Genomic DNA, 114047 nt, shown 5'->3' with positions numbered 1-114047 from the left:
GATGCCAGCAGCAAAAATCTTGGGCTGTGAACGATGTGAAACGTATTGCTCTCTGATGAGTCCACCTTCACTGTCTTTCCCAAATCCAGGAGAGTTACAGTGTGAAGAAGCCCCAAAGAATCGTACTACCCAGACATTTGCTTACCCAGAATAAAGCATGGGGGTGAATCAGTGAAGGTTTGATTTGCAAAATCATGGCATTCCCTAGGCCCAATACAAGTACAATACAATACAAGTGCTAGATGCCATCACTGCCAAGGACTACCAAATCATTCTGGAGGACCATGTGCACCCAATAGTTCAAACATTGTATCCTGAAGGCGGTGTCGTGTATCAGGATGATAATGCACCAATACACACAGTAAGACTGGTGACAGAGTGGCTTGATGAATATGAAAGTGTGAAGTTGAACATCTACCATGGCCTGCACAGTCACCAGATCTAAATATTATTAAGCCACTTTGGGGTATTTTGGAGGAGCGAGTCAGGAAATGTTTTCCTCCACCAGCACGTAGTGACCTGGCCACTATTCTGCAAGAAGAATAGCTAAAAATACTTCTGGCCACTGTGTAGGACTTGTATCTGTCATTCCCAAGACAAATTGATGCTGTATTAGCCGCACAAGGAGGCCCTATACCATACTAATGAATTATTGTGGTCTAAAACCAAGCGTTTCAGTGTCATTGTCTAACCCCTGAGCATCTAAGCAAGTCCTTGTCATCAATGAAAAATTTCCTTTCCATTCTTCAGGAAGCTATTCACATGTCCACTCTGGTGAACTTGGAAATTAGTAGCAGTAGACATCAATAGAACTGTGTATTATGTGAAGTTATAACAATATATTGGGTTTTAATAATGTTTAACAAACATTTTAAGAAATATATTTTTAACATCAACAAGCAATAAAAAGATACTTTACATACTATAAAAGTTGTAAAGATGTAATGAAGATGAAGGGCTTTTCCACTGTAAAGACTGTTGCTTCGTCTTAGGGATGTACCCATACACCCAAGTTTTGTCACCAGTAAAGGTCCTCGGCATAAAGGGCAGGTTGTTCACAGCACACTGACTGAGTTCTTGGCTTAACGGGAGATTTGCCTGGACCGTTCTATATGACACACCGACAATGACAGCAATGTTGCAGATTGTTTTCTGACAATTATTATACACAAGTTGCTGAATGGTTTTAACATTTTTAGAGATTGAGCTAGTTGAAAGTCTTCCTGATCTCTCATCATCATCCAGTGATGTTTTTCCGCTCTCAAAGCATGTGGAACCACTCAAAACACGTCAAAAGACTCATCTTTAACTCAAATCATGTCAAATGTCTCCGTGGCAGGATTGCTGGTTACGTGTGGAATTTCATGTTCGCTCTTTGCTCTTACTTTGATGTACTTAGGATAATGTCTTTTGGCACACTGACTTGTGAATGTGGGTCTCCCTGTGACAGTGCGTGCAGCCTTGTGCTGCCATCTTTGGCATGTTACAAACCTAGTTTAAAATTTTTTTTGATACCAACTCGTATTTCCTATGAAGCCAAGATAAAGACCTCCCCCATATGACCAGTACATTCTTGATCTGTGGTATGTGAGGAATGACATGACCTTATTTATTTTTAGGAGGATCTTAATTTCTTCCAATGTCATGGCCACATTTTTTTAAGCTACAGACTCCTGGCTAGGGGCCTGGGAGACCCACTTGTATCGGAACTTAGTAAACACTAAGGACACTAACCTACTTCCCTCATCCCATTGGCATCCCTGGATAGCCAACCATTTAAGTCAGGGCCTATTACTCAACAGACAAACCCAGTCATGCTACAGCTTGGGCATCGTGCCGAGTGATTATCATTTATAGTAACCCAGGTGCTTAAACTGCAAGTAGTGTTAATGTTCACAGCAGCTTAATGCCCGCATCCACTGGTTGAACTGATACATCTCCATCTAGGGTTCCCAGTGCTCCCAAAGCTGCTCAAAGGGGATCCAATTCCCTTCCCTAGCGCCTTATGACTCAGTTGATGACCCTTTAATTGTAACTGAAAACTGCCTCCTTACAGACCCTTTGATTTTGCAATCGACCTGCTCCCTGGGTCCAACACAACCTGTTTGTCAAGCTAGAGAAGTCCCAGATCCACATAAGAATCATCTCTTTCTTGGGTTTTGTAGTCTCCATTCCTGAGCTTTGCCAATTTCTTCAGACATTTTGTCAGAAACCTCAGCGCCTTTGCAGCCCCACTCAGTCTCAAAGAACTTGAAGCCTGGTGCCCTGTCACAGCAGTGGGCCGCATAACATATGAACAAAATGTGGAAAAAGGCAAAGTCCGCCTTCTTCAGTTGCAATGCAAAGGGGAAAGCAGGGCAGCAGGTCTTCTCCACCAAGGACATCTCATTGATGGTGGATTCAAAGAAGCTGGCCCCCACGATACATTGGCCAATTCAAGAGCCTCAATAAGATTAACCTAATGACATACTGCTAGCTGGCGCTACCCTGGTCGGAAACCTGCACTTTCCACATTTTGCAGCTTAAGCCAGTACTATGCAGCACTTCAGCAAATTCATCACCCTAACCACACATTAGTGATGGGGCCCTGGCATGCATGGTCAGGCGAATCCTAGATTCATGTGTCTAGACAGCCACACAATATTTGGAGGACTGGGAGGGGTATCGTCCAGAGGTACGCTCAAAGCCTGGCACATTTTGGACCCCAAACTCTTCGGAGTGTTTCGCAATTACCGAGCAGCTGGCATGGGAACATCAGAAGGCGTCTATAGAAAGGAGGCTCCAGTAACATGGTCACTAGGCAGTGCCACCATGAAGGAAATCAAAAGAAAGCAAACGAAATGAGAAAAAAAGAGAATAGAGAAAACTGAAAGGACAAGAGAAAAAGACAAAGGAAAGAAAAGAGAAAACTGAAAAGATAAAAGAATCTTGCCTCAAAGAGATGAAGTTTTGCTGTTTGTGCTTTGTTGTAATTGTGCCCACTCATAGGAAGACTCTTTCTGTTTGAAAAAGTCTTTCTGTAAGTGCACACAATTTCTCCCACAGCTTACCTTCACTCAACTTACAATTTAAAGCCCTGCAAGGGGGCTCGTTATGAAACAGCGCTTTAATATCACGTGCCCACCTCCACTTAGACTTAAAAAAAACTTTGGAACATCAAGGCATATGGAGACTTATGAAGAATTACAAAGACTTAAAAAGACTTGTTGCTTGAAGGCAAATATTTATGAATATCTACGAAGACTTAATAATGAAACCAAAGGCTTACAAAGATTTCTTGATCAAAAAATGGTATTAATTTCCCTTGGTCAAGTGAGGAGCTGTTACATGGTAAGAGACACTGGAGGTAGGCCCGCCATCACATATGGACCCAGGAGTGGAGCATTGCACTTTGGGATCCACTTCAATAGTAGCACCTGTACACCTGAAGTTACCAAATCAGCCAAACTTATGGCAGCAGCAAAATGTATAAAATTATGAAGAAGCGGTTTAAAATGTTCACATTGAACACCAAAATGTGAAAACCAATTTTACCAAGTATTACAAAATCTGAAATAAGTTTTGGGTAAATCTGTGAATATGATAGCCTTAGAATTCTGGTCTTAGCTGACAAGAGATGGATGCAATTTAGCCTTCTGCTATTGTAGCCCATCCACTTCAATGTTTAATGTTTTATGCATACCATGATGCTTTTCTGCTCACCGTTTTGTAAAGAGTAACTACACGAGGTAATTTTTTACTGGCAGTTCAAACTAATCTGTCCATTTTCTTCTGATGTAAACTACGTGTTTGCACCCATAAAACTGACAATGTTTTGGCATTTGTTTGCCTCATTCTGTGTAAACATCAATGTCTTGACCAGAGTTTATATTGCATCATTCTGATGTTCAATGTGAAGATTGAATTAAGATCTTGACCTGTACCCGCATGATTTAATGCACTGTTTGGATAACTGAATAAATAAACAGGCATACGTTTCTTTAAAAGTGGATGATGTGTGTAAATTCCTTCTAGATTTAGTTGCCTTTCAATAATAAAGGTTATGGTCAGACAATTAGAAGGTAAGAAATTAAGATACAGGTTAAATAAATAATTGTAACATTCTACAATAAATGTACAGAATGTTATTATGTAGAATAAATTAATAATATTAAATAATAGTAAATTAATTAATAAATATTTATTTATTAATAAGATCGGTTCGGTGAGATTAAAAAGTGGCTATGTCTACTAGATAGTTGAATCAACACATTTTAAACACTTTACTTTACAATCCAATCCTTCATAGACCAATCTGGTCATTTAATAACAAGTAATTTCTTTTACAAAAATAGAAAACATCAACACTTGACAGCATTAATTGTGAAGCACAGTAAAAAGAGTACTGGAAATCAGATCAGGCTAGATGTAATGTAATTTATTATTGTGGTAATTTATCATTTATACAGTGTTAATCTTCTACAATTATATATTCTAAACAATATATTGCAGCATAAATTGACATAATTCTTTGGTTTAAATTATGGTTTAGTCCAGACTAGTGTAGAACTCTTTCTCTCTCCTGTGCTGCTGCACTGGCATGTCCCTTCTAGTGTCCTGTAGTCTGTTCATATCGATCTCCACCATAGCCATGCCTACATCTGTCCCCCCACAGTCTGACATGACCACACCCCATGGGTCCACAGCCAGGGTGTGGCCATATGAAGAGCGCTTTGCATTATGAGTTCCAACCTGAGCAGCAGCCAGCACATAACACTGAGTCTCAATGGCTCTGGCTCGTAAGAGAACCTGAAAGAACCACAGAACAACAATAACAACTGAGCTTCATGTGCCGGCATGAGCTAAATATAACTTCTTAATTATTCAAAAATCTGAACTCCATATTCCAAATGTCCTGAATACATTAGTACAATGTGTATCCTGGTATACTGTATATTCTTAATTTAATATGCAATAAATATAAACAATATATAAATACCTAGACACACATGTACATGTATAGGTATGTATATACTTACACTTCATATACAAGTTAAGAAATAAAATCCATGGCAATAATATCTAAGACACAATCAACACTTAACTGAGTTTAACCAAGGCTCACATTTAATTTATTGTGATTTAATTTATTGTGTATCTCACTAAATACACATTAAAATGATGATAAAGATTAAACAAAAACTAAATTTTATTGTACTCTGTAAAATGACAATAAAGATATTCTTATTCTTAATGAAGCGATAAGCTTCTTTCTAAGTGGAGAAAAGGACTTAAGACATGCTAGGAAATTCCTAACACAGTATAAAACAGAAAAAAATGTTTTTTTCTCCATTAATCAACTGTGTGTAGAGTCTCACCTCCCAGTGGGCGATGCCTGTTGCCACTGTAAATGCTGATGGATACGTGAGGACCTCTGCCCCATGCCTTTGAAGAGCCGAGGACATCTCAGGGAAGCGCAGATCATAGCAGATCCCCAGTCCCACCTGCACAGCACAATGAATAGACTAATAAACAACTTCTTTAAATAATAACAGAGAAACACACAAACAAACAAGTGTCATTTACTTTTCCAATTGGGGTCTGAACAGGTGGCACTAAACTCGGTCCAGGAATGATGAAGGCACTTTCCTTTAGGGACACACCTTTACCCGTCAACTCTACATCAAACAGGTGACCTTTTCTGTACACAGAAACAATGTCACCTGCAAGCAATCACACAAGGATTAACATTTACCTCTCAGATGTGACTTTTGTCTGTTTATGTCTTTAACATGGCCAGTTTTCATGCTTATACACACATTCACTAATTCGGTCAGCACCAGCGCAATCTTTAACCTTAAGCTATATATATTTTTTGTATACTAAATTTGAAATTGATTCAGTGCCAAATTCCGATTAATGTTGAGTGTGATTTGGTGCAAAATTCATTTTCTGTAAGAAAGATTGTGTAAGAATGTGGTGTAATACCTAGGCCATTAATAATGACATGGCTGTTATAGAGGCGTCTGCTGTTTTCCCAATCATTTCCTCTCTCATGGAAACCTCCCAAAGACAGCCAGACATTCAGTTTCCTGACAGAGACAGAGGCAGTAAATCTTAATTATTTGAAAATTATTCGACCATCTATACAGCTATAAAACTGGAATAAGCAGAAATATTTGTGGTTCAACTCTGCACTTTAATAAAACAGAGTTTTAATAAGATGAAATAAATTTAATGTCTAATTAATATTATGTCCTTTAAAATAAACTAACACAATCCATGTTTTTTCTTCTTGAAAACATTGCCCTTTAGGTTGTGCTTCCTAAGATTTTAAGAAATAGTAAATATAGTGCTAGGCCAAGAAAAGGGGGGTGGATGGGGCTTACATTAATATTACATTAGACTGCCTTTTGTTTGCTTACGGCTGTGGCATCTTTTCGATAAGCTTATGCAATGTCACATCCATAGTCGCATTTTAAATTTCTCTCCAAGATCTTTTATTGAAGATGGGAGAGTCAGTCCATATGTGATAAAGATGTCTTATGATCTCTCAACCAGTTGAACCCAAAAAAATAACTAAACCTGGAACTAGACCTGACCAACTGAAACAACCCCAGATCATAACACTGGCCCGTGCAGGGTTATACCCAGTAGGCACTAGGCATGATGGGTGCCGCACTTCACCCACCACTCTTCTTACCCTGATGCATCCATCACTATGGAACAGGGTAAATCTGGAATTAGAAGCCCACAACCTTTTTCCAGCACTTGTAGATAAATTTTTGTTTTTATCATGCTACACAGCAGCTAAGTCCGAATCCTTTAAGCTCTCTTTATGATGTTTTTCTAATCACATTTTGTCCTCAAAGATTAATGTGTTTTACAGTTCTTAATCCAATATTTGTAGTATACAATCTCCTTAGTCGTTTTCTTTTCTTAATGCAGGTCAATAATTTTACCCTTCTGAAACAGAGTAGTATTTTTTACATGACCACAGGATATGTACTCATGTTTAAGAAATTAGAAGCTATTCACTGCTTCACTTAGGATTAAATAACTTGCTGCCAGCTGAACCATATCACCCACTGCATTGTCATAATGAAAGGAAGGCTCTTACAGTATCTTATCGCTTAGTTAAATCATGGTGGTGTAGAAAATACTTTCCAAAGATAACATTGACTAGTCTATTATTATATGAAGATTACCTGCACTATTGTGTTATATTGTTAAAATAAAAGTGCAATACTTTAATTTTCAGATTGCTATTGTGAAAACAATCCCTAAATTTTAGTAAATGGTTTTACTGCTTGTGTGTGTGTGTGTATATCTGTCAAATCATTATAAAGCCCACATTGTACATATATTGTTGTTTCTTATTCATCATTATCTTACTTTACTGTGGAGAATGTATGCATGCAACCCACTAGTACTTTCACTAAACTCTAATGATACAGTAAGCCTCCACTGTTGCCTTCAGTACATACTTCAGTAACAAAAGCACAACCTATGCACCTGGCTAACTGGGAATATCTGGTGATGATGTCACCCTGAAGGTTTTCAGATAGCCGCAGTGTTTCCTCTTGACTGGAGCCGATGTAATCAAAGCCCTCGGGGAGGAAGATCATGCTTGCACCACCCTCCTTGGCCCGCTCAATCATACGCTTGCATGAAGTGAAGTTTGCCTCCTTGTCAGAGGTAGACATTATCTGACACACAGCTGCCACAGGAGGCGATGACGTCATTCTGAAATATGGAGTGTATAAGAGAGGTTTTCTTGGTTAAAATTTGATAACTGGATCACAGCTCATGACCGCAATGCATATGCTTTTCATTTAATCAGGCCATATGTGTGGAAACATTTCAATGATTAAAAAAAAAAATGAAATGTTAGGGTATGAAACAAGCACCACAATACCAATTAAAAATTGATTGTTCCAGGTAAAAACACAAAAAGCAAGGGGGAAAAAAAAAGTGAGATTATGTATAAACAGATAGGCAAAGGTGCATCTCAATAAATGCATACAGGTACATCTCAATAAATTAAATTATCATCGAAAAAAGTTTATTTATTTCAGTAATTAAATGCAAAAAGTGAAACTCATATTATAGGAATTCATTACACACAGTCTGATTTATTTCAAGTGTTTATTTCTTTTAATTTTGATGATTATAGCTTACAGCTATTAAAAACCCAAAATTGCATATCTCAGAAAATTAGCAGCAAATTAACTCAAAACACTTGTGCTATCTCAGTCTGGTTCAGTAGACTGGCTGTTTACAGAGTGCTGAATGGAAGAAAGTTGAATGGAAGAAAAAAAATTGGTAAAAAAAGGTGCACAAGCAACAGGGATAACATCTCAGTCTTGAGACGATTGTGAAACGAAGCCCATTCAGGAATTTGGGGGAAAATCACAAGTAGTGGATGCAGTTGCAGTAAGTACGGCAAGAGACACCACAAGAACACCATCCTGACAATCGTCAATCGGTTCTCCAAGGCCGTGCACCTGGTGGCTCTCGCCGGACAAAAGAACAGCCGAGCTGATATTAGAACACGTAGTCCGCTTGCATGGGTTCCCGAAAGACATCCGTCTCGGACAGGGGGCCCTAGTTCACTGCCCGGTTCTGGAAGGCCTTCTGCCGTCTGATCGATTCTACCTGCAGTCTATTCTCTGGGTATCACCCCCAGACCAACGGTCAGACGGAGGGGACCAACCAACAACTGGAGCGCTACCTGAGATGCTTTATCACCGATCGCCAGCGCTCCTGGGCCCGCTACCTCATCTGGGCGGAACTATCGCTTAACCACCACACCTCATCGGCCACTAACCTAAGCCTATTTGAGGTATGCCACGGTTTCCAACCTTCCATGTTCAAACACCAGAAACCGGAGGTTGATGTACCGTCAGCCCAACAGTTGGTCCGCCGGTGTCGACGGCTTTGGCGCCAAGCCAAAGCCACGTGATCCGGGACGACTGTACAATGTAGGTGAATGTAGGTATGGTTGTCAACTAAGAATCTTCACCTTCATACAGAGACCCGGAAATTTTTACCCAGATTTATTGGCCCCTACCGCATCAACCTCCGGATCAATCCTGTCACCTACCGGCTCCAGCCTGCGGCGCTTCGAATCCATTCGGTATTCCACACCTCTCAGTTGAAACCCTTCACCACTTCTCCCATGATTCCACTCTCCCCCCTGTTCCTCCTTCCCGAATCATTGACGGTGGCCCTGCTTACACCGTGCGCCGGATTCTTGATTCGCAACCTAGGGGCCGAGGCACCCAGTACCTGGTCGACTGGGAAGGCTACGGTCCTGAAGAGCGATCTTGGATTCCGGCCTGGTTTATCCTCGACTCCGAGCTCATCAGGGACTACCGTCGTCGGGTATCCTCCACCCTAGGACCGTCAAGAGTCAGTCCTGGACGTGGGGGTACTGTCACACCCGCTCCGTGAGCGCCACTAGGACCCGGAAGTGGTACGGTTGCAAAACAAAAAGCATAAAAGGAGACAAGATGGCGCTTCACGTTGCTCAGTCATTAAGTTCGCCCATGTCGGTTCAGATCGTCCGTCTGCCATTTCGTGAGTACTCACTTTCTTTGGTTTACTTTCTGTTTCGAGTCTGTGTTTATAGGACGCGGGTTAAATTTGTGTTTTTCCCTTGCTCTCCTTCTGACATGTCGTCAGCATAAAGGGAATCTTTGTGTTCCAAACCCCCCCCCACAAGAGATACCTTTAATATTGGCATTTTCCCTTAATGCGATAGCCAAAGGTTCAATAGCCACAGCAAAGAGAAGAGGTGACAAAGGGCACCCCTGTCTAGTACCACGCTGAAGCTCAAAGAAAGGGGATAAGTTGTTATTTGTCCGAATGGCAGCCAGTGGGGATGAGTATAGCACTTTTATCCATGATATAAATTTAAGGCGGAAACCAAATTTACCAAGAGTGTAAAAAGAAAATCCCAATTCACTCAATCAAATGCTTTGTCTGCGTCAAGGGAAATAATGGTTTCCAAAGTGTCAGATAGAGATGGGTTATAGATAACATTCAACAGGCGCCTAATATTAAAAAAAAGAATATCTGTTTTTTATAAAGCCTGTTCGATCAGGTAAAATAACACAATGCATAACTTTCTCCAGACGGCGGGCCAAAACTTTTGCTAAGATTTTCGTATCTGTATTCAACAGTGAAATTGGACAATATGAACTACAGTCAAGAGGATTCTTTTCTTTCTTTTTCTTATCTGCTAATTTTGTAAATTGTTCCCTGGTCTCATTATTTTGTTTTGCACAAAAAGAAATAATCTGCCCCCTTAGATATGCCTTTAAGGACCCCCAAACTGTAGAAAATGACATACCTGGAGTTTGATTGACTGATTGTTTGATCATTGAACTCATAAAGCTCACAAACTTCTCATCTGAGAGAAGTGAGGAGTTAAATCTCCAAGGCTGATAGTTAGGTCCTGCACTGGGGATATGAATTGTCAGTCAGTGGAGAGTGGTCTGATATCACTATGGCTTTCTAATCTGAATCTGTTACAAGAGGCAGAAGCCTTTTATCTACAAGAAAATAATCTATGCATGAAAAGGTATACTGTACTGGAGAATAAAATGAGTATTTTCTTGTAGTAGGATTTCGGAAACACCAAATATCTGCCAATCCATAAGCCTCCGGAAACTTTGTATCACTTTTGCTGATTCGGATTTGGGCGTTTTTTTAGGGGAACTGCGATCTAACACAGTGGAAAGAACGCAATTTATATCACCTCCTATAATAAGGTGGTGGGTTGTCATATTTGGGATCCGAAACAGAAAGTTAGCAAAAAAACCTTCATCATCCCAATTGGATGCATACACATTGGCTAGAATAAGTGGGAGCCCGTATACTTGCCCAACTACAATAATATAGCGGCCAGAAGTATCTGCATCTACAGTAGTTGCTACAAATGGTTTTTATTAATCAGAACAGCAGCCCCCCCCTCGCCTTTGAGCGGAAGTTGGAGTGATATACTTGTCCGATCCATCCCTCTCTTAATTTAGATTGGTCACGTGCGTAAATGAGTCTCTTGAAAAAAGGCAATATCAGCTTTGAGGTGTTACAAATGAATAAGGACTTTTTTTTCCTCTTACAGGATGTTTAAGGGATTTAACATTCCAACTAACAAAATTGTCAAACATCCATTAGTCTGTCTAAAAGAAACACCTGTTTTTGTCATGAAAAGGTAATAGCAATAGTAAAGCTGCAGATTTACAAAAAATAGAATAGAGCCAGGAAAAAAGAAAGCAAGAAAGAAAGAGAAAAGAGAGAGAGAGAAAGTGATTTTTAAAAAAGTACTGCTGACTGGCATGAACCCTAACCCAATCACCCATTTAAACCAGGTGATTAACCCAACCCACACCAACAAATCCACACACTGTGCTTATCTGGATCCTACTGAGCCAAAACCAGGCTCTCACTGAACCATCTTAAAAGCTTGTAACAATAAAATATATAAACAGGTCTAAACATTAACTAGTCAACATAAACCTTATTATGATCATGAAGCGTTAATTACAAATAACTTTGTACTGAAACTAAAACGGAAACTTCAACATAATTACACTTACTTGCAATAAACCTCTGTAGTTTACCCCGGTCAGTACTGTGTTTACCGTCCATGTGCCAACGATACGAAATATGAACGTTCTTCAGAAGTTAAGGACTGGCTTCTGCGGGAGTAATAACACTATGCTTAACATAGTGCATGGCTTTATCTGGATCTGTGAACATCTTGTCCTCGCCCTTATAGGTGATACGGAGTCGCGCAGGTGTCGCACACTGTCCTGTCCTTCAAAGAGTTTTCTAACCTCGATAAATGCCGCAGGAGCCTTGGCCACACTCGGAGTGAAGTCGGGAAAAATATATCTATTTGCTCCCTGTTAAAGCGAAGCAGACCTCGGGACCGGGCATGGCGCAGTTCCTCCATACAGTGCTGATGGTAGTGTAACTTGACAACAATGGTGTGCAGTTTCCCTCCTTGCTTTTTGGGGCCAAAACTTCTATACGAATGGTCAATAAGGGGGTCCTTGTCCATCTGAAGAATTTTGGTCAGTAATTTAGAAACAGACGCCAGACATCCCTTTTTCCAATTTTGAGGTAGATGAAGAGGCAGCGCGGCTTGAGCTCGGGTCACTAACGGGGCTGAGGGCCGAGGGTGTGCTGGGCCTAGTGCTGGATGATCCGCTAAATTTGTATTTTCTCAAGCTCGCAGCCATAGCCGACACCAAAAAAAAACTACTAAACTTGTCACCAAGTTATGACTACGTATTACTGACCAGTTATTGAAATAAACTAGAAATTAAAAAAAGGATTTTAACATATTAAATGTTATTGTTCAGCGAGAGCCCGACAAAAAATGTCCTACTCCATAATAGACTCTATAGCGCCCCACCAAAAGACAATTCTTACTCAAGTTTAAATGCTTGTGTTGGGTTGGGTGTTTAAATCTCATCTCTGGCCTGTGTGATGTGCATCGATTTGGTATGTTCTCCCCACGCTTGGTGGGTTACCCAGGTACTCTGATTTGTCCAAACGTGTGGTATAGACTACGTGGTCTGATTTCTGAATGGTTTCTAAATTAGCCATAGTGTATGAGTGAATGATGCTTTGGCACTCCATCCAGGGTATAATGTTGTAACTCTGTATTGTGCCCCAAGTTGCCTGGGATGGGGTACAGCCTGACCCCACGACCCTTAACGGAATCAGGGGTGCTGTACAAGAGGGTAAGTAACGATGATTCAGTGATGATCAGGCCCCTGAGTGATTGGGAGCCCCTAAAATCCTATGGCTCTCAAAAAGTGTTGGCATGGTCATTATACAGAGTATATTAGGCTTTCAAGAGGCCATAATTTTTTTAGCAATGATCCTGCACAGGATAAGCAGTTTAAATTAAAATTTTATTTGTCACAACCATACACGGTATTTTATGACATGCAGTTAAATGCTTATAAATATGTATAAATTAAACAGGATATGCAAACTGTGCAATATGGCATATACTGTAGGTAGTACAGCAGGAGTATAGATAGAACATGAGGTATGAAATAAAGTGATGTGTGTTTCAGTAGCAGTGTTGTTGTCCATGTTTTAAAGTGCAAGTTAGTACTCATTTAGTGTAAACGAGAACAAGAGATGTATTAGTGTTAATGTGCAATGTGGTAAGTAATGTAGTGTACTCCAACACAGGTGGGAAGAAGACAAAGACTGATCAGTTATGTACTATGTGCTGTTCTGGTTGAGGCCCCGAATAGCCTGCGAAAGCAGCTCGTGCTTAGTCTCTCTGTTTTGGCCTTCAGGGAGTGGAAGCATTTTCCTGAAGGCAGCAGAAAGAAAAATCCATTGCTGGGGTGGCTTAGGTACTTTACTAGCTTCCTGGCCTTGGCCCAGCAATGCTTGCTTTTTTATGGTATTAAAGGCTAAACTGTAGCGTGAGACGCCTGCACCTTGCCGACCAACGTCCGGCAAAAAAAAGGTTAAATTGGTATGGCTGCAGGGAAAGATACCATCTGGTGACACGGGAGTTGTGATCCTTCATTGTATGGATCCATGTCAGGGCTCTGTGATCCGTCTCCAGTAGGAACTTCCTTCCCAGCAGGTAGTATCTGAGGCTCTCCAATGCCCACTTAATCGCCAGGCCTTCCTTCTCCACTGTGGAGTATCGCGTCTCTCTTGGTAACAACTTCCTGCTCAGGAAAGCAATGGGCCTTTCTTCACTCACACTCGGATTTCATAGGGAAGAACCCGAAGTAGCTGTTCCAGGACTACGATCTCGCCGATCTCCTCCTTGGTGTGCAGCTCAGGCCTCACCCAACGCCGGTACAAGTTCTGCAGCCGATGGTAAGTTTCGGTTGGTAACTCCCCAGCTGGAATGGAGACGGCACGGAACCGCTGACGGTAAGTCTCTGGAGAGATGTTAAACTTTTCCAAGAGCGTCTCCTTCAAGTCTGCGTAGACCTCCGCTCGATCCTCGTCCATAGCCAGGTATGCCTCCAGCGCCTGCCCGGTTAACAGTGGAACAAGACGATAACTCCACTCGTCCTCTGGCCACCTCCAGGTCTTATCCAGACGCTCGAAGCGACGCAAGAAGTTCTCAATGTCCTCCCCCTGTTGGAAGACTGGCAGCTTTGGCTCTGATCGTAGCGTCGGCTGGCTGCTGGGCCCCATGTCGGTCGGTGTGTCTCTGTCCCTCTGATAAGCTGTTCTCCGGTGCTGAGCTGGTGTTGGGAGCTCCATCCGTGGGCTCTCACCATCAACCGACCCCTCAGCTGGTCGAACAGCTTGCAGAATCGACTCTCGTAGATTTTGTAGCTCTAGAAGATATCGCTGCTCTCTCCGCTCTTGTGCATTTAGGAAGTCACGCATCACAGCATACATCTCACCTCCAGATGACGCTGCCGGAGAGACGGGTCTGTCTTGAGATGATGTGGACTTGGGACGAACAGTCACGAGATCCTCCTCTCTCTTTTCCTCCGTAGAGTCGACAGTGTCCCAGGCCACATCCTTCTCAGCCACAGCTTTGGACTGGGAGCGAAGCCCCACTCTAGGCTTCCTGCCTCTCATCACTGTCTTGCGAGTAGCCATCCCACTTCTGACACCAATTGTGAGACGCCTACACCTTGCCGACCAACGTCCGGCAAAAAAAAAGGTTCAACACCCGGGAAAAATAAAAAATAAATCCAAAAATGATGGCAATACTCGCAGTGGTGTTGAGTAAAAGGTGATAATTTATTTACAGTGCTTAAGAGGGGTCCCAGTGGAAAACAAATAAAAAAACCAAACCAAACCAAAGCTATATACAAAGTAACAAAATAACACCATACAAAAAAAGAAAAAAAAGGAAAAATGGAAACAAACAGATAAACACACTCCGATTGTGAAATATAGCTCACGGCACCACAGTTGCACGCTCGCTGGCCAGGTAAACCGACAGGGACAGGTCACTTTGTGACATGTAGTCAACAAACAGCAGTTTAACATAATTCTCCTTCCTAGTGAGTCAGTGTTCTTTGTAGGAGGTGTGAGATGGCATCATCTGTCCATTGGTTTGAACAGTATAAAAAGTGTATGGGATGATAAAGCCTCTGACTTCTAAACTATCTAAGGTCAAGGTTCTAGGGTGATAGAGCCAGGCAGGATGGGTTTTCTTTGAGACAGGAACAATAATGGCCTCTCTAAAGCATGTGGGGATTATCGATTGGGATAAGGAGAGGTTAAATACTACCATGAACACAGGTTCTAGCTGGTCTAGCTGAGAGCTTGACCTGAGATGCTGTCTAATGTTCACCCTCCTGAAGGTTTTCCTCACATCAGGTTTGGAGATGATTAACGCACTTCCCGAGTTGTCATTGTCCTCCTGTCTGCTGCCATTAGCACCACTAGCGCTATTAGCATTGCTAGCGGCCTTAGTGCTGTTAACAGCAGCAGCCTCGGCGTGAGTGTAGAAGTTGTTCATCATTCCGGTTGTTGGTGTTTTATAGTTCATTATTGTCCTTAGTCCCTACCCCAGGCGTTTAACATCTGTTTATATTGTGGCATGAGGAAGATGGCGGCATGGTCAGATTTCCAAAATGGGGTGGATAAGATTGTGCCTTGTAGCCATCGTTGAATGGTGTGTAACAGTGATCCAGGATCCTTTTACCCCTGGTGAGGAAATTGATATGTTGATATAGGTTTGCACTGTCAAAGTCCTCCGCAATAATAAGCGCTGTGTCCTGGGGTTGTTGATGTTCAGCCTTCATTCATATACATTACTGCACAGTGAAATTCTTTATTCTTTGCATATCCCAGCTTCTTGTTAGAAGGCAGGGGTCAGAGCGCAGTGTCAGCCATTTTACGCCACCCCGGAGCAGACAGGGTTAAGGGCCTTGCTCAGCAGCAACCTGGGGCTTGAACCGCCGACCTTCCAATCTGTAATTCAGACCATAACACACTAAGCCACCACTGGCCCAAGTTGTGTTGTGTCTAGTGCTGAATGAGAGCCTCATCCAGTTCACATAAGGCAGAGTTGGTTATGCAGGAGCGTGTAAGAAATAGAATACTCTTGCTGTTGCTTCAGCTGCTGTTAACTATTCAACACACACACCGTCTTCCTTTGACTTCCCTAATTCCAAAGTCCTGTCCACACGGTGAACCAAAAAATGCTGGGTGGCATGGTCCGACACAGATGGGATCAGCCATATCTAGGCGAAGCAGTGGAAATTGCAGTCCCTAATGTCTCCCTGTAACTTTACCCTGGTCCTAAGGTCATCAAGTTTATTTTTCTTTAACTGGATGTTGGCTAGCAAGATGCGAGGCAAAGCTCTCAGCCTGTTCCTAATGCTCGTTTCCCTCAGGTCCATCGCTTTTGGTTGTGTCATTTGTACTTTCTTAGGAAGTACATTTTGAAGCACATAACACTGTCAGTTCGGGTATTTCACATACCTTCACCTCGGAATACTGCGGATATGTTTGCTCTAACAACTCATGTTTTATTATTACTGATTTAATTAACACCATAGTTTCTTAACATATGAGACATACTGGTTTTAATCTTCACGCACAAAGAATGAACATACAATGATCTATCCATACATCTTTGAAAATTCACCTTGCTGTAAGCCATGCTGTATTGGGGTGTTGGGCGTTTCTGTTTGGTGAGGATTTGAGCGTTTTGTAGGGGCATTATGGTCGTTTCTGTGTCTTTCACATGCTTTTTGTATTTATGGTAAACTATTGCGTTGATTGGCTCTATGAGATTAGCTGGCACAAAACTGCTCATAAGGTCTCTTCTACTCAACATTTACTTAACATTTTCATTTCATTTACGGTGCAGATTAACCTTAAGCAAATACAGAAGGACTGGCAACGTTTCATTGCATTCTGTCGAGCCAGTTTTGCGTGATGCTGTGACAAAATTGGCTGGACAGTTTTAGGTCCTTCAATGTACAGACAAAAAGTTTATTTTGTGTGCATATAAAGTGGAACCTTGGATTGCAAGCATGATTCGATCTGGAAGCGTGCTTGTTTATCAAAACACTTGTATATCAAAGTTTCCCCATAAGAAATAATAGAAACTCGTTCCATTACCCAAAAATATTATATACTTTATTTTTTTTATATTATATTACTTTATTATTTACTTTATATTTTGTAATAATATTAAATATAAAGTAAAAATAAAACAAATTAAACTGCACTTTACCTTTGGAAAAGACAGAGTCGACAGTTCTGTAACTTTTATAACAACAGAAAGGCATAAAATAGTTATAACAAAAACTAATGACACACATGCTTTCTGCAAATTTTTTCTCAGGACACTTTTCTGTAATTCCAATTATAATTTAATCAATAGTATTTGGATTGATGGTAAATGTGTTTAGACATTTTAACAGTACAATGTGATCATTTAAAAATATAAATAGCATGTAGTAGTTAAATACACCAGATTTTCTTTCTTGCTTTTCTTTCTCCTGAGTAAAACTAACAGATATGTAAGATGAGACAGTGTAGTTGTTAGGAAGTCTCTGATATTAACTGCCCTTCTGAAAGACCCACCCATTTTACTCTGTCTGATATTAACCATTTTGTGTTAATGATCTTGTATCAACTCAGTTGGGACATTAAGTCTTGTACGCATTAGTGAGATCTGTGTGTATTTTGGTGGAAGGTTGTGGCAACGTTCCAGAGGATGCGGCAGTAGCAGCAAAGCATGGCCTTAAAGGCTGCTAAACTGGAGATGGACATAAACAAACACAGGTTTTATGTTCAATTATTATTATTATTTCACCCGTTTTTTTATTTATTTTTTTATCTTCAAGCTCTTAAAACACTTTAGTGGTGAAACTAAATAGCAATTAAAATTGCAAATTGAAATTGTGATTTTATTATGTCATTACAATGTATATTATATATAGCCCTACTAAATAAAATGTTGCACACACTAAAGCCCAATCCCAATTCTACCCCTTACCCCTACACTACCCCTCCGTTTGGCGCGTTTACGTGAAGGGGTAGGGGTGTCTCATTTCTCTTTTGTTGGAGGGGTAGGGGTAAGGGGAAGGGCCAGATAGCCCTCCAAACGAAGATTTTTTGGGACCTCACTTCAAACGAAGGGCTAAGTGAAATTTTCAAGATGGCTGCTCACTCGAGCAAGCAGACCCATAAATGTAACAAATTTTTGCCATCAATAAGGATTTTTATGACAAGTTTTCATTATATGTATATTACCTTTTCTTGTGTTTGTGTTTATGGTGTTTTTCTGTAAAGAAACGTTTGCAAAAAAATCGCTAAAGTGCATAGCACCGATTGCACGATATTACAAAAATATATTTTTATGTCATATACACTGTACTGCATGCTGCAAACAAATATGAAAGTTCAGTAGCACGGCAGTTTGCCGAGCATTTGATAACGCATTGTTTGTTTTGCTTACGGCCATATGTGTACATGTAAATGAACGGATACGTATGATGACGTATAACAGTGTTGTAGTGGTGTCCTATTTCTTAGGGAAAATATTTTAACCCTTCCTCTTTCCACTTCGTTTCAAGGGACAAGGGGAAGGGGCGAGGGGTAGGGGAAGGGGTAGAAAATAGAATTGGGATTGGGCTTAAGATTTCATTCAGTCATCTTTAGCTTTGATTACAGCACACAATGTGGTGTTACAGTTACATGTATAAAAAAGATTCCTTATGCATTCCCCAAAAACAGCACTTCTATTTGCACATCTATGTAAATATTAATATTTTCCCTATTGTCCTAAAGTATTTCCTTTTTGAAATGTAATATGCATTGCCCGCAGATTTGTTGGAACCTACCAGATTAACTTGCTTTTTAAGGCTCCAATGTATGAAATGCAAACATATAATTTAAAAAACGAGTTCTGAGCAATGTACGATGATTGCGAGCATGATTCGATCTGGAAGCGTGCTTGTTTATCAAAACACTTGTATATCAAAGTTTCCCCATAAGAAATAATAGAAACTCAGACGATTTGTTCCATAACCCAAAAATATTATATACTTTATTTTTTTATATTATATTACTTTATTATTTACTTTATATTTTGTATTAATATAAAATATAAAGTAAAAATAAAACAAATTAACCTGCACTTTACCTTTGAAAAAGACAGAGTCGACAGTTCTGTAACTTATGCCTTTAATAACAACAAAAAGGCATGAAATAGTTATAACAAAAACTAATGACACACATGCTTTCTGCTTCCCGCTTCAGCTGCTTGTTCTCTGCTCTTTTTGAACATGCCAATCCTTACTATTACTCAGTACTGTCATCTAATAGATAAGTGGGTTTATTGTTCACGTATCCACTAGATGGCAGGAGGGATGATAATGGTAAGGAATGGCATGTTCAAAAAGAGCGGAGACCAAGCAGCTGAATGTGGAAAGCAGAGAGCATGTGTGTTGCTTGTTTGTGAAACAATCACTGCAAAAGAATCCTAGCTGCAGTGATTGAGATCAGAGAGAAGAGGGGGAAGGAAGTGGAATGCTGTGTACAACATACACACACACACATACAAACACAAAATAAAGGATGCTTCTGAAAAAACAATTGACTCAGTTGTGATCACGTTACTCTCTGCGTCAAAACAAGAAGCACATGTGTGCCACATGATACTCGATGATATTTGGTACTCGTAAACCAAGACTCGCTTGTTTATCAGGAAGAAAATTTATACCAATCTTTGCTCGTCTTGCGGAATGCTCGGAAACCAATTTACTTGCAATCAAAGGTTCCACTGTAAATCATTTGGATGTACACCCACTAACTAAAGTGAGTACACTCCTCTGATTTCAGAAAGTTTTTTAGTAGATCTTCTTAAAGGACAATACTATAGAAATGAAACTTGGATATGTTTAAGAGTAGTCAATGTGCAGCTTGTATAACAGTAAAGATTTACTGTCCTCTGAAAATAACTCAACATACAGCCATTATTGTCAAAATAGCTGCCAACAAAAGTGAGTACACCCTAAATGATAACAGCTGTACATATTTGGCCATACAAAGTCACACGTATTGTGTTTATGTATTTCTTCGTGGCCAAGAATGTCTCCAGACCTGAACCCTATTGAGCACCTCAAGTGGAAGGTGGCGAAGCGCCATGGGAGAGAATCCCAGCAACAACATGTGCAGCTCTGGTGAATTCCATGTCCAGGAGAATTAAGGCCGTGCTAGATAACAATGGTGCTCACTGACACTTTATAACTATATAAAATATTGACAATTCTGACATGTTCACTTAGGGTGTACTCATTTTCGTTGCCAGTTATTTAGACACTAAAGTCTGCATGTTGAGTTATTGATAAAGGACAATAAATCTGTACTGCTATACAAGGTGCATATTGACTACACTAAAGTATATCCAATTTTTATTTCCAAAGTATTGTCCTTTGAGAACATATAATAAAGTGGTTGCTGAAATGTGAGGGGTGTACTCACTTTTGTGAGATCCTGTATATTGGTGTTAGACATATCCGATTAATGCTATCCTGAAAACTAAGCATACAAACTCATTTAAATTAGAAGACAAGCCCTAGTGTGCTGAACTGAAGTGTGTTACCTGTGTGGACTTCTCACTGCTTCCAGCCGCCTGAGGAAATTATACTTTGGTTGAAGCAGAACTCGCTTCCGCAGAGTATGAGAGAGAAGCATAAACTTCTCATAAAACCAATAACCTCACAGTGTATTTTACCGCGTCATACCTCGAACTTCATCCTCAAAAACATTAATGAATCACTATTGAACTTGACCCTGGCACGAGCCTGAAAATATATATTTGTAATAGATTTTCATTGACGAAAATTGTCTCTTCAAAATAAACATTACACTTGTGTGAATTTTTTTTATTTTGTACACTATATACTTAAACACTGTCGTTTTCTCTACAAACACACCACATCTTTTTTTTTTTTAAACAGGCGTTCAGTACAGACAGCCCGCCTGAGGGCGATGTAGAGGTCCTCTCAGCTTGAGCACTTCATTTCAACATGGCGGCGAACAGCGGTAGCGGCACGGGGAGTAAAAGCAGTGGAGGGAAGCAGTCTGGCCCCTCTGCCGAGCAGGTACATTTCAGCTGGGCTCCTTGTGTAGCACACGGGGTTACTGTGTCTTTATAATAAACGAGAAGATATGTGTAAAGAATAAAACACATATTATTGCCGTGCACAATTAGCTAGCATGCTAGCACTGAGAGGCGTGAATGTGTTAGTAGTGCTGTTGCCTGGCTCTATAGCAAACGGATCCTTATACGGATTAAGTGCACTACATAGGGCGTGTGAACCGTTATTTCGTTCCCGTATGTAGTGCACTTAAGAAAAGACTTGGGAAGGCATTCCTCCTGAAGTTTAACGTTTCCAGGCAGCGGTTTGGGTGGACCCCAGCAGAGATCCTGAATAGTGAGTTAGCACCGCATTGATATAAAAGAAGATTCATTTGTGTATGAAAGTACAGTGTGAGTCGGGAATGAGCTGAGTGAGCAGAGCTGGGCTGCTATTTCTGCCCACTGGTGCCATGGTATGTTTCATGATCTCTTCGTGCAAGCAAAGAAAAATGAGGAGATTTTAAATTTTTTCAGTGATTTAAATTATAAAATGCTTCAACTCGCTTTATTTTGCATAAGGCTTTTAGTAATAGTTGTTGTCACAAAGCACTGGTGCTGAAATCTGAATCCTCTGTGTACAAATCAGCGCACACAGATTTTATGCCAAGTGTCCTGAGGCCACCCTCCCAGTCGATGGATGTCCTCTATCCAGGGAAGGGGTTTGGTCATTACCTGAGAAACAAACCCAGTAAAGAATCATGCCACTAAGCCTACAAACTAACTCTTTTTGAGCAGTGGAAGTGGTTTGCAGTCACAAGGCTCAATAAGGCAGGTCTGGGGTGATGTGTCAGGGTCAGGTACTAACATAACATCAAGCAGCAGGAGTCCATGTATAGACAGGGCAGTTTATTAAGTATGTTCTGATCCTTTTCTGCCCTAAAATGGCATACTTGCAAGAATGCAAGTTAGGATGTCTCTGGCAATTTGTCACACTAGGTCATAACTAAAGGTTTGCCCATTACATCATAACTAAAGGTTTGCCTATTACATCATAACTAAAAGGAGAACCAGAATGTGGAGTCATGGATCAGGGAAGGAAGCATTTAAAGACTGTACTAGAAAGTCTGCTTTAAAGGAAGGACAGGGAAGCTTTTGAGCAGAAAGAGAGATCAATACAGTAGGTGGCGGTGATGCAACCTACAGAACTTTAACTAGATGCAGAGTGGGTATTAGGCAGATGTGCTTATTCAGAACAGCTTACAAAAGTGCTTCGTAAACCTACACTCTACATTTTCTCTATATAATTTCCTAATAATTTTTTTTTTTAGGAAATTATATAGAAAAGTCTTGAAGGGGACCTATTATGCAAAGTTCATTTTTTTTTTATTTTTTATAGACATTCAGATGGGTCTGCAGTAAGCAAAAGTTGTGAAGGATCCAATAAAATATAGGATCTGTAAGCAAGTGGCTTCCCCTGATTTACCATCCAGTCAAGCACTGAGTTTTCTAGATTACAGGAATACCACAATCATTATCTGATCTCACACTGTAGGCATGTTACACAATCAGATTCTGAGGGCACAGTTGTACTGCCAGTCAATACTGCAATTTTTTTCTCAGGACACTTCTCTGTAATTCCTATTGTAATTTAATCAATAGTATTTGGATTGATGGTTAATGTGTTTAGACATTTTAACAGTACAATGTGATCATTTAAAAATATAAATAGCATGTAGTAGTTAAATAAACCAGATTTTCTTTCTTGCTTTTCTTTCTCCTGAGTAAAAATGACATATGTAAGATGAGACAGTGTAGTTGTTAGGAAGTCTCTTATATTAACTGCCATTCTGAAAGACCCACCCATTTTACTCTGTCTGATATTAACCATTTTGTGTTATTATTTTGTGTATCTTATATCAACTCAGTTATTCTTTGAGGGACTTTAAGTCTTGTATGCATTAATGAGATCTGTGTGTATTTTGGTGGAAGGTTGTGGCAACGTTCCAGAGGATGCGGCAGGAGCAGCGAAGCATGGCCTCAAAGGCTGCTGAACTGGAGATGGACATAAATGAACACAGGTTTTATTTTCAATTATTATTATTATTTCACCGTTTTTTTTTCTTCTTCAAGCTCTTAATACACTTTAGTGGTGAAACTAAATAGCAATTAAAATGTTTAGTCTTGAGTCTGAAATTGTGATTTTATGTCATTACAATGTATATTATACAAAGCCCTACTAAATAAAATGGTAAACACACTAAGGTTTCATTCAGTCATCTTTAGCTTTGATTACAGCACACAATGTGGTATTACAGTTACATGTATGATGTAGTTACATTCCTTATGCATTACTCAAAAACATCACTTCTATATGCACATCTATGTAAATATTAATATTTTCCCTATTGTCCTAAAGTATTTCCTCTTTAAAATGTAATATGCATTGCCCGCAGATTTGTTGGAACCTACCAGATTAACTTGCTTTTTAAGGCTTGTGGTTGAAATTTGTTTTCCTTAAGCGTAATGTCTGGTCCCCCCCCCCAAAGAAAATAGTTTTACTTAAAAAAAGATAGGAAAAACAGTAAGGATCCCAGTCTAACCTGTATTTCATGTAAATAAATATTAAATCATTTAGCATGTTTCATGTTGTATCTAAACTAGAACTATTGCTAATAATGATGTAATTATCTGTAGTGGTACAGGATCAGGATAAGATTGTATGTCACACCTATACCTCACCTGTGGGCGTTGTGTGTGACGAATGTGATTAATCTAAGTGTCTTTCTTTAGCCTGGTCATCGACACGCTGAAGGAAGTTGATCCCTCTCGGAAGTGCTATCGTTTAGTCGGAGGCGTTTTGGTTGAGAGGACTGTAAAAGAAGTGCTGCCTGCGCTGGAAAACAATAAAGAACAGGTACTTGAGATGCTGAGAGTCAGTCTGTGTCTGTAATGACTTTTATTTGTCTTGATGGTTAGAAGTAGTTATAAATAGGATGTTAATGTTAAAGTAAAAAAAATGCAGGTCTAAATACACCAGAGACTACAGTGATACTTTTTCAATTAAAGCAGTGATCAGATCAAATGATACAAAAGATGAAATCACAAAATAGAATTTAAATCACAGGTGTCTTTACCTAGATGATATTTGACCTATTTATTTGTCTTCTCATCAAGCCATCTTTGACATTGTTTTTTATTATTATTATTTTTATTTTATTAATAATAAAAATCAGCTGGGTGTAAATTGGGTCAGAGTGGACAGGCTTATGAACAGCCTGGATGATTTTATAAACAACTAAGCATAGACATTGTCACAATAGATGATTTTATAAACAGCCCAGGGGTAAACAGTGTCAGTCAATGTTTTAATAAATCATATATAAAAAAAAGTTCACAGTGCAGTTTTCAATCTGACCTGTTTTTGTTTTCTTTCTTCCTCATTAGATATCAAAGATAGTTGCGTCACTCAGCACACAAATGCAGACGAAAGGGCGGGAGCTGACAGAGTACCGTGAACGTTATAACATCCGCCTGGTGGGCGAAGACGACAAACAGGGCAAAGGCAACGTGTCTCAGGCCAAAGAAAGTGAAGAAGGAGGTTCTAAAAGTGGAGCTGGAGTTCTGGTTTCTTAGTTGCTTTAGGAGTCAATATAAACATATAAGTAATAGTGTAGGGTTTAAGAGGTTGAATATTGTGAAAAACACAATTTTACCTGTGAATTTTGTATATTCATAATATTGAGACGGTCTCTAATCTCTTTAAAGTTACAAGCTAGGGTAAAGAACAGCACAGCTGATGGGGAATATTCTTACAGTAGAGACAGTAATGTTACAGTTAAGGGTTTATTTTGAGTGCAATCATGATCTTTAATCCATATTTTCTTTTCTCTTTCTCAAGCATTGTTTAGGCGAATGTAAATTACAGAACATACACAGCCCACTGTGCCACAAATCACTGCATCCTGAGCAACTGTTTTTGCCTTTTTCCATTGTAATGAATGTTGTATGCTTTGAAACAGACCTACTGTACATCTGTTAGACACTTCATATGTTAGGTGAATTAAAGGCTTAGGCCCTTTTACTTAGCTACTTAATGTCATGAGGCTACACTATAGAATGTCACTGTCTATATCTGTGATTATTCACATGGATCTGAATGATGCCCCAGGATTTTGATCCTTAGAGTACATTATTCAATTAACAAATGCACCCCAAACCCCTTGAGTTTGAAATTAGAGCACAGCCCTACCTGACAACTTATTAAAACTGTACTTGTTTTGAAGAAGGTTGTTTTTTTTATGTTTGTCTTGTTTGTTTTGGTTAATGGATTAAAATGCAAACTTAAACATTTTCCCTAAAAGTGTATATTTCCATTTTCCACACGTTAATCATATCAGGTGTATTTTTTTGTCTGTCATTCCTCAATATGTCTTAGCGTATGCCATATTTGTTGAAATTAAGAACCATGGTGCAACACAATACATAAAAGTGTAAGAGATACAGGACAAGAACAAGAGTTCCATGAATAAATAGTGTCTAATGCAGCCTTAGTAAGTGCAGTTAGCCTAGCACACTACTCCACTCTGGGTACAATTAAAATGAGTCATTGTGTGACCAATATAAATAAGTACTTGCTATTGTAGTACCCCTTATGTGACTTGTGATGAAGTTTAAGGAGCAAACCAGTATCTAAAAAACCACAATGTAGTGTATTGCCTAAATACTGTTAAAGTGCTTTAAGATGATAAGTGATGATTCTAATAGGAATCTATGTTCTGTTTTAAAGATTAGATCAACACGCACCTCTTGCATACCTCAGTCGTTTATCTATGGCTGGTAATGTCCACTAAACGTCTTGACAATCATAACTGACCATTTCATCATATACTGTATTCTGTAACTCAAGCCTGATGCATGTTGGACCTTATTGTATGTTATACATCTGAGGTTATGACCTTGATGGAATAAGAGGTAAAGGACTTTAGCTTTATGAAAATTTAATGTGTAATATCTGAACTATTTAAATATCTTACATCAATATTCACTAAGGGCTGTAGATGCCACTAGCATGCACTTCGAGTAATTAACTATACCTGGGTCATAATTATAATAGATTATGAATAATCTATGTAATTTCACATTCTCATTCCTCAAATATACATCAAAAAGCTATACTAAATTTTAAAGAACAACATTGTGTCATGTTATGTTAAGCACATGTTTAGAATATTATGTTTTAATTGAAAGCCCTTCCTTTTTTCACTACAAGACTTTTAAAAGGACCTATACTACTAAATTCAATTTAGTTTGCTCGTACATGTGAAACTATTTTAATATTATTGATTTCATTCACCACTCCTTTCAAAACCAGTAGTGATTATTCATTAATTTATTTGCAATAAGTGCTTTTTCCTGGCATGGATCAGACAATCCAGAGCCAGTTCAGGAACACTGGGTGTGAGATGGTAAATAACTCCAAAAGGGATCCCAGTCCATTGAAGGGGACCATTACATTGGCATGAAAGGGATATTAAGAAAAGCCATGTAGCTACTGGCACGTTTTTTTAAGAAAGCTGGAGAGCCCAGATGAAACCCACTCAAAAACAACAAAAAACAGAAAAAACACTTCCAGTTTACCAGACACAGAGGTACAGCTACAATAAGAACCAAACAACATTTTAGTCTTTTCAATGATGCTTTACTGCCCTCTATTGGTCTTCTTACAACCAGAAGTATTTTTTTTTAATTAAATACTAATTAAAATGCACTGTACGTCATATTAATACTATATATCTGGACACCAAATAATATTCATACATATTTATTCATTTATTAGTTTATATTAAAACATCCCATCACTACTTACAATTCAAGCATTACTCAAATACTGACAAATACAGAGTAGTGTCATTATATAATTCACTGCATCAAAAGAAATGATCACATTAGCAAAACTAGTTTTAAAAGTGCTACAAACGGAAACAAAGGCACAGTGACAAACACAGGGAGAGAAATCCCCACATATCAGCTCCTATACACTTTCTTTGCTGTTAAATCGTTATTGGTGTACACCAGCCTTTGTGACTTGGGTCAAGTTGTAGCGGAAAACACTGATCAACCATGGTGTTAGTGTTAGAAATAATAATAATAATAATAATAATAAATATATTATTTAACACAGACCTTACCAAAGAACACTTGCAAAAATAAATTAAATAAGGATATGTACATTCACATTTTACTGAGAAGTTTTGAAAAACAGTGGTTTATGTAAGAAAATTATCATAAAAATGCTACAAACAAGACTATTTCAGGGACAAAATGGCAACAATCAACACTGTTCTTTTTTATTCAGCAGCAAGAGCAGTTTTAGTTAGTTTAACACCAATGCTATATTATCTATAATAATAATAATATATATGGACATAATAATAATGATCATAATAATATGGGGTTTTAATATTTGTTACATACATTGCTGTTAAATAAATTACAATTCAACACACCATTTAGACACAGTAATCATAATTTAAGTCACTTTCTTTCAGTCTCATCTCCTAGGCAAATAATTCTAGGCCAACATAGAATACATAAACTTTAAAAATATAACTAACAGCATTTTGCTTGACAGTGTTAACCTACTTTAGATGAGCTTTTAGAACATTCTTTCGCTTTCGGATAAACGTAAAGAGATGCTGATTTCCAATCTCAGTTTAAGTACTGTGTAGTTACACTACAGTACATCATCATTACAGTACTACATATTGAACTTTCTTCTGATTTAGTGTTTTTATAACGTTCGGAAAAACCCCTATCCGAAACACCCCTTTCTAACCTAACCTTTTCTAACCTTCGGAAACACCCCTATCTTACACTGAGTGTTTAATGTTGTCCATTGTTCATGGTTTCTATGTATAATATCGTAGTGGTCACGCAGAGAAGAAAAGACCAAATTCTGTGATTAGTTAAGTAAATAACACGAAAACAAAACAAACAGCTAAAGTGTACTGGCTTGAAAAGATGTGAATGTTTAATCCACAGTAAAAACACAAATACTACAGGAATATTGTTCTTTAGATGTTCCTCTTCACAACTAAAGCTTTCATATCGACTGAGAACTTTTCATATGGATGTAACCAGATAATAGATGTAGTAATTAAATATCCTTGGCATTGTGTCTTATTTCAAGTGTTACATTAACGGAGACCCTGTTCTCCGTTCAGTGTAGAATGCACTAAATAATTAATAGGATCCATGTCACAATTTCTAAACCTGGATTGTCACATACTGTTAGTATGCAAGTTCAAATTGTGTGCCATGACATCAGACCATCAGTAACTGTAGCAGAGAGTCCTTTATGTAGTATATTATGTATGCAGCAATTCTGCATCGGTGTGTAGCACTGTGACTCATTTCCTCTCCACTTGACGATACCTTAAAGCTTCACTAATGAGGCACGGGTTTTCCTCAGGAGATCCAGGTCTCAGCAGTGGCGAGGGGAATTGGGATATTTGTTTCTCAAACCTTCCTTAAAGCTGCGGAACAGCAGTCGATTTCTGCGGTTCTCCTCGTCCTTGCGGCTGTGGAAGTCGCCCTGAACCTTAAAGCCCCGATGTACCACAAAGGCGTTACTCACCACGGAGAACTTGAACCCTGCCACATGAAGCTCACAGGCCTGCAAGGAAATGGGTTAAAGTTTAAAATCAGTGTTTTTCAACATTTGAAATGTATTACAAGAACAGCGTACTATAGTATTTTAAAACAAATTTATACAGATAATATTAGAACTTACTTGACTGATGCGGTTGAAGCCATACTGTCTGAAGTTCTCATCATACAGTGGCACTGATTTAGCCCCGATGTAAAAGGGTTCCCATGGGTCGACCCAGTTCTGCGTGTATGCCACCTCTAAAGGCCCGGAGCTCTTACTAACCAGATTTATCCAGCGGGAGTAGTTGGTGGGTGCCTGGCATCGCAAGCACAGTTCTTCATAGAAGGGCCTCACCTCACCAACCAGGTACAGCTGTGCAAGCTCAGACTTTGAAGCAGGCATCTTGCGTGTGTGCCTAATTTCAAAAGCAGGCAGGACCAGTACCTCGTCCGGGGCCGGCTCATGCTTCATCAGCATCATCACAAACTGATGATGCAGGTCTGCGCTGGGTACCATGTCAATGTCGAGGACAAGGATGTAGGCAGCATCACTGCCTGTCCTGGCCACGTTGCGAAGAAGGTTGTTGGGGTAGGAGACGTTTCTTCCCATGGCGTAGTTCTTGTACTGGTCCCGGTAGGATTCGAGTTTAGCAAAGACTCCAGTACAACCTTGTTCCTCGAGACCGGCAAAGTGCTCCCTGTCTTGTTCAGGAAAGCTCGCCATCTCCTCCGAGTGGCACACCAGATGGAAATCCACCAAGGCTTGGACGCGTGGACAGAAGAGACTGAGGGCGTACACAAGGGCCGTGGCAAACTTGACATCCTGGCCATGAGCGAAAATAGCCACGGAGAGAGGATTCTGCCAGCGTTCAAGCAAAGAATCTAAATGATAAAGATTGTTGATGGTTGTGTGCGTCGCCAAGGCGAGGTGATGAGATCGTGGATCTGCGCCCAGCTTCTGGTTGGTGGAGAAGTCACTCTTGATCAGGTTTTTGTACACACGGTACTGACCGCTGCTGTCGAAGATGCCTCCGCTGGATAAGGAGTATCTCAGGCGTTCCCGTTTGGAATTCTTCTCACTGGTTGGTGTGTTCCTTTTGGAGCCAAACAGCTCGGAATACTTGTAGCGCTGCTGCTTGCCGTGGAGCTTCGACAGGAACGACAGGTAGATGAGCTGCAGCAGGGCTACGATCAGCAGGGCACTCAGCACCACTTTAAACACCGAGCATTTTTTGAAGAAATGCATTCCAAAAACTTTGTCGTTTTCTAGAGAATACACATGAAGTCAACTCGTTATACGTGCTGTTTACGGGACGATTAGCACTACCTGACTACACCATCACCCTGCAGTGTCTCTCAGATCCGCTAAACCCAACAACACACCGTATCATCTGCAGCCAGGGGGTTCGGCGTCACCCAGGTTTCTGCTGGTTTTACACAACAAACGTCCATCCTTTTCCGAAATTACATCAATGTGTTAACATGAGAAAGACACTAGCAGTCGAGAAACAATATCATTTCTAATGTCAAACACATTTTGCTTTTCTCGCCAACATTACGAGCTGATCCGTCCCTCATTACGGTGCGGTCCTTCGTGCCCGGTCGCAGGCTTTTGACGTCATTACTTGTTCTTTATATATATATATATATATATATATATATATAATATTTTTAAGCTATGAATTGTTTGTGAATTTTATTATTTTCTGGTAATATTTTATTATCAGACCTCTAATTAAGTAGAGAATAAGTTGACAGCGTCGTGAATTTAATGTTTTAATCAAAACCGAATTGATAGGGGTTATGAAAATGTGCGGTCCCTCAAATCACACACCGATTATGATAATAAATGTTTTGATATACAGTTTAGTACACACATAAACGATTCAACGAAATAACGAGGAGCGTTATTTTAAAAATCTAGGCGGTGCACTACGTTAGGGCTTTCCCTACTATACTTGCCCGCTGCATATGAATGTATAGTACCATATTAAATGATTAAATATTCTAGATAAATCTCAGAAGGCACGATGGGCTTTTGTCCAACCGATATATTGTATTTGTGTTTTTAAAAAAATTTTTTTTTTTTTTGCGTGTTAGTTTTGAAACACATTTTCTGGGTTAAACGCGGGATGTCTTATTATCGTAAACTTTAAAGACTTGCAAGACATACAACAGGGACAGTTAAAGAGCGTATATGTTTTATCACAGAGGTACAAAATTAAAATACTACATAATACTACTGTCAAAGAGCGTGAGATATTAAATGAGATATCCATAAAATGCGGAAATCAATAGCAGCGCGTATATGACGAGGTGGCCGAGTGGTTAAGGCGATGGACTGCTAATCCATTGTGCTCTGCACGCGTGGGTTCGAATCCCATCCTCGTCGACACGTTTTTGTCAGCGTTACTTTATGTTTTATCATTTTTCTCAATGATTAAATTAATTTAGGATTTCTGAATGAACATGAAACACGTGGTATCTTTTTTGTATATTCTGTGTCTAATTAAACATGACACTTAACGCATCCTAAGAACTTTGCAACAGGATTCAGGCAATTGCTAACAAAGTCTGAACACTGGACTTGTTCCACTGTTCAGGTTTCTATTCCAAATTCAGAATTCAAAGAACTATATTAATGCCAGAGGAAAATAGCTTATTCTTGGTTACAGTTGTTTTCCGACATTATAACTATTGTATTATACACAACACCATTAAAATCCACATTTTAATCTTATCTTATTTAATCCGATCAATAAACAAATACGACAAACTTGGGAGGAAACAGCTATTCTGAAAATTTTCTGTAGGCTGCATGATTGGCAGAAGAGAATTGAGCAGGGGTCTTTGTTTCAAGAGGTACAGTTTTCACCACAGGTTAATTTGGCAAGAATGCGCACTTAGATATGGAGTTCCAGGTACCTGAAAACCTTAAAGGTTCCCAACAAAGTCCTAACAACTCCCAACTGGTCTAATAACGAAAAGGCCTTTTTACATTCTTAGCCTGACTCTTTGATACATACTATTGCTCTTTAGCCTCGCTCTTAAACAAATGGCACCAGACACCAGTGACCCAGATCCCATTATCAGCTCTTACTGGCTGAGGAACCTGATTGACAGATGTGCCAGTGGATTGCTTTTGTGTACATCACCTCAGCTGAATTACCAGTGCACTCTAAATGGGAAAAATGTTCAACCATATAAAATAGGGATATTAATGGATATTTTAAAGCATATTCTCAAAAGTGTTATTTAGGTGATTGTTCATACAAAAGAAATCTATTAATAGTATATACTTTCTTAAGTAACTGCCCCAGGTATAATATATTAGGCCACAGCAGATCGTCCAGATAATAAGATTTAAGGAACGTCCAACTCTTGATATGCCCAATTTTTCTGTGAGGAAGTAATTACCATTTATGTTACCAGATTATGATACCAGATATCCTGCCAAGTTAATCACAGGCACAGCAGAAAGTAAGAAGACTAAGGAACAGTGTATGTAAATAGGCATGTTTAATATCATGTCAGCGTCATTGGTTTGCGGAGAATTATACTACCCCTATGGGAGGATAAATTGATGAAAAATCTGTCAGCGTCATAAATTGGGCAATGAGTATAGGCACTAGACGCTATTAGACTACTATATCCAATAAATTAGCCACTTTAAAAATCAACCAGATAAATGACAGATAATTTGTCTACTACCACATGTTCAAACATCCTGCTAAATCACATATAAAATATGAATCTTATCAATGCTACTATAAAATTCAATGAAAATGCATGATAAAAGATTGTAAAAATAAGATTAGAAGTGGACTAAGAAACATTTAAAGAACAAATGAGAATATTACACAAAAAAGTTTCCTCATAAATGACTGAACGGTTTAGACTGGGCTGTGGCATGACACCTGGATGTACAGTGGTGTGAAAAACTATTTGCCCCCTTCCTGATTTCTTATTCTTTTGCATGTTTGTCACACTTAAATGTTTCTGATCATCAAACACATTTAACTATTAGTCAAAGATAACACAAGTAAACACAAAATGCAGTTTTTAAATGATGGTTTTTATTATTTAGGAAGAAAAAAAAACCAAACCTACATGGCTCTGTGTGAAAAAGTGATTGCCCCCCTTTTTAAAAAATAACTTAACTGTGGTTTATCACACCTGAGTTCAATTTCTGTAGTCACCCCCAGGCCTGATTACTGCCACACCTGTTTCAATTAAGAAATTACTTAAATTGGAGCTACCTGACACAGAGAAGTAGACCAAAAGCACCTCAAAAGCTAGACATCATGCCAAGATCCAAAGAAATTCAGGAACAAATGAGAACAAGAGTAATTGAGATCTATCAGTTTGGTAAAGCGAACCACAGTGAGAGCCATTATCCACAAATGGCAAAAACATGGAACTGTGGTGAACCTCCCCAGGAGTGGCCGGCCGACCAAAATTACCCCAAGAGCGCAGAGACAACTCAACTCAACATCTAAAGAACTGCAGGCCTCACTTGCCTCAATTAAGGTCAGTGTTCACGACTCCACCATAAGAAAGAGACTGGGCAAAAACGGCCTGCATGGCAGATTTCCAAGGCGCAAACCACTTTTAAGCAAAAAGAACATTAAGGCTCGTCTCAATTTTGCTAAAAAACATCTCAATGATTGCCAAGACTTTTGGGAAAATACCTTCTGGACCGACCAGACAAAAGTTGAACTTTTTGGAAGGTGCGTGTCCCGTTACATCTGGCGTAAAAGTAACACAGCATTTCAGAAAAAGAACATCATACCAACAGTAAAATATGGTGGTGGTAGTGTGATGGTCTGGGGTTGTTTTGCTGCTTTAGGACCTGAAAGGCTTGCTGTGATAGATGGAACCATGAATTCTACTGTCTACCAAAAAATCCTAAAGGAGAATGTCCGGCCATCTGTTTGTCAACTCAAGCTGAAGTGATCTTGGGTGCTGCAGCAGGACAATGACCCAAAACACACCAGCAAATCCACCTCTGAATGGCTAAAGAAAAACAAAATGAAGACTTGAGTGGCCTAGTCAAAGTCCTGGCCTGAATCCTATTGAGATGTTGTGACATGACCTTAAAAAGGCGGTTCATGCTAGAAAACCCTCAAATAAAGCTGAATTACAACAATTCTGCAAATATGAGTGGGCCAAAATTCCTCCAGAGCGCTGTAAAAGACTCGTTGCAAGTTATTGCAAACGCTTGATTGCAGTTATTGCTGCTAAGGGTGGCCCAACCAGTTATTAGGTTCAGGGGACAATTACTTTTTCACACAGAGCCATGTAGGTTTGGATCTTTTTTTTCCCTAAATAATAAAAACCATCATTTAAAAACTGCATTTTGTGTTTACTTGTGTTATCTTTGATTAATAGTTAAATGTGTTTGATGATCAGAAACATTTTGTGTGACAAACATGCAAAAGAATAAGAAATCAGGAAAGGGGCAAATAGTTTTTCACACCACTGTATATGTGTGTGTGCACACATGTGGTTCCCCAGTGATTAGCATACAATAATGAGATTTGATCCAAGACATCTCACATTTAATTTTACCAGAAATCTCTTCCAGGCACACATGGTCAGGACAGAAAGCATTATCTTGTTCTTTTTAGAAACTTCCTAAAAATTGTCTAACTTTACTTCCCTTTCTTTCTCTTCTCAGTCCTGCTTCTTCTCTAAGAATAGGACCAGGAGGCATGTTATAGAGGAATGGATGAAGGGAATTAGGGATGTTGTTGCGGATAACAATCCTTATTAAGCAGGTTTGGTGAGGCAAAGTGGGGTTTATCCTGGCAGCTTTGGGGACCAAGGCTCATTTGGGTCATAAAGCTTAACGACACAAGCAATTAGCAATGGCCTCCCCTTGGATGATAGCAGGAGGCAGCTGGACTTTAGATTAGCTGACCTGAGCTGCAGGGGTGGGGAGTCTTGCCCATGGATGGCAGTCCTTGCCAGCTGTGACCTTTTAAGCTGGTCTTGGGTTGGTTTTATGGCTCAGTAAACCGATCGGTGTTGTTAGAAGGTAGCACATAATAAAGCACTTTCAAGCATTTAAAGTACTTGTAAACAACAAATCGTGTTTGGTTTACTTAACATGACTTATATGTTTAATTGACCTGGAAGTCTTACCTGTGTATTTAAATGCTGTTATTCTCTAGTTCTATGAAAATATGTGCTTAATATAAAAGAAAGAAAGAGTAAATCCAGATTTACAACTGTTTCTGAGTAGCTGTTAGCTGGGCTAATATAGCGTTATAATTCCAGGTGGTGCAAATATCTAAAGGCTAAATACCAAAAACCACTAGCGATATTGTATTCCAGTGCTTTAATAGTGAATCTCCTGCACGCAGGTCAAAAATTAAAGCATTGATTCAACCATAGGACCATGAGTCTTGAAAACATAGCTTTGTGGGGGTGAACAACCAAAGCAGGCAGTAGGGTGTGTTGCCCCAAATACAGCTTCCACAGCTGAGCCAAGCTTCTATTTTTCATGCATTCTTTAGTTTCCTTCCACCTCCAAATAACATGCCAGTATGCAGATTAGCTACACTAAACTGTGCCTAAGTGTAACTGAGTATATAATTGGTGCCCTGCAATAGACTGGTGTCCTATCCAGAGTTTAAACTTTGTTTAAACAAATATATTTAATGTTTTACAGAAGACACAGTACAATGAAGGTACAGTAAAACATTTAAATGGTGCAAACGTTTAAGAGAAGGCCGTACAGTATGTCTGTAAAGAAGGCCGTATGTCTGTGTACATCAGAAATCATTGCAGTTCTTCCAATGAGCATTCAGTGAGTGGAATGCGTGGCCCTTGGAAATCGACAAATAACTTGAAAAAAAGATGCTGTACATACAAGCATTCACAAACACCACCTGCTCATTACAGGAACTCAGCTGGAAGTTATCGTTACATTAACCTTACAGTCCTGAACTCACTCCAAGTCATTTCCACATGTATGGGCCATTAATAGAGTTCCTGGATGGCCAGGTTGTAACAGGGATTACACTACTATGATATAGGGAAATTAATGTAGCATAATCCCTGTTACACTAATGCACTTATCCCAGTGTTTCACAAGAGCTTGTCTGCCATTAAGTAAAACATTTTCTTAGTTCTTTAGCGCCATAATCAGACTGCATTCAGCTTCATATTTGAAATGCTAGCCGCACAGGAACTCTTATAACTGTGTTCTGTTATTCTGCATGATCAAAAGTCAGTTTGAATCAATATGACAGGAGGCACATTTTAAATTTATACTCAAAAGATGTATTAGGTCTGTTTCAAATCATCCTTTGAAACACTGCATGAGGGATCATGATTTCTTCTCACCCTGTTATTCACCTTTTAGTACCCCATCTCACTTCAGCAAGCTAGGGCTTACTGGCCATGGATGTCGGCATTTAGAGCATGAGACCTGCCATCTGCCCTCTAAATCTGTAGCAGAGACACCTGTATCAATGGACCAGTAAGACAGGTGGCCTTGTATGACCTGCTTAGACAATGCCTTCACAGGCAGCTCTAATGGGCCGGGATGCTTTAAACAGCATAAGGTTCATTTATTAGTCACTTTAACCTTGGGTCCATGTGCAATGATTTCCCATGTTTTCCATGGTAACTAGATACAATGTAACCCATTCAGATAAACCTACATAACCTACATTTGTGTTTTCAAGCTTGTAAAAAAATTTCAGGGTTTAAATCAGGGTTCAGGACTGGAAATTACAAGCACTGCTTTTGCCTTTCAGCCTAAAAGTCTGAGCCCAGTTAGGATCATACGAGAAGGATTAAATTAGAAGGACATGTAAGCAGATAGTGATTACGTACTAAAGATATAATTAGTAACCTAATCTTTTTCATTACACAAAAACTGCAATCTAATCTGATTAGCCCTATTAATCGACCAGGAACATTGTATTTGTTTCATAAATCACCAGATGACATTTTTCCATTAGTACATTGAGCTAATGTCAGATTTATGCCATCTTTTAATAGACATGCTGTATATTCCGGTGCATTGTTCTAAGATTCTACACGACATACAGTATATAATACTTTTCTTAATGCTTTATTGTCAAAATTAAATGATTTAACCAGATTTGTAATATTCCATGTATATATTTACAGCTACACACAAACTAATAATTCATGATCTTGAGTTTTCAGAATGTGTTGATAAATTTTCTATAACAGCAGCGCTATTACATTACATTAGTAAAGTACTAAATATTATTATTTTTACAGTGTAAATATAATTTTTTACTTTTGAGGCAAAAGTGTGTATCAGGTGTAATAACCCATTAAAAACATTCTTACCTACAAACATTGTTGCCTGCGTCAGTCCATTCGCCATACATTCATTATCATAGTAGTGAATGGTTAGAAATCATTTTAATACACTTCTTTTTTATTTTACCTGTCTGCCTTCAGCATGCAATGTATTGTGTCAAAATATAGATTATGGATATACATTTACCCCAACCTTTTTTTATCTAGCCCGAACTGCTTTACTGTTTTATATACAACATACAGTACATTAAGATCCTTTGTATTCTATTAATAGCATTATTCCACTATAAAACTCAAATATCCCGTTTATGGCTATTCCCCACCGTCCTCCTGATCCTCCACATTCTCCTTCTATAGCATTCTTCTCCCAATATTTGTTTCTGCTCGGTTTACTTGTTTACTGTCCCGTCTGTGCAGCCCCCTTCCCTGGTGCTTAAGCAGTTTATCTTTTCTTTTCCACACTCCAACAATAGGAGGGGAAGTGAAACAGTGGTTTAGCTGGTAAATGCCATTCAGTGGAGCTCTGCTGGAGAGGACAGGGGGTATTACAGGCCAAGAGAAAGCCCTTATTCAGTTGCAAACGAGTTTGTGATTACCTATTTGCAGAGTATTACAGCGTGATTGGGTGTTAGCATCCTGATGGTGCGTGTGTCAGTGTAAGAGTTTGTAATTGTATGACTCTCTTCACTCAGGAATAGGAGAAGCCTGGGTGATAAGGAGATAACACTAATTAGTTCTCCTCCCAGCGGCTTGTTAATTGTGAATATCCCAGGCTGTGGTAAAACCGCCTCACCCCCACTAGACGTGATTTGCCTGGTGGCAATATTAGCAGCTCATTTTAAAGCAGAAAGACCTGTATTTAAGCCTGTTTTATTTAATTATATGGGCAAGGGGGGTGGGAGAGTTTGAAATCTCACTAAATCTTTTACTTCACACAATGAAGCATTACAGAGTTACAAAATGACTATGTGAGGCAATGTTGAGTAATATAGCACAAAAACAGTCTATATGCTTTGCACACTATTGACTAACAAAATGACATAGACCAAAATACACCAATTAACTAGATAAATAAATAAAGTTTAATTATTCGTAAAATATGTATTAATATTATTTATTTAAAATATTATTTTTATTTAATTTCATTTCTAAAGCTGTATTTTAATAATAATAATGAATAATTAATTAATATATATCTTTTTATAAAATCACTGCCCTTATTATTATTACAACAATAATAATAGATAATAACATAATAATAATTACAAAAATTTATTAATGTTTATGCTACTGAGAGATGTTTAATATTTATTCTCAATTTACATTATCTGAATTACTGACACTAGGATGTAGCTCTATCAAGATAGCTAGCTAGCTCGGTGGGAGCTCAGGACAGCTGAGTAAGAAAAATAAGCATGAAAGTGATTTCACTTCAGTCTTTTAAAACCAGACGTATCAGCACAAGTATATATCCAAAAATCAATAGAAGGGCGGCACATGCTCACATCTTATAATGATATCATTCTTGTAGCTTAGGAGGAGTTAAGCAGATTTAGACTGAAGCCCTCAGAGTTTGTGTATGTGCGTAGGGGAGGGAGGCGAGATATTGCTTTTATTTATCAAAATCATTTGTTCATACTGACACATTTAGCCCAAAACTGTTGCCCTAAATTGCAAGTCCTAGTTATAATTTCATACTTTCAAACCTCCACAACTTCAACTATACATATACTAATGGACTACATAGTATGCTAAAAGTAAACTAAACCGTATGCTATAGGTGATTATATACTATAGGTAGTGTTAAATCTGGAACTTTGACATACTGTTTAGTGTCTCAGTGTGCTTTGAGATGCAGCCAAGTTGTCCCCACAGCGAGGGCACAGAAAAGGTTTTATCCTGTTCCAGGGTGACTGAGGATATGGTGTAACTTAAAGTGTGCAAATGAATTTACATGGTATTAAGCAGGCATGTAAAGAAAGAATCTGGACCACTTTAAACAATATGCCTCTCTATGGTTTAAGCAATATGGCTCAAAAGTAAATTCCTATTAAAAATGACTGACAGACAATATTTTTTGATCATTAAATAAATAAATTATACACTTCCTGGTAAAAAAAAAAAAAAGTCACGCACTCTAAAATTTCCTCAACACCTTTGATTACACTGCAGAATGTTGTGTTCAGTTCGTGTGTGAAAATGATTCCTTATGCTCCCAAAATCACTCATTCATAATTTGAGTCCTGGAATATGTCTGTGCCATCAGCTCATCAACTGACGTCATTTTATTGCCACATAACGATGCTGTGTCTAGACCTGGCCGACTGAAACAACCCCAAACTCTGCTTCCATAGGCTTGTACAGTGGCCACTAGGCACGATGGGTGCATCAGTTCACATGCTTCCGTTCTTTCCTTGATGCATCCACCTCTTTAAAATAGGATAAACCATTCAGACCCCATAACTTTTTTATCCATTGCTCCAGTCCAGTCTTTATGCTCCATAACAAACTGAAACCTTTTTTTCTGTTCAGTCTCACACAAGTGGTTTTCTTATGGCCACATGGTTCTTAGTCCCAATCCTATTGTGTTTGTATGAAAATGTTCTTACGTTTACTATTAAACATAGCTATGGCTTTTACTGTAGATTTTTTACCAGGCAATGTTGCCAGGTGTTATCTTAAGTAATCTTCCTTCATGATTTTTTCCCAACCACATTTGTTTTCATAAAGTTGACAACTCAGCACTATTATTTTAGATCACTTTGATAATGTTTTCAAGGGTTCTTAACACAGTTCCAGTAACGTAAAGTCCTATTAGTGTTTTTTTTTGCTTGATGCACCCCAATAATTTTACCCTTTTGAAATACCGACCTTAAAAATAAAATAAAAAATTGTCCGGGCAGTGTATATTCAATCTCCCTGGAGCATTTGTGTAACACATTTCCTGCCACAAAAAAGTCTCATGACTCATTTTGAATGAATAAAAAGTAAATATAACATCTGATTAACACTTTACATCTGTAGAAAGATAAGGCACTAAAATCTCCTGTCGGCGACTTTGCATTTGTCTAACAGGTTCCAGTCTTTCTTCAAGCTGTTTATCTAACAAACAATTCACAGACAGAAATTCTAATACTAATTGCCCCTATTCTCTTTTTAACAGCCAACAACAAACCATCACACTTAACACCACATGAGCCTGAACGCCTCACCCTACGTTCATGAAGGGCCACAGAAATCATTTACTTCTTATTTGTATGATAGAGAAAAAGAAAAAAGAAAAAAAAAAAAAAAAAATATATATATATATATATATATATATATATATATATATATATATTTATATTACAGTGTAGACAATTTGTAGGTCAAAAAAGCATTCACACTCCAGTTAAATGTCATGTAATAAAAATATTAATGTGGTTGTGTATTGCAGCAAGTTACACAACTTTAAAACAATTAGCCTAAATAAACATGTTGTTAGCTATCCTAAAACTGAATGTATTCCAGGGCATAATGAGCAATTTGATCAGTCGGTCACCTCAGTGCTCTCTCCCCCCTGCTAAGTGCCTAATGACCGAGGCGTATAATCCCCTCGCAAAACAACTCAAGCACAGATGCTAATCGCGCCCTGACTATAAATGCTCATGACTTCTGGCCTTTCTCCTTTACCACAACCTGACACACAGCCGTCCAGCAGCTTACACAGATTAGTCTGGTCAATTATATACAGCTGAAACGTCCTGAGCTGGATTTGTAGTCCGGTGACACTTCATCTACTTCGGATCAGCTTGTGCGCAAACTTGGACAAAGACGCGCAAAATGATTTAAAACTTTTGCTTTGTCGTTTTTTTGGGGGAAAAAAACACACTAAGAAGAAGAAAAAGAAGAAAAAATGTTTCCTTTACCGATGTTTACCGCGGAACAGGTGGCCCGCGTGTGTGAGAACTTGGAGGAAACCGGGGACATGGAGCGGCTGGGCCGCTTCCTGTGGTCACTTCCGGCGGCGGCCCCCGGGTCTGCGGCAGAGGCGCTGCACCGCCACGAGTCGGTGATGCGCGCGCGCGCCCTGGTCGCCTTTCACGGCGGCGACTTCGACGCGCTTTACCGCATCCTGCAGAGCCACCGGTTCACGCGCGAGTCTCACGCCAAGCTGCAGGACTTGTGGCTGCACGCGCATTACCGGGAGGCGGAGCGCATGCGCGGCAGGCCGCTGGGGCCCGTAGAGAAATACCGCATCCGTAAGAAGTTCCCGCTGCCGCGCACTATCTGGGACGGCGAGCAGAAAACACACTGTTTCAAGGTAAACCCAAAAGTTCACGATATCAGCCAGAGTGTTAAGTTAAATCCACGTGTTTAATAAAAATCAACTTGTTCAATTAAAACAGTTATAGCTTTAATTAAACATTTCTCAATTAAGCGTGTGCATTGTATCAACCACTGGCAGAACAAATGATTATTACTTTAACAGGAGCTTTAAGTATCCAAACATGTCCGTCCAAAAAACTATAAATGTTTTTTTTTTATATATATACAGTGTAGACTTTGCACGTGAAATAAACCATAAAGCATGAATCATAATTTACTTTAATTTGAGCAAAGGTTTTTAACATATTTTATACGTTAGGATAAATCTTAAAATACCTGGCCCAAACTTTGTGTGGGGAAAGTTACACGTCTAGAGAAATTACGTCACAAATTTAATTTAATCCAATTTTATTTGAATAGTTTGCAGTGGAAAAATGCCACAAAGCAGCTTTAGAAAAATAAATATTCCACATTTTATATCCCTAATGTAGCAAGCTGATGGTGAAAAGGGAAATTAAATCCCTGAGAAGGAGACATTTTCTTGACTTTGAATAGAGTGATTATAAACATTTCCCTTTCACATCTGTGTGCTATAAATTAAAATGAATATTTCAGCTGTATAACTGAGAATTTTTTAAATAGTTTTTCTATGAACTCTATTTTGCTGAAGTTATGAAGTTCAAGTTATTAACTGATTTGTGGTGTAAACCAGGAAACACAATGTACACACATTCTGTGTGTCAGGCAGTCTACTACCAAAACTACACATCTTGTGTAGGTTTTTTTTTTTAATGTTGCCATTCACCATCCATGTTTTGAATGTCCCTCATTACTAATACTAAAATATTTCTTACCACAAGAAATATACTTTATACTGTTGCTCATTTTCTGTCTATTAGATTGGTTTTACTTTATGGTATTATTACTTAAATTTATGGAGTTTACCTAGGCGGTATTTGTTTCCCTCTTGTGGTTTTCATTGTTACTGCAGGCCAGGAATAGTTAGGGCATTTATTCCTGGCCTGCAGTAATAATGAGAACCACAAGAGGGAGACAAATACCGTCTGAGTAAGCTTCTTAAACTTACTTATATGTCCTACATACATTGTCATAACGCATTTATTTTTATATACAGTATATAAAAAAGTTAATGCTTAAGGAAAATACACTATAATTGTTATAATTGTATTTTACTAAATCTGAATAAAACAGATAATTATCACTTATTTTTACATTGAACTTGAGATCTTGATAAAAAAAATAACCAAAAACTACTGACCATTTTTAACATACAATATTTCTCCACTACTCAGGAAAGGACACGAAGTTTGCTTAGAGAATGGTACCTACAAGACCCCTATCCGAACCCATCTCGCAAGCGGCACCTAGCCCAGGCCACGGGCCTCACACCTACACAAGTCGGAAATTGGTTCAAAAACAGACGCCAGAGAGACAGAGCAGCATCAGCAAAAAACAGGTAAATATCTTAAACACAACTCCAAGTGCTAACTTAAATTTAATTCAAAAGCAACAAAGAAATTCAATAAATTTAACTGTACAATCTCTTTTTTCCTTTTCCTTTAAGACTTCAACAAGACCCAACTCTTCTCCCATCTGGCAGCTCTCCAGAATGTTCTTCCACAGATCACAAAGGCAGGTCGGAAAGCAGTGACTGCAGCTTGGGTTTAGGATCTCGGGACACCAGACCCTTTACGCCAGACATATCAGTCAGCAGTGACAGCGAGTTTGAATCCTGAACCCATCACCAAAACCAATAAACACACACATAAGCTTGCAGAGACATGCAGAAAGAGATGTAATGTAAAACCCGGCTTCGACACCACTGAGACTCACTTACTCTGAAGGATATTGAGAGTAACCTGCAGCAAATATGAAGTGATAATCTGAAGAGTGTGTGGTTTGGATCAGAGACAGTAAGGGGTTTTGGTGAATCTACTTTATAGTAAACCTGCACTTAAAAAGGACACTTAAACTTTGATTGGTTGTTGCCAAATAAAATAAAAGTTTTGCATAATTGTAACAACAAGTTTATCGAAATTGTACAGCTGGGATAACCAGTAAAACATCAGTAACAGAGCTCACGAAATCTGTTTGAGGTAATGTCAAAACTGTTATTTCTAACCTGTATAATAATTAAATGTATAATATAAAAAATAGCCATCTGGTCAAAATTTTATTTTAAAAAGATGGTGTGGTTTAACTTTTAACCTTATAAAATTCAAATCATGTGTCGTAAAGTTTTCCTAATAATTATACCATCCATGAAAAAGAAAAAAAGGAAAATATTTCTATATTATTATACAGTATAATATTATTCTTATTGTATAGAAGGTGGAAATTAATTTTAGTGAAACATGAAACGGCTGTTCTGTAGGTTTGGAGTAATGATGCATACATTTGACAAGTAATTGCTATGTATACAGAATGATTCATCATCTCCACAGATACCACTCAAACTTTCTATAATGGCATTTTTTTTTTTGTAACTTTGAAAAATTCTATTTGATAATGTATTTAAATCTTATTTATGTCTGAGACTAATCTGTAGTTTTGCATCAGGTTGCATCACACAATCATGTTGCTATTTCCCTATAACATCACACCACAACATGATTTATTTCCTATATACTGTAGTGCAGCATAACAAGAAGACTGCAGTCCTTGCTGAAAAAAATCAGCTTGGTTTGACTATTGAAAAGCTGCCCAAACTCCGGCTGAGTGGATAAAGCATGTCAACTAATCTTTAGTTTCCACCTTTGAAACTGTGTTGTTTTCCTTCAAAGCAATGTCTTCAGTACAATACACTAAATATCTCACACTATACCCCTAATAAATATAATAGGAAATATTAAATATGTTACATATTTTCATCTACAGAGGTGCCAGTATATACTGTATGTTTGGATCGCCTGACAGGTTAGTTCTTCCACCCACCCAGTACCTGGGTAATGCTTGGACTGTCTACTCAGAGCTCTTGTAAATGTTTACACCCTTGTCCTTATTATGGCTCCCTGGTACTCTATTTTGACACAATGCAGTAATATGCTGCTTGTGGCCTAGGTGATACCTCTACAGCAAATAGTTATTGTCATTTAAACAAACTGTTTGAATGAACTGGATATTGAAATTATTGCTTTAACATTCAGCCATTTCCATTATTGTAGATTCATTATGATTTGTTGAGGTAAAACATGGGCTGGATAGAGCTTTAAAGCTAGGATTAAAAAATTTTTGTTGCAGCCACTGAGTATTTAAATATAAAAACTATACCCAGGCCTGGATATCCAGTGTGCACCACAGTTTCTAATTCGACAACCCCTAAAGACACTTACCAAACCCAATAATCAATAGACTAGTTGAATTAGATGTGCTTGAACAAAAGAATAAGCGAACTTTGCTGGATATTGGCCATCCAAGACTAAAGTTAAAGAGCCTTTCCCTACAGTATGTAATTACAACATATCCATACATATAATAAAACTGAAAAAAAAAATTGCAAATAGAACACATCAAGATGGTTTTTTGAATTTTTGTCTGTTGGTTTGTTTGCATGCATCACGTAAAAACTACTGAACAAATTTTAATGGGGTTTTACATGTGTATTTGGCCGAAATTTAGGTAACTTATAGTCTTTGTTCCATCGCAATCGGTCTACGGGTGAGAAGATATGCTACTTACTTAAATGGAAAACCCCCTTATATCATTTTACCTTGAAAAAATCATTAGCGCATCTCATAATTCAACAGATGGCACTGTACATTTACTTAATAAATGTGATCTCACACCTTCATTCCTTAAATGTCACAGTAACACGTAAAAATTTTAGTAAAAGTGTAAAGTTGTAAATTTTTTAAAAATGCGCTTTTTAAAAATTTACTTTTCTATACAAATGTGACTAGTTTAGGTAGAAAATTCTATTAGTGGAGGCATTTTTCCCTGAATATTCTCTCAACAGGACACAAAGTTAAAAACATTTTGTAGCCTATAAACTAAAAGGAGCTATATTTTAACCAATGTTGGTACATTTAGCATTGATACATTCTAGGTAACTCATTACCCATAATTATATATTTAAATTTAAGTGATATATGCCCGATCAACAAGCTTGTAAACAAAAGTCTATATTGACAGTTTCCTCACTCAGACAAGGGATATGAAAGCTCAAATTCACGTCACAGCATCTAGCAGAAAAAACAGATGTGAAAGCAACACCTTGTGTATACTTTTAAGATCTGAAAAAGTGTCTGAGTGAGAGCAGGTTAGGAGGGAGGGAGGTAAGGAGGGAGGGATGGCAGTGGGAGTGACTGCTGTCCTGTATCCTGCCTATAGCACACATCCCTACAGGTCTAAAGAGAAGTAAAGCATTTCCCCAAGAAGCAACTCCATCTGATTGTCTTATTGACAGTTATTTATACAGTTAGAGCTCCAGGAGAAGGAGTTGCACTGCTGTAGGCTGTGATCTGCCCTGAGCTGGGGGAGGATGGACAGTGCAGGGAGGAAAGTGATTGTCTGTGATAATGGAACTGGGGTAAGTCTCCTTTATTACTGTATACACACCACCTAATGTTGGGGAAAACAATTACTTAAAACATGCTTATCGTAATATTGTTTATGATTTTTTTCCCTTTATGACATGCAAGTAAATATTCATATATCTTTCTTTCTTTCTTTTGTTTTTTTGTTAAAAGTTTTTTTTATTATTTATTTTGGAATGATAAATTGTACTCAGTCTTTTGCACTGAAGCCAGTATGCACAGGGTGTTATTGCCTTCAGCTTTTGCTGATCTGTTTGGACTTGTTCAGTAAGGAACCTGTGGTTATGACTCCTACATGGCCTTAAAAGGTGGTGCAGAAAAACAGAGCACAGTGAATGGCCAAAAAATCAGGAAGTTCTGTACATGCGGAAGTCCATTAAAGCCTGTCCTGGTAACTGTGGTAACATGTGACGCTGGTGGATTTATTTTTAACTTTTTTAATTTATTTATTTTTCTTTTTAGCCATTTTCACATCTCACAGAGAAACTATTTTGCTTTTTATCCAATTAAAAATACCCACAGGGGTTAACTGTGTGTGTGTGTGTGTGTGTGTGTGTGTGTATGCGTGTGTGTGTGTGTGTGTGTGTGTGCATGCATGTGGGGGTGTCAACACATTTATGCAAACAATTAAATATACAATTACTGAATCAGTGCACAATTGTTGTCATTTAAAGAAGACTAGCTATAGGTTGTTAAATCAGAAGTGTTTGAAAGTCCAATTTTTAGCACATTGAAAATCGCACCTTTAATGTGAGGCATTTTTTTTTTTCTTTACTTAAGCATTTTTTTTTTTTACTTCAGCATTTTTTTTGAGCAGGCTGAGGAATGTGTGTTTCCCCACTAAGGCATGTCAGGGCACTGACATCGTCACAACTATAAAGTAAAGGAAAGAAGCGAGCACTGAACATTTCATTCTGACCAACATAATGCTGTAAACATATTGTTTTGAAGCTTTAATAAAGAGAATAGAAGAGATAGGATAATATCATCTAACTTGTGCATGGCCCTGCAGTGCACAGTGATGAGGATGTTTATAGTTTTTAAAATACTGTACTGTGCAAAAGTTTACAGAACATTTAAACAGCTGTCATAGGTCAAGAATTTATCCAATTTTTTTTATACATTTAAGAAAACTATAAGCAGTAAACAGTAATTGATGAAACAAAGTATTAACATCATGCATGCAAAACCCACTAACGTTTGGATTTTTAAAAATTTATTGTTTATTGCTTATTAGTAAAGTCATAAAATTATCACACAAAATAAACATGGTGGGCAGTAACTGCTCGGATCCACTGTTGTACTTTCTGTATGAATAGTTTGACTTCTTTTCAACCTAATCAAACATTACTTCTGCTTGAAACGATTTCAGTTCTCTTGCCAAAGCTGATTAAAATATGGATGTATTTTTTTTATGATATTGTATTGTAACATAATATTGTTTCCCATAATTGTTTTTTGAATTCGTAGTTTGTCAAGTGTGGTTTTGCTGGGTCTAATTTCCCAGAGCACATCTTCCCAGCACTCATAGGACGTCCTGTCATACGCTCAGATACTAAAGTGGGAAATATTGTTATCAAGGTAAGACTTACAGTGGAGAAATGCTTTAGTATGAAGTCCTACCTCTTCCTATCTCAAAAAATGAATCACAACACTATACAACGGCATTATTTCTCTCAAACATATAAATCATAGAAGTGTTAGGGTAAACCTTAAACTATTCTTAACTGTTGTATCTTAGACATAGCAATGATACCCTCATCCTATGTACTTTTATCTTTACAACCAATATAACAGGAGACACTGACCTAAACAAAGTTATGATTTAAACAATTTTACAATTTAAAGTCAACCCTCACTTTATTAAACATGATACAATCCTAAGTAATTATCATATGCATTCTGGACTAAATAGATTCTGTTGTTTTGGTTGAAAATTATTTAACCACAAAAACTCCATCACAAAAAAATACTTAATTCCTCTGTCATATTATTTTTGAGTTCTTGGTACAATATTTAAAAGAATAAATAATGGTAAGTTTACAATAATATGAATAATAACCAGTAAATCATTTTGAAGTGAGTGGCATCATTGGGTCAATTTTTTGTCAGGTCTCTCTGACTGAAACTCCCCAGGTAATGGTAACAACAACAACAACAACAACAACAACAACAACAAAAAATCCTGGCCTTGTTCCAGCTGTATAGTGGTTTGGAAACGCTGAAACACCTGGTTTTAGACCATACTAATTCACTAGTATAGTGTAGGGCCTCCTTTTGCAGCCAATACAGCATCAATTCATCTCAGGAATAACAGATACAAGTCCTGCACAGTGGTCAGAGAGATTTAGAGCCATCCTTCTTGCATAATAGTGGCCAGGTCACTACATGATGTTAATGAAGGAAAAAAATTCCTCACTCATTCCTCCAAAACAACCCAAACTGGATTAATAATATTTAGATCTGGTGTCTGTGCAGGCCATGAGAGGTATTCAACTTCATATTCATCAAGCCACTCTGTCACCAGACTTGCTGTGTGTATTGGTGCATTATCTTCCTGATACACGGCACCGCCTTCAGGGTACAATTTTTGGGTGCACATGGTCCTCCAGAATGGTTTGGTAGTCTAGCACAAGTATTGGGTTTTTTGGAAGCAATTTGGGTTAGCACCCGGACATCCCTTTTAGACAGCCTCCTCTTGCATCCACAGTTACTCCTGTTGGATGTGGTTCGTCCTTATTGGTGGTATGCTGACATTACCCTGGATACCGTGTGATATACATCACAAAGACTTGATGTCTTGGTCACAGATGTGCCAGCGAGACGCGCACCAACAATTTGTCCTCTTTTGAACACTGTTACTTAATATGTCACCCATAATATGTCACCCATAAATTGCGATATTTTAAGCAAAACTGTACTAATACTCTGCTAATTTAACCTTTACACTCTGCGCTTAGTGGTAAATATATATATATATATATATATATATATATATATATATATAGAGAGAGAGAGAGAGATAGTAATATAGTTCAATGTTTCTTTTGTCCTTATGAACTCCATTATGTAACCTATAGGATCTGATGGTGGGAGATGAGGCGAGTGAATGCCGCTCCATGCTGGAGGTCTCCTATCCTATGGAGAATGGGATGGTACGTAACTGGGATGATATGCTCCACCTGTGGGATCACACATTTGGACCAGATCGTCTGAACATCAATCCATCTAATTGCAAAGTGCTGTTGACCGAACCACCTTTGAACCCTCTGAAGAACCGGCAGAAGATTGCAGAGGTCATGTTTGAGACCTACAAGTTCCATGGCATCTACATAGCCATCCAAGCTGTGCTGACACTTTATGCACAGGGTAAGACAGAGATCCACTATTTTTCATGATGATAAAAGAAAGGTTCAAATGTTTGTCCTAGACCCTGGAGCTAATCTGTAACACTCACAGCCAGCAGGAGGGAAATGCCTTACATAGAAAACATCATATTAATTAGTTAAGCTTGCAACTGCTAACCTTTGCTCATATGCTTCAGGTCTGCTGACAGGTGTAGTGGTGGACTCAGGTGATGGTGTGACACACATCTGTCCTGTGTATGAGGGTTTCTCTCTTCCCCACCTCACACGCAGACTTGATATTGCAGGACGTGACATTACACGTTACCTCATCAAGGTGTGGTGCATATGCTAGCTGTTTGCTTTCTTTGAACTAGAAAACTCCATACACCTAAATGAAAGAAACATCAGAGCATGAGCTCTCAGATGCCAAGCATGATCAAATTGAGACATATGTTAATTACAACCATAGTATGTTGCTTATAATCCTCACTGACTGGTAAACATTGGTGTTCTGTGATATTTTCGCTCCATGTGGCCAGTTGTTGCTGCTGAGGGGCTATGCCTTCAACCAAACAGCAGACTTTGAGACAGTCCGGATGATGAAGGAGAATCTGTGCTTTGTGGGTTACAACATAGAACAGGAGCAGAAACTGTCTGATGAGACAACATTTTTGGTGGAGTCTTACACGGTAATGTTTATAAACTCCCTAATGTTATGTCCTAAATGCAACAGGAACAATACCTGGTGTATAATGCTGTATGAGCAAAAGTGAGACATGTGCACAGGAAATTAAATATGCAAACTTTTATATTGATTACTTCGGTTCAGCTGCCGGATGGGCGCAACATAAAAGTCGGTGGAGAAAGATTTGGGGCTCCAGAGGCACTTTTTCAGCCGCATCTCATTAACGTAGAGGGAGTCGGAGTGGCTGAGCTTCTCTTTAACACCATCCAGGCTGCTGATATTGACCTCAGGTTAGATAAACCACTGCCATCTAAGTAATATTCTGTTCCGATGTTTATAGAGACCTGCTTTCTCAATCACTTTTCTCTCTGCAGTCAAGTGCTCTGAGAATACAAACTCTAATTCACAGGATTTTTCACAAGATCATAAGATATTAGGTGAAAAATAATTGTTTTTACTACAGAAACAAGCAATAGAAGTGTCTTAGGCAATAGAAAAACATTTGAACATTCATACAGTGGATAAATGGAAAAACTTTACATTCTGTTTAAATTCAAAAAGTGTTTTACAGGAAATTAAATGTGTGTGTGTGTGTGTGTGTGTGTGTGTATGAGAGAGAAAGAGAGAGAGAGACTCTATTTTAATGTGTAATGCCTTTTCTCTGCAGGGCAGATTTGTACAAGCATATCGTGCTGTCTGGAGGGACTACCATGTATCCTGGACTGCCCTCCCGCCTGGAAAGAGAGATTAAGCAGCTGTACCTAGAAAGAGTGCTTAAAGGAGATGCAGAAAAACTCTCAGTATGCTAACACAGTTCTTTAATTAAAGCTTCTTATCATACACGACTGCTAATCCTAAATTTACTGTATCATTTTATAGCTGATTTTCAGGATTTAAAACTTGTGTTTGGACTATATCATGCTGAATCACTGTAGTTATACTTGTACAATAATAAAAAAAAAGTCTAACTTACACTGTAATATAAGCCATAATCATTGACAGATTACATCTACTGTGTATAAGTGGCTATGAAGGATTCCCAACATAACAACTACTGATACACAGTTCAGAAGAACATGGCAAATACTAGGAAGCTATTTAAAGTGCACATCGTTATTAAAGCAAAAAAAAAAAAAAAAGTTGCTTACGCAAGAATATTCCACCCACCTTCAGGCTACATAATCAAACCCCACAACACTCGTTGTCTTACTCACTCGTTGCTTTCTCTCCTTCTTTTCCTGCAGAAATTCAAAATCCGCATCGAGGACCCTCCTCGCCGTAAGCACATGGTGTTTATGGGTGGAGCCGTGCTGGCCAACATCATGAAAGATAAAGAGTCATTCTGGTTGTCGAGAGCTGAATATGAGGAAAAAGGCCTGAAAGTGCTCGACAAGCTTGGCGGAGGAACAAAATGAATCAGTGCTTACATGAAAAGAAATACATTTTTGCACAAGCACTATACTATCATAGAAATACATATGATTTGTGTTGAAATGATCATGAAATGATCTGATTATTATCATGGATAATAGAATGCTAAGGAAATATGAATAAGGAGAAACATATCATTTTATTGACTATGGAATGGTCCCCAATGACCTGAACTTTCCACATTTCCCTGCCTCACTATTATTGTACAATTGTATGTAATATTAGCCTAATCACACTGCATTGCAACATAAGTTGTTAAAAGTTTTATTTGTAATTAAGAAGAGAAAAAATGGCTCCAATAGAAATGTGTTCAAAATGATAACTGATTTATATAGTTTTATTACTCCTGTAATAATTGTCTCTTGTTCTCTTACTCAGCGTTGATTGTTTTAAAGTTAGAATCTTAGCAATATCCATGATTATAGTTTTAAATATATACTTTCCATGCCAGAAATCAGCTTTCGCATTCAGTCTGAGCAGAGACTGTCAGTTGTTTTTCTAATTCCTTAAAAGGGATTTTCAGCAGAAAGGGTGGGGTTTGTTAGGGAGATAGGAAAGACTTTTCAGCAGAAAGCTTCAAAAATTACAAGCAGTGCCTTTATGATGCAACCCTCTTAGGTGTTTCTGAAAATGTTGCAGCAATAGAACCTGTCTTCATTCCAAAGCCATTGATTTGCTGACATCAAGTCTGTTTTTTTCCCCCAATATTTCTATAACTTTCAGAATTTTTCCACATGCCACACAAAACTGTACCGGGGGCATCTGACACTGCTATTTTCCCTATTTGAAAGGAGTATATATCAGAAGAGAGTACATCCATAATAGTCACCAATGTGTTGTGAGCTGCAGTAGTTCCAGTTTCAGAACTAAAGTTAGTACTAATATGACTTCAGCTAATATCTACAGTATATCTGCATCATATTCTACATATAGGCTATATCATCACTCACAAATAAGAATCCTGCCCTAGAGACATGATTAAAGCCACAGATCCCAAGCCAAGTTTGACTGGCCTTATAACATACCTCAAACTTCAGCTCAATAATGCCCAGTTACTCACTTGGGTGGCTGTACTATAACAGGTATTACATACTTGCTTATCTGTGTCAATCTTTAGTTTTTCTTAGGCAATATCATCACCAAGTCGTAGCATGTTTTGTGCAGCTGCTGTTCTGTGCTTCCGCATTACTCTCCAGCAGGCTATCATCATTCTCCACTAGGGTGGCAATCAAGAATAAAGAATGATACACAGTTAATGAAAGTACATTAGGGCCTGTCCATGTTCTGAATGCAAAACAGCTGTACTAAGTGTCCACAAACTGCCCAGAAATAGCCGCGAGGAAAGAAAGGAACAGTGTTGAACACTTATTACCCACAAAGATTTAATATCATTTGTTACTGAAGAAAAATACAGCAAATTCATACCAGTGCAATGAGGAGAAAAAAAGCGAAGATTTGCACTTTAGCAATTCAAACATGCGCATATGACATTGGTGGCACCTCATTATAATTGCCTGCATGCAGAAATCACAAATTTTAAACACATCATTCCAAATATAAAGTTCATTTGCACTGATTGTTAATATTTTTCTTGCTAAAATTAAATAAACACTTAAATAGAATAAGTTCATACAATACATCATGGCAATAAAGTGTTACAAACTCATTAGCATCTGCACAAGATCCAGTAAAACAGGATAAGACGGTCAGTTCACACAGCGAGAACCAGTCAATCCATTTAGCATGTTTATGTGATCACTTAAAGCACCATGGGGTGTTACCATTAAAGCACATTCAGCGAATGCAACACAGTACAGCTGCACAGTCCAGCCACATCTTTGACTGGAAAATTCACTATGACAAAAAATAAAATCAGCAGTATCATCTTAGAGACTATTTACATAATTCAAATACAATCACTAAGTCAATGCAAATTAGCAAATTTACCCAAATTTGTAGGGTTGACATTATTTCATTTGGGCAGTAATGAGCAAAACAATAGAGCTCAAAATAAATTACTATTACGATTTTCCAGTTCACTGTTTAAAAAGATACCAAAAGACAACCTCAAAACACTGGAACATAATATCTATTTACAAGACTGAAAATGCTTTCATTTTTTATTTTAAATTTGCTTTTTTTTTTTTTTTTAAAGATTCTCAATATATATGTATAGCTCAAAGCACTACAATACAGCTGAAAGAGCCTATTTTTTTTTTTACTGACTCACTAACATTTAAGGCATCTCAGATGCATACATGTAAATGTACATAATATACATATATATACTTATTTACTCATCCAATGGTTAAAAAAGATGCTGTATAAAGAAACCATGTTCAACACTTTGGTATTGAAATTCGGCAGAGAATCTTGGCAAACACCCTAAAGACAACTAGAACTACAAATACAGTATTTATATTCTGTGTAGCAGATAATTTAAAAGTAGGCTATAGGCTCGTTCCTGAACCCTTTACTGGCAACTATTGCTTTAAGCATTATTACCGAGCATCACTCCTCATTAACCTTCGTAAACTTCATGTTTCGGTCATGAACTTCCTTTTTCTTCAGTGGTTGTGCAACCCACCCTGATCATCAGTTTTTGTAAACAGTAACACACACATACATTCACACAACTTCTTTGCAGTCACTCGAATCAAATCACTATGGAAAACAGGCCCAGCAAAAGACCAGTCAAGTCCTTACTCTTCACATGCAGACTCCTCGAGATCCACAGCGCCGCCTCTGGTCAGCCTGCGCATCTTGCTGAAGTCGTGATCTTTACGGAGGTAGGATAGGGTAGGGGCAGCCAGCTCATGAGGCTGTGTGTGTAGAGGAACAGGATGCATCTCCCCTCCGTTCCTCCAGAACAGACAATAATGCTGTGGCTCGTTTATGGCAAACACCTCTGCGCAGGTTCGGGTTAACACTTCCACACTCTCGCCTGCTTTCCAGTGGAGAGTACGGGTTGCACAACACTCAGTATTCTGGAAAAGAATACGAACAAACCTCTGTAGACACACACACACACACACACACACACAAACACAGAATATGGTTACTCAGGATCGAGCTTTACATTGGTATTTACCAGTGTTTTTTGGCACAACAAAGCATGGCTTGAAAACTGTAGGTATACCATGGTTACCATAATCCATCTCTTAATAATTTATTATTAATTATATTATGTAAGGCACATGGTTTGGCAAAATGTCTTTTATTTTTAATGCACCCAGAGTGAATGAATGCAGTTGCCATTTGTCATTGATTAGGTGTGCTGCTACACCAAGGTAGTTATGGTTACTTACTGATGTCCAGTAGTCTTTAGTAAGTGCTCTACAGTGATTGTGTGTAAAATTCCCCCACACAAATGTGTCTCTACTCACTGCTCACATGACTGACCGCAGTAGGCTCCGAGCCACCTCATTCAGGATCATCATTCACAGATGTACATCTTTCTTTAAAACATTTGCATCGTTTAAATGTATTACTGCAGCTAAGGGGCTCATCACCGTACTGTGCTTGAAATCTGCTGTAAATGTCAATCACTTTTACACAAAAAGTGAGGATTCATTACGTCCTGGTTTGACTTGCACATCCCTTGTATTAGCATCCAAGTAACATTGCTCAGTAAATGTTTCCTGTTTCTTTTTTTTTTTGTTATGAAACCCCCTGCAGATTATATCATCAGGAGATCATGAATTTGTATCCCAAAGATGCCATAGCCATCTGTAGCTGGGAGTCATGGGAACAAATCTGATGAGTCTCTTCAGGGAGATCAATCGTGGACATTTGTGAGATCACGTATGCCAAAGAGGGCAGAATGCATTTTTTAAAATCCTTATTATGCCCCGGCATACATCATGTGCAGAAATTCAAAAAGATGCATTTGTGTGGTTTCATTTTTGAAGAAAGCTTGTGTTAGCCTACACCCTGCCATTTGATCAGGGAGAGCTGACTATGGGAGGAAATGAGCAGTGAACCAATTTGAGAAGAATGATGGGCAAAAACAGCTGAAGCTTTTATTTAAAAAAAAAATTCTTTGGTTACAGAGATGAAGGGTAAGACTGGATTTAGGTGTATAGCATTAATTAACTGACTGCCATAAAGTTACTGTACATGTTTTTTTTAAGTTATGTTTACTCCTGAGCATCTTATGTTATTTACTGCAGTGTTGTTATGTTTCACCTCCTGCAGATTTGTTCATAGTTAATCATAATTCATGCTGGTGTGGACTGTTTGGGTTACTGTCAGGAAGTGGGTTCAGTGTGTGTGCTGCTGAAAGGAGCAGAGATGCGGGGGTGGTATGAGATGAGGGATGGAGAAGCACAGCAGTAACTAAAAGTCTGAAAAGCACAGAAATGGGGACAGAAACAAATATCCAGCTGAATGAAAACACAAAGTGCTCAGGGTTAATCTGGCTGTGATGTTGTACAGAGCAAACTGACAGCTGCTGGAAGAACGCAGTAAATAGAAATGATGCTGTGAATAAAAGCAATGCTGTGAATAAGAGTGATGCTTTAAATAGGAATGATGTAAGTTGTGGCGTCGTACGCGAGGCACGGATGGACCTGCAGGAAGAGCTCGGGGATTAATTAAAAATGCATTCAATTAATATTTGCTTGAACCTGCATCAGAAAACCATTGAATATGTGTACACGTATTTTTAAACCTGATTCTGCTGGCTCTCTTTATGGAGTTTGGCCTCCTGGGAACGTCTCTTGCTCCATTCTCTCAGTTGCTCCTGGGCCTCATTGGTTAAACCACCAGGACATGGAGTACCAGGCTGGCTCTGGATTAGGCACAGGCTAGCATAGATGCTTGTCAGGTAGTACCCTCCTAAAGGAGAAAAATCATATGATTTTACACATTCTCTGCTGAAAACAAAAACGGTATATTTTGGCTGGCAGTCATGTATTCCTTTCCTAAATCAGGACATCTCAGTAGTAGATCTGATCTTTAGCACAGTTCAAAACCAATTTATCTTCTAGCTGAACTTAATTATTGACTATCCCAAGTTATTAAATACATTACAACCCATTTTTCTGTCCATTTACAGGGGCAACTTACAACTTACAACCCATTTTTCTGCCCATGATTAATGGCACCTCTAGGAAAAAGGGTTAGTAAAAATCAATCATTGGGTGAAGTATCTTGATGTCACACTAAAAGAAAATGAGAAAACCCCAACCTGTAATTGAAAAAAAAAAAAAAGCATTCAGACAATTATTCACACCTTTAGAAATTATAGTGAGCACAATGCAACTGAAGCATGTTTTCCATAAATTGTTAGGAGTGTGATGCGTTTAAGCTTTTATTATTCAGAACTATACATATATTTTGTCATCAAGGCCAAATTTTCTTATTTACCCATTAATATGGGAAGGAAATAGGAAACAGCGGTAAAAATAGCTACTCACTTGAAAATGACAATTCTACTGTTAGAGCAATAATAATATAAGTGGTAATGGCAACCGGAATTGTTACAAACTTGCCTAAAACAATTTCTTTTTTGGCTCAATGCACAATGAGGAGGTCGGTAAACTGGCAAAAAAAAAAAAAAAAAAAATCACTGTTTATGAATTACAAGTAAAATCTTGGGGTTATCACATCTTTAAAACCACCATCAGATGTCACCTCAATGCCAGCATATTGACTGAAAGGTATGCCAGGAAAAAAATCCTTTTCTATCAGTTAACTACAGACCTAGTTAATTATCTACAGTAGACTATTGGCTTGGGAAACACTACGACAACTTTAACTGGAACAGTGTTATAGGAACAGACTCAGTGCTGGTTTATTGCAAAGAAAGGTTGTATGAAGTACTAAATGCAGGATTGTTAATTATTGTGGCACATGTGGTTTTGTTCAAAATAATTTTTGATAAAAAAGGTTGTATTTTAATAAAATATTGGTTAAATGTTTCTATTTTTTTAAGTGTTAGATGGGGCTACAGAACTTAAGTTTCCTAACAATTTGTACTAATTTTTACAAGTAGTGCTATTAATCGTGGAGGGCACCAAAATATTTACAAGCATAAACAATTCAGCATTTTTAGTTAGTATTTAATAGTGAAAATGATGATCTGGAAATGTAGTCTGCCTAAATGATGAAATAGAATATTGGTTATAATGGAGGCATAGTAAAGCACTACTCTGTATGACTACTCTGATCTTATGAAATCACACACCTGATGAGAATGTGTCCGATTTTTGTGTGTCTAAAGAATTTGTCTGTTTGCAGTGAGCTGGAGAACAATAAAGAGTGAGCGGGCAATAGAAAAGTTAATTCGCAGAACCAAAATCAATGTTTAAATTTACAATAAATACAAAAAGACAAAACGGACTTGCATCTATTGGTTAAGTCCATCTGTCTTCAAAAAAGTTATCCTATTACAATAGTCCTGAAAGAATGAAATACGTTCCATGGTGTCATCACCGCTCTCAGAAGTCATCAAGACCCTTGCCAGCATCCAGCAAACACACTGAACATGAGCTCCTCCAGTTGCAGATTGAGAAGAAGAAGCACTTCAATGCCTTGATTCATACACAGTAGGAGAACTGGATGGTGTCTCATGGTGACTGGTACAGACGGGAGGTACTTCAACAAGAGAGTGTGTTGACCATTACAAGCATGTCACACCTCACTCTAATTTAGATGGGACCAAATAATAATCTGGAATGCCTCTTAACACTCCTCACTGGCGAGGCACAGTTCACAGCTCTACAGATGCTGACGTGTCTTAACCTCAAAAAAGGGCCTTCTTCAGCAAGTAGACTGCATTGATCTGGTGGTGCTAAAGAAGTTCTTTTTGTGGCTGCCCCTGGGAACAGCAGAGTGGTTTTAGTGCCACTGTCCATTGTGGCAGATGGAAACAATAGAGTTGGTGAAGAGACAATGGGCAGTTTCCTGGGAATCAGGCAGATCCCTGGGGTTGCTCATTCTTTATTTCTCTTTTCTCACTTACTTCCTCCTTTCCTCTTTAACTTTCCCCGTTATGGTTCCTTCCCTGTCCATCCCCTCCAAAGCTAGTCCCCTGCACCCATGTTTCCCTTTACTTCTGTTGTCACAGTTTTTGAATCCTTAAATGTACTGTGAACTTATCAGCCCATTAGCTTAGATTCCACATGAGTATTACTTTGTGCTAGTGTTAGCGGATGATGTACACGATACATTAAAGAAGTGCCTCTATGCAACATTTTTGCAAGTAGTCTTGTGGAAGTCCTCCTCCAGATTATCTCCTGAGGCAAAATCCCAAAAGAGATTCTGACTAATCAAAGCACTCAATTTATTTTACAAATACTTTATAAACTTTAAAACCTGCTGGGGATTAAAACAATTCATGTAAATGATGATGCTTGAAACTGAATAAATGGTTAGAACCCTTGTTATTCACAGAACACAAGACTCTGTGTGGTCCATCATTTCTAGAAAAAGTAAACCCCAATACATTCTTAACCTGAGAGCAAAACTCCACATAGTGGGTCAAATAACACAGGATAATTTACACAAGAATGACAATCCTGGCTTAATTACAAAATTGTGCAGGGCAGTTTAAGTTTACCTCTTTAATATCTTAAAACCATGGAGGGAGGCGGTCCCTGTATCTCTGGTGATGGTAGTTTCGGTCAGCCTTTTTTCCCCAGTTTGCCGCAGGCCTGGTAGTCAGCCAAATGGAACTCTAGGCTCCACCATAGGTCTAATGTTTGAGCTAGCTTTGTCAACTGGGGAACGTTCTCGGTTGGCGTCTTTTCTTCAGCTCACATTTCTACAGTAGTAAATCCTGTACATCACCCAGGATGTTTGCAAACACTGTTTGCAAAATAAATAAAGCCATCAAGTGGCTTCACCATGAAGGGTGCCAACAGACAGATCCCTTGTTGGCATATATCTCTTCAGTCATAAAAGTCCCAGGTAATCTGGAGCCTGAGGCCACATATAGCTCTTGATGACTTCTGATTCCAATAAGAGGCAGGGGTCAGCTATAGGCTGAATGGCTCGGCTCCCTGACCTGAGCTGGATGAAGAATGTACAGTATGTTGTGTGGTATGGTGGGTGTGTTCAAGCGCCACTCCATGAAGCAAGTGAGAGGCAGGTGAATGGGAACATTCGAGACACCCTGTCATTTGAAGAGAAGTTCACTTACAGCACCTTGTGCATGTGTACTGTATGTGTGTATGCACTGTATGCAGCTGAAAAGAAATGTTTATTAGATTGCTTACTGACTTTAACTGTCATTTTTCTACATGAAACTAAAGCCTAATGATTTGTTTTCCTGTGTTGCTGTCAGGTTTGCTGCATGCTCTTACCTTCTCCTGACAGCCAAGAGGACTCCAGTAGCTCCATCATGTATTCTGTCTCCAGCAGAAGTTGTGGGACATTACATTGAACCACTACATAGGACAGAGCGGGCAGGAAATCCTCTGAGCTGAATTCCTGTTCTACAAATCAGAAAATTAAACAAAGGTCGGAAAAAAGACAAAGAGAAATAACAACCCAGTAAAAATTACACAACTCCCAAAGTGTAAAAGGCAAACATCTTTGATCTTGGCAACCTATATTTTTTAATGGGATTCAGAATAAGCATATTATGGTCTCTTTACTGATAATTGCATACATTCTTTTAAATTATTAGGTTAAGCCTTGAATAACAGTTGTGGGAATTATCTTATGATTTTTAACCCATTTTAACAAAATCACTTACCAGCTTGTGCACCCATGGCCTTGTACACACTCTTGCACACCTGCAGCAGAAGCAGCACCTTGTCTATGGGTGAGTGGCTTCTCTGCATTAAATTGAGCTTTTTTTTTGCTCTTTCCACACCTTGAGCATCAAGGACAGCCACACGTACACCAAGGCGCTGTAGTGTTCCTTCCTGGCAGGCCTGCAGGCTGTTAGTAAATCTCTGGAGAGTGCCATCCTGTGTGTGAAGTGAGACCAGCATCTGGCCCAGCTGAACTTTTAGTGGTTTCAGTACACAAAGAAACAATGCCTTCTCCAAAGCCAGCTCTGCAAATGGGAAAGGAATTATAAAATGGGATATTAAAACAGAGGGTTGTTCATGTACTGCATATGTGGGGATTTGGTTTGATTTTAGGTTTAAAATCACAGGAAAATCAAAATGTACACATTACCCAAATGAATAGCTCATGGCATCTGCTGAGGACAAAACACAAGCTGGATCTAAAATGGTTACTAATTTAACACAAGAACATTTGGCATAGATACTGTTGCACCATGGCCAATATTTTTAGTCAGACTGTACCATTCTATTATCAAAGCTATATAAATAACCATTTAAGTGTTAAACCTCTTTTCATGGTCGTAGAAAAAAAAAAAAAAACACGAAGCAGTTTTATTGACTTTAGTCTTGGGGGCTTGGCCAATTTAAAGAATGGTCTAACTGTGCACAAATAATCACCAATGTGCCTTTCTGTATTAATGAATGTTTGTTTACATTTTTCTCTTATTTTACATGTTATTTTGTCAGCAAACAGGCAGATCTAGGATATTTTGCCACACATTAAAAATGATCCATCAGGATTGTATCTGTTTTAGTAAATTCCATTTCATAAATTTCATTTTGCATTCTGTTTATCTGAGAGCTTAATGTAGGTTTCGTTGACATGATCTGAGATCTACAGACAGTTCAGCAGAGAAGAACTACTGGCCTCAGTACAATGAAAATTATTTGAAGAAAGAAAATGAGCAGTAGAGAGCTCCTTTTGAAATTAAATCATTTTGATTTCTTTCAATAAATTCAACATAGGCAAATCATTGTTATTTTTCTACTTTTCTGTGGCCTACCCTGTGTGTATGTACTCACTGTATACATACAGTGGAACCTTGGATTATGAGCATAATTATGATCGGAAAGATTAACAAGGAACATCGTTAATGACAATCGTGTGAGCTCATATTAACCGAATCACTGCTGTAAAGTGAAAATAAAACAAATTAACCTGCAATTTACCTGAAAAGAATCGCGAAAGAGCAGTGTTTCCTTTAGAGAGAGAGAGAGAGTTGTGTGTGTGTGTGCGTGAAGACGAGAGGAGGTGTGTGTGAGTGTGAAGGGGCACGGCTGATACAGAAAGGGAGAGAGAAAATGGATTTTTAACCTCTCTAACAAGACTTCTTTTGCTTTACATGCCCACACACGTGTGTTATAATAAACAGTACATGCGCGCTGTACACATGCATACAAACACAAAATAGAATATGTTTCACGCACACACACGTGGACACAGTGTTATAATATATATATATATATATATATATATATATATATATATATATATATATATATATATACACACACACACAAAGTAAATCCTCAGATTGCGAATAATGCGGTTTAAGATCATCAGTCATGAATTGAAATATGTCCTATATTACTATGTCCCCAGAATTTTGCCTTTTCAGAAAGAAACCCAAGAGAAAGGCAAAATACTCCTTATTTTCTCTTTCTCTTATTATGGCATTAAAGCCCATTGCTACTGGTTTAAATTAGACCATTTTGTTTTAAATGCCCATAGATGGTTCATGATGTAATTAGGACTCATAGTATTTCATAAATCTACACTAATTAATTGTCCATCTGTTAAGCTTCAGTTATTGCTCTACATTAGCACTCTACTTTCTTACATAAGCTGTGAGGGTTAAACCCCAAACTCAAAACCACTGCAAAAATCTCATTCGTTTAAAACATATCCATCTGGCTTGAAGGCATTATATCAGTCATTCTGTCATATCATGAGGAGACAACCAATGACAAAAGCTCCTTAACATCATTAGCATCAGAGTACAGAGCAAACTATATTCTGCAGCTCCTTATGTCTCCTCTAATTCTCACCTCACACACACATTTCGCTCTACTGAAGAATGTGCGTGGGATTATGATATGTGGTTATGATAAATTGGAAGCATAAAATGCAAATACACCCACCAACACAGTCCTGCTAATGCAACACCAAGCACCCCGGCTTCCGACATTCAGATATGAGGCCATATTTCCGATGTTCTGCCGAGCATGTGCATTTTCTTTCTTTCTTTCTTTCTTACAGTCACTTATGAATATAAAGACACACAGTTTCTTGTCAATGTTTATCTTTTGTCTTTACACTTAACTTCTAAAAGGATTTGGTGTGTGGAATGTGATTTGGTTGAGTGATGTAACAACATATGTATATAATATACATTTTCTAAATATCAGGATTTTTCTTTGAAAATTATTTGTAAGAAATAAAACACAACAGTGTTATAGTGTTTCTTTAACAGTAAATAATTTAGTAAATGGGTAGTGTGACATGGCCTGATGGAAAGTAGATTTAATCTTACCACCCCAAATCTGACTGTTTTCCAAGACATCATAATTTTTTTTCATGGTTCAATTTAATCCTGGGGGACATCCATGAAACACAGTCTCTGCTATCACTGTTCTGTTGTATCACAAGTTAAACAAATGTATATTCTCAGAGAAACCTTCATTATATCAGTTATATAATGATGTTTGTTAAGCTTTTTATGTGTGGCATCTATCATAGAAGCCCTTGTTCTATTTATGATAAAATCATATCAGAATATTTTTTATCCTGGGATGTGCCTAGCAGATGGCATTAATATAACCATGCTTTTATATCTTCTAATTATTTAGACCCCTCCCACATACACAACCAAAAACGTACAAAATAATTTCGGCACCTTTCTCATTCTCAGGCACCAGGGTCTCTATGGGAGGTTCCAGTTCTCCAGCCTCCAGAAGCAGACTCTTGGCCTGGGAAAGGAACCTCCTCAAACCCTGAAGCAGCTCCACGGCAGAGCTCCAACTTGTCACCTTCATTTCTTCCTTTTGCTTTAGCAGGAAATCCTGGATCAGTGATCCAAAAGCAGAGCGCCTGTCTCGGGATAGCTCGTCAACCAGCCGGGCTACACGCCGCTCAGGAGCAAACACACAGACAAATGCAGCACTCATACGACGTAGGGTGGAGGCTGGATTGGCGATAGGGAAACGAGTGCCCCGTGCGAGGGGAGGCCACTGCAGGGCTGAGTCTGGCTGCGAGTCTTCCTCTTCCAGGCTGCTGAAGGAACTGTTGCTATCCAGTTCAGCGAGAGAAGGAGCATGACGTCGCTCCAATGCTAAGCAGAGCCCCTCATCTTGTGGTAGGTCTGCCTTTTCTGGCTGTGGTGCTGATGTCTGAAATGGCACACATTCAATCAGCAATATAATCTAATCTAAACATGGTTCAACTTTTTATAGTTATGACTAGTCAGGTCATTTTTATTGTGTAAATGAAAGTGACTTAACTACTGTAAGTATCTTGAAAGTCAGGGACAATATTGGCCTGAAATGCTGGATTGGTCATGGCTCGAATTAGATGTGTTTCTAATTTCATCCCTTGATGTATTTCAGTTGTGGATATATGTAAAGTTAAATAATATGACATTCCTCATCAGGATACTGTACATAACCAAATCACACAATCATCAGATCTGGGATGTCGCAAGAGGATGAGCATATAGGATCAGTACATGGTTAGTACTCAGAGCTCTGATATAATATTCTAATATCAGTATGTCAGTATGATAATAAATGCTCATAACACAAGTTTAGTCCTCAAAGGGTCATTAGTCTTTGGTGTTCTTTAGTAAACATCTAAACTGACAATGTATTACTGCCAAATACACATAGGCTGTGGGTCTTAAATTGTTTGTTGTTTTCTGGGTTGTAAAAACAACAACAAAAGTATGTATCCTGAGAATTTGATCCTGTTTTATAATGTTGAAATACATAATAATTTTCTGTAGGAGGAGGTGAAACAAGCATAGGTCATGTTTACAGACCCATAACCACCCCCGCCACTGCAAAAACACTCACATACAGTATCTACACATGCATGCATTCACACATATAAACTCACTGGAGGCACCTCTCCCAGCATCTGCTCATCCTCTTCTTCTGAGGTAGGTGCCAAAGCAGCAGTTCTTCTAAGCATGCTCAGGCCCCCTGCCCTCCGAGCCGTCCTCTCGTTGCTCCTCAGCACATCCGTGTCACCCTGGCTCCACTCGGAGTCTCCAGGAGTCAGACTGAATGATGATTCTGTAGAGACACGAACTCGCAGACTGCGTTTTAATCTGTGACGTTTGTGTGAAGCTCCTCGACTTGGCTGGGAAGGCTGCAGGAAAAGGGGGTTGATGAAACATGGTGATCGCAGCCTGGATGGCCAGTTCACAGAGACAGCGGGAGGGCCATTAGGAGGGCCAGGGGGGGACTGAGAACTCCAGAACTCTGTGCAAAGGAAAAATAGCAGATTGTTGAAAATGAAACTTCTTAACAAATTAAAGTGTTTCATTTGTGACAATCAACACATCATATTCTATCCTATTCTCTTAAATCATGCATTTTGAATTATTTATATATTATACTGTTTTATTGACTTTTTTCCGGTAATGTTTAATCAAATCATATTCTCATATTTCTATTTTTTTATTTATTTAAGTTTTATTCAGTGCTGTTAAATTTTTGTTTAATTCTAATCATTTCATATTTCTTCTTTGCTGCTTAATTCTTTTATATACAAATCATGTTTTCAACATTTAAACAAGTCTGATGTATGTGGCCATATTTTATTTTTATCTGTTTTTTTTTTATTTAATGTAATAAATTTATTTTTTATTTTATAAAATCATAGGTTACTCTGTTCTTGTTTGTTTTCTATTATATACAGTATTGTACTCTGTCTATTTCTCTTTCTGCCCTATTTTATTATACACTTATTATAACTTCAATTCTATTCTATTTTCTATCATCAGTTATTTTTACATATTCTTTTCATGTGTTATTCTGTTCTATTCTATTTTTGTTATTTCCTGTTCAATTCTATTCTAGGTTTCTCTCTCTCTCTCTCTTTCTATTTATGTGTGTGTGTGTGTGTGTGTGTGTGTGTGTGTGTGTGTGTGCGTGCGTGCGTGCGTGCGTGCGTGCGTGTGTGTGTGTGGTCTTACCCAAGCCAAGGTGTGAGATACTCTCTAGCTGTGTGTGGTTGGCGGCCTGTGTAATAGCTTCAGGAAGCTCGAGTGGGAAAGGCAACACATCCCTCCAGAACAGAAACACACAGACACACCGACACACACTGATTTTCTTTCACAATCCAGTGCAATAACTGTGTTATTATTTTATAACATTCTACAAAACATAAATCTACTGACAGTTTTACCGTAGTGCTTGTCTAACCCCTTTTCAGTAAAAATAGTGAAACATCTGATTATATATTTGTTTTAAAGAATATGGTATCTATAGAAATAAAACGATGGTTTTGTCCGAACATTGGTAAAAACTCTCTCTTTTAAAGATATCTTTAAGTTTCATATATTGGAGGACCTGAAACCAGTCTCAGAAAAAAAATTCTGTCTATATGTGTTTGTATTTCTGTATGTCTGTCCAGCCAGATTGTCACACCATCATGCGAAACTGGCTGAACAGAATTTAATGAAACTTTTTTAGCCCTTTGTTATTTGCCTGAAGATAAACCCAAGACATAAATTAAATAAAAATGTTGAGCAGAAGAAAAGTTATGAGCAGTTTTGTACCAGATTACATCATAGCATTTTAGCATTTTTTGGACAAATATAGTGCTTTTTCCCTGCATCAGTCAATAGAGCCAATCAACGTGATAGTTAGCACATAGTTAGTATGGCCCATCATGGCTTGCTAAAAAAAAGCAAAAAAAAAAAAAAAAAAAAAAAATATAATTTTGCTATAAATTAAATCAAAATGTTGTGTAGAAGGAAAGTTTTAAGTTATGAGCAGTTACAGTATGTGGTACATTTTTTAACTATTTCTATAAACTCTTTACCTGTCAACGACGGGTACTTATACTAGTATTATCTACTGAAATGATATGTGTGTGTGCGTGTGTGTTTGTGTGGTACCTGCTAATGCAGTAAAAGGCCACTAATCGGCACAAATCAGGAAAACTTAGGGCTGAGCTCTCCAGAGAAAATGCTGCAGAGAAATGGTGACAGTGTTTCCCAAAAAGAAATTAGTAAATAAATAATTAGAATTACAAGCACACATCAGCACAACAGAGGGCCTAAAGTGCTTAACATCATATCGGCGTCATCATATTAACAATATATAAAATTTGACTTTTAAACAATTTGGAGTACTGTATAAATCGCAAAATCAATTATTAATCATGCTTAGATTAATCAGATCTAAGCACATTTGATTTCTATGACACACTGCAGCTTTTAAACTCTGCACATCGCAAATAGATTAAACAGATGAGAAATTGCTATGACCACCATCCGTGGTCAGAAATTACTCATCATTCTCTCCAGAGTTGTGGGCATTACAGGCTCAGTGTGACTAATATAGCTAAAGTCTATGTTTAAAGTGCGCAAAAATGATCCAAGATGAATCACTCTAAATGTATTCAAGAAACTCATCTGTATACATATTATCTGTGATTAATTAATACTTTTAATAACAGTATCAGGAAATATATTTAGCAACAACACAATAGTTTGATAAAGGACAAACTAGTCTGAGACAGTTGTCAAGGCAAGAACAACATTTTGGAATGAGCTTGTCAGGCGAGAGATGTTTTTTGGCTGTGGTCAGTGTTGAACAATAAATGGAAAGACCCCAGTCCCACATGTTACCCATCTAAAATTAAAACATTTTATATGTCAAACGGTTATGTGGTACAAACAAATACTTGAGTGCGCTCTGGCCTATTCCCATGAATATGTATGCTTATGAGTGCTTTATTGCAATACTCACTGGAGTCTTCCTCCCGGATGGGATATTGTGCAACACACACATTGCTCTCCTGAATCCTCACACACAGCACCTTTCTCTGAGTGACTGCACACTTACAAACCAGAAAAGTCTAAAGAAAGGCAGAAAAAATGAAAATGTATGGGATCTAGCAGGAAAGTATTCACAGGGCATTTCCCTCAGAATTCTACACACAACACCCCATAATGACAACATGAAAAAAGTTGAGATTTTTGCTAATTTATTAAAAATAAAAAAAATTTGAAATTCACAGCCTTTGCCATGAAGCTCAAAATTGAGCTCAGACACATCCTGCACACACCTGTCTATATAAGGTTCCACAGTTGGCAGTTCATGTCAGAGCACAAACCAAGCATGAAGTCAAAGGAATTGTCTGTAGACCTCCGAGACAGGATTGTCTCGAGGCACAAATCTGGGGAAGGTTACAGGTTACAGTAATTTCTGCTGCTTTGAAGGTCCCAATGAGCCAAGGACAACCATCTCTGCAGCAATCCACCAATCAGGCCTATATGGTACAGTAGCCAGACGGAAGGCACTCCTTTGTAAAAGGCACATGAAGGACTCTCAGACTATGAGAAACAAAATTCTCAGGTCTGATAAGACGCTCTGGCCACTCTACCATATAGGCCTGATTAGTGGATTGCTGCAGAGATGGTTGTCCTTCTGGAAGGTTCTCCCCTCTCCACAGAGAACCTCTGGAGCTCTGACAGAGTGACCATCGGGTTCTTGGTCACCTTCCTGAATAAGGCCCTTCTCCCCTGATTGCTCAGTTTAGATGGCCGGCCAGTTTAGGAAGAGGCCTGGTGGTTTAAAACTTCCACTTACGGATGATGGAGTCCACTGTGCTCATTGGGACCTTCAAAGCAGCAGAATTTTTTTAATAAATTTGCTGTAAAAAGTAAAAAAAGTAAAAAAAAAGTAAACTTTTTTTCATGTTGTCATTATGGGGTGTTTGTGTAGAATCCTGAGAATTTTTTTTTTTTTTAATTCATTTAGAATAAGGCTGTGACATAACGAAATGTGGGAAAAGTGATGCGCTGTGAATACTTTCCGGATTTACTGTACATAAACCTGGCGAATTGGGTTTATAGAGATTTCATTCGAAACTACAACTTGTAATGTTTTCTTAAATGTTTTTTTACCTTGCATTAAGCATTTAATATTTACAGCATTTGGCAGACACCTTTATCCTGAGCGACTTACATTTTATCTCATAATACAACTAAAAAGTTAAGGGGTTAAGGCGCTTACTCAAGGCCCCAACAGAGACAACTTGGTGGTGGGGTTCGAACTTGGAACCTTCCAGACCATGGGCCGATGCCTTAACCAATGAGCTCTCCCTGCTGTGGTATTTAAAGATATCACAGGAACCAGAGACCAGAGACCGGTGGCTTAGTGGTTAGCACTGTTGCCTTGCACCTCCAGAATCTGGGTTCAATTCCTGCCTTGGGGGTCTATGGACACAGTCCAAAGACATGCAGAGTAGGCTATTCGGGCCTGATGCTGAGCTGTGTCTGCAATTTGTGCTCTGTAAAGCCTTCATAGCGGCTCTAATCTTAGGTGTTTTTAATTGTTGATTTCTGAGGTCACCAAGGTTGTAATTTCAAATGAACTGCTCCTCTCCAGCAGAGAAAAATTGCTAATTGCTGAAAAATGCTAATGTTGGATAGAAAGGTTAATGCTAGTTAACACAATAATAGAAAGATATAAGAACCCTCTGTGCATCACAGCTTTTTGTGTATGGGTTTAGTTATTGATCCAGTTTCCCACGCTTGTGTTTGGCTAACACTAGAAGCGCCGCGCCAGTGTCACTTTTAACACGGTTCACCGGTCATTTGACCGCCTATAGTTTTGAATGGGAAGCTGTCACTGACACACAATCATCGCTAGATGGCTGTTTACCCAAAGCAAATAGTTTAGTTACAAGATCAACTTGCACTTGGACAATGCGCCATTTATTTCCTCATTGTTAATCAGCGATTTTTTTTTTTCATATTCAACTGAGAAAACTTACCACACAGAGTCTCTAAAGGAACAAAGAAGAGAAAAAAAAAACGGCAGAAAAAAAAGAAGTCATGTTTCGCATTATAACCCAAAACTTTTGCCGTTTTTTCTCCTTCTTTGTCCATCTAGGGGCTTCATACTATAACTAAAACGAAAGCTCTATTTAATTTTATAATGTTTTGAGAAAATTCATTAGTTCGTTTGTTAGCTCACTTCCGTGAAATTATCGCTAAACAATGCAATGACACCTCCTGATGATATAAAGCTTTATTATTGCCTTTTATAAACCTGCGGAATGTTATATAATGTTACATAATAATCATATAAGAAAAGCAAGGGGTGCCTCCGAGTGGTGTGGTGGTAAAGTGCTGGTTCGATCCCTGGGTGATTCTGTTACCTCTCACAGCCGGAGGCCTAGAGAGAGCTGATTGGCCGAGCCCTCTCAGTGGGATGAGAGGTACTTTGTGCTCCCACATTAATCACGGCTCTACAGCCAATCAGGGGTATCTGTAAGCTTGCGCACGCAGATAGTCTTCAGCCCTTCCGGCTGAATGGTAGTTGTAGCCTTAATGTGGGAGCCCACTAGCGAGGGGGAGGAATTGGCCACGACTAAATTAGGAGAAAATCGGGGAAAAATCCCCCCCACCAAAAAAGCGAGGGGAATGTGGAAATGATGTGTGGCCACTCAATGAGAACAAAACCAAAGATTTCGGTAACTACACGAGATGTAACATCTGCATAGTGACACTTCTGATAAACAGCTGAAAAACGTAACTTTCCGTTCACCTCTGAGAAAAAAAAAGGTTGTATTTTGTTTGTTTATATTTAGAATTTAGTATGCAGTTAGTGCCCATGTAAAGAATAAATAAATATTGGATAAAAGATTTCCTTTTAAAAAAAAACAGTGTCTGCTTTATAACCAGCTTAGGATACTGTGCGTCTTTGGTTTCGGCTGTGGTGATGACAGCAGTTGATGCGCTCAAAATCCACTTTTCATACGAATTACATCGTCTACATTTTTTTCCCATTAGGTTATATAAAAGCAGATATTTCTACTATATATAGAAATTTCATTATAAGTTATTATTATTATAAGTATATATTTTTTTTCACGTCTGTGAGGCGAGTATACAAACAGTTTTGGTTCATTTTACATTTTTCAGGACAACAGTTTTTTCAGCCTGTCACGGCGTGCGCCCAAATCAATATCGCTCCTCGCTTACTCCGATGCTTACTAGTTAGGCGGCCTCCCCCTCAGACAGTGGCGGACTGGGACAATAATTCAGGCCGGGAATTTGACTCCACTCCCAGGCCACCTCTGCTGCTACAGTCACCACCACCCTATTCATGTAATCTACTGAACTGATAAACTTGTAGGCTAACCCTATTATTGTAACAGGTAGACTACCAGATGCAATATAAATGAATAAAAAAATAGCCCTTAACAACTGACTAGGAATACACCATTTATACTACCAAACCAATGACAAATAGAAAATTGGCTTTTTAAAAGAAATAATAATAAGAGACACATTCACATGTTGAAATATTTACATTTTATGTATTTTCAGTGCTCAACTCTAGTATATCAAATGCATCAGAAACACAAACACAAATAAACTTAACAAAACCTATGACAGCGTAAGTAACAGATAACAATGTTTACTCAATGGCATTATGTGGAACAGACCAGTAAGAGTAAACAGTAAGTAATTAGCACTACTAGTACACCAGTAGGCGTTTGAATTGGGTGATACTTAAAAAAAAAAATCTTAATCCTTAGACTGTGGACAGGCAAAATAATCAAAAGAGATATCAAGGCTTTCACTGTCTCCTTAATCTTTCCCTGAATCCTTCTCTCTCTCACTCTGCACATGTAGTTGCTCTGCAATATGAAAATATGAAAGCGTGTTCAATAATCTGTACTTATAATTGTGCAGCCATCAGTTGTATGTCCCCAAAATCACAGTCCTACTACTGATCTTATAAATCATAAAAAAGCACATGTTGTTTAAAAAGTATAGCCTGCTGCCTGCATGTTTAGTTTTGCTTATCTTTAACTTTACCTGAAGGTCCCTGCTCTGACTCACACGCTGAACTGTCCACCACCTCTAGCTCAACAGCAGGAGCATTTACAGCACTAGTGCTACTGCTGCTGCTTCCTTCGTCACCTTTTCAGACGAAACGAGACTTGACACAGCACAGCAGCACTTACATATTGTTGCTCATTTGTTGGTTTAGTTTTATCGATTGTGATGATCTACGTAAGTGATTTGGATGAAAGTGTTCGTCTGCCAAATTATTATAAATATAATGTAGATGTAATCTTGACCGACCTGTTCCCTTACTGGCGAACATGGCTGGGATTTTGCAGCAGCTTGCTGCGTCTGCGGCCAGGGCTTTTTTCCTTTTTTTATATACGCTGACTCTCTGCTCCTCCTTTGCGTTTACGCTCCATTTTTTGAACGATTTAGTCAGATATACCCTGTCTCTGGATATAGCCAGATATTAAGCAGTGCGTCGCTGACGTTGGGTCATGTGATGTGGGAGTGTAATTTTCCCTCCTGATCTTCTAATCTTCCCCTCCCTTTCCATTGCCTGATTCGTAGATTGAGAGATTCGTCAATTAATTCGTAGTTATACACCAGCCTATCACATGCCAGGCTGATCGTCTGCACAGCGGCAGCCGGCAGGCCAGAACGACCGTCAGGCCACCGGGAAATGTCCCGGTGCTCCCGATGGCCAGTCCGCCCCTGCCCTCAGATATGCAGCTGGTGAGCTATCCTTGCTAATGACCCCAGCTTTTACCCCGCGCTATAAAATATTCAATTCGATTTCAATTCAATTTTATTTATATAGCACTTTTAACAATGGTCATTGTCTCAAAGCAGCTTCACAAAAATGAAACAAATAAAAAAAAAAAAAAGATTTTTTTTTGGAAGTGTGTATGTGTGACAAAATGTGTCTAGATAATAATGAGATGAATGAATGAAATGTCTCTGATGAGCAAGCCAAGGGTGAAGGCGACAGTGGCAAGGAAAAACTCCCTGAGATGACATTAGGGAGAAACCTTCAGAGGAACCAGACTCAATCAGGGAACTTATCCTCATTTGGGTAATAACAGACAGAAATTATATAATCGCAGCGATCAGTCGTTGGCTCACTGCCGGATTATGGTGACTTGCCGCCGAGGAGAAAAATGCCACAAAGAGCCCCACTGCTTTCCTTACGGGCCCACGCTGCCACTCTGTCCAATGCCCATCGCTCTCCAGCCTGTGCCCGCATGCCAGCGGGGCACTGCCAACCAGACCTGCATGCGCACATTCCTTTCTTTCCATCCTCCCTCCTTTAACTTTCCTTTAATTTTTTTCCCGTAAGACTTCGCCTCGAGTCTGCATAAAGTTTTCCAGAGCGTGGAGGAATTTTGTTGTACTAAATAATATTTATGCAGTATAATCAGGGCCTCTCATTCCTATTTATCCTGGGTTGTTGTTCTTTTAGTGTTACTGTGTATGCTTTACAATGTCTGACAACATTCAAATGCAAATACTGTAATTCACCCTCCCCAGGTGTGAATCAGCTGTTCTTACCTATACATTCAGATAAACTGAAATGCACCCCTCCCCAGTTTAGGACCCTCTTGGTTCTGAGGCTTTTCTAAAGACTTGCAGTGATTCAGGCCTCTTTTAAAATTTGTGTAAATTAAATCTTCTGGATTCTAGATTATAAAGTTGACATTGTTACCGTTTTAATCCCTGGAATGGAACAAAATAAGATTTCCTTATGCGAGCATAAACTGCATTGTTGTAATCACTCTTTAGACAATAATATTCTTTGATATTTTTATTAAAAAAAAAAAAACAGAAAATGGGGCTAAGAAACACGCATCTCGGTTTCTTAATCCTCATGCCTGGTTTAGATGTCTAAAATTGTTTTCCATTAGTTTATACAAAAGCAGATATTCCGCTTTCTATAAGTACTGTATATATTTTGTCATGTCTTTGAGGCGAGTATACACAGAGTTTCTGTTCATTTCCTGACGCGCTCAAGTTCACCGAAAACAATACAGAATAGCGCACCCTGTTTGCTTTCATTATTTCAAAACTTTCAGAAGTTTTTTCATTATTGTAAATAAAAGTGGAGTCTTATAAAGGCTATGTAGCTTATATTTTTTTATTATATCGTATTTTTAACATAAATCTGGGAAACTTTTTCTGACGCTCACCCAGAGTTTTCTGGCTATACACTAGTGTCACTGTTCATGATATAATCTAAAGGCTAGATATAAAAGTATACATTTAATTTGCTTAAATTCGATGCAAATAAGAAATACATATATTTAATTTCAATTTTAAATTTGTACTGTAAGTTTAGTACTGTGATTGTAAATTCGTTTAATGTTTCACTTGTATTTCATAAGGTTTTGCCAGCTGTGTTGCAGCGGTGGTACAGCGCAATGGGGGTCATTATTTATTATTAAAGAAAATTATGAAGATCATAACAGCCTACTACATTTCATTATTATAATAACGCAAAAACACAAGCGAGGCTGAATGACATCGACATCTGCTGACGCAATAGAACGTCCTGACAATGTTTTAATTTTATAGTCATTTATTTCAGTTAATAAATTTACTACAAATTTAAAGAACACAATATATAAGATGACACAAAACCCTACACGTGTAGCTTTTCTAATTACACATGATAAAATTTAAAGGCTCACTGCATTAACTTTTATTTCGCTTAAATTCGACCCTAAAAATATTTTATTTGTAATTGTAATTTTAGCAGTTGATTTACCAGAAAGGACTATTCTGTTTTTTTTTTGGTTTTTTTTGTGCTATATATATATATATTAGCATGCCTATTTATACATTTAGAATCTGCATTTACATTTTCTGTTACATGTATAGAATTAGTTTCAGCTGAAACTCATGATCAATGGTGTTAGGGTACTTGGTAATAATTAATTTCAGCCAAATCATTAAAACTAACAATAGACTATGGCACTTTCTTGAGAGGGGGTTGAAAGGTGTCACTCATTTATTTATTCTCTAGAAGGCCCTAACTGCAAAGACCAAACTGTTACCTTCTTGTACTGTTATAAAAATTCTAACTATAAACAAACAAAATACAGCTTTTTTCTAAGAGGTAAACGGAAAAGTAAAGTTGTTCAGCTGTTTAGTGTCACTATGCAGATGTTACACCCAGTGTAGTTACCGAAATCTTTGGTTTAGTTCTCATTGAGTGGCCACACATCACTTCCACATTTCCACATTCCCGAATAGGCGCGTGGTCCGTTGCCTAGCAACACTGAAGGAAACGAGGCATAACTGTGGTGTTTGCTTCGGTTATGACATAGCATAGTTTATTATCTGCTGTGATAGATTTGATTTTATTCAAACACAATAATAAAGCTTTATATGCTCAGGAGGGGTCATTACATTGTTTTGACATCCGATACGTTCAGAAGATTCAAATAGACTGAACAAACTAATGAATTTTCTCAAAATGTTATAAAATTAAGTTAAGGTAAATCCCTAAATCTCCTTATAAAATTTCGCTGATTATCAACGCGGGAATGAATAGCGAATTGTCAATATGATATTATATTAATATTATATATAATATTAATATATATATATAAAACTGCAATGAAACCCGAGATAGTTACATATACGCACTAAATGACGCATAGCTAGTATGCACAATCCCTTGCGCCAGCTCTCGCTGCTCTAAGAGACTCTACTCACACAATAAACATTACTGGCATTAAAGTATGACTCAAACCTCTACTCGTTGCCAGATTATTGCAACTCTTTTTAACCCAGTATTTTTTTTCTGTATGAGCTAGTGCCTGATCTCGGCCTTGTTTTTTTCTTTGTCTCTTGTCTAGCAAATTAGATTTTGCTCTGTTCTTGGATTTACTGGATTCGAATTCCTGCTTGCTTTACAATTAACAGAACTGGTTATTCATTTTTGGACTATTCTGTGGGGAATGATGAGTTCTTCCGTTCAAGCACGAGGGAACAGTGAGAGAGATGGATTTACGGGCTTTGACATCCTGCTTTGTCTCACAGTAGCAAAAGTAACTGTTCACTTTAGACTTTGCTTAATGGATAGATTTACTGGCGCTTACACTTTTATTCTGTTTTATGGATAACAATACTGTGGAATTGTATATGAATATTTCAAAAGTGTTTGAACTTTCCTTTCGTCACTCTACTTTCTCACCCAGAAGTAGACCCTGGCCACCACACAGTGCATCCCTCCATGATGCTGTTTAACCTGCACTTTGATCTTCCTTTACAAACTCTCATGCTTTTTTATTTTATTCTGACAGAATAAGCTGGCTAGCAGACCCAGCAGACCTTTATGGTGTGAAAACAGCATTAGGAATTAAGGTGCTATTCTTGGCTCTCACCAGCAAGACCTCCATCAGATAAAACAGGCACATTTTAGCACCTTCAAGCTACTTAAAGAAAAATTCAACACCTTCAAACTACTCCTCCATTTCTAGTTTCTATTTCTTTTCCTGTTTCTGTTTCAGTGACCCCCTTATACCTTTCTTTTCCACCATTCTATGATAGAAAACCTGGAACCTGTCAGTCCTGCCTGTCCCAATGCACGTGAGTTACAAACTTCTTTTTAAAATGAGAGATCCAAAGTGGCCTACATCATCACCTTACTCCAAGGTAGGGCTATGAATAGAACATGGCTTCATGGGATACCCAGGGACTTTAGGTCCATTATCAACGACATGCAAAAAAGTATTTCAAAGATGGCAGGCTGCTGGACAAAAACTCCTCCAGAGCTCTTGCTAAACCTATGCCTATGCAGTTGAGTTCTGCTAATTGTTTGGCCTCCTGCAGTTGGGACAATCATGTCCTAGGTGACCATTTCTTTACAGTGCCTTAAAAAAGTATTGATAATATGCAGTAATATGATATAATTATGAATTATAATATTCCGACCTTGCATTGTGTCACAGACCTCGCTTTCACCTCACGTCATAGACCTTTTGCTCTCTCTGATTTTTCTGTTATCGACCTTAGGAACTGTTTATCGACCATGAGCCTGGATCACAGATTCTCTCCCGACTCTCCAGGGTCGACCCCTGTCTGCTCTACGATCAGAAGTAATTATCACAGATCAGCACCCTCATGAATCAGCCTCACAAAGCTCATTCTACACATGCCGGCTCTCATCCTGGAGCTCATTCAACTTGCGCCAGCTCCCCACTTGTGCATTTTTGCAAAGCTCATTCTTGCTGAGCTTATTCAGCATCCCCATTCCTGTCGCAGAGCTCAAGCTATGCTGTTACTAAATGCATTGACAATGCTTTCACACAACCTGCTACATCTGCTGTGTGAATTATTTCAACAATATATCACAATATCACATTACAATAAAACACAAAAAAATATTTTTGACTCTTCACCTGCACTTGGATCCACCACCACCACTGCTCCAATCCCTACCAGTGTATATATATATATATATATATATATTTTGGGCACCCATTCCTCAGAACTCGCCCAATGCACACTTTGGAGCATGAACTACACCTCCCCACATCGCCTACCTATAATGGGGATCCTTTCACCTACTGTTCTTTTCTCTCCCACTGTTCCCTTGTGCTTGAACTAAAGAACTCATCATTCCCCACAGAATAGTCCAAAGATACCTACATCGTATGTATTCACCTTTCTGTAAAGGAGAACAGCATTAAGGGATGCCCTAGTTCTCTGCTGCTTCAAATATAAAAACTGCAATAAAGAAATTATTATTAAATGATTTATAAAATTTATTTGACCATTTAGTTACGGGGAATTAGGCAGTGAACCAAATACTCAAGCTATGCGAGGGATCCCATACCGTCTCAGATTATACCATTGACTTTCAGACTCTGGCTCCCTCTTGTGGGTGGGATGTGCAGGCACCCTTCTCTACGGTGCTCTCTGACCGATTACACAAGCATTTTACCAAAGGATCGTCAATGTCGAATGATGACAATGCCTGCTTTTACTGCTGACAAACCGGCCATATCATGCGACAATGGCCGGGCAACAAATTATCACTACCTGTGACAGGTCTTTGGCAAGTCACACGTTGTATGACTATGCTTTTGATCGCCTCTCCGGCACCTTTTCACTCAGGCTCTATTCGCTCTCACGTCCAGAGAGAGAGGCAATGAAGCAGTACAACTCTGTGTCGCTCACAGCAGGGATCATACGCCCGTCCTTCTCCCCTGCAGGGCCAGGATTCTTTTTTGTAAAGAAAATGGATAGGTTCCTCAGGACCTGCATTAATTACAGGGGCCTGAACTAGATCATGGCTAAGAACCAGTACACTGCTTCGGGACATTAAGGTAAACCTATGAAATAACCTCTTGTTAGGATAAGGAAGTGCGTAGAGTGGAAGACCACCTTCAACACCCATACTGAACATTATGAATACGGTGTGGTCCTGTTTGGCTTAACTAATGCACCGGTGGTCTTTTGAGCATTCATTAACAAAGTCCACTTTACTTTTTCTCTCTTCGTTTTTTCCTGTTTCGATGACATCTTGATCAGGATTCACCCTTGACTTCTCCTTGACTTCTTCTCCCATCGACTCACATCCCCTGAATGCAACTATGATATAAAGGACCATGAACAATTTGCTGTCAACCTGGGTTTTAGAGAATGGAGACACTGGCTGGAAGAGTGGAACACCCTTATCTAGTCTGGACTGATCACAAAAATCTCAAATACTTACCGCCAAAAGTCACAATTCGCACCATGTACGATGGTCACTCTTTTTTTGTGCTTAAATTTCAAGCTTTTATACCACCCTCTTTCAAAGAACATTAAACCCAATGCCCTCTCCTAGCAGTTTTCCACCCTTCAGGACACACCCACCATATAAACTGTCCTTTCCCCTCATTGTCTCATGGCTGCTACCTGACTGGATGTGGGGAACCTGGTTCTTTTAAACAGGAACCAGATTCAAGCAGTCCCACCTGACTTGATTTACATACCAGTTTTTACATGGCCCTAGGTGCTTGACTGGTCTCACAACTCCAGATTGGCATACATGTACCCTCTTTCTACTACACCAATGCTTCTGGTGGCCAACCATGGATATGGAGGATATCAGAAACTTTGTGGCTTATTGGGATGTCTGCTCCAGAAATAAGACAACAAACCACCCCTGCTGAGGGAATCCTAAGACCTCAACCCATCGCCACTAGTCTCACATCTCCGTCGATTTTGTTACCAGATAAGAACACAACATCACCTGTATCCTAACCATTGTTAACCAGTTTTGCCTTGACTGCCTCATCCCACTACCCAAGTGTCCATTCACCAAGGAAACAGCTGACCTTCTGGTCACACACGTCTTCCGACTTCTTGAGCTCTCAGTCAAAATAGTCTCAGAGGCCTATTTTCAAACAGAACGGATAAAACTGGAACTTGAGAAGTCACTGAGGTGCATATCCTCTCATGATGCAGCTTCCCTGTGCTGCTTCTGCCCCCGAGTATACCCACAAATCGCTCCCCACTTCCTCCACAGAAATGTCTCCAATCCATTGCTGGGTATCTTGGGTATCAACCACTGCTATTTCCCACTTTGCAGAAAGGAGCTGCAGTCCACTCAGGCCAAGCTTTTGTCAATCGTTGCAAAAGGACATGACAATGGGCTCACACCCCATTGCAACATACAGTAAGCACCTTCCAGTGTAAGGCCAACCGTAGGCCAAAGGGTCATGCTATCTGCATGTGACCTCCCACTCAAGGCAACTTCCATAAAGCTCATCGGCCCATTCACAATCACCCACATAATCAATCCATGTTCCGTTAGGCCATGGCCCTGCTTCTATCCATGCACCAAATTAACCCCACGTTCCATGTCTCCCAGATCCACTGATTGGTCTTCTGCCCATTGTCTATACTCCCTACCCCCTCCACCATTTTGACTCATAGATGAGGATGAAGCCTTCATTGTCCGCAGGCTCCTCAAATCTGGGGCATGGTCTTCAGTGTCTAAAAGGACCAGAAGAAAGAATCTGGTCACCAGCAATATTCAATCTGGACCACCCTTTGAGCACTGATTTTCACAACCTCCAACACCCTCAAGAATGTGCCATTTGTAGGGGAAGGTACAGTCACGAGACACCAAGCCACGTCCTCACCTCTGTGATCACCTGTGCATTCCTGCTCCATAATCCACTTCACTCCTTTTTCGCCGCGTCACTTCTCTGCCACACACCTGTTCCCCATCTTTGATTATCATCACTCTCCTATTTAACACATACTCAGACCACACCTCTTTGCCAGAATAGTGTGCCTTCCATGCCCAATATTCCAGTGCTCTTTCTTGTCTTGCCTTCTCGATCACGACCTCGTTTCGCTTCACAAACCTTGCTTTTGTATTATGTCACAGACTTTTTGATCACTTTGTTTGTTTTTTTATATCAACCTTTAGAACTGTTAAGTAAAGTTTAGTTAAGTTAAGTAAAAATTATTTGTGTGGCCTGCGTTTGTTTTCAGCCCCCTTTACTCTGATAGCCCTAATTAAAATCCAGCGAAACCAATTGTCCCCAGAAGTCACCTAATTATTAAAATGAGTCCACCTGTGTGTAATTTAATCTCAGTATAAATACAGCTGTTCTGTAAAGCCCTCAGAGGTTTGTAAGAGAAAATTATCAAACAGCATAATGACAGGCAGGGCAAGAAGAGCATTAATCAGAGAGGAAGCCAAGTGGCCCATGGTATCTCTGGAGAACCTGCACAGTTCCACAGGACTATTAGTCGTGCATTCCAGAAATCTGGCCTTTATGAAAGTATGGCAAGAAGAAAGTCATTGTTAAAAGAAAGCCACAAAAAAAAAACATGTGGGAGACACAGCAAACATGGGGAAGAAAGTGCTCTGGTCAGATGAGGCCAAAATTTAACTTTTGGCCTAAATGTAACTAACACTGCACATCACCCTGAACACACCATCCCGCTGTGAAACAAGGTGGTGATAGCATCTTGTTGTAGGGATGCTTTTCTTCAGCAGGGATAGGGAAGCTGGTCAGTGTTATTGGGAAGACCGACGGAGCCAAATACAGGGCAATCTTGGAAAAAAAACAGTCAGAGTCTGCATAAGGCTTGAGACCGGGGTTTACTTCCCAGCAGGACAACGACTCTAAACATACAGCAAGAGCTACACTGGAATGGTTTAGATAAAAGTATATTCATATATGCACTGTACAACGATTGATGACTATATAGATGACTATAGCAACTCATATACAGAGGGTTGGACAATGAATCTGAAACACTGGCCAATTTAGTGCTGCAGGTTTTAGAGAGCTAAATTTCATTGTGGTCAAGCAGTTTATTAGTAAAATAGTGAGCCATAGTAGCCACAGTAAAATTTAAAATCCCAGGGAGGAAGAAACAGCACCCTTTCACAACCTTAAATTTCAACAAAGAGATTCACACCATTCAAGCTCTCATCGATTCAGTATCTGACCAAAACTTGATCTGTGCTTATGTGGAAACACTCAACATTTTGACCATTCATCATTACCCACAGTACCCTTTTAGTCAGACTGACAGTCTCCAATAATCATACAAAGACCATTTAATTTCGGATCATGAGCAAATCCCATACCCCAACAATTCTTGGACATCCCTGGCTGGTTCAAAACAATCTTTACCAAGACCAGGAATGTAATATTGGACTGGAGTTGATCTCTGAGGAGCTTTTAGCAAATCTCTCTGCCACCACATCGCCACGTCCCAGGTACTATTGTACTCCTCCCAGGACGAGGGGAAGGGGTGGGGCTCTGTACTCTTTCCCCTGAGAGAGAAGCATTAACCATGTTTCTAAATCCCTTGTAGCTGACATTACTTGATCATCTTCTTCTCTGACATGTGCTAGATTTTCCATTGTGGAGGAAAAAGGAAAAATCCTTGATCTGGCATTGATTATCATGTAGTCAATGAGATCACCATCACAAACATCTACCCCCTTACTCTCATGACTTGATCATAAATCAGGTTGAATGAAAAACAACATTTAACAAGCTCACCAGTCACTATGAATATCTGGTGTTCCCATTTGGGTTAACTATTGTGCCTGCCATTCTTCAAGCCTTAATAAATAATGTCTTAAAGAAATTTCTAAATGTGTTCATTTGTCTATCTACAGTAGATGACCATACTTAGACCATCCTACCACCACACTGCCTTGTTGCTATGACCCTGCTAGAAATCAAAATCCAGGTCAGACAGCCCATGGAATAGAAAACAGGTCAGAGTAATGTTCCTCCCAACCATCTGTTTACCTTGACCTAAATTTGACCTTTGTTTCTTTTATCATCCACATTTTTCAGGTCCTTGGACTTCCAGTCAAAATTATCTCTGATAAAGGGCCTTGTGTGTGCTACACCTAGCCTGTCCTTCAGTTACCACATGCAGACTAACCAACAGACACAGGTTTCTACATTAAGGTTAAGGCTTACAATACCTTATGGCCTTGGAGGGCTATGGACCCAAGGAGCTGAGTACTGGTGAAATTCATCCTGAATCTCTCCTTGATCATGGATTTACATTTACAGCATTTGGCAGATGCCTTTATCCAGAGCAGCTTTAAATTTGATCTTATTGCACTTAAGATAAAATTAACTTAACACAACAGTGGCAACTTGGTGGTGGTGAGGTTTGAACCTGAGACCTCCCGATCAGTAGTCAATTTACTATTAACCTAGCGCTGGCCCCTGGATTTACATAGGCAACACCTACAGTGGCATCCATGGGGAGAGGGGTACTGTCATAAACTGCTCCAGTGTTTCTTTGCCCTAGTTTCCCATGGTGCCTCCGTATTCCTGTCTGGATCTCCATTCCGTTCCGTCAATCAGCGTTTGCTGATGGTTTTTAAACACCTGACTCTATTTACATAATGAAGGTTAGCAGCAAAAAGCTTAACTCAAACCTTTCCTCATATTTTTCTATAAGGGTAATGGGTAATCTTGACTTTGTTTGTTCTTTGGATTGTTGTTTTTTCCCAGGCTGTCATGTTTTTCTCACGACCCCGGGACTGCCTCACCCACATACCGGATGCTCATTCATGGCTGATTTCTTCTGGCATTTAAAGAAGCCCAATGTGCATTCTTTGTGCTCTCTCTTGCCCAATTTTCTCAGGTTTATCACGGATTGTTTTTAAATTATTATTAGGTTCGCTTTTGTCCCATGTTTTCCCCAGTCATCTCATGCTTTGGATTAGTTTCTATGCTGTTGCATTCCATGAACTCAACTTTATGCTTCCACTCTCTTAACTACGGCTCAGTCTAATGACTTGGCTTTGTTACAATGCTGACTGGTTTCACAGTACTGATCACATACTTCCACTTTATCGACTACAGCTATGTCTAATGATCTGGCTTTGTTACAACTGATTGATTTCATGGCTGCGATCTCCTGCCTTCATTTTATCGAACTTGACTTAAGCTTAAGGTGCGGGTCTGTTGCAATGCTGGTTGCAATGCCGGACTCTGTCTGGATTCGCAGCTTTGACCTTTGACCACATGCAGTGCACTACATCACATGACCTCGAATTAAGACTCTCAAAGAAAGAAACTTGAATCAGGCATCAGATCAATGTAAGTAAAGTGTTTTTTTTTTATTTTATGAGCTGTATGCCATAATCATCTCATTTATGACAAATCAGGGCTTGAACTATCTTGCTTTGCATGTAATGAGTCTATCTCATATATTAGTTTCACTTTTTAAGTTGCAATACTGAAATAAATTAACTTTTGCACGATATTCTAATTTTTTCGAAAAATTTAACAATGCTTTAGGACCAAGATTCCAAAACACTGCTTTAAAATGTTGATTTCACTGTTTGAAACACTGTTTCCACAGTTTATACACAGATTATATAATCCAAAGATTTTAGTCCTGTCAACATTTACTTTTTAATCACACAGGAAACACCTCGTGAAAGTAAACATCTTTTGTGCCAGCCACTACTGCCTGTGGCTTACTACCTGAGAAATAATGATTCTGCACCATGTTTTTTCCCACATTTTACCATTTTTGCAATTTTTAGGTTCATATAAAGGTGGACTGGTTAGTGAGAGGCGACTGGATGATTATTGGCTACACAGAATGATGTAAATAAGCTTGAAGTGATTGACTGGCTATCTCACCCCAGGTATCTCTCTCTGCAGGACACAGAGGGCGGAGTCAGGGTTGATTGAAAGCTGAAGCCAGATGGAGTGTGTAAGGAGGAGGCGGTCCAAAACACTTAGACTCCTCTGAAGACAGTCATCCATCTAAAGTGAAGAGCAAAAAAAAAAAAAAAAAACACTTGTAGAAAACAGTTAAGTTACTTGACCTGTGATTCACAGGCAGAACACACACACACACACACACACACACACACACAAAACATATGGTATATTCATGTATCAAAAACAGTAAGATTATAAAAATATAACAGCATTTGCTTGTCTGATCTTTTTGATGTTTGTTACTCCATACAGTAAGTTTAAGACAGATGTTTAATTTCATATACTGTAAGGCTCAAGTTGGTTAAAATGGTTAAGAAATATTTTTCCTTAAATAAAATATTGCCCTGTAAGTATTCACCCCCTTAAACATTTCCACATTTTGTAGTATTTACGCTAGATCTGAATACCTGCGATTATTGATAGTTCAGACCGAGTAATCTGATTATGGAACGCATTCAGCAAGTGTTAATAACAATGTTAAGTTATTAACAATAGTGTTAATAATGACGCACTGGGACATTTAAGTAAATGTGACAGGTGTTCTATCAATCGTTAATTATACTAACTGTCTGTCACCAGCATTGGAGAGAGTGGGTCGGGATGGAAAGAGGTGAAAACAGTTGCCTTCCAAACCCCACATTCAAAAGCAGTCATGGAAAGATCTGATAAACAAATTTGACAACGTTATGTCATCTTGAAACAACAATTTGTGTCCTTATCAACTGCTTATAAGTCATCCAGTTGTTTTAAGTATTGCAAACACAAGGCTAAATCCCAAATCCCTCTAAACTGCACTCTACATACAGTAGCACACTAGCTTTCTATTTAACACTATTTGGGATTTAACCCACTAAACCTAGCTAATATTCGAAACTATAGGAAGTGCAAATCTAAAGTAGGTTTCTCAGGATTGTCCAACTCCTCCATGATTTATTCTCCTCATCTTTTGGCTGCAAAGTACTGGTGGGAATTTTAAACTACTTTCACTTCTGTTTACACTGTCGGTCACTAACTGCCTGACAGTTTAGATTTTAGTGTGCTACTTCACGTATGAACAACTTTAAAAATTCTCTACTATCTCTCACAATTGTCTCATCCTAAACTCAAAACTTGAAACATGTTCAACTTAAGGAACTATGGGTGAATGTGTCATGTCTTTTTGCCTCAGTAAGGCTAAAACAGATGCCAGCTGGAAACAATTACTTTGTCATGATGTCATTCCAGGGTCATTATAAGACTCACACACACACACACACACATACACACACGCACACACACAGCCACTGATGACAAAACACTTTCCTGTCTCACTCTTTCACTCTTTCTCTCTCTCTTTCTCTCTCTCTCTGTATCAGCAGTGTGACACTGTGTGGGCAGCGCAGAGAGAGCTTGAGTGTGGCGGCAGATGGTTCCCATGGCAACAGGTGCCTACACATGATGACAGGCATTCCCACTCAGTCTTAGACACCTACTCTACCAACACACACACACACACACACACACACACACACACCACACTCCCGCTCTCTCACACATACACTCACTCCTCATCAAAAAGACTGGAAAAAACTTGGCACAACATAGAGGGTTATTCTCTCTCTCTCTCTCTCTCTCTCTCTCTCTCCTTCAGTCTGGTTAGTTTTAACAGAGTTTTCTCCTCATCATAACTCCTATAATGCACTTGAGGTTATTTTTATAGATCATGTTTTTTGAAGCGTGGTCGGCTGTCGCTCCCTCAGCCCAGCTTACATAAGAGAATAGCATGCACAGCTATGAAGGGAGTGCAGTAAAGTCACAGAGGTAACTACACAACCAGTGGAGGAAGCAGAGCATTTTTTTTATTAGACTCTATTAATAGAGTTATTATTATTTCAGTCATATCCTGAGCATTTTTTCACTGTCCTCTTTATAGCAGCAAGTGTGTCTAAGTTACAGTTCCAATACTTCTGTTGAAGAAAAGCCACAAATCCATCCATCCCTTACATCAATCCTGTTTAATCAATTCTTTCTATATATCTATCCACTCCATAATTACTGACATCCAGGAAACTTTTTTAAACTGGCTTGCTAATTGCCCTAGGAGTAAATGAGAGAGAGAAAGAGAGAGAGTGTGTGTGTGTGTGTGTGTGTGTGTGTGTTTGTTTGTGTGTATGTGTATGGTTCTCTAATTAATTGGCATCTCATCCATGGTGTGTTACCATGTTACTGATTTAAGACTGGCTTTAAAACTATTGGCATCCCTACAGATATCATGTTCAAGAAGGTTTCACAATAGACTTAAATTACCACAGTACTGAGGTGCTTTCTGTAATGATATAAGGCTCAAGACACTTATCATATCCAGAATATTATGTAATCATTTGTGATTTTTTTTTTTATAAGACTAAAGTAAAAGTATTTATGGAGCACCAAATATTCATAGTGTAGATGGTACTAATTGTGGAGTTTACTGAATATTTCCCCTGTTTGGTAAAATTATAATGACCTCCTGGACACATTTTAGTGTTTTTCCTGCTATACCACACCCACTTAAATTAGGGAAAGATGGGTAATTACAGTAGCTGATTAGTTAAATCAGGTGTGAACTCATTAGCTAAGTAGTTAATTAGCTGATTGGTTAAATCAGGTGTGCTATAGACATTTATTAGTTGAGAAAAATTAGGTCTTCCAGGGCCAAACATTCACATAGATGTTTTATCCGCTGTAGAATATGCTGTTCCTTCCATATTATTATTTTATTATTTTACTAAAGGTAATTAACTTCATAATTATTGGCCTCGTTATAAATAGTAAGAAGGACATTAATGTTGTATACAACTGGTGTTCAACTCAAACCGAGACTAGTGATGAAATTTCTTGCTCGGAGGCAACTGCAGTTGTTCCTGTGAACATTCAGCTTCACCAAGTATGAAAACTGTACACACAATCATCCATGAACACTAACTGCACATTAGAGAAATCCTGCTGGCAGATATTACATATGTTTGGACCATTAAAAAAGTTCTTGGTAGGCTAGGTTTCAGGCATGAAGCAGGCAGTCCGATCATTGTGCTGGCATACTGAGAAATATATATCTGGCATAATATCAAATATACTTTGATTGTATCCAACCACTAGAGAAACACTAGTATAAGTGCATTAGTGTAGCAGGGGTTTATATATAGAGAAATAAAGGTAGGCTTTACTCTCATATTGGTGGCTCAGTGTTAGTTTTTTCAGTGTTAGCCTGCCATGCGGGTACAGTATGGCCTGGGTACAATTCCCACCCAATGCCCAAATTCCAGCCACTGGATGCAGTGCTAGTCCCAAGTCCATCAACAACTATGTTCTGTTTTTCTGTATGAATAAAAGTCCCTGGTTTGACTTCAGTGCAGTTTTTAAGTGATGATTTCATTTATTAAGGGAAAAAAGCTGTTCAAACCTATTTGGCCCTATGTGAAGAAGTAATCGCCCATAAACTTAATAATTGGTAACTGCAATAACTGTGATCAAGCATTTGTGATAATTGTGATAACTGGCAATTAGTCTTTCACATCACTGTGGACGCATTTTGTTTTAATGCATCCACATTGGAGGGTTTTTAAGCAAGTTAAAGGTCATCTCAATCAGATTATGTAAGTGCAGACACTGACTAGGCCATTACAAAAACCTTTATTTTTTGAGTCATTCTAAGGACATGCTGGTGTGTTTTGGATCATTGTCCTGCTGCATAACCCAAGTGTGGTTTAGCTTTAGGTCACAATCTGATGGCCGGATATTGTCCCTCAGGATTTTCTGGTAGAGCACAGGGTTCCATCAATTAGGACAAGTTGTCTTGGTCCTGAAGCTGCAAGCAGCCTCAGCCTTGGAACTCTCCCATGGGTGCCATTTTTGCCCAGTCTCTTTCTTATTGTTGAATCATGAACACTGACCTTAACTGAGGCAAGTAAGGCCTGCAGTTCTTTGATGTTGTAGGTTGTCTCGGTTCCTTTATGAGCTTCTGGATGTGTGTTCACTGATTACTTTTTGTAGGCCAGCCACTCCTATGAAGGTTCACCACTGTTCTTAGTTTTCTCCATTTGCGGAGAGATTTAGAAATGGCTTGATAACACCTTCTAGATTGATACAGTATATGTCAATTACTTTGTTTCTCATCGGTTCTTGAATTTGCACTTTGTCAGACAGGTTCTATTTGAGTATTTTTTTAGTGTGTGTGTGTGTGTGTGTGTGTGTACAATACAGTATGTATAAATTAGTTTGATGATCTCAATCATTTAAGTGTGAAAAATGTGTTAAAGAAAATAATAAATTCAGAAACGGGGCAAAGATTTTGTCACAGCACTATATAATGATTCTAACTTTACTTAAATGTTCGGAGAAATTTAGTCAATAAAGATAATCCCTGCACAAGTGTTGTTTTATTTTTAAAATAAATAAAACCACAGAAATTTTTATCTTAATGAAACTTGTTTTTTAATATTGCTTTGTGTTTAGGAACCTTTTCATAATCTATGACCATTTCCTGTTTCACTGGGAATTAAAAATGAGGCAATACACAAAAAAGATCCCTATCATACATAGGTAGACTTATCTTACTACAGTACATTTAATTAGTAAAGAGCTCTAAATTGACATGAGAAAAAAAGCTGTTGAGCTGCATCGATTAGAGAATGGCTACACAAATTAGTATTCAGTTGAAATGACTAGTTAGTACCATATTAAACAGGTTTGTGAACCATGGAGCTGTTAAGAAAAAATTGACAGGAAAGGCCTCATTTGCATATTGCCCAACTACACAGTGTAGAGTGAAGCAAAGAAGGGCTCAAAAATCACAGTTTCTGAAATGATAAATTTAGCTAAAGCTCTGAATTTAACCCTTTAAAAATCAACCGTAAGATACCTCCCTCCATGAACAGAAACTTTTTGAATGAGTTCCACAGAAGAAGCATCCCCTGAGACCAAGACACATTTCCCAACAGAAAACTGAACTCTGTCAAGTAACATGAAAAACACAAGTAACACTGTGGACCAACATTGGACCAGTGGAGTCTTGTTTTGTGGTGAGATGAGACAAAAATTTTGTTTTTTGGCTATGTAAATCATCAATATTTTTTGGCAAAAGAAGGAACTGAATACGATGCGTTTTGTAGCTGTTTTCCTGCCAGTTGTCCAGGGGCTCTTAGTAAGTTCAGTGGCATAAAAAGTCTCATCAATTACCAGATAATTTTAGTGGAAAATCTGGTTGCCTTTGGCTAAAACTGGGCTACGGTTGGGTTTTCCAACAAAACGATGACCAGAAGTACACATAAAACACGGCAAAGAAATGGATGCAGCTGCACAAAATCAAGGAATTATATTGGCCCTCAGGATTACCCATTTGTTTAACTCCTTACATGTGTAGTTCCTTTTATATATTAATAAGCAATTATTATTGAGTTGACTGTAGTCTTAATATTTAATGTTCAATTTTATTCTTATCTGACTACAACAAATATAAGGTCATTTGTAATTTCAATAATGTATCCTGAATTATTTTTTGCTCTTGATAACGGTCTTTATTTTTTATTGGAGGTTAAAAATAAGTTATTTTGAATCTTGACAACTCTATAAATCTAACTAAAATCCTGATGCCATGGGTCTTTTGGAAAGAAAAACAACTTTCCGTCCCTTTCATGTTGAAAGCCTTTAGGGTTCATCAAGAGGAATTTTTAATTTGAAAGAAGACTTTTCATCAAATGCAAAAGCACAATTAATTGATTATAAAAAAAAAAACATATTATATATGTACATATGTTTTTGAGATTTAAAAAATGTCATGAAAAAAGTTCTGAAGTTTTGATGTATGGTTAATTCCAATTATTTCAGCACAATCACTTTGCATCTTTTATACTCAACCAATAATTCTGGACTTGAATCAATCTAAAATTCCCAATTCTCATTTAAATCCCCTTTATTATTTAATTTAATGTTTCTTAATGTTCCTATTTTTATTTTGCCATTGGTGTATGTACTGTAAGTGACCTCAAAAATCTATAGGAATGGATTATTCCCTACAGACACACCCATAAAATCAACAACACTAATCAGAGGCAAACAACAGCCACATGATAACAAAACACAAGCACATAGCCCCAAAATAGTTTACAATGCACAAACACCAGCAGGCATCAGCAGAGAAAGACCTACTGTACACTTTTAGCTTGACCTACACTGACCGGTATATTATTAGAGATCATGGATGAGGAAGAGAGAGTTAGAAAGAGTTAGAGAGACAGAAAAACTGAGCAGGGTTGATCATTTACAGAGTAGGCTCTCCTTATATAAAATCAGCAGCTAACAGCCTACACACTCGGTTATGCAATACAGCAGCGGGAGTTAAAACCAAGAACCGAGAAGCGAGAAGGAGAGAGAGAGCAAGAGAGAGAGAGAGAGAGAGAGAGAGAGATAGAGAGAGATCCACTTAAATCACCAATTTATCCAAATTATTAGATAGAGCTGTTAAACAAAGTGTCCATAAGCCTAAGATAAAGACACAAAAAAATAAGTGATCAATCTCACTCACAAAAATAGGGGCAAAAGGGAAAAAAAATCAAATGTCAGTTTAACATGTCTGCTAACAAGCATCGGGAGAGAGAGAGAGAGAGAGAGAGAGAGAGAGAGAGAGAGAGAGAGAAGGCAGAGTTGGGGGGAGTTTGACTTTTTCAGGTTAAAATGAAAATTACATAAAAGGCAAGCCACGGAAAAGGCAGGAAAAGAGAGTGCGCGCAAGAGAGAGAGAGAGTGAGACAGAGAGAGAGAGAGAGAGAGAGAGAGAGAGAGAGAGAAGGCAGTGGGAATATTAAATAAAAGCAGAAGAAAAGAGCATCCGAAAAAGGAAGAGAAAAAAAATCCCCTGTGAAATTGAATATTAAGAATAAAAGCAATACAGCAATGCCACTTTTGGCAGGAAGGAAAATGGACATATAAGCTACTGAACAGCTACTTAAGGACCTATTGTGGCCACAGCTGTACACACCATTAATCTTATTAATAATAATATAATCTTTACTAATCTATCAAATAAATTACTCAGAAAATGATATGTTGAAGAATATCCTGCACAGTCACTGCAAAATGATCATATGCATGCATGAGAAGTTCAGGCAGTTTGACACATTTTGGAGTATCAAAACTTTGCTAGACTTTCTCTCTTTCTAGACTGCCAAGCTAAACTGTAAAAGTTGAGACCTTCAAGAACTCGGCTAACTTGGCTCTCTTGGCAAAACTCACATCACATCCTGGCACACTATAAGAAACTCTATTCTCCACCAATAAGCAGATCTGCCTCAAGCAGAAACGTGATCTACACAATTTTTTATTTAAAATGTTTTACTGGGACATCATTTTCTACAAAGGTTTTTCAACCAAATTTAACTGTAAGCCACATTATCCCTGGATATTTAAGTGACTGTAAAGGTTAATTATCAAATTTATTTAGTTCATTAACATGGGGAAACAAACTAGTGTAGTATAGAATTTAGTATCTGACATTGCGATGTCTGTCAGCTATGGTCTCACCGTGGATGGCAAATGGGACGTAACTTACCAGATACCACTGCAAAACGAACACATCTACAAATTCCCTGTGGTAATTTCTGTGATCTAAGCCTATATTCAAACCTCTTTATCTCCTGTCGCTCAGTGGGGTATACTACAGGCAAGGCATGGATAATGCATTGTTCTATAATACACCAAAATACAGAATGGATCACAGCTATACAGTAAGTCTGAAGAATTGGCAGCCATCAACATACATAAAACTCTGTAGTGCGCATTTTGCTTATAAGTGTTACTTATTAGAAAGCTAGAAATGTCAGTATTAGTTACCTGCATATCATTTTATGAAGCATAAATCAGAGTATATTCCATAGCATTGTCTCGTCTGCATTAGAAGCTCAGCGTAAACGAACTAATGTTAGGACTAGCAAGTGCCAACTAATCCAGATCCAGGAGGAATCACATATTTATAACCCGTCTGAAGTAATCACAATGTCAGATTAATTACAGTACATGTTTACCACATAATGATATAAATCATGTGGTATGAAATTTAGTAGACCTCAGAGCTTCATGTGCTTTATGAGCTTACTGTGGAAACATCCCTGGAGGCATTAAGTATGGGTTTTGATTTCAGTCTTCACAAGTTTCTCTACATAACTTTGTTTATGAGCACCCTTGTGGTGACTCACCTCATTTGACAGAGTGTGACTGACATTTGTGTTAAGTAGGCTAATGCTATTATGCTATTTTTTTTTTTTTTTGGCTCAGAAAATCACCTTGAATGTAATTATCAATAAAAATCCATAGTAGCCTAATGTTGGGTGATGGTACTTCCCTGTCCACTGTTGTGATTGACGTCATGGAAGTCATGTGACTGCAAAAGATCTATATAGGGCTTTTTTATAGCAACGTTTACTATCTTTTTCCTAACAACTGTTACTATATCCTTTACACACATATCATAGACTTACATATACATGATACGCAGCACAGCTCCACTTTCCTCTGTGTTGCCTAAATTAAAAACAGGCATCTTGCATTTTGTTTGAAGTGCCTTAGAACGAGAGAAAGTGAAGACCATTAGATCCTAGGCCTGCTTGTAAGCGACAACTGAGCCAGAGGCAGGTAGAGACTTTTGATGTCGAACTTTTGATGAAAGTTGGTGCAGACAAGACTGTTGGAGGCAGATCCTGTGGTGGGGAGTGAATGTGAAGCCTGAGTCTATGTGGCAGAGGTCACTTGAGCAAGAGTCAGTACAGTGCAATTAAACTGGTAATCCTGAAGTTTGTATGGTGGAGTCCATTGCAACTCACATTGCACAGTTTGCCAAGTTTGGCCAAGGTCTGTTCAAACAGCTGAACAAGAGCTTCTGTAGTATATTTATTTTGTCAGATGTCTCAGATGTCTTTATATCCATTATGTAAAGATGCAAGATTCAAAGAACTTTATTCATCCCAGAGGGTAATTTTGATCAGTTCTACCCAATACCCATGAATCCAACCCACACCATAATAAAAATAATTGAATAATGTCTACAAAATGTTATTTTAAATAAAACGTTAAAGGAAATATAAATGTGACCAAGGGTCTTAAATGTTGTGACAAATACCTATATCTGGGTATACAAATATTTATATCGCATATGCATGTATGAATATATTTACAATTAGTCTCCATGTAGGTGCGCTGTTAATATGTTGAACTGCCTCAGCTCTGACATGGCTACAAAATAGAGTGAATTAGCTGTGAAAGAAGGTGAGGGCTTGGTGCCACAGGTGGTATGTGCAAGCAGAACACCCACTCACAGGAAACTAATTTTGGCATCAGACCAACGCATTAGAAATATTATGTTCAAACTATAAGTATTAGATTCTCCATAAAAACTAACTGAATTCCACAAGCTGTAACATTTCTTAGTATTAAACAGGTATCATCATTGTGCTACAACCTACACTATATCCATAAAAACATATTTTAACAATAGTTTAATAGTTTGTTTTTGGAAAAACTTATACCTTTACAGGTATAAATTTAAACTTGATCTAGAATAAAAAAAACAAGAAAGCATAAAAATGATTTTTTCATCACTAATCTCATTAATGCCTCCACAAGGCAATAGTGCGGTACAACCAAATATGATAATGACGTCAACAAACAAGTGACATCGTCATTGACACATGAGAAGCAGGTGCGAGTGTGTGCTCCATCCATGAGTCAGAGGACAGGGAACAGTACAGCTCCATATGTGAACAAGGTGCACCAGGTGTGTGTTTGTTTGTGTGTGTATTAATGGCACATAAGAGAGTAACAGAAAGAGAATATCAGAAAGAATAAAGTAGAGAGAGAGAGAGAGAGAGAGAGAGAGAGAGAGAGGGAGAATTTGTAGTTGTTTCCTACAAAGCTTTCACAGTCTTCACACTTCCGCCCCCACATGGCAGAGCAGAGCTGCTCGGCACTAAGATGCCATTACTTCACTGTAGCACCAGGCAGCAGGCTATAGTGAGACCTGCGCTCACTTACTCACACTTGCACAACAGAAGCTGTGGAAAAGTGTCACAGGCATATAATGCATAAATGATTAAGAGCACAATCCTTCACTCTTCATTACAATAGTCACCAAAACCACAGCTCCACTGGGGTGCACTTACATACAATTACAAAATTTAAAAAAGGGCTCATCCAGTCATAGAACATAAAAAGACAGGAAAAAAAACATAGCCTCCATCGAGTTTGAAACTCTACTTATATACTTAACATATCTGAAAGCAAGTAGTGTGTGTAGCGTATAAAAAGCAAGCCACCCAAAAGTGCTGGATGCATCACAGTCTGAAACACAAAGGGCTGGATGGATGCTGAGGTGCAAACATTCCAAAGGAAAAAAAAACAATGTACATATTCATATGCTTAAAATATTTTTAAATTGTGAAGACAGATCTAAGAGCATTTTATATTACAAATGTTTTATTGGGGAAAACATTAATTAGTTACTATAATTGAAATAATTAGTAAGAATAAAAACAGAACTGGTTATTAAAGTTCCATCTGAGTTGCCTGTTCATGTTTAAATATTACAGTAGACTATTTAAAAACGGATAGAGTGACGCACTTTACCTTTTCTCTTTATTTCTCAGCTGCTCCTCTTCTGAAGTTCAGCATGGCATCAGTGGCTCCGCGCAGCTCCTCCCCGCATCACATCGCCTGCTTATTCTCATTTAATGCCATTAGAAAGACACCAGTCCCAGAATTCATCTTGCTGATATGATTCAGTCGGTGATTCGCCCACTGAACTCCTCACACCCGCTTCTCTCTGCTACTCGCTCATTTTAAACGCACACGCGCACGCAAACATACGCACGTACACACGCAACTTTTTCCCCAACGTCGAGACACTTACGGGTGCCGGAGCTCTCTGTGCGCATGCGCAGCAGACGCAGCGCCCATTTCAACCCAAAAGTGAAACTGAAGGATGAGAATTATGCCTTTTTTTTTTTTTTTGGCGAATCGAAGAGTTCAATGCCCTGACCTGAAAAGTTGCGACCTGTGTGTACTGTGAGCAGAGGTGTGAAAGTATGTAAATGAGGAAAAACACCTACGTGCTGAACCTGGAGTGTGTAACTGGAGACTCATGATCCTCCAGTCAGAGAGTGATGTAGGAGAAAGCACAGCGCATCACCATGATTACTCAATAGCACAGCTCCCAAAATTAGATTCGATTAGATAAAGGATAGCACATTTATTATAACTAATTAATTATGTATTATATTATAGTGTTTTTACGCCGGAAAGAATGCTGGAGAGATGAGTGAGCTTATTTGCTGCCCAATGCAATGGCTGGGAGTACTTTATTAAGCACACAGCATGTAAGGCATGAGCAGCACCTTCACTCAGGAGCCTACATCCAATTCAGCGTCAGCCTGAACTGGAGCACATTTCACACGTCACACACCCCAACACACACACAACAGGGCCGAAGCCACTAACCCAAACACCTTTCCCCATCATGGTGAACACACCGACATCCCCGCAAGGCATGCTGGTCGTCAGCCGCCGCCCCGCCCACGCCACACTGCCCCCACCCGAGCTGTGACCGTCCCTGGTCACCATGACGAACTTTGTTTCGGAGGCGTGGAGGCGGTCGGCGCTGGCGGTGGGAACGCCGGCGTCCTTTGGCAGGTGAGTGATGAACGCGAACATAGTCCTGAGGTGGTCCGGCCTCCACAGAGTTCGCTGTTTCCTCGGCGTGCGGCTGGTAAGGCGCAAGACGGTCCCGGTGGAGCAAAACTCGTGCCCGCCCTGCCAACCGCACCCGGTAGATGACATCGGAGAGCCGAGCTATTACCGTACAGGGGCCCACCCAGTGAGACACACGCCCGGCCGAGAGCCCCCTTTTCCTCCTTCCGGAGGAACACACCCACACCTGCTCGCCAGCAGCAAAATCTCGCCCCTGGCTGCGAGTGTCCACGCCCATTTGCCCCATAGGTGCCCCCACCCGAAAGTCTTGCAGCGGTGCCCGCGAGCGCTGGGTGGGGCCCTTCTGCCTGGCGATGAGCGGTTTACAGTTCAGCTGTGAGACCGGCGGAGCGACTGCGGGTGACGCTCTGAGTGATGCAGTAACACGGCTGCACGCTGGCTCGGACGGCTGATCACCACCGGAGGGCCTGGAGGACTGCACGGGGGAACGTTCTGCGTCGAGGGTTCTACGTCTGGTTTGGGTCCGAGCAACCTGGCTACCCCGAAGTTACCATGCAGAGTTCCGCTGGACAAGTTCAGCACCGCACCCCATCTACCCAAAATGTCCAACCCCAAAACGCAGTCCTCCTCGACATTCCCCACAACAAACCCGTGGGAATAAGTTCGTCCACCCACCTGGACTCGCGCTGTGCGACACGCCCGTACCTTCACGTAGCCCCCAGCAACGGTGCGGATGTTGAAGGCAGGATCAGGCCGTCCGCAAACACGCTTGCTTTGCCACAGTAATCCAGAGCGCAGCAGCGAAATAGTGGAACCGGTGTCCACGAGCGTCCGCTTTGGGGGCCCGTTTTGGGGTTGGACATCTTTCGCCCGCAGTAAGACGCCGTCCAGCACACAGTCGATGTAAAGGCCAGCGCGGCTTACCAAGCGTCGACGGCTGACGGCGCACGGAGCTGTAGCTGGCGCCGGCGCAACGTCCGCCTCTGCCCCGAGCTCCAGTGCCGGGATTTTCACCTGGCCGCTCTGCGTTGGTTGCCGTGGTGTGCTCGCTTTAGCGCCGTCGGGAAAGCGATCTTCTGTGCGAGTAGTCGCTCCGCTACTCGGCGGACCTTTTCAGAAGGTCCTCCGTTGTGCGCTCGAACCCGTGACTCTCCATCCCACTTCTGACACCAATGTAGTGTTTTTACGCCGGAAAGAATGCTGGAGAGATGAGTGAGCTTATTTGAAGCCACTAACCCAAACACCTTTCCCCATCATGGTGAACACACCGACATCCCCGCAAGGCATGCTGGTCGTCAGCCGCCGCCCCGCCCACGCCACAATATGTATCATTTAGAAAATACCAAATATATATTGCAACATTTAGTGCCACCTGGATTTAACTAAGCAAATTATAAGAGCCCTCAATTGGATATTTAACTATAACTGGTGCATTGAGGGGAGCACGGTGGCTTAATGGTCAGGGTCTGGGTTCATTTCCTGCCTCTGTGTACATGGAGTTTCACCCTGTGCTTGGTGGGTTTCCCCTGGGTACTCCAGTTTCCTCCCACAGTCCAAAGACAGTGCACAATAGGTTAACTGGCATTTCCAAATTGCCCATAGTGTGTAAATGAGCATGTGATTGTTTGTATGTGTGTGTGCCCTGTGATGGATTGGCACATCCAGGGTGTACTTTGTGTCATGCCCTTGGTCGAAGGGGGGCTCCAGGACCCCCACAACCCTGTGTACAGAATAAAGCGGTATAGACGATGAGTGAGTGAGAGTGCGTGATGCAGTGAGTAGCTTCTCATTTCTTAAACAAGCATGTCAAAAGACTTATCCTATGGTCTTGGCAAAAATGTTACAGAAAAGTCAGATTATTTCATATTATTATTAACACTAGAAGCGCCGAGCAGCGGTCATTTGACCGCAAGGGGGTAAAAAAAAAATAATACTTCACACTCGATCAATTTCCAGGACCCTCCTTTCATGACTTTTCCTAGTTCTGTGAGCTTAATCACCCTGTATGCTTAAATTTTTAAAATCGCACCAGTAAAAGCCAGTATAAAGCTATTTTGCTCTTATTTACGTGAAATCGCTGACAGCTGCGTGGCGGCATGACGTTTCCTGTCTTTTCCAACCTGCGATTCTCATTTCTCTCAGCAGATGGCGCAAGGAATCGCGCATACTATCTATGCGTCATTCAGTGCGTATGTGTAACTATCTCAGGTTTTATTCCATATATGCAGTTTATATATATATATATATATGCTTCCGTAAAATATCGATATTATAATATGATAATCAGCGATATTTTATACGGACATTAAGGGAATTTCGCTTTACTTAATTTTATAAGGTTTTGAGAAAATTAATTAGTTTGTTCGTTCTGTTAGAAGCTTCCGTGAAATTATCTCTAAAACAATATTGTTTTACATATTACATATGTAATGACCCCTCCTAAGGATATAAAGCCTCATTATTGAATGTAAATAAATAAGATCTACCACAGCAGATAATAAACTATGTCATAACCGAAGCAAACACCACGATTATGCCTCGTTTCGTTCAGTGTTGCTAGGCAACGGACCACGCGCCTAATCGGTGGGAACGTGGTTCACTTGGCCGCGGTGTATTATAAACCTGCGAATTGTTTCACTGCTTATGCATAAAAGCGAGGGAAATGTGGAAGTGATGTGTGGCCACTGAATGAGAACTAAATCAAAGATTTCGGTAACTACACTGAGTGTAACATCTGCATAGTGACACTAAACAGCTGAACACCTTCACTTTTCCGTTTACTTCTGAGAAAAAAAAGCTGTATGTTGTGTGTTTATATGTAGAATGTTTATAAAAGTACAAGAAGTAGGACACACACACACACACACACACACACCTCCCCTGAGCCCTCGGTACATCTAATGACCGTCGGTATGCAAATGAGTCAAGACGTAGCCTAACGTGGTGTCGTGTCGGATTTCAGCGGTCAAAGAAAGTGGAAAGACTTTGAAGCAGTTTTCAGTTACAACAAGCACAGCGATGAGTCCACGTTGTTTCACTGGATATGACATAGTGACACTAAACAGCTGAACAACTTCACTTTTCTGTTAACCTCTGAGAAAAAAAGCTGTATTTAGTTTGTTTATATTCAGAGTAACACCTTCCAACCACCTCTCATAGTCTATTGTTAGTTTTAATGATTTGGCTGAAACTAATTATCACTACATAAGTACCCCAACACCACTGATCATGAGTTTCAGCTGAAACTAATTCTATACATGCAACAGAAAATGTAGATGCAGATTCCAAATGTATAAAGATACATGCTATATATATATATATATATATATATACCGCTTCAGCGGGTTTCTTAATCTTTCCCTATATATATATATATATATATATACTTTTCAAATAAAATCGCTATTACTTGACCCTGAAGTGTAGTTTAGCACACAAAAACTGAAAAGTCCTTTCTGGTAAATCAACTGCATATGTAGTTTATTCACAGCAATTCATTAATAAAATGAATATACATTGTACAGTACAAGGTAAACACGAGAAAGATTACAAAATAAAAAAAACAAAGAGTGTCTTCTTTACAAACAGCTTCTACTGTGCGTCGAGATGCTGAAATCCCTTGCATGTTGCCCCTCAATTTTGTGCTTCCATTTCAAGTGGAGAGATATTTGACCAACAGCTTAGAACAAAAGAACTGTAGGTGTGATCACAACCCCCTCCGAACGACCGTGCCATCAATCAGTGACCACCTCAGAAGTTCCCTCCAATGTATGCTGATGTTTTGCAAGTATTTTTGCAAAACTATGGCACTCTCTTGAGAGGTGGTTGGAATGTGTTATTCATTCACTTATTCTATACAAGGGCACTAACTACACAGACCAAACTGTTACCTTATTTTATTCTTATACTCATCGCTGTGCTTGTTGTAACTGAAAAACGCCGCAACTACTTCAGGGGAGGTGTGTGTGTGTGTGAGCGCGCGCGCGCGCGCGCGCTGCAGCCTGTGAATGAATACGCACAGCAGAGGGACAGAGACATGAGGGACATCTAATACCTTATTGTGTAGTGTCCCTTTTTCAGCGGATTTCTCTGCTACCGCAGATCAGTTGATCAACTTGTAATATATTAATTTTAGGAATATATTAACATGTGCAGACATTTAGTTGATGGGGCGCTGCCCCTATTGCCCCTGAATAGAGCCAGCCTCGATTACACACACATACATATATATATATATATATATATATATAGCATGCATCGAATACACACACACACATATATATATATATATATATATAGCATGTATCTTTATACATTCGGAATCTGCATCTACATTTTCTGTTGCATGTATAGAATTAGTTTCAGCTGAAACTCATGATCAGGGGTGTTGGGGTACTTATGTAGTGATAATTAGTTTCAGCCAAATCATTAAAACTAACAATAGACTATGAGAGGTGGTTGGAAGCTGTTACTCTGAATATAAACAAACTAAATACAGCTTTTTTTCTCAGAGGTAAACAGAAAAGTGAAGTTGTTCAGCTGTTTAGTGTCACTATGTCATAACCAGTGAAACAACGTGGACTCATCGCTGTGCTTGTTGTAACTGAAAAAAACTACTGAAACTGCTTCAAAGTCTTTCCACTTTCTTTGACCGCTGAAATCCGACACGACACCACGTTAGGCTACGTCTTGACTCATTTGCATATCGACGGTCAATAGATGTTGACCGAGGGCTCAGGGGAGGTGTGTGTGTGTGTGCGCGCGCGCGCCTACTTCGTGTACTTTTATAAACATATAAACAAACAACATACAGCTTTTTTTTCTCAGAGGTAAACGGGAAAGTGAAGGTGTTCAGCTGTTTAGTGTCACTATGCAGATGTTACACTCAGTGTAGTTACTGAAATCTTTGGTTTAGTTCTCATTCAGTGGCCACACATCACTTCCACATTTCCCTCGCTTTTATTACATGAACATAAGCAGTGAAACAATTCGCAGGTTTATAATACACCGCGGCCAAGTGAACCGATTAGGCGCGTGGTCCGTTGCCTAGCAACACTGAACGAAACGAGACATATTCGTTGTGTTTGCTTCGGTTATGACATAGCATAGTTTATTATCTGCTGTAGTAGATCTGATTTATTCAAATTTAATATTGTTTTAGCGATAATTTCACGGAAGCGAGTTCAGAACTAAATCGCTGCTCCGAGACGTTCAGAAGCTTCAAATAGAATGAACAAACTAATAACATTTTCTCCATACGATATAAAATTAAGTAGAGCTTTCCTTTTTGTTATAGTACGAAGCCCCTAGATGGACAAAGGAGGAGAAAAACCGGCAGAAAAAAGTCAAAAACTTTGGGTTATAATTCCAAACATGACTTGTTTTTTCCCTCTGACTTGTTTTTTCCCTCTTCGTTTGTCCCCTTAGAGACTCTGTAGTAGGTTTTCTCAGTTGAATATGAAAAAAAGATACCGCTTATTATCAACGCGGGAATGAATGGCGCATTGTCCAAGTGCAAGTTGATCTTGGAGCTAAACTATTTGCTTTGGGTGAAAGCGCCATCTAGCGATCATTGTGTGTCAGCAGCAGCTTCCCATTCAAAACAATAGGCGGTCAAATGACCGCTGAACCGCGCTTTTAGTAGGTGACACTGGCGCGGCGCTTCTAGTGTTAAGATTCTATTGTGGCGTGGGCAGGGCGGCGGCTGTCGACGTCATGCCTTGCGGGGGTTCTCTATGTGTTTACCCTGTTGGGGAAGGTTGTTTGGGCTGGGGGCTTCGGCCATGTTTGAGTGTGGCGTGTGTGACTGTGTGTGTGTTGAATGTGCTCCGGTTTATGCTAAGGCTAAATTGGATGTGGTTCTCGTGTGAATGTGCTGCTCATGCTATACAAGTGCTGTGCTAAATAAAAGTACTCCCAGCCATTGCATTGGGCAGCAATTAAGCTCACTTGTCTAACCAACATCCTTTCCGGTAAAACGCTACAATATTATTTATATTATATCCTGGATCAATGAAAAAATAAAACTACTAAAATTGGAATAAAAACTGACTAATGCATTATTAAAACCTGCAAGCATAATTGAGAACCATCATCTTCAAGGAGGAAATGTAATTGGAAAAACATCCTAAATAATCATTATAGGAGATTACAGCACTTTGTGAATCAAATAAAAAAATGCAAACAAACAAACAAACAAGCTCCAAGCTATGTTTAATAGTGAAAGTAAGAGCTTTTCCACATTCACAATGTGAAGAAATTCAACAGATGTGTAGCCTTAAGACGGTTATCAGTGAGACTTATCAGAAAAAAAGCATCAAGTTGCTAGGAAGCATAAAGACTAGACTGAGGAGCATTGAAAAAATTCTTGTGTTATGATGAGTCCAGAGTTACCCTGTTCCAGAGCGATGGGTCCAGTCTAGGATCAGCAATGTTATATGCCCCAAAAATAAGGTCCATTGAATATCCAAATATACTGAATGATTAGGTTATTGCATGTATGGATTTTTTTCTTCACTGATGGCACAAAAAAATGTAAATATATAATCATACTAATGATGAATCTAACTTTTGATCATGTTTTATAGTGTAATCATTCGAGTCATTATGCTCTTACAGTATAGTGAAGAACAGCTCCTATCATGGTTTTAATGTATGTGAGCTCCATCATCATAAAACAGACATAGAAATGTTATGAAGTGTTAGAAAACAGAATAAAAATGTTTGAGCAGCGCTTTACTGAAAATCACTGATATGACAACAAGTGAGATTAGCAAAGAAAAATATACCCAGCTGCCTGCAAGCACACAGAGTGTATAAAGCGAGGGAAGAAATCCTATCACCACCAACACTACGAACTCTACCACCAACTCTACCTTAAGTTTGTTGACGACACTGTCGTGGTGGGCCTGATCTCTGACAATAACGAGACAGCCTAGATGGAGGAGGTTGGAAATCTGGAGAACTGGTGCCAGGGGAACAATCTGCTCCTGAACATCAGCAAGACAGAGGAGTTAATAGTGGACTTTACTGTAGTACTAAGCAGAAAAGGAACTACCAGTCTCCCACCATAAACAGGAGCCCAGTGGAGAGAGGGGGCAGCTTCCGATACCTCGGTGTTCACATCACACAGGACCTGTCATGTCCTGTCACATCAACACCGTGACAAAAAAGGCCTGGCAGCATCTCTATCACCTCGGATGCCTGAGAGACTTTAGACTGCCCTCTAAGGTGCTTAGGAACTTCTACTCCTGCACTATAGAGAGCATCCTGATGGGAAACATCTCAACCTGATTCGGGAACAGCACCATGCAGGACAGACTAATGATGACTAATGACCAAAGAGGGTGGTTCAATCAGCTGAACTCATCATCTGTACCCTTAATCACCTTCTATCAATCTACAACAAGCGGTGCAAGACCAAGGCCAGAAAGATAGTGAAAGACCTTAGCCATTCCAACAATGGACTGTTCTCTCTGTTGCGGTCAGGAAAGTAATTCTGCTCCCTGAAGGCCAACACTGAGAGACTGAGGAGGAGCTTCTTCCTGCAGGCTAAAGAAGCACTCAATCACAACACCACATAGGACCTCACACCTCTGGACTGCGAACTTTTACTTTTTAATAGGGCGCACACATGGAACTTTGCACATTTGCACATTTTGCACACTGTGAACTTGAACACATTATCTTGCCAATAACTCGACTCGGTTCTACAGTACATTGCACTACATCACATTCCTATTATATTTCATTTTAGTATATACATTTTTCTATTTTAAATATATATTCTTTTACTTTATATTTCTATCTTATTCTACTATTTTATTTTGACTTTTATTATTATTATTGCTGTATATTATGTAAATTTTATTTATTTTTTATTCTCTTATGTTTTGTAATATTGAGGTCAACAGCAGTCGTATAAGTATTTCACTTCATACACTATGATACTGTGTATGACTGTGTACAGTATGTGATAAATAAAATTTGAATTTAGTAGACTCTTCTGCAATTTTATTCTTATTCAAAATTGATGTCTCAATCTCTTTGATTCCAAAAGGATTTTACCACCACAGCATATTCCAAGATTCAAGATTTAAAGAAATAGAATTCTTAGTTATAGTTGCTCACGGTTGATATCAAGTAGAAAGGAAAATTAATAACTAAAAAAAACCCTTTAGAATACTTTAAATGAATACAGTAAATATGCCATTATGACATTATTGCACACTTAATATGACCCAAGAACACTTGTAAATATTGCATAGTAATCTAAGATATGTATGTAATATTGTAATATTTTATTGAGATGTAATATTGCAATTCTCATATTATTAATACAGGTAAAAATTATTGTCCTATTGTGTTACTGTTACTGTCAGTAAATATCCACATAGGAGTGTATGAGTTACAAAGAAAAGTTGTATAATTTTATGCCTATTGGGTAAAAGGATCTCCTGTGGCGCTGATGGTAACCAGTCTTGTCTGCTGAACAGAGGGCTGAAATTGCTCTTCTGGTCAGCAAAAACACTGTATAGCGGGTGAGAAGGATTGTTTAAAATGGATTGTATTTTAGACAGAATCCTTTTCTTCGCTACCACATTCACAGAGTCAAGCTCCATGCCTAGCACATATTCTGCCTTTTTAATTTCCTTGTCCAGTCTGTTCCTATCAGACACCTTCATGTTACAACCCCAATAGATCACAGCGTAAAAAATGACTCTCGTCACAACAGTTTCATTAAACATCCGTAGAATGGTGTTACAGACGTTAAAAAACAAGAAGCGCATGCGTGATTCATGATACTCGGTACTCGTAAACCAAGACTTGCTCGCTCACGCATGACAAGCTGAGCCTTCGAAGAAAGTACAACCGGCTATGTCCTTTCTTGTAGAGTGCCATTGTGTTGAGCAACAAGTCAAGTTTTTTATCAAGATGGACTCCCAGATACAGTGAAACCTTGGACTGCGAGTAACACGGTTTGCGAGTGTTCCACAAGACGAGCAAAGATTTTTAATAAATTTTGACTTGAAAAACGAGCAAGTCTTGGTTTACAAGTACCGAGTATCATGAATCACGCATGCGCTTCTTGTTTTGATGCAGAGCATCAAGTTATCACAACTAAGCCAACGTTTTTTTTCTCTCTTGCGCTGCGGAATCAGGGGGTAATCGTCTCCCCTGCTGGGTCTTAGTGCATACCTCTTACTGGTATAATCAACATCTGTGTGCACGTGTACTGTTTACTATAACACTGTGACCATGTGTGTGCGTGTAAAACATATTTTATTTTGTGTTTAAAAGCGCGTTTGTACAGTTCGCATGTACTGTTTCTTATAACATGTGTGTGCACACATGTAAAGCAAAAGAAAGCCTCATTAGAGGTTAAACATCCATTTTCTCTCTTTGTCGCTAAGTGTGTTCATTATGTGTGTGTGCGAGCGTAATTTGACACCGTGCCGGTACACACACACACACTCACTCACACTCTCTCTCTCTCTCTCTCTCTCTCTCTTCAAAAGTAAAAAATTTCTGTCTGTATGTCTGTCCAGACAAAATCTGTCTTGACAGACATACAGACAGCTTCGTTTTTTTCTGGACAGACATGCAAACAGCTTCCGTGTTTTGAGCTCCAGTGTTTCAGATTACAGTCTCGGACACACAGTTCTGTAGTCGGACATACTGGGGACGGGAGGTCAGATTGTCAAATAGTCCAAGATGATGATGATGCCAGGATTGATCAGGCTCAGTTTAGGGGGTATGAGACACTCAAAAAAGGTGAGAGAATGTAAAATACTCTGACTGAGAGTATTATGCACTAAAATGAAAATGAAAAAAAAAAATGAAGTGACATTATGAACAGTTATGTGCTGGTGTAATAATCTACTTTAAACAGGGAGGTTATTTTGCTGATGACGAAAGAAGTACACATTTGCGTAAACAAGGTGTAAGATCCTCAATCAAAATCCTCAAATTTCTTTGTATTAAGTTGCAGGGGGGTCTGCCTTACAGAAAGACAGGCAGTACATGGGCTTCTACCTGAAATATTAATATCACTGATTACATTAGAGATGATCAGATTATTTTTAACTTTAACATTTTAACTATTTCCAAAAACTCTTCAACCATCATGTACTGTACCATGGGTACCAATGCTAGTACTGTATATTATACGCATTGATAACAGCAAATACAGGCTTGATTTGCTTACCAGTAGATGGCAGTGCAGAACAACACCAAAATTATTGTCACCAGCAGCCTTAAGCAGCCTTTTTTTCAATAGATGATACAACAAAAAGCTGCTTTTTGGTAATACATAAAACATTTAACCCTGAAACACAAAAACTCTATTCTATTGCTTTTATTTTTTATTAGAGTGTGTAAGTTGTGCTACACTGAAATGCAATTGCTGTCCAATATTAGCCCTCAGTCAGAGGAGTGTGTAATTAGACTTCCACATATAGTTATAAAAGTAAAATGCAATGTAATGGGGAATTACATTCACATGTGACTCAAATCAAGATTTCATTCTTTGGAGAAATAAACTCTCTTCTGCTAATGAGATCAACTAATGTAATTGCAATGCATTAAAAGTTTAAATTTTTAATGTGAAACCGCTTGTGCATGGCACTAATGAAAAATTAATACTCTGAGATATTTACCCATGGATTGCATTTTATTTTGGAAGTTTATGCAACTTGCAGAAGCATCTTATAATTTAAGAGTTTAAATGAGATTTTGTACAGCAAAGAAAAAAGAATTTAGGTTTTTAAGATTAGATTTTCATTAATTTCATAGATTAGCTGCTTATAAAAAAAATGGCTTTAAATTTGTGACTTATGTCTGAGAGGGGAAAAAACCTTGTACATTCTGATTGTCAGGTTTAGGAGCAGAATCTGGAAAGTTATTTCTCCAAGATGACAATGTTACTGAGGTGTCTAACTGAGCTTAATAATAATTATCACCTTTTTTATTCTCATATAAAGTTTATATAAAATGTATTTTAAAAAATTACACTTTTTTTCCAGACACATAATGTTAATATATATATATATATATATATATATATATATATATATATATATATATATATATATATATATATGTGTGTGTGTTTGTGACTTTTCTACTTTTAAGGATTAGGAGAGGACTTAGATTATTAGCACAAACCCTGAATAATGCAGTACTCTCTCTTACGCTCTCTCTCTCTTTCTCTCTCTCTCTCTCTCTCTCTCTCATAATAAGGTTGATGGGCAGTTCCAAAATTGCTACAGTACATAATACTATGAACATATCACATAGTTCAGAAACCACACTAGTTAAAATCACGAATGAGTTGTTTTTATCTTCAGACAAAGGCTGCATCTCAATATTAGTCTTACTTGATCTTACTTGATGCATTCGACACTACATCATAATATTCTCATAGAAAAAATTACATAGGTATTCAGGGACGGGCATTAAAATGGTTTAGATCCTACCTGTCTGATCGATACCAATTTGTAGATCTGAATAGAGAAATATTGCCAAACTTAGAAACATTCTATGCATATCTGATGCAGAAAAGCTGGTTCATGCATTCATGACCTGCAGACTTGACTACTGTAATGCTGTAATTACTAGGTGGTTGTCCTGCAACCTCAATAAACAAGCTATAGTTAGTCCAAAACGCAGCTGTCAGGGTTCTTACTAGATCAAAAAAATATACAGTATATGATCATATAACCCCAATACTATCATCAGTTTGGAATTAATTACAAACTAGCATTACATACGAACAAGGCTCTAAATGGTTTAGCTCCCACATAGCCAGTCTTCTCACTCATTACAATCCACCACACTCCTTAAGACCGCAAAACCTTTGGTAGTTCCCAGAGTATCAAAATCTACAAAAGGGGGTAGAGCGTTTTCATATTTAGCTCCTAAGCTTTGGAATAGTTTTCCAGACAACGTTTGGGGCTCAGACAGTCTACCAGTTTAAAAGTAGACTCAAGACAATTCAATTCAATTTATTTACATATATATATAGCTCTTTAACAATGGTCATTGTCTCAAAGCAGCTTCATAAAATGAAAGAAATTCATAAAAAATAATAATAATTAAATAAAAATAAAAAATAATAAAAAAAATAATAATAATAAATTGTGTATGTATGTGAAAAATGTATCTAGATAATAATGAGATGAATGAATGAAATTTCTCTGATGATTCCAAAGCTTTGGAGCTAAATATGAAAAAGCCCTACCCCCTTTTGTAGATTTTGTAGATGCATCCAAGACACATCTCTTTAGCCTGGCACACACATAATTCATTCCATAACCTCGTAGTTCTAAATGCACACTCCTATCTAGTGCTGCTAATATCCTGAACAGCATCTACACTAATTCTCTTTTACCTGTTCTTCCTTTCTTTACCCATCCTTGGGCATCTGGAGATGTGTGAAAGCTCTAGTAGGCAGAGGTCAACCCTGCAAGGATCATCCAGAGAAAGCCTCCAGCAGCATAACATGCATCTTCTTCTTTGTCTTTCGGCTGTTCCCTTTCAGGGGTCGCCACAGCGAATCAACACACACATGATGTTGTTATATAATTTCTGTTATCCATTATCACCCAAATGAGGTGTTGAGTCTGGTTCCTTTCAAGGTTTCTTCCTATTGCCATCTCAGGGAGTTTGACTGACTGACAGACAGACAGACAGATAGATAATGTTACAGACACAGATCAAATGTATATATTTATGTCAAATACAACTACTTGAATGTGATACACACCCCAAACACAACAGGCACATTTTTATTATTTTTTTTACCTGATATTTTAACTTCACTCAGACTTTATGTAACTTGCACTTCAAATAAATAAAACAATTTAATATTTATTTATAAAAATAGTTTCTTTAAGCATTGTCTACAAGACCTAATATTTTTCAACTCACCATGGTAAAGACACAGAAGGTTTTCATTTCCTTGAGAAACTTAATATTCAATGGCCAAATCTAATTTCTATCCGCAGTCAAAGGTCTGGAATGGTTGGTTATAAGCAAATGACTTTTTTCGAACTTGCTGTTAACTTACAAGCAACGTGTATTTATTGTTAAGGCAGTCTGACGCAAAATACATCCATGCCAAGTGGAAATAAAACGCCATTGTTTGACTGCAATCAGATGCTTAAACCAAAGCAATTATAACTGTAAAACAACATGCATTTAAATGTCAAAAAGATTCAAAATACATCCAAGTTAGTGGAAATGGCACTGTTTGCCTGCTCATTGTTGCTAATAACCATAAACAGCTGTTTAACAATTTTTTTTAACATTATAAAGATTAAAATATTAACAAGAAAACAAACTTCTAAAAAAATTTTGAAGTAAAGGTTAGATAGTACCCTAACGGGCACGTTGCAATGCGTGGAAGCATTTTCCATTACATAATTTGCTGCCTAAACCTTGGCACAAATAACTGTGGTGACTAGATGGAGACACTGACCCTTTCTTTGCGTATTAGGACTGTGACATCCTCACCACACAGGGGATGTAATGTACACAAAAAACAAGGCCTCACTGCTCTGTAACCGCAGGGCACAACATGGACACCTTTTACCTGTTAGCTAACTCGATAATTTCAAATAGGCACCTGTTAACTAACCCTTGAACGCTGTTACTTGTTGGCCTTTAACGTCATACACTCACAGGCTGTCTACATTTCCATGACAATGATTACAATTGTGGGCCACGATCGCCGTAATGATCAGCAAATAGACTACAAAGCTAACAGTTTATTAATGGGTATAATAAGTGCTTTATTTAAAAGTAGGAAACATTGACTTTATTAAACTGTATTTTTGCATTCCTAATATATAGGTGTGGGCTGGGTCCAGACTGACATGCAGTGCGATCCCAGACAAGAGTCTGGACTGACTTATGTATGTATGTATGTATGTATGTATGTATGTATGTATGTATGTATGTATCTATGTATCTATCTATCTATCTATCTATATATATATATATATATATATATATATATATATATATATATATATATATATATATATATCAGCTAAACCTTGTATTGTGAGCATCATTCATTCCAGAAGTGTGCTTGGAAATCAAAACACTCATATATCAAAACAAATTTCCCATACTGTGTAAGAAATAATGTAAACTCACATGATTGATTCCACAACCCAAAAATAATTAATACAAAAGTATAAATAAAGTAAAAATAAAATAAATTAACCTGCACTTTACCTCTAATAATCATCGAGGCTGTAGTGATTGAGAACAGAGAAAAGAGAGGAGGGGGTGGGTGGGGCGAGAGGGCTGTGGTGTAGGGCGACTTTCTCACACACACACACACAGACACACACACACACACAAACACACACACACACACCAGTTTATTGATAGAGATTCTCACTTATCCAAGCGCACACGCACACACACACAGACACATGGACACACAAAACCACGAGCTTGAAGACAAGGGGTGAAGGTGGCTGCTGTGTAGGATGACATTCACACATTTCACTCTATTCGGTAAGCTGGTGTGTGTGTGTGTGTGTGTGTGTGTGTGTGTGTGTGTGTGAAAGTTGTCCAACAAACACACAAACAGACGCACACATACAATCACATAATAAAAGATGCTTTAAGTGCACACACGTTGTCACAATATTATAGTAAACAGTACACGCGTGCACAGATGTTGAACATATGAGTGATGTACACGCACTGAGCCACAATTCGGCAGCGCGCAAAGGAGAAGAACCATTGGTTCAGTTGTGATCACATTACTCAAGGTGTGTACATATATAAAAGAAGTTAAAAGTTAAAAGCTATTTCTTTACCAAACACACACACACACACACACACACACACACACACACACACACACGTGTGTTTGTGTTTGGTAAAGAAATAACTTTTAACTGCTTTTTTAAACTGCTTTCTTTCTTTTCCTCATCAACCAACTCATAGTTACTGATTACAAATGATTTAGGGTCACACATTAAGTCACGTACATTCACTAAGAGAATGTCACACTAGTTTCACACAGGATGATGTAAACATATTATAAATACATTTACACCTGTAATCATCCAGCTAAGAACATTCACTAAGAACTGACTTAACGTCTTACTAAACTACAAACTCACCGCATCAAGCTCTATTCTCACATCTACACTTACTTGTTTATGTTTACACTCTGGACCATTGCATAAAGACACTTTAATAAGGCACCTTAATAAGTCACTTTTTATGCACATTTGCACACTATCTTTCTTCACCAAATTTCTATTTAAAAAAAAAAAATGTTCTATGCAAGAGCATTTCTAGGATTTTCAGTTAAGGAGGGCTCAGCCCCCATACAGTAGATGTTTAACACACATGTGGCTTGTTCAGAATCAGTACTCAAATGAGTCTTCTCGATCACACACGCTGTTTACGGTATAAACCTTTTTCTATGTACAGGTAAAATCAGAAAAATGTAACCAGAAAACAGCATATGACTTTAAACTTACATTAATTATCAATATAAACAACACACCTATGAGGATGGACAATGTAATAAACTGTGTGGTGGCCAATAATGCCAAACATTTATCTGTTAATTCTTTGACAATACTGCTGCTTTTTGTTGGAAACTGGCAGACATAAGAAATTTGAAAAATAGTGTCTGATGCAATGACTTGAATCAATGATAGAAACACAATGTTAATGTGCCTGAGAGGCTGCGCTTTCAGAGAACTGAACTGTAGAACTGAACAGAGAACTGGAAATGGAAGGGTTTTCAAGTCACATGGGAGTAGGTCTCCAAATGAGCAGCAGGTAAGAATAGAACATCTTTATTTTTTTCATGTGACTTAAAAAACCTTCCATCTACAGTTAAATATAAATATTAAAACTTTGATTATCATGTTATCTAGTTTAATTTAGTGTTTTAGCTACATAAATAAGACAGTAGGTTCTCTATTTAACCCCTTAAAATTTCATAGCTACTAGGCTATTTATTCAAATTCATTAATATAGACAAACATTGTTAGAATGTAATTAAACATCTTTTTAATATTATTCTTTTTTTGTTTCTATTCATTAAAAAAGTAACTTTTTCTAAATCAAAGTGACTAAAACCCTACTCTAAGGCTATTAAATGTATTTAACGATTTGGGACATTATTTAATACAATACAATATTTATTTCAAAATATTTTTTTTTATATTTATTTCAAAAAAGATCTCTGTAAATCACACTGCTATGCAGTTAAAGCGAGTGCACTGAGTGCTGTCTGTCACTATTTTAAATAATTTATGTGTATAACTTTATGGTAGTTAATGCCATATGCACTGTGCAATGTTTTATATAAACAGTTAGGTTTTCCAACTGAAACAGTAAGGCATGATTGTTTTATAAAGTAGACTATAGGTTCATATTCAATTCAATTTTATTTGTATAGCGCTTTTAGCAATTTTCATTGCCGCAAAGCAGCTTTACACAGTCAAAAGAATTATTTAAGTTTGTATGAAATGTGAATTTGCATGAATCAAAAGAGAGTTCACAGAGTATGTATTAAGGGCTTCATTTCCACTAGAGGTAACAGCTGGTGTGATGAGGGTGAACACAGCGAAGATTTAACTGATTAATCCCTCATGACATTTTGTAAACTGTATTTATGAAAAAGGATTGTGGTGGCGAATTAAAGACCGCCAGAAATTTAAAGGGGACGATGGGCGATCAGCAATTTGTGTGGAGTTTATGGAGAATTTTTAGGGGGGCTGAGTACAAATGTTAGGGGGGCTAAAGCCCCCCTAAAAATGGCCTAGCGACGCCCATGGTTCTATGTACAGTATATTTCTATTTTTATTTTTATGTACAGTATATTTCTATTTTAATTTCTATTTTTATCCTAGTTAAATTTAATTTTCTATAGTATTTCTTTTATTTCTTTTATTAATATTTATTTCTTATTATAAGTTTTAATTCTCTTTTTAAGGTCACTGGGGGTCGTATAAGCATTTTACTGCATATCGTACTGTGTATGACTGTGTATGTGACAAATAAAATTAGAAATTAGAAATTTGAATTTGATATTCATGCATTACACTACTCATGAAATCACACACAGACACACACATTCAGGTAAAATAATTAGTTTTTTTTTTAAATTCTTAATTAATTTTCAGAGCTCAAACTCAGAGTGTAAAATTTAACACCAAACACCCGGATTATTCAGAGCTCGGCAGAGCTAATCACTCACACACACACACACACACACACACACAGTGATTGAGATTCCATCAAGCTAGAAAATCAGGAAAGTCGCACACAAAAACATCCCTGAAAGACAGATTAGCATTATTGCTTCAGTCTTTCACAGGCAAAATGACATTTTACAAATGACACTCAATGCATGATTTAACACAAATCTATTCCAAAAATAACTCATAATACTCACTCATATTTAAGATAATACTTTCTCAGTTGAAAGGTATTTTTTAAAAATGCCCTTTGTACCACAATCTATATTTATAAGTTTGGTGTACTTTTATTTTTGCAACTTGTTTAACCTGTTTCTAAACTGTACAGCTAGACACGCCTTTAAAACCATTTTAAGATATATAAAAAAATAACAAAATTGAAAAAAAAATTTAATAAAAATATTTATTTTGCACTTCAGTTGACTTTAAGTAATAAAGGAAAAATAATAATAATAATAATAATAATAATAAATAATAAAGAAAACTAAATCTCACCTGAAGTAGTTAAAACAAATTTGAGTATTTTTCCCCAGTTTGTATGATTAGAGATTGCATTAATGTGATTTCTTTGCTAATTTTCTCTCTCCTGGATCCCATAGATTATCTACAGGACTTAGATGCTTTTTCATTTTAAATTTGCCTAGGTTGGCCTGGACAATTATCCAGTTGAAAATCAAATTTCTGTCACTTTTGTTGATAATTTCTTTGCTACTGTCAGGAATGACCTCTAGAGGGCTCCTCGCGTCCAGATCAAGTCAAGTCAAGTAGGCCAGGACCAAGGTGCTACATGCAACGTAAATTAACAACATAAATTAACAGAAACTAACTAGCTAACCTAAAGGCGTAATTAGCTGGCTAGCTGGGACAAGACAGATTGACATTTTAAGTTAGCAGAGAACTATCTATGTTTTTATACAAAAGAGACAACATAAAGTGCATGTTTAAATGTACAAACCAGAGCGACAAAGTGACAATGCGAAAACATGACATTTCAATATATTGTGTTCAATAATTCCTAAGGTGCACCTCTGCATTTATCTGAGATGAGTTTGTTAAATAGTTCTGTTATAAATAGAGTTGTGTTTAGTTTAGAGTTTGTTCTTGAATCTTTGTTCACTGTGTTGCCAACTGTTTAATTACTGTGTTGATTTATTCTGTGAGGGAATAAACTGTAAATTCTGATTGTTAGGTTTAGATTGGACAATTTAAGTTGAAGCTCAAGTTCAAGATCTGAATCTCTAAAGTTGTGTCTCTAAGATGGTAATGCTACTGAAGTGTCTGAGTCAGCTTTATGAGCCTTTATACCTTTTTATATAAAATTTAAAATAAAATGTCTTGAAATTAAAATATGACGTTTTTTTCAGACACAATCAGTTTATCCAGACACAATCAGCTGTTTTCTTTATAAAAAGAAATGATTTAAATCTTTTAGAACCTTTTGTTCTATCTCTAGTAATGTAAAATGTCCTTAATTGTTTTCTTTCCACTCACTAGGTAAACAGCCTCCCCTTCTGCAGGTGTGTGACTACTGATTTTACGATTGTGGTGATTAATCCACACTAATGGATCTCAGGCTTCTCCATGATAAAAACATGATGGGGTAGCTCGGCGTCTGTTGTGGTTGTCGGTCTATTTCTACCTGTACCTGGAAAAGCTTCAAAACTA

General features: G+C 38.5%; 6 protein-coding genes and 1 non-coding gene across 7 annotated transcripts; 4 read left to right on the top strand and 3 right to left on the bottom strand.

The window, feature by feature from the left end:
- Positions 1 to 4245: 4245 nt before the first annotated feature.
- On the bottom strand, positions 4246 to 20826 carry nit1 (nitrilase 1). The gene is made up of 6 exons (XM_053505510.1): positions 20576 to 20826; positions 7495 to 7725; positions 5968 to 6071; positions 5566 to 5702; positions 5358 to 5483; positions 4246 to 4788 (listed from the first exon to the last, which is right to left on the bottom strand). The coding sequence occupies exons 1-6, from the start codon at positions 20665 to 20667 to the stop codon at positions 4528 to 4530; spliced, it is 951 nt and encodes a 316-aa protein (XP_053361485.1). The 5' UTR covers positions 20668 to 20826; the 3' UTR covers positions 4246 to 4527.
- Positions 20827 to 20970: 144 nt separating this feature from the next.
- On the top strand, positions 20971 to 25406 carry pfdn2 (prefoldin subunit 2). Its single transcript, XM_053505522.1, has 4 exons — positions 20971 to 21077; positions 23045 to 23133; positions 23846 to 23969; positions 24500 to 25406. Exons 1-4 carry the CDS (start codon positions 21003 to 21005, stop codon positions 24686 to 24688), a joined length of 477 nt encoding a protein of 158 aa, XP_053361497.1. The 5' UTR covers positions 20971 to 21002; the 3' UTR covers positions 24689 to 25406.
- Positions 25407 to 26860: 1454 nt separating this feature from the next.
- Positions 26861 to 30300, bottom strand: b4gat1 (beta-1,4-glucuronyltransferase 1). The gene is made up of 3 exons (XM_053507538.1): positions 30089 to 30300; positions 28848 to 29971; positions 26861 to 28730 (listed from the first exon to the last, which is right to left on the bottom strand). Exons 2-3 carry the CDS (start codon positions 29949 to 29951, stop codon positions 28539 to 28541), a joined length of 1296 nt encoding a protein of 431 aa, XP_053363513.1. The 5' UTR covers positions 29952 to 29971; positions 30089 to 30300; the 3' UTR covers positions 26861 to 28538.
- A 715-nt stretch (positions 30301 to 31015) lies between these two features.
- On the top strand, positions 31016 to 31097 carry trnas-gcu (transfer RNA serine (anticodon GCU)). Its single transcript has one exon. It is a non-coding gene; the product is annotated as a tRNA-Ser (tRNA).
- A 9813-nt stretch (positions 31098 to 40910) lies between these two features.
- Positions 40911 to 43363, top strand: six7 (SIX homeobox 7). The gene is made up of 3 exons (XM_053507340.1): positions 40911 to 41318; positions 42637 to 42800; positions 42909 to 43363. Exons 1-3 carry the CDS (start codon positions 40911 to 40913, stop codon positions 43078 to 43080), a joined length of 744 nt encoding a protein of 247 aa, XP_053363315.1. The 3' UTR covers positions 43081 to 43363.
- Positions 43364 to 45676: 2313 nt separating this feature from the next.
- On the top strand, positions 45677 to 51664 carry zgc:101810 (uncharacterized protein LOC493612 homolog). The gene is made up of 8 exons (XM_053507231.1): positions 45677 to 45872; positions 47350 to 47460; positions 48960 to 49248; positions 49424 to 49560; positions 49766 to 49915; positions 50056 to 50201; positions 50579 to 50711; positions 51156 to 51664. Exons 1-8 carry the CDS (start codon positions 45825 to 45827, stop codon positions 51324 to 51326), a joined length of 1185 nt encoding a protein of 394 aa, XP_053363206.1. The 5' UTR covers positions 45677 to 45824; the 3' UTR covers positions 51327 to 51664.
- A 523-nt stretch (positions 51665 to 52187) lies between these two features.
- rin1b (Ras and Rab interactor 1b) lies at positions 52188 to 94298 on the bottom strand. Its single transcript, XM_053503551.1, has 11 exons — positions 94054 to 94298; positions 83341 to 83466; positions 67128 to 67236; positions 66272 to 66344; positions 65345 to 65436; positions 64261 to 64628; positions 63044 to 63536; positions 60047 to 60352; positions 59652 to 59783; positions 56015 to 56181; positions 52188 to 54353 (listed from the first exon to the last, which is right to left on the bottom strand). Exons 2-11 carry the CDS (start codon positions 83464 to 83466, stop codon positions 54045 to 54047), a joined length of 2175 nt encoding a protein of 724 aa, XP_053359526.1. The 5' UTR covers positions 94054 to 94298; the 3' UTR covers positions 52188 to 54044.
- Between the last annotated feature and the right edge of the window lie 19749 nt (positions 94299 to 114047).

The sequence above is a fragment of the Clarias gariepinus genome, chromosome 1, assembly GCF_024256425.1.
Source record: "Clarias gariepinus isolate MV-2021 ecotype Netherlands chromosome 1, CGAR_prim_01v2, whole genome shotgun sequence".
Taxonomy (NCBI): Eukaryota; Metazoa; Chordata; class Actinopteri; order Siluriformes; family Clariidae; genus Clarias; species Clarias gariepinus.
Note: the sequence above shows the minus strand (reverse complement) of the source record. Positions and strands in the feature narration are given on the sequence as shown.

Coding starts and splice junctions, on each gene's coding strand:
- nit1 (XM_053505510.1), bottom strand. CDS start 20,667: ATGCTTCTCTCTCATACTCTGCGGAAGCGAGTTCTGCTTCAACCAAAG. Junction 7,726..20,575: donor GCAGTGAGAAGTCCACACAG/GTAACACACTTC, acceptor TCCATATTTCAG/AATGACGTCATCGCCTCCTG. Junction 5,703..5,967: donor TGTCATTATTAATGGCCTAG/GTATTACACCAC, acceptor GATTGCTTGCAG/GTGACATTGTTTCTGTGTAC.
- pfdn2 (XM_053505522.1), top strand. CDS start 21,003: ATGGCGGCGAACAGCGGTAGCGGCACGGGGAGTAAAAGCAGTGGAGGG. Junction 21,078..23,044: donor CTGGCCCCTCTGCCGAGCAG/GTACATTTCAGC, acceptor TTTTGGTGGAAG/GTTGTGGCAACGTTCCAGAG. Junction 23,970..24,499: donor TGGAAAACAATAAAGAACAG/GTACTTGAGATG, acceptor CTTCCTCATTAG/ATATCAAAGATAGTTGCGTC.
- b4gat1 (XM_053507538.1), bottom strand. CDS start 29,951: ATGCATTTCTTCAAAAAATGCTCGGTGTTTAAAGTGGTGCTGAGTGCC. Junction 28,731..28,847: donor GCTTCAACCGCATCAGTCAA/GTAAGTTCTAAT, acceptor ATTTCCTTGCAG/GCCTGTGAGCTTCATGTGGC.
- six7 (XM_053507340.1), top strand. CDS start 40,911: ATGTTTCCTTTACCGATGTTTACCGCGGAACAGGTGGCCCGCGTGTGT. Junction 41,319..42,636: donor AGAAAACACACTGTTTCAAG/GTAAACCCAAAA, acceptor TCCACTACTCAG/GAAAGGACACGAAGTTTGCT. Junction 42,801..42,908: donor GCAGCATCAGCAAAAAACAG/GTAAATATCTTA, acceptor TTTTCCTTTAAG/ACTTCAACAAGACCCAACTC.
- zgc:101810 (XM_053507231.1), top strand. CDS start 45,825: ATGGACAGTGCAGGGAGGAAAGTGATTGTCTGTGATAATGGAACTGGG. Junction 45,873..47,349: donor TCTGTGATAATGGAACTGGG/GTAAGTCTCCTT, acceptor TTGAATTCGTAG/TTTGTCAAGTGTGGTTTTGC. Junction 50,712..51,155: donor GAGATGCAGAAAAACTCTCA/GTATGCTAACAC, acceptor CTTTTCCTGCAG/AAATTCAAAATCCGCATCGA.
- rin1b (XM_053503551.1), bottom strand. CDS start 83,466: ATGGATGACTGTCTTCAGAGGAGTCTAAGTGTTTTGGACCGCCTCCTC. Junction 65,437..66,271: donor GCCTTTTACTGCATTAGCAG/GTACCACACAAA, acceptor TCTGTTCTGGAG/GGATGTGTTGCCTTTCCCAC. Junction 60,353..63,043: donor GGTGCCTGAGAATGAGAAAG/GTGCCGAAATTA, acceptor TCCCATTTGCAG/AGCTGGCTTTGGAGAAGGCA.